This window comes from Myotis daubentonii, chromosome 3, assembly GCF_963259705.1.
Source record: "Myotis daubentonii chromosome 3, mMyoDau2.1, whole genome shotgun sequence".
In the NCBI taxonomy this organism is placed as follows: domain Eukaryota; kingdom Metazoa; phylum Chordata; class Mammalia; order Chiroptera; family Vespertilionidae; genus Myotis; species Myotis daubentonii.
In genome coordinates this window covers 168,582,936-168,727,114 of record NC_081842.1, presented here as the reverse complement: position 1 = coordinate 168,727,114, position 144,179 = coordinate 168,582,936, and the positions used below count along the sequence as shown (strand labels likewise).

The following is a 144,179-nucleotide window of genomic DNA, read 5'->3' as shown; positions in this document are numbered from 1 at the left end:
TTAAGGAAGACGAGGGATGTTTTATCAGATCGTACTTGGATGCACTAGTAAGTGCCACATATCAATTGCTGAGATGGGTTTGAAAGAAATATAACTGGGCATTCACCCACTCATTTGTTCATTTATACATTTACTCAATAAATAGTAAAGAAAGAGGAGACCTGGGGATATCAGTCCGTGCTTTGTATTAGGTTTTCACAAATTGACTATAATTATAATAACAAGAAACGCTTCCATATTTATAGATGAGAACCTTTGGGCTTAAATAATTGAACTTGCCCATGGTCCCAATAGCTGATGAATGCAGCAGCTTGACCTCAGTCCTAAATAACTCCCACGTCTCTGCTCTCTTCACTCTATCAACTGCCCATGAAACCCACCAAACTGGTATATACACACCGTGGTAGGTATCATAAGACATGCCCCTCATTCAGGAGCTCTTTTCTCCCAGCCCCTCCTTGCCTCCAGCCCAAGTCCCTCACTTCACAAAAACCTGGTTAAAAACTAACTTGCTCCAGGAAGACCTTCAGACTTCCTGGTTTCCATCTTTACTCAGCCAACCAACCCTTCAGCACTTAGGTTTTAAATTATGCAGCTTCTGTTGACTTGTTTTGCATTTATTGAAATGCTGTGCTGTTTCTGATAGCAGTGTGTTTCTGTATTTGATTGTTACCTCCCTGAAAGATCATCAGCTCCTCAAAGGAAAATACTGCATCTCCTAGTCTAGTGCTACCCTGCTGCTAAGGAGCTGTAAAACCTTGGTTATATCACTTAGTCTAGTTGAACCTCCATGTCCTCACTGATATGAAAAGAGGGTGGTAGTAAGATGCTGTCCATGGCCATTTCTTACCCTGATGGTTATACTTAATGTCTCCCAAGCATCCCGTCCTGGGCTCTTGGAAGTGCCCAGTAGAGGTCTGTAGTCAGGCTTACTCATGTGCGGGATATTCTGGTTATATCAAAGCAGACTCTTCCCCATCCCAACCCACATCCCTGCTGGGGAACCTAGGCCAACACTGCTGAGTATAGACTCAGACAACTCACACTGCTGCCCATCTTGGTCCTCCTAGTTCTCTCTTTTTCCTTTTCACTTGATATACAGCTATAAGTACAACTCCAGAGCAAGATGGTAGAGTCTTCTCCACATCTTCCTCATCTTTATAGAAACCATTCCCTCTTTCTAAAAACACTTTCACACTTCCTGCCCCCTTGGTCAATTCCTACTCCTCTAAGATTTGGTCTTTCCTCACATCCCAAGTGAAGCCTTTCATGACCACCTATCTGCTATCAGAGTCTGTGAAAGTGTTGTAACTTGTTCAAACACTTCCCCTCTGCATTTTAACTGCATCAGGCTAAAAGAACTAGTACTGTGGTGTGGTTTTGAGCATAGTGTCTTATTTTTTGACTTGGTCACTTACTAGCTATGTGCCTTGGACAATTATTTCTCTATGCCTCAGTTTTCTCATCTGTCAAATTAGGATAATAATAGTTCTTATCTCCTTGAGTTTTTTTGAGGATTAAAAGAGTTAATGAATGAAAACACATAGAATAGTGAACATATTATATACTTAACACTATACAATAATATAGTTCCATTTCCCATATAGAATTTCAAATAAGTAGAGAACTATTTATTATAACATTGCTATAAATGTCTTAAAATCTCCCTTTCCTTCTGTTTCTTAATAATCTCTCCATCTCATCATTCTCTCTTTCCTTGAATTATCAGATGTAATGATCAGATACTTGAAGATTGCTCCAAGACTTGGACCATAACTGAATAAAAAGACAGGGTTGGATTTGTTGCTGAAAATATTAAAACCTCAATACATGTGAAAATGCCCAAGGAAGAATATGGCCTAGTAAGGGCATGTAGATTCAATCAAGAAATGTTTAGTATACACCTGCTCTGTACCTAGCATGTGGCACTGAATACCAGGAATACAATCTTTGACTTCACGTTGTTTACTGGTTAGTAGATGACACAGACAATTATACCCACAATTGGGATGCAATATGGTTCATTGTGATGACGGGAGGAAACTAGATGCTATGGTAACCCATCATGCATATAATATAGTTATAGTAGGAGAAGGTTTCCTGAAGGAAATGGCACCCATGCTGAGTCTCAAAGGTTGAATGGAAAATGATCAGCCTTGGAAGAGGATAAGAGTCCCCCAGGCTGAAGGGTAATCACATGAGAGAAGGCAGAAGCCCGGAGCACTACTGTGCTTTTGAGCCAGTGTGAGAAGTTCTGAGGGGTGGAGGGGTAGGAAAAAATAAGCACAGGCCAGATTGTAAAGAATTTTATGATTTGGCCTGGATTTTACCCTACAGACAATGGGGAGTGTAAGAGTTTTAGGCAGGGAACTAACAAGGCCAAATCAGGTTTATACTAGCGGTAGTATAAAGGATAAGGTACAGAGGACTATGGTAGGAACAAAAATCAGTTTGTAGGGTTATTGCTGTAACCCCCATGAAAAATTTCTAAGGACCTAAAAAAGAATGCAGATGAAAGACTGTAGGAGAAAAAGCAACTTTGAAAAAATAACCTAGAAGAGAAAATACATACAGTTCACACCAATTGTTTAGGGGGTGTAATTTTATTACATCTTTCAGTGATTCAATATTAGATTCTTCAACGTTTCAACAAATTTTCTAGATGCGGTGACTAATGGTAGGAATTTTGAGCACATCTGAAGTGGTCTTTGATTAGTAAGGACTTTGTAGCAGCCACATCTCCCATGGAGCTGTAACCTTGGGTTGCAAAAATAATATAAAGCTATCAATTTTCTCTATAATTTTCCTTAGCATGCTTCTTTAGATACAAAGCCCATTTTGAATTACCTTTAATTTTATTTCTTATTACAGAACTCTATCCCTATTTCTCTGCTGGATCACTGCCAAACTCCAAGCTCCTATCATGGCTAATAAGTATTTCCTGTCTGTGGGTGGGCAGGTTGCTGGCACTGAATGGGGGGAGAGGATGTCCCTACTATATGTACAACATGGCTGGACCTTGAAGGATGGCTGCTTTGTATTATCCTGTCAGCCTCTTTTATTGCGCAGGAGCCAATGATTGAATGTTCACAACTTTAACTGAGTGATGGGAAATGTAGATTGAACCACCAGAAGCTACTTAAAAGTACTTTTAGCCCTAGCCAATTTGGCTCGGTGGATAGAGCATCGGCCTGTGGACTGAAAGGTCCCAAGTTCGATGATGGTCAAGGGCATGTACCTTGGTTGCGGGCACATGCCCAGTGGTGGGTGTGCAGGAGGCAGCTGATCGATGTTTCTCTCTCATCGATGTTTCTGGCTCTCTATCTCTCTCCCTTCCTCTCTGTAAAAAAAATCAATAAAATATATTAAAAAAAATAAAAGTACTTTTATATCCCTTTTATGGACAATTTTACATTGCAATTGTGTGTAAGAGATGAATTGAGGGAGGAAAGAGACTGTGAACACAGTGTTAAGCATTTAAAATCCTGTTTCTTTCCTGTCCAAGGTGAGACATGAAATGTAAGTGGTTCAGTGCATACATTAATATGGGAATTGCCTTTCAGCTCTGTGTATCTATTTTAAGGCAATTGAGGAGTGAGAAATGCAAGCACATCCTTCAGAAGACCACCGCCGTGTGGAACTCCATGCACTCCATGAAGAAGTCAGGCTTGTACTAGGAAGCAATCGTAATTACATAACCAAATTTATCTTGGACAAACTTCTCCAATCTCAAGTGACAAAATGTGGTGATCTGGACTTGATTGTTTTGGCATTTGACTATTTATTGCAAGTATACATGTTGGGCCAGTGGGAGGAAACAGGAATGTGTAGACACACTGTAAAGGTGTACACCAGGAATTCTAATTTTATGAAACTTGAATGGACTCTTCTTGGGAGAAAACAGTGACATATGGGATGACACTAGTACCCAAACCCCTGGGAAAAGATTTACAAATCTTTTCTGGGATATCCTCAAAGATATTACCCTGAGCTTAAAGGCTTACGTGCTACAGCTGAAACTCAGAACTCTGGCGGGTGCTGATTTCTAGAGAAGACTGCTTTTGGAGTGTGGTGGCCTTTGTCATGTTATTCAAATACTCATAGACCCGAGTGGACTTTAAATCCCTAAAGTAGGCTAGGGTAACAGTCACCTTCAGTATTGTTATCGTATGGAGTTATGTCATGAAGAGCAGGAATTGGGAAATGTGTTGGTTTCAACCAAGAGTTTCTTTGAGCTTATCTAGATATTTTGTTGAAAAAAAAAAAAAGAGAGATTATTTCAAATGCCATCACAAAATTGAGCCAGTACAATAGTTGCAAAGAGAAATCAGAGCTATCAGTTGTGTATTCATGTTTTGCCAGTTCTTAAAATGGATATTTGCATTCATTTATTGACTTTTTTTGACTCCTATTATGTGCCTTGCACTGTCATCACAGAGATGGGCAACAGGCAGTTTCTACCTAAAAATAACTTATTGTCTAGGAAGTATGTGCGTATGCCTATTCAATATAGGAGAATCTAAGAAAGTGTTCACTTCAAAAGGAAAATCTTTTCAAAAATTGTGAAGGCAAGTGTGTATCTACCATATACAGAATTGGTAGCATTCAGGAAATGGGACACTATTCAATCTACTGTTGACTCTTTCCAAAGCCTAATTTTGAATCTAAGACTGGACTGAAAGGGATTTAGCCACAAAAGAGATGGGGGAAGTAAAGAGAAAAACAAATATATGGAACTTTAAAAGAGTGAAATCTAATTCAAGGCACAGAGCTGAGATATGAGGAGAGAATGGAGACCCACACAGACTCTATATGCCTTTACTTCCCTCACACAAAATGTTAAGTAAAGTAAGATGATGTAAGAAATATCAGCTACCATCAATAGTAAATCTAAAGACTCATCATCAAGTAAAATGCTCTCCATTTAAGAAAAAGTTTCATAGAATAAAATTCTATAACATATATAAGTGAACCACCACAAAAAAGACCAAGTGAGCCCTGACTGGTTTGGCTCAGTGGATAGAGCGTCAGCCTGCGGACTGAAGGGTCCCGGGTTCGATTCCAGTCAAGGGCATGTACCTTGGTTGCGGGTGCAGCCCCCGTGGAGGGTGTGTAGGAGGCAGGTGATCAATGTTTCTCTCTCATCGATGTTTATAACCCTCTCCTTTCCTCTCTGTAAGAAATCAATAAAATATATTTTAAAAAAAAGACCAAGTGAGAAAAGGAAAAAAAGAGGCCCATAAATCAAACTTTCTAAATAACAATAATAATGATCTATACTTACAATAGGGTAATATGCAAATTAGTTGGGATGCTGTCACATAATGACCAATCAGCAGGAGGGGGAGGGGGCAGCAAGCTATAAGCAGTGGAGAGCTACAGGAGGGCGGGGCAGCAGGTGGAGAGCTACAGGAGGGCGGGGCAGTGAGATACAAATGGCAGAGAGCTACGAGTTGCGGTGGGAGGGGTGGCCAGCTGAGGCAAGCGGCAGCAAGCTACTTGCACACGGATTTGTGCGCAGAGCCACTAGTAATAATAATAATAATAATAATAATAATAATAATAATAATATAATAACAACATGCCCAAATAAAGATAATAAGACAAATGTATCAGAGAATTTGCATCATTGAAAGGAGAATAAGACTCCAGAGCCCTTACTTAGCTGCCTAATACAGCAGTATACTGGAGGAAGCTGAGGGCAGTGCTCAATCATTCCCTGTGATTCACCAAGTTTGTTTGAGAACCTGCCATGTGCCTGGTGCTGAGCCTCATACAATGGGCAGTACAAAACTGAATGCCACCATCTGTATCCTGAAGACATAACCAAAACAAAGCTCAGTCTAGTGGAAAAGCAAATAAGTACACAGCTACAATGGTAAAGTTAAGCCTGTGGTAATTGTTAGAATCAAAGGTAGAGGGCCAAGAAATCTAGAAGACTTGGAAATAAAAGAAGAAGCAGTCTTATTATTATTAATAGAGGCCCGGTGCACAAAATTTGAGCACTCGGCAGGCAGGGGGGTCCCTCAGCCTGGCCTGCTGGTCCCTCAGCAGTCCAGGAGCCTTAATGGGATGTCTGACTGACAGCTTAGATACCCAGTAGCACTAAACTGGCAGTCAGATATCCTTAGTGCTACTGCAGTCAGATATCCCGCCACTGCTGCTGCACTTGCCAGTTGTGAGCCCAGCTTCTGGCTGAGCTGCGCTCTCCCTGTGAGAGCACACTGACCACCAGGGGCAGCTCCTATGTTGAGTGGGATCAGGCCAAAACAGGCTCTCCGACATCCCCCAAGGGGTCCCGGATTGCGAGAGGGTGCAGGCCAGGCCAAGGGACCCCACTGGTGCACGATTGGGGTTGGGGATGGATGCAGGAGGTTGTCCAGCTAAGGAAGGTCCGCGGGAGGGCTCCAGGGTATGTCCAGCTTGTCTCTCTCAGTCCCAATTGGCCGGACCCCAGTAGCAAGCTAACCTACTGGTCGGAGTGTCTGCCCCCTGGTGGTCAGTGCACATCATAGCAACTGGTCGACCAGTCAACTGTCTTCCCCCTTGTGGTCAGTGCAGGTCATAGCGAGCGGTTGAGCGGCCTTAGCATATCATTAGCATATTATGTTTTGATTGGTTGAGCAGACAACTGGATGAATAGACACTTAGCATATTAGGCTTTTATTATATAGGATTATTTTTTTGATGTTCAGTAAATACTTCACAGAAGAAGATGAAAAACAGTGATGAAGTCCAGAAAGAGAGGGGAGGTAAGCAATAGAAATGGCACACATAAAGAAACAGGGGTTGAAAATGTGGAGAATATGCAGGAAATGGTAGAAAGTTCTGTGCAGTTTTTTGGGGGTGATGAAGCAGCATTGACTTGTGGACTGGAGACCTTATTTACCATATAAAAGGATTTGGCACTTAAATTTATTGACAAGAGACTGTTAATCATAGGGTGGCATATTGAATTTAAGGGAAGAGAAATATTTGTAATATCTGCAGTGGGTTGAATGGTGGCCTCCACAATAGATATGTCCATGTCCTAATTCCTGAAACCTATGAGTGTTACCTTATTTGGAAAAAGTTTCTTTGCAGATGTCATTAAGTTAAGGATTTTCCAGATGAGAAAATTATGCTGGATTATCCAGGTAGGTTTAAATCCAATGAAAATATCCTTCCTACAGAAAGGTAGAGGGATATTTGAGATAGACACAGAAGGTAAGGTGATGAGACAGAGATTAGAGTGATGTGGCTACAAGTTTAGGAACCTCAGAGAATGCCAACAGCCATCAGAAGCTGGAACAGGATTCTCTCTTAGAACCTTCAGAGGTGGGCTGGCACCTTCATTTCAGACTTCAAACCTCCAGAACTGGGAAAGAATAATTTTCTGTAGTTTGAAATCACCAAGGCTGTGATCATTTGTTATAGAAGCTCTGAGAAACAATATAACACTTCAAAATTAATCATTACAAATAAAATAGCAATAACTAGCATCAAGTATGATGTCTTTTAATTTACAAATCTCTTTTATACACATAATCTTATCTTGTTTTCATGGTAAACAGTAAGACAGTACTATTATTTTCCCCATTTTATTGTTGAACATGACATTCAAAGAAACAAAATCACTCTCTTAAGGTGTCCAACTTCTATTTTCAACTCCGTTTTGACTATTAACCCGTGTTGCTTTAGTAATGAATCATGGTCCTCACAGACACCACTCCTGTTGATCCACACATAGGTGATAGCTTGAGGGCATGTAAGTAACTAAAGGACAGAAGAGAGGAGGAAAAGAGGGAGGAATCCAAAAGGAACCAAGATTAGGAAATTCTAAATGAGGATAAAACACGGTAGGGTGGCCCTCTTCAAATTTTCTTGGGTTTCAGCTACTGACTCTGTAATATCAACTAAGATTTTTAAGTTCCTTGAGTCTCTGTTCCTTATTCTATAAAAAGGGCACCATAATCCCTAATTGGGCTGGTTTAAAGATTAAATGAATTATGTATTTAAAACACAACAGCTTTGAAAGCTGTAAGGACACTGCTTAAATGTCAGGTGTAATTATGAGAGTGAAAGCAGACTGGTGAAATGCTCTGGTGTAGACCTAATCACATATTAGTATCAACTGGGAAACTTTTAAAACGTGCAGAGGTCTGGATTCTTCCCCAGAATTATTAAACCAGAACCTCTCAGAGTGAGCCTTGGGCATCAATACTATAAAAAATCATCTTAAATTATTCTTATGCATGCTGCCAGTTCTGAGGGAGAAAAGGTGAGCTCTGGGGTCAAATTATCTTGGCATAAATTTTGCATAACTTTATAAGTTGCTACTTTGTAACTTGTGTGATCTTGAGAAAGTTACTTCAAGTCTTCAAAGTTGTTTCCTTAGCTTTAAAATAGGTATAGTAATGCTTAGCTCTTAATGCTTAGCTAGTATAAGAATTGCGTTAAATGTATGTACAAATTGGATAGTCAGTTCATATTAGTTTGACTTCCCCTGTCCCTTTTACTTCAATAAAGTCAGTGGAAAGCCAAAAGGACAGAAGGAGAGAAGAGTTGCATTTAGTACATGATGTTCATTTCCAAAAATTACCTCCAAGTCGCATTTCTCAAATTTAAGTCATAGGGAGATGCAGACACCAATAAATGCAATCATTATTCAGAACTAGTATCTTATAAAACTAATAGGTTCCCAGAGGTTATAATAATTCACATTAACTGTGAAACCAAGTGTTTCCTCATTAATCAATGTCCTAGGAAAGTGCCAAATGTTTCCTGTGCTTAGTAAGTCAGAATAGATTAGAGTCACAAGACAGTGTTTTCATTGTCAAGGACATTTATGGTCATTGAATGTTTAGTCACCTGTGCTGAGCAAATGCCACTCTGCTCACCAGTAGTGGAGATGTTAAAAAATTGGTAACAAGATGAGGTGATCGTTGCAGCTTTTAAGGTTATTTTTACTTTGTTGTAGAAAATCTTCTTTACATTGCAAGGCATTTCAGGGTCTAAACTAGCATTTTTAATCTTTATTCTCTAAGTCTAAAAGAATCAGAGACACTGAATCTCAGAAAGGTGCTTCTTTCTCTTAGAAATGTACACTCAGTTTCAGCACACACTAATAAAGCTCTAAAAAGCTCTGCACTATAATTGGACAGTGTAAAATCCTTGGGGATACATACTTTTAATTTGTAATTGTATCTAGGAAGAGAATACTTGAGTTTCTGTAAAAACCCATTCAAGAAACATTGATTGCCAGAGGTTATTTCTGTCAGACTAAACTCATAATTCAAGCACAAGTCAGCACACTGAATTACATTAGAAACTTATTTATTAAGTTAACAATATTGTATTGGTTTTGGCTATCTGCTTAAATAATAAGTCCGACCCTGGTAGTAAGAGGCACATCTAGAGCCCAGATATTCCTTCCTAATAAAAGGAACCAGGAGTCCTCAGAGAAAAGGCTGATTTTAGGACAAGGGAAGGAAATATGCAAAATGAGTTTAGAATATCTTGGAATGACTGAAAGTCAGAAAAAATAAAAAACCATACAAAACACACAATCATGGGAGATGTCTATGGGACACAGCAGTCAATTGAAAGAGCTCCCAATGGCCAAAGAAGGAATATTTTGAGCAACAAAATAAATAAAGTAATATTATATTATAACCCAAAGTATAAGTCAAATATCTGTAAGTCTAGACTTATATAAACAAATGATTGAATAAATAAATGGAGAAGAACAGACAAATCTTGCATGTAGACGAATTCCAAATACAGAGACCTTCCAACCTCAAGGAGATAGAGCATAACTCCCACTCCTTGAGTGTGGGTTGTGTATAGTGACTTTATCTCAAATAGTCTAATAAGTAAAGGAGAAAAAAGAGTGTATATTAGGGTTATCCAGAGAAAAAGAACCAGTAGGATAGATAGATAAATATAGATATTGATATCGGTATATAAGAGGATATTGACTATAGGAATTGGCTCATATGGTTATGGAGACAAAGAAGTACCGCAATCTGCCATCTGCAAACTGGAGAACCAGGAAAGCCAGTGGTGTAACTCAGTCCAAGGTTGAAGGCCTGAGAACCACGGGAGCCAGTGATGTAACTCCTAGTCTGAGGCCAAAGGCCTGAGAACTGGAGCCCTGCTGGTGTAATCCCAGAGTCCAAAGGTCCAAGAATCAGGAGGTCTGATGTCCAAATACAGAAGAAGACAGATGTCCCAGTTCAAAAGAGAAAAAGAATTTGCCCTACTTTTTCTTTTTTCTTCTCAATGGATTGGATGATGGCCACCCACATATGTGAGAGCAGATCTTTTTTACTCAGTCTAAGGATTGAAATGCTGATCTCTTCTGAAAATAACCTCACAGGCACACCCAGAAATAATGTCCTACTTAACTATCTGGACGTTCGTTAGCCTAGTCAAATTGATCATTAAATTAACCAACACAAAGAGTAACTTTATAGTTATAAATGCTAACTTAGTCAGCTGATCAAGAGTGATAAACCATGTTGATAGAATGTGTTCTCAACATGATGTTATGAAAATGGCCCTTTATTTCTATAGTCTTTCTCCTAGAAACCCATCATCCCAATTCAATCATGATAAAAGCATCAGACAACTCCTAATGAGGAAAATTCTGAAAAATGGAGGACCAGTACCCCTAAAAAATGTCAGCATTCTCAGAAACAAGAAACATTTTGAAAAACAGTTTAAAGGAACTTAAGGAGATATGATGGCTAAATATAATGTGATATCCTAGATGGGATTCCCGAACAGAAACAGGGGATTAGGTAAAAACTAAGGAAATCTGAATAAAGTATGCACTTTAGTTAATTATAACATATAAATATGGGCTCATTAGTTGCAACAAATGTTCCATACTCATTTAAAGCTATTAGTTAAAGGAGAAACTTGGTGCGAGGTATGGAAACTCTCTGTACTATCTTCACAAAATTTCTGCAACTTTAAAACTGTTCTTAGAAATAAAATTTATTTAATAATATAGATAAGTACATGTAATTTTTTCATTCTTGCAGTAAGCAAGAATTAATTGAGCACCTACTATATACACCAGGTACCTTGGTAGGTGTTGTGGTTAGAAAGATATATAATATAGAAAGTAAAGAAGAGGATGAGGAAGGGAGGAAGCTGTCACTAATTTAATGTTTTCTATATCCTGAAAATTTGCTTTCAGGATGTTAGCATCTAGAAAGAGATAATAACATCAGATATAATTAAAATACAACAATTAAAATAAATACAGAAAAACAATTATTTTTATATTTTTAGTAATGAGATATTTATAAGCAAGTAATTAAACACAGAAGCATTAAGCAAAAAATTAAAACACATACCTATGTAAAAAGATTTTTTTAGGGAAACAAAAAAGCATAAATATGAAAATGGGACAGAATTTACCAGTGAATTAGACAAAAGGCTAATTTTCTTGTTACAGAGAGAATTTTGACAAATCACTGGAAAAGAAACCAACAACAAGGTAGAGAAATGACTAAAGCATGTAAAAAATGAATTGCCAATGGATTTTTCATAGTGGAAGACATATCAATGGCTTCATATGTGTGAAAATATATGTAACTTCACAATAAAGAAGTGAATATAAAACAACGAGGTACCATTTTTAAAAGTCAAGATTAGTAAAGACCAAACATTAGACAATATGTTGAGGTGGGAAGGATTAATAAAAACAGCCATCTTTCCTATTGTTTGTGGGAATGTAGAGTGAAAAGTTAGTGATATTGCAGCAGAAGCTGTTGGTATCTTGGCTATATCCTCCTGCCGGTACATTTCAGTGCATGCTGGCCTGATTTCCAAATGTCACCAACACCTACTAAAATGGGTTGGGGTGTGGGATAAAAACCAGGCATTGGCTTATGCAGTATCTTTAGAATATAAGAGATAGGGGGTAATGGGAATTATAAGGAGAGTGGAGTGGGCTAGCTGCTGTTAGTGTCATAAGTATACTGAGGGGGAAAAAATGACAGGCTCAAGTTTCAAAGAACTGTTTATCATTCAAAAAGCAGCTCTTGGTTTGCTACTGAACCTACTAGAAACTGAACCTGATCATGGGACATCAAGTGACAATGTTACCAGAGCTGCTTAGCATAAGCTGGTTATTGGCAGATCCTCCAGGTCATTAGGTGGGATAGGCACAACATTAACCCACAATACAACGAATGGGACACATAGGCATGAACATGTCCGGAGAGAAAAACTAACTAAATTACATGAACTGACAATCCAGCCCTCCGTGTTGCCTAACTTGTTAAGCCAATGTATCTCCCGCAGGCTGTACCGATGACTTCACAGAGTTCCCTTGACCAGTTTTCAGAAAACAATGAAACCAAGGTCTGATTCATAGATGGGCTGGCTCGATGTATCATACGAGCTGAAAATAGACGGCTTGAAACACAGCTCCACTCCAGGTGGTCATGAAAGACAGTAGTGAGGAGAAATTCTCACTCCTATGGGCTCTCCGTGGAGTGGGTTCAACTCTAGCAGATGCTCTTGGTACACTGACCATATCCTCTCTTCCCTGCCCATTAGTGCTTGCTGGCCAGGCTTCCCATGACTGCCAGCACCTGCATTTCTTTCCTTCTCTGGACAATAAAACCTGCTGTGCCTGCCTGTGAATAGGCCAGAAATGTCGGAGAATTAATACCTCCCAGGAAATAGGGAAGCAAATCAAGGAGTGAAATACTCCTTGAGGAGAGAAATACTTTATAACTAAGGGTATGGAACAGGGGTGGGCAACCTTTTTGTGAGTGCGTGCCAAAATCAGCAAAATCTCTGACTCAAAATTCTTCTGCATGCCAACCCTAATTTTTTGAGAACATGTTAAGCCTTCTTGATATCTCTTAAGGTGTACATATGTGAAGAACCTTGAAGAAATAATAAAATTCATTCGAGTGACAAAAACACAGTATATGATGATGAAAAATACATTTATTTTTTAATGTATATATGTACACTGATAGTCTGACAGAAACCTTTATGACTCCATTTGATATTATCAGTGGGACTTTTGCTGCTGCATCACTGATGACAGAGATTTTACATCAGGTTTATATTTAGTGACCTTCAGAGATATGCCCGAACTACTACTTTCATCCGTCAGGCTACTCCTATTATGAGACTTAACAAAATTCATCACTGAGAACAAAGATTCGCAAGCGTATGCGGATGAAACCAAAACACTGGACGGATCTAGGAAGGCAGGGAGAGTTACGGCAGAGGCATAGAAATTGCTCTTCCCCTCTCATCAATCCATGTCTATGGTCTTTAAGATAACTTGTTATGTAAAATTATTTATTGATCTAAGATGCACCTACACTGAATTTATCTGAAAAATAAAAAAGTCGATATTGAGAAAAAAAATTGCAAATGGAAGATTATAAGAGAGGGTTTCGCATGCCAGCAAAAGTTACTGGTGTGCCATGTTTGGCATGAGTGCCAGGGGTTGCCCACCCCTGGTATAGAGAATTCCCAGCACATCATGATGATGAAATTAGAATGACTTTTAGTCAATTTTGTTACTATTTATTTATATATTTATTATTTTAAAATTTGTTTTTCTTGATTTCAGAAGGGAAGGGGGAGATAGAGAGAAAGAGAGAGAGGGAGTGAAAGAGAGAGAGAGAAAGAGAGCGAGCTACATCAATGAGAAAGAATCATTAATCAGCTTCCTTCTACCAGGGATCAAACATGCAACCTGGGCATGTGCCTGACCGGGAATCAAACTGTGACCTCCTGGGTTCATAGGTCGATGCTCGACCACTGAGCAACACTGGCCCAGCATTTATTTTTTTTTTTAATTTTTATTGTTGAAAATACTCCATATGTCTCTTCTTTCCCTCCCATTGATCTCTTCTAGCCAATGCCCACCCCCACCCCAGGCCTTCACCACCCTATTGTCTGTGTCCGTGTGTTATGCATATGTGCATACAAGTTCTTTGGTTTATCTCTTCCCACCCACCCACTGCTCTACTCTGCGATGCCACTACTCTCAGGATTGCACAGTGGCCCTCAGACAATGATTGGCCTGTCAAGGCTGGAGTCAGTATACCAATAGCAGCTCCCTCACCGCCTGAGTAGGAGGGATTAAGCAGGCTCCTGTCAATACTGGCTCCTAGAGTTTTCTAGAGCTTCCGCAGGATGGGGCTTCAAGCACCTGAAGTGGTGATGGACTTGATAGTCCACCCATTATTGGCTACCTTTCCTTCCTTGTCTCACACTCCCAGTCCCCTATTTGGTTTTCCTTCACCACCTAAATAAACTATTTGTATTTGGGTCCTTATCTCATCTATTTTTACAGATACTCAGTTAACATGGGTACCTATAAAAATTGTCAATGCACATACCCTTTGCCCCAAGAATTACACCCAGGAATTGATCTACTCAAATATGTGCCTGAAGACATATGATCTTTATAATAATAGTAGTAAACACCATTGAGTGCTTACTATAGACTAGGCATTAAAGCTCTTTGCATGCAGTAATTCAACCCTCAGAAAATCTCCTATAAAATTATCAAATTCCCATTTTGCATACATAGAAACTGGGTCATACAGAGAGGTTAAGTAACTTGATTAAAAATATTAAGAGCTAGTAGTACAGAACCAGGGTTCAAACCCAGGAAATCTGACTGCACTCTTCTTTTATCCACTCTATATAAACATACAAACAAGAATACTTATTGCACATTGCTTGGAACACCTAGAAACCATTCAAATGTCCATCATAGGAGAACAGTTAAGTAAATTATGGTATGTCATATTAAAATATTTAGAGCTATTTAGAATAATAAGGTTTATATACTAATATAGAAAGAAGTCCAAATATTTTAGGTTAAGAAAAAAAGGCAAGGTGCAGAACACTGTGTTGTTAGGCTTCCAAACTTGCAAAATGTGAAGAGCTATGTGTATGTGTTTCTCTCTGTGTTAACTATCATGGGAATAGTCATTGACTTAGGAAAGGCCTGTGCATCAAGCATGAGAGGTTTACTGTACATTGTAAACCAGGTTTTTACTGTTTTAATTCTTTAGTATTGATTACAAAATACTAAAAATGCTGTGCAATCAAGATATATATGAACTGACATGGGATAGGAGAGGAAGAGCAATTCATTCTGCCTGAAAGAGTCTCAAAAGGCCCATAACAGGTGCTCATGCATGAGTACATACGGAAGAAGGCTGCTGACAGAGCATATTTGAAGGTCCAGAGGTGTGAGAGCTCACAGGATGTCGGGAACTGTACACAGTTAAATGTGTATAATTGGCAGGAAATGAAGCTGGGGAAAGGTCGATATCAGATGGTCTGTAGATACATTAATTCACAAGTGAAATAAAATATTCTGGCTCGTCAATAGCCACTTGACAAAGGTGGCTTGTTGTTGGCTTTTAAAAATAGCTTTTAATGTCATGTGTGACACATAGTTTACTACAAGGAAGGAAAAGAAAAAGATCTCAAGTTAAGGAAGACTTCCACAGAGAGTATTAATCTTCTTTGTTCTTCTTAATGCAGAGGTTTGGCAAGGAAATAGATCCATTAAGAATCAGAGGATTCATCCATAAAATATAATGAAATCTTATCTTTTTTTACAGCATGAATGGACCTAGAGGTTATTATACTAAGTGAAATAAGTCAGATAGAGAAAGACAAATACCATCTGATTTCATTTGTATGTGGAATCTAATGAACAAAATAAACAAACAAAATAGAAACAGACCCATAGATACAGAGAATAGACTGACAGCTGTCAGAGGGGAGGGGTTGGAAAACTGGGTAAAAAACGTGAAGGGATTAAGCAGTACAAATTGGTAGTTACCGAATAGTCAGGGAGATGTGGATATGGTTAATGTCATGATGAATATGTGTAGGGCCAGAGGGTTACTTGAACCAGTGAGGGGATCACTCGATAAAGTGTGTGATTTTCTGGCCACTTTGCCATGCATCTGAAACTTGTATAGAATGGTATTACATGTGAATTATAATTGAAAAATAAAAAAATAAAAACGATTCAGACGACTAAATTGAAGTCCCCACTTCACCACTTACCAACTGTGAGCTCAATGTCTTCATCTGTACACACATTAAAAATAGTTCAGCTTCATAGAATTAATGTGGGGATCATTTGAGATAATTCATGTAAAGCTATTAGTATATTGCCTGACATTTTAGTGGGCACTCAATAATTATTACCTATTATCATCGTCAGTAAGTGCTAATAAATAACAATTTCAACTTGAACACAATCTTAATGATACTGTAAGGAACTAAAAACATTAAAATGGAAGCACTTCTCTAGGGAAATGAAGTTCTGCAGTTTTCATCCAAAAGAATGTTCCACACTCAAATTTGTCTCATTAGTCTTTCTGCTCCCTAAAGCCACATGTCTGACTGAAAGTGTCACAGCTGTGGAATCTATCAGCTCATCTTCTATACATGCTCTGTCCCACCAGTTGCTTCCACGATACTGACTGATGGCTGGAAGTGTTTGACTGTGGTTTTGAATAAATACCTTAAAGATTCAGAACATAGCCCTAACTGGTTTGGCTCAGTGGATGGAACGTCAGCCTGAGGACTGAAGGGTCCCAGGTTCGATTCTGGGGAAGGGCATGTACCTTGGTTGCGGGCACATCCCCAGTAAGAGGTGTGCAGGAGGCAGCTGATCGATGTTTCTCTCTCATTGATGTTTCTAACTATTTATCTCTCTCCCTTCCTCTCTGTAAAATATCAATAAAATATATTTAAAAAAAAAGATTCAGAACATAAGTTTGTCCAGGGAAATACAAGGATCTAAAAGACATTGGACTCAATTATGTCTTTAAAGGAGTATTTCACCCATGCTTTCTGCTGAGAATGCTCATAAAGAGGTGACATTTACAAAATGGAAGAAACTCATAAAACAAGCACTGGTTTTAAAAAAGTCATAAACATCCTGGCGGTAGGATACTAATTGGCTATCATAAAAGCCACCAAAAAGGATGTCAAAGACATAATATTAATGCTTCTAAATTGCAGCCCAAATGGGCCTAAACTGAACTAACTTTAGATTGGTAGAACTATAGAGAGACAATAAAACAAGCTAGGATAGAGGAACTTGTAGCTAATATTTTATTGTGTTTTGTTGTTGTTGTTGTTAATCCTCACCCGAGGATATTTTTTCATTGATTTTTAGGGAGAGTGGAAGAGAGAGGCAAAGACAGAGAAACATCAATGTGAGAGAAACGCATCGATTGTTTGCCTCTTGCATGAGCCCTGACCAGGGCCTGGGCCGGGGAGACGTCTGCAACCAAAGTACAAACTGGAATCAAACCCGGGACCTTTTGGTCTGCAGGCCGATGTTCTATCCGCTGAGCCAAACCAGCTAGGGCAGTATCTAATATTTTAGACTTTATGACTCACTGTACTTCTTTTTTAATACCTATCTTCTGACTTTTCTCTCATACTCAGTCATATACACCCAAGAAATTTCCCTCTCCATAAAGCTCATGTTTCAACAGATTACCTTCATCTTTTATTAAGGAACCCTCAGGGGAAAGAGAGACTCCCTATGCTTTGTAGCAGAGCTATAAAATTTATTAATACTTTCATGATCCTAAATATTCATAATCATTATCAGAGAAAAATGCATTCCTTAAGAGATAGATTATAATAACATCAAAAATTGCTCTAATGTTTCTTTGAGATCTGAACACATTGTACAGACTCAAAGAAATATTGACCATGGATCAAAGAACTCAAAGTTTTTGGTGATTTGGGGTGTTCTTTTGGAGAAAACATAATTATGAGATGCTACAAAACCATGAGCCATTTTCATATTTTCTCAACATCTACACAGCTTTGAACTCTGATTAAAGATCCAGGAGACACTTCCCTCTTCAGTGTAACACCTAGCTCTTTCCATCCTATGAAAGAACACACAATAGAAAATGTCTCTGCTCTATGATCCTTAAAAACTGTAACTTAATCAAGAGCTTATTTATTGGATTGGTTTAATAGAAATTTGGTAGAAGATGTTTATATTTTGAAAGGTAGAGACTTTAGACTCTTCATTCCTTAGTGATGGCAACTCTAAGTTTTACCTGGGTACCTGGTAGCATAGTTAAAAGATTCGATCTCCTGGCCTCTTTTGGTAAATTGTGGTCATGTAGCTCAGTTCAATAGGATGTCAGCAGAAGTGATGTGGTCAAAGTCCAGTTTATGGCCTTAAAAGCAAGACTGACTTTGACTCCTCTTTCCCACCAGCTATCATGGACATAATGGAAGTGGCTGGAACAGCTATGTCATATTGCAAGATAAAAGCTGCATGTAGAGAATTTCTGAGCAAGAAGATAGTAAAAGTCTGAGTCCTGGACGCCACAGAGCTACCATATCAGCCCTGCAATATTTATGTTTGATCTGAAATTTGAGAGAAAAGAACCCATCCATTTTATCTTCTTTTTGTTTTTATTTTCAAAATTTATAGTTTCATTGAGGTATCAGCAGCACAAAACCAACTGCACAAATTGATGCATACAATTTGATAACTTTTGACATAATCTATATATACATGTATACATATATATAGATATATGTATATACACATACATGAAGCCATATGATCAGGAAGTAGAACATATACTTCCATACAAAAGTTTCCTGTGTCCCTTTGTAACATTTCCCTCCCTAATCACCACCTTCCCCAGTCAACCAGAGAGCTTTGCTTTCTGTCATTATAGATTGCATTTTATAGAATTTTATACAAAGGAGTATGCACTTTTTTTTTGTCTGGGTATTTCATGTACAGTGATTTTGAGACTTAGCCATACTTTTGTGAATATCAATAGTTTGTTGCCTTTTATTACTCAATAGTATTCCATTGTATGAATATGCCACAATTTGCTTCTTTATTAGGGGCTTTGGAGTTATTTCCAGTCTTTGGCTGTTACAAATAAAGCTGCTAAGAATATTTGTGTACCAGTTGTTGGGTCAAGACAAGTTTTAATTTCTCTTGGGTAAATAACGAGAATGAGAATGGCTGGTGATCTGGTAAGTGTATTTTACCTTTACCTTTTACTGGCAAGCTGTTTTCCAAAGCTGTGTTTCTATTTTACATTTCCATCAGCAGTGAAGAAAGTTCCAGCTGTTCTACATCCTCAGCAACATGTGGTACAACTAGTCTTTGTTTTTAGTCATTCTAGGGGTGTTTAGTTACTTTCATTTCCCTAATGACTAATGGAGTTGTGTATCTTTTCAGGTGCTTATTTCTCATTCATATAACTTCTTAGTGGCTATTAAATCTTTTGTTCGTTGTTTATTAGAATGTCAGTCTTTTTATAATTGAGTTATAAAATATTTTGTATGTTATAGACACAAATCCTTTGTCAGGTATATGTTTACACACCTTTGCTCCCATGCTGTATCCACCTTTTCATTTAACAGTGCCTTCGGAAAAGAAACATTTTAATTTTGATGAGGTTCAACTAATGGATTAAAAAATTTTAATAGCATGTATGTCTTATGTCCTTTTTAAAACACTTTGGCCAAACACAAGGTGTCCATTTGTTCCATTTGGACCTTCCTTATGCTGTATTTCCCCTAGAGTTTTATGGTTTTAACTCTTAAATATTTGTCTGTGACCCATTTTCAGTTACTTTTTGCATGTGGTATGAGCTATGAGTAGAGAGTTTTTGTTTATTTTGGTTTTATTTTATATTTTTGCATATGTCTATTTCATTGTTACAACATCATCGTCAGAAAGTTATTCTTTCACCACTGAATTGCTTTAGCACCTTTGTTGAAAATCAGTTGACTATTATGGGACTATTTCTGAAGTTCTATTCTGTTCTATTGATCTAAATGTTTATCATCATTTCAATATACTGTCTTGATATCTGTAGCTTTAATAATACATTTTGAAATCAAATCATATAAATCTTCCAGTTTCGCTCATTTTTCAAAGTCATTTTGACAATTCTAGGCTCTTGGCATTTTCTTATAAATTTTATTAACAGCCCTAGTCGGTTTGGCTCAGTGGCTAGAGTGTCGGTCTGTGAACTGAAAGGTCCCAGGTTCGATTCCGGTCAAGGGCATATGCCCGGGTTGTGGACTTGATCCCCAGTGGGGGGACTTGCAGGAGGCAGCCAATCCATGATTCTCTCTCATCACGGATATTTCTATCTCACTCTTCCTTCCTCTCTGAAATCATTAAAAATAATTTTTTTAAATTTATTAACAGCTTATTATTTTATAAAAAATATCTGCTGGGATTTTTTTTTTAAAATATATATTTTATTGATCTTTTACAGAGAGGAAGGGAGAGGAATAGAGAGTTAGAAACATCCATCAGCAGCCTCCTGCACACCTCCTACTGGGGATGTGCCTGCAACCAAGGTACATGCCCTTGACCGGAATCGAACCCGGGGCCTTTCAGTCCACAGTCCGATGCTCTATCCACTGAACAAAACCGGTTAGGGCTCTGCTGGGATTTTTATTGCAATTGCCTTGAACTTATAGATAAATTTGGAGAGGATTGATGTCTTAACACTACTCAGTCATCCATTCTGTGAACGGGGTATGTCTTCATTTATTTAGTTTTTGTTTAATTTCTCTCAGCAGTGTTTTTGAAATTTTCAGTGTACTCATTTTGTGCAACTTGGATTAAATTTATTTCTACTTCGCATTTTTTATGATATTATAAGTGGCATTGCTTTTTAATTTCCATTTGTTCATTCATATGCAAAAATGTAATTGATTTTTAAAATTTAACCTTGTATCCTACAGCTTTGCTGAAATGACTAGTTAGTTCCAATAGCTTTTTAAAAAAATGCCTTAAGATTTTATACATACATGGTGCATCATCTGTGAATAAAGTAAATTGTATTTCTTATTGCCTTAATCCCCCAGCCGTGATCTCAGTACGTGTGAAATACAGAACAGACATCTTTGACTCATTCTTGATATTAGGTGAAAATTTTTCAATTTTTAACCACTAAGTACGATCTTAAACTACCAAATTTCATTGATGCTATTTATCAGATTAAGGAAGTTCTTTTTAACTTCTAGGTCACAGAAAGATTTATCAGGGATGAATGTTGGTTGTTTTCCGGTGTTTTTTTTTTTTTTTTCCTGCATGTATTGAGATAATTGTATGTGTTGTTTTTTTTTTCTTAGACTGTTAATATGATGAATTACATCAATTAATTTCTGAAAATGTTTACCCACATTTTTTTTCTAGGACAACTCCACTTTGTCATGATGTATTATACTTTTTAGAGTTGACTGACACTTTTAAAAGAATTTTTGTATCAGTGTTAATGAAAGATACTACTCTGTAATTTAAATTCTTATGTCTTTTTCTGAGTTCTGTATCACAGTAACATCAGCTTCATAGAATGAGTTGGGAAGCATTCTATGGTCTTCATATTTTGTTTAATCAACTTCAATATTAATCAACTCCCTAGTCTTTAAGTCCCAGTTACTGTCCAAATTTCTGAATTTTTCCCCCCAGCAATGAAAATATTTGGACAGAGAAAGATATCCCTAAACGTAGTTTCTTGGTCTCTGATGAATACCCCCATGCCTGCTAAAAAGAACATTCATTTCATATAGGCCCCAGCACACCTTATTTCCAAGTGTGGAGAAGGAAAAGGAGCTGTGAGGCTAGAAATTCCCACATGACACGCTCACACCCAGCTTCCCTGTGGTGTATATGTAATGAATAGTTCTCAGTGGCAAAATATTTTTTCTCTCTGGAACAAGGGCTTCTTTTGCCCATAAGGTTTAGTTCACTTTGAGGTAGCAGTAAAGTGTCTGGAGTTGAAAACTATCTACTGACTTCCTGTGTCTGTGAGATATGCGCGATGAGTTGCATCCTGTGTCGGTGGTCATGCAAAGCTGTGGTCAGCAGTGATTTCGAGACACACGAGCACATGTCTAAATAAGCTTGTCCAGGCTCTAAAGCTTGCTGTGTGTTTGGGCCAACCATGATACCTCTACCACCTCAATGCCATTGGTGTCTTCCGCGAGCTCTGCTGCAGTGCTGCAGGTACCGACAATTGGTGGTGATGCCCTGGGAATCTGCCCTCTTCTTCTTCCATATTGCTTAGCAGTGGTGACTTCCTGACAAGGATTTTGAAGGGAAGGATCGAACTACCCAAATAAATTAAAAAGAAAAAATATTTTCCGTATAAATACAAATTCAGAAAACAAAACGAAACAAATTCAGTTAATCTTCTAGCCGCTCACCCCTACCTACCAATAGGATTGTCTACTACTGTGTTGACATTCTAAAGTCACCACTGTTGTGACGGTGTGGGACTGTGGCAAAGAACATAGTGTACGGAGGAAACACAGTGCCTACATCATGTGGTCACTTCAAAAATTAAGTAGATCAGTTATGTATAAATGTAGTTATTGGTACATATTAAGTATTATGTAAATACTAGAGGCCTGATGCACGAAATTCGTGCAAGGGCCTAGTCCTTGGCCCCCACCCACCACCACCACCGTGGCCAGGGGCCTCTGCCACAGCCCCTGCCTGCTGCGGCTTTGTCCAGAAAGAAGAACGCCAGGAAGGACGTCCGGTCTAATTAGCATATTACCCTTTTATTATTATAGATTATCCATCATTATTGTTATAAAACACTCATCATTGTTACAATTCTTATTGTCAACATCATAGTTATTTCTGGTTAAAATGTTTCTATGGTAGCCATTAGCCCAGTAAAATAATCCAAACTTCGAAGTCTTTCATAACCTGGCTCCAATTATATAGGATTATCTATAGTGAATTGTCCTTATTAGCTAAAGTTGGAAAGAAGACAAATATCCATCAATGAGAAAGTGCATACAGAACTTTTGATGTATTTGCACAGTGGAATATTCTTCATCAGTAAAAATTATTGAGCTACAGTTCATGCAACACTATAAATGAATCTTTAAAATGTAATTCTGAGTAAAAAGCAAGTTATAAAGACCAATCACAGTCTGATACCACTTTTTAAAAACTCAAGAATAAACAAACTAATATACTATTTCTAAATAAATATATATGCCAGAAACCAATGAAAATGTAAGGAATTATAAAAAATAAAATTTAACTTGGGTGGGGGTGAGTTAGTGGAAGCAGGGGGAGGGGAGAGGTGAAAGTGAAGGCACATGAGAGTTCTGGACATATTCTAGGATGCAACTCAGTAGTTCACAGCATTTATTTTATTATTATGCTTTATCACTTGTATGTATGTTACATTCTTTAGTAAAGATCAAATATGCTTAATAAAACCAGAGTAAATATATTTAGAAGTGCCAACATTTTCCTCCTAAACCTTAACATAATCCCTGAGTGCTACTAAACAAGGCAATGGAGTGGCTGCTATTTCTCTAGTAGGGGAATGAAATGCTCTTATTCCTGTTTTAAAAAGAATATATTTTAATGAACATTGTAGAAGATAGAAAATCCATGTGAGAGACCCAACACAGTGACTTTGGGAACAAATTATATGGAGTGAGTTTGAGAACTATTTAAGAGGTAGAACTAACAGGAATTGGTGGTATGTAAAGAAGATGGCAAATATTTAAAAAACCATTAGTTTTTAGATGAAACAACCAATGCCATTAACTAAGTTAGAGGATACAGTAAAAGAAGCACCATTAGGGAGTATAAGAGAGGACAGTGTTCTGTATCTGAGAGTCTGAAGCATCTAAATAACATGAAAATGAAGTTGTCGGGCAACAGTTAGAAATATTTTCTGGAACTCAGGCGCATGGTGGACTCTGGAAATAAAGGATGCAGACGTCACCAACAACTAGTAACCAAAACCACAAAAGTAGATAAGATCATTTTTAAAAAGAGCATTTCAAATAAACAAAACAAAACAAAACAAAACAGGAAGCTATTCAGGGTTCCCAGAAGTAGTCCCCATGAAGGAGGCAGAAGAGACACTCTCAGGGATGTAGAAGAGAACCAGGAAAGAATGGGAAAGCCAAGTGATGTCAAGTGGCCCCGATAAATCAAGTGAAATAGGGATTATAACAGAAACAGAGAGGCTTTGCGAAACTCAAACCTGTAAGTCAGATGGCTTAGCACCTTTGTGGGTGCCCTGTCCACAATCTTCTGGTTTTCAAATTGTGTGCCAGGAATGCTAGAGCTACTTGGAATGATTAGAGGTATATTACTCTTCATTCCACAAATATGAAATAACTTTTCGCTACCAGGTACTATCTAAGGTTATGCTCCTTTAGTGCTTAAGGGCTAGTTTATAGTTGCAAAAATTAGTTGTGAAATACTATCTGTCAATGAAGGGACCACTTCATTATCATTATTTATATATAAATTAATAGGATTAGCACTGGGCCAGAGACTATTGATAATAGAATGATAGTGATTCTCTTTGCCATAAGGAACTTACAACATTTAACCCCCCCCCCCCAAATCCCTCAGGAATTAATTATAAGTCTAGTTTATGGAATAAAAATGACTTCCCAGGGGAAGTGACATTCAAGTTGAGACCAGTCTTTAAGTGCTATCATTTTCATAAGAAATTTAATTTGTAAAAAAAAAAAAAAGAAGAAGAAGAAGAAGCATTCTGCTATAAAATGGTTAAAAACCACTACAGGATATAGAAATTCCAGATTAGAGATCATGTTGGCTATTGGAAAAGCATCTAACTTTGATTACTAATGTAGGAGGATATATTTTAAAAGTTGTGGAAGGATACTTGCTGTTCTTAGAAAGGAAGGACTTGGAACTAAAAAAAAAAAAGATAATATTTTTCTTTACATGCTTCTAGATTGTTTGGCTTACACCAACTGGATGCACTAATATCACTTATAAGTCAAAAACAACTACTCAGTAGAAATAATTTAGAAATTCACATTGTTTCACTGCCCTGGTATTTTATGCCAAGAATTTACAGATACAGTATTTTTTAACACACATAGTGAAAATCAAAGAGTTAGGGAGCTCAGGTCTAAAATTAGATTTAAGCAAAATTTCTGCTAGTTGCTTTGAGAAAGCCCAGATCACAAATTTTGCAGTCTCTCATTCCTCGGGAGTCCTGCCAAGGAGAGCTTTGTAAATTGGCCTTTTATATAATTTTCTGTTCAGATGTAGAAAACATATGACCCTTTGGCATTTTTAATGACTAAACCAAAGTTATGAAATAAAGTAGCAATAAAGACTAATAGATGCAGCTGTGCTTTGGTTTTGCACTTTTCACATGAAATCCACTCTCAGGGTCATTTTCCCCATATACCTTCAAACTGTAAAAGCTGTGTAGTTCTCATCTATCATCCTGCTGTCACATCTCAATATAGGTTTATTTAAAAGTTTGAAAGAAACTTGGCAAGGTTTTTAAAAAAGTCAAAGTAGTGGTTCTGAAAGCATTTTTTTTTTTTTTTTAGTGCCATCAACATGCTTAACTGAATGAGGCTAGGTACAAGTTTCTGATAAAATATGATTTAATCTTTGGGCTACCTTTTGCAAGTTGACTTTATAGTTGAAGCACATTATTGTAAAACATCAGATGTGTAGATGGGAAGACTAGGAAAATAAAGTAATCAGCAACAAAATGGGTAATAACAGAAAAACCTAGTAAAATATTGACCAAATAATTAACTTTGTTTTTGGCTACCCTGGTTAATCAAACACTTTGTGACACACGTCACTCTGTACAAAATGACATTGCTTTCACCCTAAACCAGGTTTCTCTGAGCAATGTTTATATCAGAGTGGTGGACTGGGAAATGAGTAGAACAATAATATGTATTTTCCCAAATTCCCAGAAGTTCACAAGGAAGGGCTCTTCAGCTACTCCTTCAATTACTGGCAACTCTATGGAGAAATACATCATACCTTCAACTTGTTCTTTTATGTCCAATGCTTTATTTGATTTCAAAAACATCCAGTAGAAAGGGAAGGATAAAAAATATTTGCAATAATACTTTTACCAGTGGGCAATGTTAGCGAATTAAATAAATAAATAAATAAATAAATAAATAAATAAATAAATAAAATATGGGCAAATATTCTAACGTTCCAAGAACAAAGAAAATTAACTATTTTAGCCCTAGCCAGTTTGACTCAGTGGATAGAGCATTGGCCCTTGGACTGAAGAGTTCCAGGTTTGATTCCTGTCAAGGGCATGTACCATAGTTGCAGGCTTGATCTCCTGCCCTGGTTGGGGTGCATGTGAAGGCAACCAATCAATGTGTCTCTTTCACATCAATGTTTTGCTCTCTCTGTCTCTCCTTTTCCCTTCCACTTTCTCTAAAAATCAATGGGAAAATATCCTCGGGTAAGGATAAAAAAACAAACAAAGCAGAATAACAACAACAACAACAAAAGAAAATGAACTATTCTAAACAACTCAAGATGGAGGAAACCATTCCTGAACTATTACTCAAAAAATGTAAATTCTCTTATTCGGTTAAAAAATGCTTTCACCTATAAAGCCCTATTTTATGTCTCTTGATTTTCAGACCTAAATTATAGCATATATATCCAAAGATGAAGCTAATAGTTCTGAACTAAGTAAAAGGTTATGTTACCAATATATTTCAAGCGCTATCAATAGATATTGGCCTCATGGCTCCTGAAATTGAGGGTACTTATTTGCATGATAGCTAGCTGGGAGTGGGAATGAGGGGTAGCTGAAGCTGGGGCATAGATGAACCAGACTATACTATGGTGACCCAGATTCACTCATGGTAGGCTCAGCCACTTGGCTAACCTCAGCCACCTCAATGACTTCCTGTTGCTTAGTAAAAACCTTTTATGATCTTATCCTTTTCTGAGTTTTAGCTTCTTCTCCTGTATGTCTAAATCATAATTCACATGTTTGTTCCCACTCCAAGCTCTCACTTCCCATCTCCTTACACTATACTTCAGACATTCTCTTTGCAATTTCCTAAGGAAATTTAGTTTCCTTTTTTCTCCTGGAATGCCCCTGTGTCTCTGATCTGTAAGGCAGCCTGCAGAAATCCTCCTTTTCTTCAGTGAGACTTAGTTCAAATGTCTTCTCTAGGAAGATTTTCCAGATCCTCCTTCTATACACATTTACATAGACACAAACATATATGTACATATGATTGTAGACCTAAGGTAGAGTCAGGGACTCCCTCAGTTATATTATATTATAAACATATATCAAATAACAAATTAATTATATTTTAATATTATCCTACATAATAAAGAGGTAATATGCAAATTAACCCTCACACCCTCACAAGATGGCTGCCTACAACCAGGCCGGCAGTGGGGTTAGTGAGGGACAACCAAACGACTGAACAGCAGGCTGTGTGGGGCGACCAAACTGGTGGGGGGCCATGAGGGGCGACCAGGCTGGTGGGGAGGGAAGTGGGGGCAACCAAGCTGGCAGGGAGGGGCAGTAAGAGGTGACCAGGCTGGCGAGGGTGGCAGTTAGGGGTGACCAGGCCAGCAAGGAGGGGGCAGTTGGGGGCAACCTGGCCGGCATGGGGGGCAGTTAGGGGTGATCAGGCTGGCATGCAGAAGCAGTGAGTGGCAATCAGGCTGAGGGGGGGCAATAGTTAGGGTGACCAGGGAGGCGAGCAGGTGAGCGCTAAGGAGCCAGCAGTCCAGGATTGTGAGAGGGATGTCCGACTACCGGTTTAGGCCCGATCCCCAGGCCTAAACTGGCAGTCAGACAACCCCCAAGGGGTCCTGGATTGGAGAGGGTGCAGGTTGGGCTTAATGGACCCTCTTCCCCCCGTGCATGAATTTCATGCACTGGGCCTCTAGTAAATCTATAATATTGTCATTATTTGCTTACATGTCTGGCTCTTCCATGACTAGAGCATGAGCTCCTAAAGGGCAGAGCTGTATCTTCTATGTGTCTCAGAAACTTACCATATAGTAATGATTCAACAAATGATTGAGGGCTGAGTGAATGAACTTATTCTCATCTTTCAAGATCCATATCAGTTTCCCTTGCCTAATTTAAGCCTTGCAGATTTATCTAAGGAATAAATTGGTGTTGTTTTTTTTTAAGTTTTCATAACATTTTATTTATCTCTTGCTCATAATTAAGAAGGTGGGGAAACACTAACTTTTTTATTTGCTGCCATATCCCTTTAAATAGTCACAACACTGCAAGCAGTTGGAAATAGGTGAGACAGTCTCTTTTATGGCAGCTGACTGAGAAGTTGAAGTATGCTTTAAGCTCTGACATCAATAGCCATATAGAAGAATGGGATGGCTCTAGTTACTGTGAATAAAAAAACTTCAAAGACCTCATTGTTCTCACAATGCTAATGTAGCCTCCATTATTGAAAACTTTTATATGCCATCCTTATGCTAATCTCTTCATATATTCTGATTTAATTAACTTGACAATTCTGTAGACAGACCAAGCATCATTACCTTCTTTACACAGGGGAGAAAACTGAGGCTCAGAAAAGTGCATCAATTTACCCAACATTATGTAGCTACTAGTGGTCCAGTGCACAAATTAGTGCACATTGAAAGAAAATTAATTAGAGGAAATATTTTAATATCGCTATTTGCCCTTTCTCTGTAATAGAAGTGTCAACCAAATTCATAATCCACAATGACAGATGGAAACATATGCATGCGATTGGCGCCAGTGAGAGCTTTATATGTGTCATGCATGGGCAAATCAACTTAGCCTTTTATGTATAGAGAACAAACTTGCTAAAATAGACCTGCTTTCTGATTTAGCTAAACTTTTTCCAGCCCAGTGAAGCACCCCAACTTCTCTTCCAGGTAATTGTCAGCAACACAGCAGTAAATATCAATACAAAGCAGATTATTATCATAGATCACGCAGGGAGAACAAAGGGTAAAATATTTAACTGCAACAGTGTTTGACTATATTCTGAGCAGTGAGAAAACCTGAAGTCATTTTCAAGGTCCACCATTTCTTACTTCTTTTCAGTCAGGTCAAGTTTCTAAGCTTTTTAAATCTCCGTTTTCTGGCTAATGAAAAAAAAATAGGGGAAGCTGAATATTGCCTTGTGGGTGCCAGGTTCTTGGTGCTGTTTATTGTTAAATGGCCTGTTGCTAGGGAGAGGAAGCTTGGCATTGCTACGTGACATCATTACCTGGTGCCCACAGCCACCATTTCTGGGCTGGGCTGGGCTGTGAGCCGCATTTTGCACCATGAAGTCTTGGCAGTGTCAGCTGTGATTTGTTGGGCTGTCTCTCCTGAGTGGTGGCGGGGCCTGTGTCCCACTTGGGGGAAGCCAAGTGTTGCTTTGTGGGCACCAGGTCCACGGTGCCATTTCTCTATAAATGGCCAGTGCATGTCACTGCAGCTCCTGCATTGAATGTCTGCCCCCTGGTGGTCAGTCAGCGTCATAGCAACCAGTAGGATGGCCAGACACTTAGGTTATTAGCCTTTTATATAGATAGATAGATAGATAGATAGATAGATAGATAGATAGATAGATACTGCCTTTATCACAGGATGTATTTCATTTCTGATCTGGGTGGAAAAGTCTTTTTTGACTTCCTCTCAGGGCCATATTGTGTTTAGTAAGTGACCCATACATTTCTCTATGACTTAAGAACAGAATTTTATTACCCTAGTTCATCAGAAGGACAGATAAGTCTTAGAAAACTTAATTCTTAATTACCAGGAAAGGGGGACACATTGACCTCACATTGAACTATCCACAAGGCAAAATGACCTCAACCAACAACTTCACCCAATACATTTACCAAATGTATAGACCAGCAAAATAGGCCTTTTGAGTTCTATTTCTTTTTTTCTTTCATAGTCATGTGTCTCTAAGCATACAAATGAGTAATATACTTCACTGTGAAGATGTTGTACCATAAATAAAACTCATATCTCAAAGTGACTGGCTTCACTTCAAGAATTCAGCTACTTATACCAAGTTATTTGGGAAAAGCTGAGCTTGTTTTTAATCTTCTATATCCTCTGACTCCATAGTTCACATTAACTTTATTTGTGCTTAAGAAAGTTGGTAATATTTAACAATCCTTGCATTTGTATTTGTGTTATCTACTAACATGGCAGTTATGATAACTAAGATAGAAATGGCATAGTGATGACATTTCCAAAGAAAATTTTCTCTGAGTACTGTATTGTAAAGCAATACATTTTATTTTTATTTTACCGGTTGTTAAACTTTATTTTTATTAACTGGAATGTATTAATATACAAGGGGTTGGTTCTGAATAAATTAGGGTTCCTTATCATATTAACAGTGGAAGATTTGAGAATCCTTTGAAGTTATTTTGTGTGTATGTTTTTATTTAAACTAGAGGCCCAGCACACGAAATGCATGCACTGGAGCGGGGAGGGGCCCTCAGCCTGGCCTGTGCCCTCTCGCAATCAGGGATCCCTCAGGAGATGTCAGACTGACTGCTTAGGCTTGCTCCCCACCTAAGCCATCAGTCGAACATCCTTAGTGCTGCTGCAGAGGTCAGAGAGGCTCCTGCCACTGCTGCTGTGCTTGCCCGCTGTGAGCTGGCTTCTGGCTGAGCGGCACTCCCCAGTTGTTCCGCTGTTTGGTCGATTTGCATATTACCCTTTTATTATATAGGACATTTGTAAGAATAGAGCCCATAATTGCCATCAGTATTCTCAAAGAGGTCAATGAGTATCTGTGCTGCCCACCAAAAAACAGTGAAGGGCTATGAGTTTACAGTAATATTAAAGTGAACATAGTCTCTGGTGGTTACAAAATAGTCACAGGATGTAAAATACAGTGTATGAAATGTAGTCAACACTCTTGTACTAACTATGTGTATGGGTCATTTGGGTACTGGAAATATCAGGGGAAATACTTTGTAAAGTATATGATTGTCTCACCACTATGTTGTACACTTGAAACTAATACAAAATAGTAGTAAATATAAACTGTAATTGAAAAAACATATTGTAAAACATTTTTTAAGAAAAAAAGTGAACATTGCCTCCCAAGTTAAAAGGTGTTATTTTTGTTACTATATTAAGTAGTGTTTCCTTCTTCTCTTAAACTAGGGTTCTTTTCTCCCAACGCTATTCCATTCATGGGCTTTTCCAAATGTTTTCACTACCTTTTTCTAACTCTACATATTTTTACATCTACCTATTTGTCATTTGCCATTAAGATATTAAATTCCTCATTTTGCACATTTTTGCTACATACTCCATGTTATATTTTCTATATTTACAAAACACACTTCCTTACTTCTATAAAAACTTTTAAGTAATATATATGAAAACTTGTATGCCATATGTACGAATAGCCAAAATAAAGAATAAAAGATATAAACAACCAGGTACAGAAAGAAGGAGGAAAATCTCCCAGGAACAAGGAGGAGATACACAGCTATTAGTTCTTAGGTTTTGGCAGCCAAGGAAAAACAGAAACATGAATGATTACATAGCTCTCCATATTTGATAATAAAAAACAAACCTATTTTTCAGAACAGAAGAATTTTCTGGCACAAACTTCTATGAAGAATATTTCCCAGGCCTCCTGGACATTGCTGACACTCCTCTCAAGAAGTTTATTAGCCTCTCTTCTCTTCTACCCTGGCCCTTTCTGTCACACTAGTAAACACTTGACTGGGTTGCAAATTATCAACAGTTTTCAGAACACTATTTCTTTCGCACAGGTTCATGGATACCACTAAGATCTTTCACTGATCAACTCGTGTTCCTGATCAAGTCTTCTTGGCCATCCTCCTTGATAGATGAAGAGATGCTTCACCTGGGAATGTGGCCTAGGAAAAACGAGTTTGGGAAATGTTATTAGTGAGAGCATATATTTCACGTGTCTCTTTTGCTTATTATTCATCATGCACATCCTTTTTTTTCTAATTAGGAAGTAACAGTCATATCAACAGTGAGCTTTCTGGAGACTTCATGAAATGTATACCTTCAAGGATGTTGATTAGGAAGAGATTTATTAAACCAGTTAGGGGCCAGTCAGTTGGGAACTGACATTCTGCTATGAAACGTAAGAAAAATGACTTGCATCTCAACCTAATAAAAGACTATCATGTCTTTACCCAAAAGTAGATGGCCAGAAATTTACAATCTCTAATGCTCTTTCGTGTTCCTGTTAAATTTCATTTACAAAAGTTATCTCTTGGCCACCCACTCCAAGACACTGAATATACCAGGCAAAATTTCTAAAGTGTTTCCCCTCCAATGATGCCCTGCCTTAATCCCCTGAGAATATAGAGATTCCCATGATTATGTTGCCATATGACACAGCAAATTATAAGACAGGGAGATTATCTAGGTGGGCCTTATCTAATAACACTAGTTAAAGCAAAGAACTTTAAAAAATGCTTAAAAATATATTCTTATTGATCTCAGAGAGGAAGGGAGAGGGAGAGAGAGAAACATCAATGATGAGAGAGAATCATTGTTTAGCTGCCTCCTGCATGCCCCCTACTGGGGATCGAGCCCTCAATCCAGGCATGAGCCTTTGACCAGAATTGAACCAGGGACCTTCAGTCCACTGGCTGACGCTCTATCCACTGAGCCAAACCGGCTAGGGCAAGAACTTTTTCTAACTGGTGGCAGAGGAAATCAGAGAGATGTGAAGTATGAAAAGGATTCAACAGGCTATAGTAGGTTTGAAGATGGAGGGGGTCATGTGAGAAGGAGTGCAGGTGGTCTTAAGGTGCTGAAAGAGGCCCCAGCTGAGAGCCAGCAAAGAAATAGGACCTCAGTCCTACAATAACAAGAAACTGAATTCTGCCAATAACAGAAACAAACATGGGAAAGGACCTTGAACACAAGATGAGAATGTTGTCAACCGATTCTTGATTTCTGCAGTGTAAGACCCTGAGCAAAAATTCTAGCCACGTTATCCTAGACTTTCAACCTGCAGAAATGTGAGAAACCAAATGGGTGTTGCTTGAAGCTCCTGAATTTGTGATAATTTCTTACACAGCAATAAAAACGAATGCATTGAGGCCTGTGTCTTTTTTCACTGAAGTCTAATCTCATGCCTATGCGCTCTGCTACGGAGGGTACATTTATGGAACTGAGCAAAGAATAAAATAGAGAAATAAAGGGCTGCAATTATTAAGGGAAATATATGTGGTGCTTACAAGTTTGGAGTTTATTCTGGGACAAGTGAGAAACTCTTAAAACTTCCAGTCAACAATGTGCCGAGGTTATGTGTGTGCTTTGGAAATATCTCTCTGGCTGCACCGTGGAGAACTGGTGTGGAGGAGAGGTTACTTTGGCTGCACAGTGAGTAGATTCTGGTGGGGGAATCTGGGGGCAACAAGAAAACATTAGAATAAGCTGTTCGATATGGTAGCTTGGACTAATTTAGCTGCAATGAGGAAAGAGACAAATAAACTGATTCAAGGACATCAAAGAGGCAGAATTGGTATGTGGATATAATGACAGGAAGGTCTGTTTCAAACTGAGCCTTTCCCCTACCCCGTTCCCCTCATTCACCTCAACACTCCTTCCACCACTCTGTTCTACAGGAGCTATTTCCAGAGACGTGAGCCTGCTCTAAAGGTGGAGGGGCCAAGGTTCTTATACAGCCGTGGGTCTAACCCAGTCTGTATGTCACACTTGGTTGGACTGGGGTGGTCACTAGATCCAAGTTTTACTAATAAGATTCTGTTTCATAAGTTTTGAATTGAGAGTAAGAGAAGCTAATCTTGGTCCCTTTTGATTGGTTGAAACTGAGGAAATATAAACTCCAGAATTGTGTGATAGTCATGTGTGTTGAGAAATAGAGTCACTCGACTGAAGAGCAAGGTATAGCCAATATACAGAAGATGTGCCAAGAAAAACAAAGACTAAGAGAGAGAGAGAGAGAGAGAGAGAGAGAGAGAGAGAGAGAGAGAGAGAAGGAAGAGAAGAAGGAAGAGAAGAAGGAAGAGCAAAAGGAGGAGAAGGGGAGGAGGAGAAGGTGGAGGAGGAGAGGGAGAAAGAAACAGAGGTAGCTGTGAGCCCAATTAATTTTCTTTCTTTTTTCTTTTATTTCCCCTATGAGACTCCCCTGCCCTAGCCCCTCTTCCTGCACTCTGGAACAGTCTCTGGTGTCTGTCCTGGCTCTGCCCAGAACTGCAGGTCTAGGATGTCTCAAAGCGACCCCTTCCCCTCTCTGTCTTTAGTGTCCCCAGAGGGGTTCCTAGGAGAGAAGGCTTCCCTGTTTCCAACATCCCTTATGGAGGAAATAAGAGATCCAAGTTTCACTTAGTCTTTTCAGGCAGCTTTGTTTCCTGCCCTGGGGCTGGAGTGGAAGTGAGGCCTCATTGCTTTTTCTCCATCAGTCATTTGGGGGTGGGGGGTGTCAGAGTCAAAAGCAGTCTTGGGGAAGACTGAAGCCTGAGGACTGAAAAGCCTTAGTGCAGATGAGCAGGGTTAGAAAGCCCATTTCTTGTCTACTGCGTTCTCGGCCAGTCGTTTAGTCAAGGTCAAGGTGGAATGTGCTGGGTTCAGGGCTCTCTGAGCTGTCCCTCACCCAGCAACTTCCTGAGTCCATCACTGATCTCGCCAAGGTGCTGAGTGAAGTCAGGCCCATAGAGGGCTGTGAGCGGGCCTAGGCCAGAGAGGTGATGGAACCCGCAGCGGCTGTGGCTGTGTGGCTTGGGCGTGAGGTGGTGCTGTATCAGCACCAGCAGTAGGTCCTGGCATCGCTCAGCAGGCCAGCCAGCACCGTGGCTCCGAAAGTGAAGTCCACCTCGCTAAAGCTGAGCGCAGTCAAGGCGGGTAGCCAGGGCCAGCTCACTGGGGCCAAGGCATCCACTCCTGGGCAGCACGGCCACCTTGACAGCCACCTTGATGAGGTCCTTGATGACCCACTGGGCCTGGGGCCGGCTTTTCATGTATTCTCTGGACACACGGTAGAGCTCATCTAGCACCTCTAGCACCTTGTTGCTTGTCTCGTACATGAAGAGATGAGCCACAGACCGACCTGCCATCTTACTCAGTAGCTTCTCTGCGTGCAGTGCCAGACTCTTTGAGCTGGAGGACTCCATGGTTCCTACTCTGGGCTCAACCTCTGGTTCTTCATACAGTCAACAAGAAAGTGTATGGCCCCAGAGCCTCCTAGAAGTATGACACAGGTCAAAAGGAATAGATTCTTTGAGATAATAAGGAGGGGTTACATATGCTCTGTTCTCAAATTGTGTGTTTCTTTGCTTGCTGCCCAGTTCCTTGAAATTTTGTAAAGTACAAATGGCTGGGGTGTGGGATCAATGGAGAAAGTTCTGAAGATTGAATGAACTTAAAGCTGGAGATGCCAGAGGCAAGCCAGAGACCAGCAGACCTGAGTGTGTTCCTGGAGTCGCCAGGGGAAGGGTGGTACGTGGGGCAATGTTACCACGAGCATATGCTTCCAGTGCCTAAGGCCCATTCATTTTCATTTCCCCATTTAATTCCTGGTGAGGTCCTATTGCACTCCCTCCGTTTGGGTTGTATGAGATTCTTATAACAAATCACATGTGGGTGCAGAAATGGATTCCTGTTATTTGTAACAAAAGGGGGCCTTGCTTGAATCCTTTTGATAGTATAGTTGTCCTCTTTAATTTTTGATCACTCAATTCATTCTCCCATGATTCTAGCAATAACACTTCAATCATTTTTTTTTTTTTTGGAGCCTCTTGCTTTTTATTCTAGCCCATAAGGTTCATCGGGGCCCATCCCAAGCCATAGTAATTAGGTCAAGAAGGGAAATATGATCCAAACTCCATCAGCAATATTTGCTAGAACTATTGAGAGTTGTGAGAAGTTGAAGCATCTTGCCCTCCCCCCCCCCGCCACCTCCCTACACACACACACTGAGATCACTTAACTAGTAAGGATGACAGCCTGGCGCAGCTACTGAGCATTTTGCAAACAGAAACAGAAAACCCTCCTGAGAATGAAACCAGTACAGAAGGCAGAACAAAAGGCAGAAAAAGCAAACACACATTCTTCATACATCACTTGATCACCAAGATCCATGTTTCTAAAGCTCTTTAATTAATTAATTCATCAATAAAAGTTCCCTTTTTTAAAAGCTAGTTTGAAGTGAGTTTTTTGTTATTTATAACCAGGATGTTCAGATAAGCATGGATATTATTTCTCTGTATACCTTTGAATTGGTGAAGTTTTATTATATATACCTGGCACCAAATGCCTAGCACTCTATGCAATCTAGTAGATGCTCAAGGAATATCAGCTGATGCTGAATGAAGACAAATGCTGCCCCGCATGTCATTCTTGGACATGTCTTTTCACAGTCTTATACCTCTTCATTAGAATAGTCTTCCCCATCAGTGTCCCATCATCAGTGGATTTCAGTCAGAAGGACTAGATGAAAATGGTTACTATTTAAGTTCTTGATATTTCTTGCTACCATAGCCAATCAGTTACAGCATTTATCCTCCAAATGCCAAATCCTAAGTAGTGTTTCTTTCTCCATCTCCCTGGCACCAGAGTAATGAGAACGCCCCAACTGAATCAGTGTAATAGCCTCCTGATGGATCTCCATGTCTCCAGACTCTTCTCCAACCCATTTAACACGATGTAATAAGCAACATCTATCTAGTCATGGTTTCTGGCTGTGATCGTTACCCAAATTATTGATTAAAATTAAAATCTCCACATCTGTGAAATAAGCACAGTAATATTAACAGGTACTTACATTTATTTTAGTACTAGCTTTATATTTGGTGCTTTATCTAATTTAATCTTTTACTTTAAAAATTTAAGGATATATATACTGATTTCAGAGAAGAAGGGAGAGGTAGAAAGAGATAGAAACATCAAAGATGTGAGAGAATCATTGATAGGCTGCCTCCTGTTTGTCCCATACTGGGGATTGAGCCCACAACCTGGACATGTGCCCTGACAAGGGGGGGGGGGGGAGGGGGGGAATCAAACTGTGACCTCTTGGTTCATAGGTTGACCCTGAACCACTGAGCCATGCTGTCTGGGCAATAATTTGAGGTACTTTTAAAAGTAAAGAACCCAAAGTTTAGAGAGCTTAAATAACTGAACGTAAGTCACAGAGTTAGCTGATGGCTGAGTTTATATTCAAACCCGGGTGCCTGACTTCAAAGTCTTTGCTTAATTCCCTTGCCATTACCTATTGCATCCCTCACCTACATAATTCTTGTATTTTATGAGATAGAAGACATACTAAATATGACCCTTTTAACTTGGAGAAATTGATAACAGTGAGTCACAAAAGCTGATTAAAGAAAATGTCCCCACACCCTGCTGCAGATATTCCACATACTGTTGTCTTCACAGGTTTGCAATCTTGTGAAAAGTAACACATGAGAAAGTTTGCTCTCAGAACTGTGGGATGTGGCCTTTACTCCAAAATGCCTGCTCTCAAATTCAGACCGTGTCTCTGCCCACCAGGCATGTGTCTGTGCATATGAAATCCAGAGAAGGTTACTCCAATGGACTAAATTGGGATGCTTTCCAAGGACTCAAAGTCATGGGACTACACATCTTAGACAGCCTAATTTGATTTGATTTGGCATAGCTAAAATGTGTTTTTTTTCATTCAATATATGAGTTTACATTCTCATATAGTGGTGAGACTGAGCAGATCTAGCTATGTATTGCTATTATTCGCTTCCTGCCCAGTTAAGAAGAAAAAACTCACAAAGCAACAATTCCTTCTTCACAGAAAAAGCTATATTTATTTCTTAAAATACCTGATTTTTGGAAGTTCAGGGAGAAAACCTGTAATGGCTCTTTGAAAATCTCATTTCATGATGTGAGTGTAAGGCATGTTTCTAATCATGGAGAAGGGATTACTGGTGCAGACAAACTCAACAGGATTCTTTATATTCTGACTTAAAAACTCTGGCTAGAGTCCACCATTATTGATTCCTCAGAAGGCAGAGGGTACTAAGTATTATTAAACTTTGATGGATATGAATTCAGAAGTGGATACAAAGTCAAAGATTACAAGTGCCCAGCGGACTCTGGAAAGGGTCTTGGGCAAAGGAGATTCTGAAATGAGTTTCAAATATGTCATGATTTCCATTGAGATAGTAGCCAAGATGGGATGAGAGAAAAATAAAAAGGAATCCTGGGATCATGTTGATATCTGCTTTCCCAGGTCCCCGCACAGATGAAGTTTCTGTGGTGTCTCATGTGCAGAAACAGACACCTCTGTCTGATGGTACCGACCCATACACCCACCCTCTAAGCTGGGCTGTGAGCGTGGGCTCTGGGCTCATGTCATCTGTTCTTGAGTCTCAGCTTCGTGTATTCCTTTAATGAATTCGTGCAAGTGGCTCAGTCTCCTTTATTTACCAAACACTTGCCTAGCAGTTACCCTGATCCAGGCACTGTTTGAAACTCTTCATACTCTTCTAACAGCCCCCAAACATTGTTATCATTCCCAGTTTACAAACCAACTTGGTCATAGAGAAAGTAAAGTCCCGAGATAGAGGGTGACAGGGCTAATGGGAGCCCACAGTCAGCCCAGGCAGTTTGGCCTGGAGTCCAAGCTCTTTACCACCATGCTGAACTGCGCACACAGCCATTCTTCCCCAGGGCCGCGTGAGGCTGAACTGCGCGGACGCACACAAAACGTCCTACAATAATAAGCACGCAGCCACAGTCAGTGTGTTGGGCCTGGAATTACTCTGTTGAGGTAAAGCTACACGTCTGCTAGGCCCTGGGTGCCACTGAGCTTTTTCAAACAGTTCATCCAACTGGCCCTGTCCGCACACGTGGACTTCTGCTTTAGCTGTCCCGTTTGACATTTCTGTTTCCGATGGGACGGTGACCCAGGCCTGACCTCCAGTGCATTTGGCTGGGCTTCCGACTGTTTTTGTCCCTGGAATCAGGTGTGCGTGGTCACAGGCCTGATGTTCCAGGTTTAGCTCCACTTCACTTTCACTTGTTGATTTACCCCTGCATGTCCTTGAGCAGGTTTATATTATTCCAGGTGTGACTACATAGGAAGGTTTTCGGTGACCTGAAGTAGCCTGGTAAATTAGAAAAGAAAGAGTCCCAGACCCAGGTTTGAATTTCAGCCTCAGCAGTGTGTTCTTGGGAAAGCCAGTTACCTGCTTTGGGACTTGGTTTTCTCATTGGTAATGACAGGAATAAGAATTTCTATTCTCCGGGTCATGGTTAGGAATTAAACATGATATCGTATGTGGATGGTGGATATATCTAGCACTGTGACCAACAAATTTCCATTCTCTCACCTTCTAAAAGTAAAGAGGAACTCAAATCTGGAAAAATAACTTAAGTTAACCTTTGCATCAGACAATACACTCAGGCTCTCATACTGCTATAGACTGGGATTGCTGAGCAATGCTGGGACTCACCAAAGCTGATGGGTCATGCATGGCTTACATCACTTTTGAGTACTTGCAACTAAAATATTTAGAAACCATTACACTCCATATGTTTGTTCATTTATCTATGTATATGTGTTCTCAATGTTTATACTTATAATGCTATTGTTTGCTTTGTTTTGATAAGATGCCCAGTTGTTTGTGCTTGGGAATCCTAAGAAACAAATTGTTCAAAAGAAGTCCAAGTAAACAAAACATAGCATAAACGCCACAGAACACAATCATGGATTTCATCAGGGCTGAGAACACGGTGAGAGTAATGGAATCGTAGGGTTTTTCAGTGATGCCTGAGAAAGAGGCTGGGTCACAATTCACTGCTGGCAGGGGGCAGGGGAGGGGGCGTTCAGTAACTGCAGTCATGCAAAACTGAGCAGGAACCTCTGAGCTTTACTTGTTGCCATTAATCTGAAAATAGCTCCTTGCTAATTTACAGTCATTTTTTTGGTGATATTTAAAGAAAGTGGAGAGACAATCTAATCACTGAGACTGGAGACTGGCACAGCTCCATATGCAATTGGTTTAGTGAGTGTGTCTGACTATTCTTTATGTACTTCGTTCTTTGTGCAAGATATTTCTTAATTATGCAGCAACAGATAAACATGCTTTATTGAAGCTGGCCTTGCATGAACTGAGAAGGAAAAATGACCAGTGGCATCTAATCTGAATTGCAAATACAGTAATTCCTCAAGTTGGTCTACATTCTTTTATAACTAAGATTGTGAGTTCTTGGGTCAAGTGCCAAAAAATTGAGGTGAATAGTCTGATCTTGGTCAAATTAGGTTCTATTGAATGGAATTCATGAAATCTTTGTTATAGTTACTGCATTTTCAGGATGATATTGCAACTACAGGTATTTTATAAAAGTTAAATTTTCTGTCCATTTCCTTACCAATTTGAAACATGTACATCAGGTTCAAATTTCAAGTCTTGAGTAAAAGTATCAGGAGGGGGTCCTTGTATTTTTATCATAAAGACATTTCCTGCAGAGACTTTTTCAGCCTTTGGACCCAAACAGGGAGACAGGAAGACCAGGGGAAGATAATGAAGCTCATTATGGGATATCCATTCAAACATATTAGTATGTACATATTTTAGTACTAGGAATTCTCTTCTATGAGGGTTCCTCAACTCTCTGGCATTCTTTGCTACAATTCAGCTTTGTCTTTAAAGGCTCCTAAGCAAATTGGGGCCAGGTGTGAATTAAAGGAAGGACCAGAGCCCAGATGGAAGCTGGGCTGCTTCTGACAGTCCTGATCTTGTTGTGGGTGGTTCTCCTTCCCAAATGTTTCTTCTAGATCAGTGATGGTGAACCTATGACACGTGTGTCAGAGGTGACATGCGAACTCTTTTCTTTGGTTGATTTTTCTTTGTTAAATGCCATTTAAATATATAAAATAAATATCAAAAATATAAGTCTTTGTTTTACTATGGTTGCAAATATCAAAAAATTTCTATATGTGAGACGGCACCAGAGTTAAGTTAGGGTTTTTCAAAATGCTGACACGCTGAGCTCAAAAGGTTCGCCATCACTGCTCTAGATGATCATAAAGAAAAAGAAACAATGAATTAGAGAATGTCTCTCAAAGGCCCTGCTAGTATTAAAAGACATTATTAGAGTTAAGTATTGGAATAGAATCAAATATAGTTTGTGTCTTGTCCACTGAGCTCTTCCATTGCCCCTTCATGTGTGGGGTAAAGCCATTGAGACAAGTTCTTAGTGACGGGGAGGAAGTCACACACACACACACACACACACACACACACACACACACGTGTGTATGCATGCCTACCGATAAAGATACAAATGTTTTGCTTCTTACAAAACACTTGGACAGTTTAAGTCCTCCGGGTTAATGTCTCTTCCCTTAAGCTTGGTATTTCATCATTTTCTATGTACAAAATACAGTTTCACATTCTCCCTATGCCCTACATTGCTTTCCAATATTGAATGATATGAAAAGTCAAGCAACATTCAGTTAACCCACATCTCTAAGTTGTCCACAGGGATTGAGCACCTCCTCTCAAAGTGCCCCACAACACAGAGCATTCTCAAGACGCTGACTGGGAAGGGAAGAATATTGCAGACAAAAGGAATAGCAAGTTTTCAAATGGAGTCAAGAAAGCAAAGCAGTTCAAAAACGTACAGTTCAAGGTAAAGAGGAACGCTGACGTTAGTTAGACAAATGATACACCAAAGGTCATGATAGATTTTTGTAAGCCTTGCCAAAGAGCCTGGAAAGCAATGAAATGCATCATTAACTGAAAGAAATGTCAAGCACATTTGTACTGAGACTTATTTTACTAAAGAGTTGTGTAGTCATTGACGCATTCCAACCTGGGCTGTTTTGATCAGGTGGTCATTTGTTGAGAGAGGGGCTGGTGACACAGATAATGAAGATCTGGACACTCCAGAGCAGTGCTGTTTGCACACTTCTATACTGTCAGTAACCATCCGTCACATACCTACTGAGGACTTGAAATAAGGCTCCTGCATAGAATGGTAATTGCCTTAAGAGCAGTGGATAGTGAAGGAAAAACAGAGATAGCTGTGTTGGGGATTAAATGCTAAGAAATATGGCAGAATTCCCAAATACATTGGGCAAATCCAGAGCAATATTACGAAGTCCAGTGCCACAGACACACCAAATCTACAAAGTAAATGTGTCAAAGTTCAGAGGCATATTCCAGCACAATCTGGCAAGAGTTAAGAAGCAGGGCAGGCTTGTAGAAGAGTCAGAAAAAGCCTTTTGGGACTGATTCATTAAAGCAGAGTTGTTTTAGAATCACAAGTTGTACTCCCATAGTTTTATCTTTACTGGTCTTAAAGGAGAAACAGACTGAAGTAAACACCCTTTTACCTATAGGGGAATGAACTAACCAAGAGGAAAACAAACTAGAAGATACTTTGAGTGTCTTACTTCTTGTGCATCTACAACTGCTGGCTGTCCACTGGTAAATATTTCCCACCCCCAAATGAGCACCATTTATAAATGAATATGAGTCCAGAACTATAAGGGGAGTATATGTGTATATATATATATATATATATATATATATATATATATATATATTCCAGTTTACATTCAATATTATTTTCAGCATAGTAGTTAAACAATTATGCACTCTACAAAGTGTTCCCCTGATATTTCCAATACCCACCTGACAATACATAGGTATTACACTATTATTGACGGTATTTCCAATGTTGCACTTTACATGCCTATGACTATTTTATAACTACTTCTCAACACCTTCACCTTTTCACCCAGCCCCCCAACTACTTTCTCCTCTGGCATCCATCAGTCTGTTGTCTGTATTATGAGTCTGTTTCTGCTTTATTTGTATATATTGTTTTTTAGATTCCACATATAAGTGAAATCATGTGGTATTTGTCTTTCTCTGACTGGCTTATTTCACTTAGCATGATACCTCTAGGTCCATTTGTGCAGTGGCAAATGATAAAATTTTATTTTTTAAGGTCTAGTAATATTTCATTATGTACATGTACCACGGCTTTTTAAATCACCTTGTCTATTGATGGGCACTTGGGTCGCTTCCATAGCTTTGCTATTATAAATAGCACTGCATAAACATAGGAGTGCATATATTCTTTCAAATTAGTGTTCTGGGTTTCTTCAGATATATACCCAGAGGTGGAATTGCTGGGTCATATGACAGTTCCCTTTTTAATTTTTTGAGGATCCTCCATACTGTTTTCCATAATGGCTGCACCAATCTGCATTCCCAACAACAGTGCACAAGGGTTCCCTTTTCTCCATATCCTTGCCAACATTTGTTGTTTGTGGATTTATTGATAAAAGCCATTCTGATGGGTGTGAGGTGACATCTTATTGTGGTTTATTTTGCATTTCTATGAGGGGTTCCTTTTAAATAATTACTGGTGTTTTTGCCTGTATACCTAGACTCTGAAATATTTCAGGCAACTGATCAGGAAGAATTGAGGCAGGCCTGGAGAACTAATTCCTTCCCTTCATTGAGTCAAAAGTTCCTCATAAGCAAACTATGGGACTGGGTTTGTTAAACTTTCAGGAGGAAAAAAGAGCACGTTCTATCAGCAATTGAGTACTTTTAGACAAAATCAGATAAAAACACATTAGAAAGTCAAATCTGCTAGAGATATATTTTAGAGTGGGATTCTGTTTCACAGAGAGCAAAAACTGATATAAATTTCTTAATCATATCACTTTTAGACATAATACCTGATGATAGATTCCAGCATTTCCTGTTGTTTTTAAATGTATTATTTTCAATATAACCATAAAACTAAATGTTAACCATCTATTGCATGCTTACTTTCACCTTTGCCCTAATTATAATGTTTCTTATCCTGACTTTTAATCAATGTATGTATTTTATATTTTTATTTTTCACTCATTTTTAAATAATAAGAGAAAGTGGTAAAAAAATATTCAAATAATTTTACAACACCATTGCTCAGGATAAATTTAGCAATATTGCATGACCTATAAGAAGAGATAGTAGAGAACAGTGTTTTCCAGTTGAATACAAATCCCTAAATCTGGTCTAGGAAAGGTCATGTTAGGGTGTCAGTACATAGTTTACAAAACCACAGATGTGTTAAAAAGCAATATATCAGAGTCACGAGCAACCTCTTCTGTTCTCTCTACTTCAATATATTTTGACTTTTAGTTTAGATTTCTAAGATATTTGTATGTGGCAGGAATTAAGAGACAGAGGGTAGCTAGGCAATCAGGAATTGGGACCATGGGGGAGGGAAGAAATAAAACCAGGAAACACAACTAGGTGGAGTGACTAAGGCACCTCAACTGGGTGGGAAAGGAAGGGCGCACATGAAGGGCATGAACTTTAAAATCCTATCTAATAAAGAGGTGATATGCAAATTGACCATCACTCCAACACGCAAGATGGCCGCCCCTATGTGGTCAAAGATGGCCAGCAGGGGAGGGCAGTTGGGGGTGATCAGGCCAGCTGGGGAGGGCAGTTAGGGGCAATCGGGCTGACAGGGGAGCAGTTAGGCATCCATCAGGCTGGCAGGGGAGTGGTTAGGGGGTGATCAGGCAGGCAGGCAGGTGAGTGGTTGGGAGCCAGCAGTCATGGATTGTGAGAGGGATGTCTGAATGCCCGTTTAGGCCCGATCCAGGTGGGCCTCTAGTGTATAGATATTGCTAAGACAAGCAGCATGCAGATAACCAATCAAAAGGCAGTAAGGCTTATAAACCAATCCCAAGGATGTTGCTAAGGCAGAATTCTTTAAAAAGACCAATCAGGAGCTAGCACGACTGTATCCACCCCCTAAATTAAGAAATGCACACATCCTCTTCAGCTCTCTCTTCTCCTGGCATGCAAGGGGTTCCTGAGGTTTCTGTGGCAGGGGAGCACATCCCTGTGCCCACGTGGCTTATGGCCATGTGGGACTCTACCCATGGACTAATAAACTTTAATTCACATGGATGCTCTCAATAAACTTTGGTTCTGCTAACCGTTTTTGTCTGCGACTTCATTCTTCGATTTTGAGAGACACCGAACTTGGACTCAACTCCCGACATTTTGGTTTCAGGGAGACAAACCAGGGGACCTTCAGTAGGGGATGTTTGGGTTAAAAGAGGTGGATATTGATTGGGCAGCACAGGTAAAGGAGCAGGGAAGAATAACAAGGATTACTGAACACCACCTGGATACTTAAAGATGCACCTAATCACCTCACTTATTCCTCACAGCAGCCCCTTCACTCATCACAGAAATATTCTTTATGCACCTTTAATGTGCCAGTCACTGTGCTTGGTAGAGACAAGGCTGGACAAGACCAAACCAGTTTCTACCCTCGTGAAACTCATATCTAGTATAGACAACAAACAAAGAAGTAAATAGACAAACAAATTACAAATTAGGATAGGCACCATGGAGGAAACAAGTGAGTTGAGGTAGCAAATAATACGAGGAAACTACTTCCTATAGGAAGATCCAGAAAGACTATTTTTGAGAAAGTAACCAAAGGAAGACAACCCAAGAAATAAATAGAGCTGTCCATGCAGGACACAGAAAAAGAGCAGGATGGCATGTGCAAAGGCCCTGGGATGAGAGAGATACTATGTCTAGTGCGTAATGAATGGGGTGGGGGCTAGAGTAAAAGTGGAAAGATCATTAGGAGGCTGTTGGTGTAGCTGAGAGATGAGATTTGCCAGATTTAGAATAGGAGTATTAGAGATAAAGAGAAGTGAACACTATTGCTGAATATATATTGGAGGCAGAGATATATTTCCTGGTGGTACTTGCCCATATACTTATTAATATCACCCACATGACAGTTGAGAAACAGCCTAAAAATTCAGAAATAAACTAAAACTCCTATAGTAAGTAACTTCCTGATGGGTTATGAATGCTGCCTTCCTCAATCCCTGTCCACTGCATCACACTCCCTGGCTTCATTAATTCAAAATCAATCTTGGTTTTATAGAGTTCTAAAAGTGAAAGCTTTTGGCAGTCTAATGATTTTGAATTATAATTTGCTTTATTAACCAGGACAGCTTATCGATTTTCATTTCGTAAATTCCTAGCTTCATTCCATCTGAAAGAGGCACCCAATCCGAAAAGCTCTCCAGATACATTTCTTCTGTCCAAAATGTCAACACGCTTTTGCATTTCTTCCAGAAAAGTGCTGTGTTATCACCAGCAATGAAAAAGTTTGCATTGGCTAATGCAGAAGTCTGTAGTAACTCTGAACCATACGCTGCTCTTACCATAAATCTCAACTGGGTTACTTGAGTGACCAACCTGCTTTGTCAGCTTTGCTAAAATTATACCTGGACCTGCCCATGTTTAAAGTGGCCCCAGGGCTAGTAATCTTCCACCTCGCCAAGTAAACCAACACATGGGAAAGGGTTGGAGTCAAAAGCTGAGCTGGAAATTACCCTGCCCTTTTTAAACTCAGAACTTCTGTAGTTAATTTCTTCCCTTTCATTCTGTTTACTGTTGAGACTCTGGGGCGTGTGCTAGTGATGCTCACCAGGGCTCCCATTTCTCCTTTTTCTTGGCTCATGGCAGGATTGTACTTCCTCACGCTCTGTGATTGGGAAGGCACACCACTTGTTCTAGAAGTATCTAGGAGCTGCTGGACAACTCCCCCTCCCCCCTGCCTCCTGCTCCTGACTGCTGTACAACCTGGTCTTAGAGAAGCATGATCATCAGAAAGGGAGGAGGTGAGATACAAGTGGACCTGGTTTTAATCATTCTTCACACCTTACTCCCTCTTTCAGCCTTCTTTTGTTCAGCTGCAATAGCAGAGTTTGATATAACAATGTAGTATGCCAAGTGCTGAACAGAATGCCAAACGATAGATGATGTTCAATGAAAATAGGTGGTTTTGTGATGGATAACGATAAATATACTAAAAGTCTAGACACCGGTTCTCAACCTGTGGGTCGCGACCCCTTTGGAAGTGGAACGACCTTTTCACAGGGGTCGCCTAAGACCATCCTGCATATCAGATATTTACATTATGATTCATAACAGTAGCAACATTACATTTATGAAGTAGCAACGAAAATAATTTTATGGTTGGGTCACAACATGAGGAACTGTATTTAAAGAGCCAGAAGCTTGAGAACCACTGGTAGGATATGCTATGAGGCAGAATGGAATCTGAAGAGACTACAGAAATGAGAAAAAAATTGTCATTGATCCCTTCTCACTTCCCTTTTCTCCCTGCACACTTCTTCCTCGACACTGTCCATCCCTCAGTGTACCCTGACGCTGTCTCTCCTCTCCCCACTCCTCTGTCACAGCCACTCCCAGGAAAGCATGTCTCACTCATGAAAGCACTCATTAAAATAGCTGCATTCTAACAGGATTTAAGTGAAAGGACTAAGGCACCAACATAATGCATATGTTTAAATATTGTAGACATTCTTTGTAAATTTTTAAAAATGTCACTTCTCTTTCCTGTTTGCACCATATGTATTCACATTTTTCTCTGATTCCTGAACCCAAGTAACACACAATCAAGAGGATTTCATTCACCGAATAAGTATAGGAGGAAAGAGAAACAGAGAAGAAAAGAGGGAGGGAGGCAAGGAGGGAAAGAAGGAAGAAAGGAAGGGAGAGAAAAATTCCTATTAAGAAAAACAATTCTAAAATCAGGTAGAGATACTTACCTTTCTCTGAATGACCTGATAGTGTTCTAGCAGCAGAGATTGGGAGGTCTTGGAGTTATTCTGTCCTTGTCCTTTTTCTCAGTAAGTACAAGGTGGGGCAACAGTAGGTTTACAAGTTGTGAATTTGCAGAACAAGAGTTTAGTCTTGTATTGCTATTTATTTATTATTTTCCATATCCACAACTGCAAACCTACTTTTGCCCACCTTGTATAGAAGAGATGGGAAAAATTTTCATAACACTTCTTATAACATCACTAGAAACTGGTCATTTATTCCCAAAGCAGAACCTCCTGCTTGAAAGAGTTTGGCTCTATTTGATTTTGTCATTTATTCATGGGTAGAATTATTACAGAAACATATTTTAGGACCACTGATCTCATCACTAATGGAATTGTACTTTTGTTCTTTGAACAACTAACCATATGTCTAATGTAAACCAAAGGGACAAAAGAATTTCCTCATACTTAGTCTAGGATTGGTCTTAGCTGAACTGTTCCTGCTTATGCCATATCAGGTAGCCATTTTCATCCTCACCTGAGAACTAGTAGGACCTCCACTAGCTTGGGCAGCTATCTCCTTCATGGGAGAGGGTTCATTTTTTATATAGTTGCAGAGTCTGGAATGTAAAATGTAAAATTATTAAGTACATAGTGTTATCAAATAGATCATATCAATGCAGTCCCTCTAATTCCTATAATTATTAGCATATAGAGATATACCCTAAGTAATTATAGGCATTTACATTTAGGTTTCACTGTGAAACAATTTCTAGAAATTGATTTGTTCAACTGTGTACCAGATGAGTAATAAATAACTGGGTGCTGGCAAAATCTCCCACCGTGACTGTGAAAATGCAGCAAGAGTGTTGATACAAAAATAACTTTAGAAATATGTTGAAACATTCACTATTTTTCCAAAAACAATTGCATCACTTCCTAGAAACATAAGTACATGGCTTTTCAACCATTGTGTGTGTGTGTGTGTTTTATATAAAGTATGGGAGGAGTCTTTAAATACAGTGATGAAATGAAAAAGTAGTCAATGGAATTTTACTAGCACAACCTAGAAGTCAGGATCAGATCAACAATGTATGCACAAGAAACAAACACTGAACGTTGTTCTGTGTGAGCCCTTGGAAGTCGCCAAAGCACAAACTGGAATTGCACCATATGTATTCACATTTTTCTCTGATTCCTGCACCCAAGTAACACACAATCAAGAGGATTTCATTCACTGGACTGGACATCAGAGGGACTATGAGAGACAGTTGACCTGAAACCCAAGATGATACTTTTATTAGCAGACAAAGCAGATTCTTATGCCCTTTTGTATATTTGGTTTCCCAACTTACGGTATTCTTATGCTCTTTTGTAAGTTTGTCTTCATATAGGCACAACACTGTAAATAAAAGTCCCAAATAAGCAAGCCTGACTCAAGAAGGCAATAACTGGACCACCACTACCATCTGTGTTCAGGAGTACCATCACATACCTGCGTGAATGCCCTCTTGTTCAAATAACTTTAAAAATCCTTAATCATCCTTTTTCAAATGGGTAGCATCTGGGTCCCTTCAGATTTCAACCATTAGATGAGTTTATTGCTGGGATTTAAAAACTACCAGAAAAGAAATCTGAGTGTTCAAAGCAGTGAAATCAACCTGTGTTCATAATGGAAGTGTAAGAATTCCTAAAGCCTCTTGCCCAACATAAATAGGGCAATTTGGTTTTAGTCAAATTTGATTATCGTCCCCACCACTTGCTTTATGAAATGTGTACTGTTTGTTTATTTGTTTGTAGGAAAAACTTGCAGCTATTTCAGCATTAGGAATCTGACCACTTTCGAGTTATCTTTCTTAATTGGAGCCAAGGGTTGTGTGCATCATTGAGATTTTTTATTCAGTCCATAAACCTGTTAAATTCCAGAAGCTATATCATGTTAGATCTTATGATTTTGGAGTTTAGATTTGGCTTCCTCCCTAGATCAATCAACCTTTCTGTAATGAATTGAATTGTGTTCCTCAGCCCAAACCAAATTAATATGTTGAATTCCTAACCCCCAGGACCACACATTGTAACTTTATTTGAAAATAGGGTCTTTGCAGATGCAATGAATTAAGATGAGGTCATACTAGAGTTGAGTGGGCCCCTAAACCAGCATGACTGGTGTTCTTATAAAAAGGGGACATTTGGACAGGAGAGAATACTACGTAAGATGATGTGACTTGCCTAACAAGCCAATGAATGCCAAAGATTGTGAACCTCTAGAATCTAGGATTCTGCTAAGTTGGGAAACAAAATGGGATCCACAAACTCAGGCTACTCCTTAGAAAATAGAAATGGAGGTAGTGATGTCAGGGGAAGAACAGCAGTCAGCTACTGGATTGAGTGATGTCTTTTCTAGTCCTAGGAGAATAGGAACTAGATCAGTGGTTCTCAACCTTCCTAATGCCTCGACCCTTGAATACAGTTCCTCATGTTGTGGTGACCCCCAATTTCATTGTTACAAATTGAACATAATTAAAGCATAGTGATTAATCACAAAACAATATGTAATTATATATGTGTTTTCCAATGGTCTTAGGCGACCCCCTGTGAAAGGGTCGTTCGACCCCCAAAGGGGTTGCGACCCACAGGTTGAGAACTGCTGAACTAGATGAACTTCCTCCACTGCAGCTACACTCCCAACTTCCAGCTCTCTGGGCCACATTTGACAAATGTAGTTCTCAAGCTCTAGTGTGCATTACCAGGAGAGTATCTAAAACATAGATTCCTGGGCTCCAGCTCCAGGGTTTCTGATTCAGTAAGGTCCAGAGTGGGACCAAAGATTTTGCATTTCTGCCTATTGAAAATTATTCCTAAGTGATGCTAATGTTGCCAGTCCAGGCATGATACTTTGAGAACCACTACACTACATAAATGTTGTCAAGCCTCCCTGATGAAACAAATCACCTGGAAGGAACTTGTTTTTAAGAAATACAAAATCCCGCCCTAGCTGGTTTAGCTCGGTGGATAGAGCATCAGCCTGCGGACTGAAGGGTCCCAGGTTCGATTCTGGTCAAGGGCATGTACCTTGGTTGCGGGCACATAGGGGATGTGCAGGAGGCAGCTGATTGATGTTTCTCTCTCATAGATGTTTCTAACTTTCTATCTCTCTCCCTTCCTCTCTGTAAAAAATCATTAAAATATTTTTTAAAAAAGAAATACAAAATCCCAGGTCCCCTGCCAGATTTTTTTCTGGCTCATGACCTCCAGGGAAAATACCAGGATTTTCTATTTTTACAAACGTTGTGCGATTAATTTGATTAGGCAAGTTTGGGAAATGCTGCATCAAATCTCCACGAGTTTCATTTTAGCATCTGTCATTTTCCCCACTTACCAATGGGTAGGTTTTGCAATATGGTATAGTTGTGTGATAAGTTAAGATTAGCACAACCCCTGGGTTCTGTAACCCTAATATGCTGGCCCTATACCGACCAAAAACCCCCACTCTTCATTTCATGAACAGGTTCTCTGGGAGACAGTCTTAATACCAACTGGTCCCAGTAGTCCAACTCAGTCCAGAGACCATTCTGAAACAGGCTCAGATGACCTAGCCTTCACTGGCAACTCTCCTACTTCTTTTCAGCTCCTTCTTATCTCATAGCCCACTTCCTGCTCTGAATATTAATGGAGGCTCTAGCCTCAGGCTTTTTCCTCTTTAACTTTGCAAGCTCTTGCATGTAGGTTATGCTCTAGCAAGTTTTATTTCAAAATCACCTTCTCATATTTTGGCAGAAATAGTCTTGCTGGCACCTGCAGAGGAAATCCCATTGGTTCAGCAGCTGGCTGATAATAATGCAAGTTAACCCTTTAAACGATAGTTGGAGATTTGCAAAGAACCGGTAGTAAAACTGCTTGGGGCTCTTATACCATGTGCTGCTTTGGCATACGCATAATTCCTGTCCCTCAGATCCAAATTCCAACCACTTATAATTGAGGCGTTTTGTAAATGACTTTTTTTGGGCTCATATTTTACCTCAGGGAATTTATAGTGGTTTTAATATAATAGCATCATACATATCATCTTTATCCTTTGCAGCAAATCTGTAAGGTAGGCTTCACTCTCTTTTATAAATAAGGACATGGAGGCTAAGTGAGATTAAATATAGAAATTTTCAAGGTCACTCTCAGTAGCTGTGACATTCTTTCTCAGTTTTGTCTGCTACATACACCTGTGGGTGGAAGGTTGAAATTCAGCTCCCATGCCAAGATAAGAAATGACATCATTGACTAAAAGACACGTTATTTTATACACAGGAATATATTTATCTCTTTTATTTTTTTTTCTAAGAGCAATCATCCCATAATCAACAAATATTTACAGTTGTTTTCTTCAAGGAGTCTAAGAAGACTCTCTTATATGCTCAAATTTAAAGGCTGACCAAAATGGCACAACATCAAAGAGGAGAAATAAATAGAAAGCCAACTCTTGACCCTTACGTATAGTGTATCCGCCTAGTCATCTTACACGGAGACTGCAGTCAGGTCACTTGCACTTTCCATCAAGTTTTTATTGAGCACTTTCTATGTGCTTAGCACTGTGCTGGACTCTACAGGTACAAGATATACACAAAGCATGGGTCCTGCCCACAAGGAGCTTACAATACGGTTAAGTATTAAAAAACAATGGTGACAAAGCTCTTCAAATACACATTGTACAAATCATTTTTATATAAAAAAGCATTTCAGAAAATAAAAACAAAAGAGAGCCTTAGGACAAAAATGAAATGAAAAACACTTTTATCCATGGGATGAGCCTAGAGATAATTTGAATTGACAAAAAAAATCAGTAAAAAGCCTGAATTAATGGAAAATATGAGCACAATGTTTTAAACAGAGCAATTAAACATTTTAGTATTCATAGTACCTCAAAGTATATCAACCAAGGTATATTTTTTATAGATCTTTAAGGTACCTCGATAATTACAATCATCTTAATAACAGATCCCTTTGGAATGTGCTTCCAACTACTGAGGATGTTGATAAATTTTGTTCTCTTAAGTAGTGTACATGGTTCCTTATAACCTGGATTTCATCATTTATTTAATTTTTAAAAGTTATTCTTATAACCAGTAAAACTGTGAATACATTCAACTTCGTCTAAATTTTTATATATTTCACAGACCAAAGTCCACTTATTAACTATAAGACACATATACATATCCTATATAATAAAGAGCTAATATGCTAATTAGACCAGATGGCAGAACAACCTTCTGGAATGACCTTCCAGAACAACCAGTGGGCGAGGAGCGAGACTACGGGGCCTTGAGGCAGCCGGGGCCATGAGGCCAGGGCTGTCCCACCCTCTGCAGGGCAATCAATGGGGGAGGGGGTGCTCCGCAATTGATTGCCCCGCAGAGGGTGGTGACAGCCGGGACTGTGAGGGCCAAGCTCCTTGCAGGAATTTCGTGCATTGGGCCTCTAGTCCTAATATATGAAAAGCAAGGGGCCATCACGACCAAAACAACCAGATGACTGAACAGCAGGCTGCGTGGGGAGACCAGGCTGGCAGGGGGGGACAGTTGGGGGTGACCAGGCCGGCAGGGGGGCAGTTGGGGGTGAACAGGCCAGCAGGGGGGGCAGTTGGGAGTGAACAGGCCAGCAGGGGGGGGCAGTTGGGAGCAACCAGGCTGGCAGCAGGGGAAGTTGGGGGCAACCAGGCCGGCCGGGGCCCAGCTGGGTATGACCAGGTCAGCAGGGGGGTAGTGGGTGTGACCAGGTCAGCAGGGGGGTAGTGGGTATGACCAGGTCAGCAGGGGGGTAGTGGGTGTGACCAGGTCGGCAGGCGGGTAGTTGGTGTGACCAGGTCAGCAGGGGGGTAGTGGGTATGACCAGGTCGGCAGGGGGGTAGTGGGTGTGACCAGGTCAGCAGAGGGGTAGTGGGGGTGGCCAGGTCGGCAGGAGGGTCAGAAGGAGCGACCAGGCCTGTTGAGGGGAGCAGTTGGGAGCAACCAGGCTGGCGGGTGGGTAGTTGGGAGTGACCAGGCTGGCAGGGGGGTCACTGGGCCGCTAGTTTACATATAAAAGATAATGACTAATTTTCTCTTCCTTCTTTGAGAGAATTTGGACAAATATAGCTTCTGATGGAAGCTCAATCTTCTAACCCTAACTTTTCCCGTTTTTGTTAGTTTGTTAGTTTGTTTGATCTCTCTCTGGGTCTAAGATCTTGGCATGGCTTGGCATGCCTCTTCATATTACTCTGGAAAAACCTCTCTTGGGAGCAGCACAGCTGGGATTTGTTTGTTTTGTTTCACACTGGGTTGCAGTGGTGCTGAATTAAAGCACTGATTCTGAAATAAGGTGGAGGTGGGAGTAGGCAGGAGTTCATTTCTTCCAATGTAGAAGTCATAGGTCAAAATTACACCTATATATTATATGTAGTCAAGAGCCAGGTCTGTACAGTCCACTTATAAAGCATCTTAATACTGCATATTTGTTTTACATATGGATCCCATAGAGCTTTACAGTAATTACTAGAACTACAATAAAACTTAGATCAAGCACCATTTCTCACATGTAATTTTTTAAAGAGTTCTGAAGAAATTAATTTCATTTTGAGGTTTAATTCTATCCTCACTATAACATATTATAGAGTTATGAGGATCTGTGTTTACTGAAGACAATAAAGAAAAGAAAGATGAGAGCATTTGTTAAAAATAAGTAATTGTGTTACTGAATCATGATTCAGAATATTTGATGTTATAGAGCTTATTATTTTGGGTGAATTAGTATGAAATGGATATTTTTCTGTGGATTAAGAAGTATTGAAACTATTTTATACTGACATATGCTGTCTCTATATCAGGTTTCAAACTTATTGGACAAAGATCATTCCTAATTCAGAAATATCTTTACGAAATAGTCACTCTCTTTCAAATATTTCCAATCATTTTGTTACTTGATTACTTTCACATATAGAGCCTCAATAAACATTATTATATCAATCTGCCTGTGGTTATTCTGCCTGGATGTAGCATTCTTAAATCAAGAAAGTTTAATATGGAAATTCCCAAGTTGGAAACATGGAAACAAAGGGCTTTATATCACATTTGATGAAATTTTCAATGGCTGATCTTGTACATACGTTGTTCCTTTTTTGAGAATTTACCAAATAAATAGCATCTTTCTTGGTGTCAAGTACTGCACTAGTGCTAAGAGAGCTATAAAGAAACTCTGAGAAAAGGGTCCTGACCATCACTAAATACAATTTTGCCACAGGAAAAAGACATACATAGTGAAAATATTTACGAATAACACAATACTCTTCAAAATGAGCACTATATGACTTCAAAGTCATGGATAGCGGTAAGAGGAGAACAGAGATACTCAAATTATTCAAGGCTGAAGGACAAGGTGAGATTTGAACAAGTGAGAGATGAGTAGGTTTTGCATGGGCAAAAATAATCATGAGGTATTATAAACAAGAATAAGAGCCAGGGATCTGAAGTTTATTCTGTTCATGACATTTAAACCCACACAGTAAAGAAGCCAGTTTATAGTTGAAATTGAGAACTCATATCATATAGTTGGAGATAAGTCTGGATAAAGAATTAATCACAGTTAGCACTTACAGAGTACCTTTTGTGTTACACTCACTTTACATACATTATCACAGTAATCTCACAGGTATTATTAGCTTTGGTTTATAGATTAAGTCACTGAGACTGCATGAGGTTAATTAACTTTCTCAAGGTCACAGAGCTAGTGAATGGAACAGCTAGACTTAAATCCAAGTTTGATTCCAAAAACCCATGCTTATATTACTACATCACATTGTCTTATAAATGGAATGTCATTGTAGCAAATCTCACATCTTGCTGGGCTATTGGGACAACCTGGAATCAAAATACTTGAACTTGGATTTGATTTCGTATATTAGTCATGCAACATTGGACAAGCCCTCTGTAAACTTTACCGTCTTTTGTAAAAATAAAATAATAAATAGATGACAGCTAGACAGCCACAAAGATAAATGATGGACAGATAGATGTAACAGAAGCATGAGCATTCTTATTATTGGATAATTCCACTTGATCAATAAAATGTGTTGAGTTAAATCTGAATCAAGGGATTGTGTACAGCATCTGATTTGTGATAGTTATATAAAGCCATTTCAAATACAGGTTTGAATGAAAATAATTGCAGTTTATAACTAATTCACAGCTGGTTCAACTATTTAAGAGAAATGACTCAACTATTTTTGGCTTAATTTAGTTGGCAGAAATGACGATGGAGTCATAGTATAGGCTCCCATGACTCCTGATACTATATTATCATCTCTTCCCCAAATGTTCTTGTAGGTGACAGCATGGCCCTTACTTAGCACAGTTCCTAAAGAAGAGACACAATAAATTAAATTAAAGAGAAGAGGAAAGGAAAGGAGGAAGAGAGGAGAGGGAAGACAAGAGATAAAAAGACTGACTGAACATATAGCAAGGCAAGATCATATTATATGGCGCAAAGTATTTTTTAAAATTCTATAATTCAGACAAAATGGGTTTCTCCCTTTCATAAAAAGTCACAAATTTTGATATGTGATAACTGTGTTACTTATTAATATTGCCCTTTTTATGCTACCAGAGAATAAATTTTAAGAAATCCTGAATTAATAGTAGTGAACTGAAGGCTGTGCTTGGATGTCTACTGCTTTTACTCAATGGTTAATCATCTAGCCTCATTATTGTTTTCTATGACACTTCAAGAGAGCCCTTCATCATGCCTTTTAGTCTTCAAAGACAGAGAAATGAGAATTAAATTGATTCCAGAGTCACTAAGTGGCAGATAACCAGAATGTTGACGTAGGGACTTTGAGTTCCAAGCTTAACCCAGAAGGACATAACTCCAAAACATTAATCACACATTTTGCATAAATAACTTTTGTCACAGTATAGTCCTGCCTTCAATTAACATACTTTTCTGTCTCATTTAATTTATGTCCTACTAATTGAATTCTGCCCTCAATATGTTGATTTCACATTGTCAAAAGTGTATACTGATTTTTCAAACTCATATTGTAAAATCAAAACAACCACAAAATGTAAAGGTGTTTACATGGGTCGAAATTCAGGTAAAGGTTTGAAATTGGGGACAAACTCCTGGAAGATGGTTTTTTCTTTTTTTTTCACTTTTTCACCAATCATCATCTATGTAATCCTGCCCAATTTCTTAAATACATATTCAAAATCCAGCTCAAGAAGTCAATTTAACGTTCAGAGGCAGGAATAAACCTATTCTCAGTGGGTATTACTGACAAGAAAAAAAATTAAAGTAAAAAAAGGTGAAAATTAAGAAACAATCCAAATCAAAATATAAAATTCTCAGGTGGGAAGAAAAACACAAATTCGGGGAAGCAGGAATTGTAAGAAAAAGTCCATCTTTGTTCTTTCATGATCTGTTAGAATAGAGAGAGAGAGATGTAATAAGCATAAACAGGGTTTATTTATTTATTTACTTATGTACGTATTTATTTACTTATTTATTTATTTTTATGGTGTGAGGCAGGGGTGGGGAGCCTTTTTTCTTTGAGGGCCATTGAGATATTTATAACATCATTCATGGGCCATACAAAATTATCAACTTAAAAGTTAGCCTGCTATGTTTGATCAAACATTTAATTAACTCACCCCTAATGCAGGGCCAGACCAAATGTTTTCATAGGTTTTTATATGGCCCACAGGCCAGATGTCCTCCACCCCTGGGAGGAGTAAGATAGAAGTAAGCAATATAAATGTCTTAGACATTAAAACATTCTGGTTTGAAGTAATTACATGTGTGCTTTTGAAATAAAAGCTATTTAAATAACTCTGGATTTTGAACCACTTAAGCCTCTGGATTATTTAATTATGCTAAGTATATGCTTTTTCTGAGTAATTTTTCTGGTTTCCAAGTAATCCAGAAGAATAATTAAATCATGAAGCTATATCAATTATAGACACATCGAATGGTCAAATAATCTTACCATATAAATAACCCTAACCAGGATATAACTATACCCTAAAAATGTATAAGGAGGAATGCAAAGTGAAATAGACATGATCTGCAATTTTTGTCCTATCAAACCAACAAAGTAGTGTGTGTGTGTGTGTGTGTGTGTGTGTGTGTGTGTGTGTGTTTTAAGATATACAGAGCTGGTTAAGGTAAAGCAAAGCAGAAACTCTCATTCATTGCTGAAGAAATTTTAAATCTCTAGAATTCTTTTAGAAAGAAGTCAGACTATATGCATTTTTAAAGAATATTAACCAAAGGACTTATATGCAAGCATATAGGCCTAACCAATGGACACAGACAACAGGGGGGTGAGGGCCTGAGTGGGAGGGATGGGGGGTAATGTGGGGATGAGGACACATATGTAATAACTTAATCAATAAAGAAATTAAAAAATAAAGAATATTACAATTTTGCATATTATTTATTCTTTAACGTAAACTTATGGTAAAAAACAACAGCAACCAAATATATATTTAAAAACCTCTGCATTTTAATTTTGGGTTATGATGGTCTATTCAACATGGTGCCAATTTGAGCACAGGTTATGGTTAAGTAAGCTATAGTATATCCTTTTAATAGACTATTAATGAATATTAAAATTACTTTAAAGTAATTTGTAAATAATCTAGGGAATGTTTATTTTATGTTAAATGAAATATAATAGGATGCAATAATGCATATGTAATATTTTCATAAATATGTAAAACAAAATCAAGAAAAGTGCAGAGGAAAAATAAGAGAAAAATATACTAAAATGATGGTGGAGTTTTCTTGAGTAGTGGAAGTAAAGTTTAATAAGCTGCCTTTTTTTCCTAATGTCCTTTATTTTCCAAAGTTTCTGTAGATAGCCTCGCTTATTTTTTTATGATAAGGGGAAAGTATATTAAGATTTACTCTAAAAAATAAAAAAATGAAATTAGAGTACATTTATCGATAAAGAGATGGGAGTTGGATATTTCCATTCTTTTTTGAAAATATATATTTTTATTCATTTCAGAGAGGAAAGGAGAGGGAGAGAGAGAGATAGAAACATCAATGATGAGAGAGCATCATTGGTTGATTGCCTCTTGCATGCCCCATGCTGGGAATCGAGGTTCAACCCTGATGGGGAATCGAACCATAACCTCATAGGTCAATGCTCAGTCACTGAGTCACACCAGCCAGGCTGGATGTCTCCTTTCTATTCCCTTCTTTTGTTTTCCAGGGGAATCTGTGTGTAGAGTAAAACGGGGCTAGGTTATGTGTATCATATGTACATATTTAGGGAAAGGATATAGGACCATAAAGGTGAGTTGAGAAAAATGTTATTGGCCTTCTGACTTATAAGCTATGTTTCAGGATCAATTAGCTTATTCTTATCCTTCAGGCATTTTTACATACTATATCTCTATTGAAAAAGACATTTAAATCTTCGGAAGAACAAAAGTGATTGTCTTTCAATTACCCCAACTGTGGGAGAACTAATGGCCAAAGAAACTGAGCTACTTGAAAGTCCACATCCATAACAACTTATACCGAGTAGAGGAGTTATGGTACCCAGCCTTAGACAGGAAATGAATAAAATGAACATGCTAACTTTTCATTAAAATGAAGACTTCAACTTATGCAAAAAGTCAAGTATGGAACTTTTCACATTATCTCATTAAAACAAAAACAATCCCACAATGCCAGAAGGCTATTCATGCAATCAATCCTACAGGTAACAACAGAAATATTGAAAAGAGGTGTTTGAGGGAGGAAAGTCAAGTGCTCAGAATTTAAAATGAGCAACTGTGCATCCTATTAGGTATTATGTTCTGTTTTCTGGAGGGTTTATTGAATTACATACTTTATACAAAACAGATCTAATCAGAAGGGCAAGCAAGAGTGTGCTAACCATATGGGGAATTCATTGAGTCCTGCTCTAATTAAAACCGGGGTAGCTTAGACTTAAAATACTCTCCAAAACTATTTTTACTATGAAACATCAGTGACATGCAGGCTCTTTCGGGGCATGAAAATTGGTCAGTCACATGATCAGACTGGACCCAGTTTCAGAAAGTTCTCAGTTGAAGGAAATCTAAGTGAATAACAACAGCCCCTCTAAGGAATCTGGTCCTCCTTCATCAGAGAAGTGTGCTTAACTTCCGTTTTATTCTCAGAGCTACTCTCCTTTCTAACACAAACTCGGGTCAGAGCAAGGAGGTGGGGGCGTCTGTGCTGTAAATCCAGGCGGTTTCTGATCTCACCTTTCCAAATGGTCACTCCACATCGATGTTGAGGAGCCCTGGTGAGGTAAGGAGGTGGAGCTGGACGCATACTTGTTTTTGTGGTTCCTGATCTGTAAACAGACAGAGATGTCAGTGGACAGAATTCTTTTTTTAAAAAGATATATTTTTATTGATTTTTTACAGAGAGGAAGGGAGAGGGATAGAGAGTTAGAAACATTGATGAGAGACAGAGAACCAAGATGGCGGCATAGGTTAACGCTGGAGTTTGCTGCTTTGAACAACTACTTCAAAAGTGAAACCAAAAAACGGAAGGGACATCACCCAGAACCACAGTAACGCTGGCTGAGTGGAAGTCCTACAACTAGGAGGAAAGAGAAACGCACACGGACACTCAGAGGAGGCGCAGTGGTGAAGTCAAATTCTGAGGTGCGGAGTGCGCGGAGCGGGCTGGCGGCGGAGGGCGCGGTTGTTGTTTTCAATCGGGAGGGAGTCGCAGACTCTGAGCACCAGATCCGGGCAAGTCTTTAGGGACCCAGACTCAAACGGGAGAAGCAGGACTGTCTGGCTTCAGTCAGAGCGAGTGCAGCTTTCTCTCCCAGCTTTGCAGCGGGTGCTGGGACTCAGAGAGGCAGAGCCCCTGGGAACAGGACTGAGAGCCGCCATAACTGCTCTCTCCTGCCCACCCTGTTGATCCTGTTCGACCCGCCCCGCCCAAGCCCTGCACAGAGGCATTTGCCAGATAGCCTCAGGCAAAGGCTAGATTAGCACCTCCCTAGAGGACAGAAGTTCTCTCACTGCTGACACAGCTGATTCTCATAGCCACTTGGCCTGGAGGTCAAACCCTCCCTGGAATTAGCTACAACAATCAAGGTTTAACTATAAGACTGCGAACAAAGACCACTAGGGGGTGCAACAAGGAAGCATAACAAAATGCGGAGACAAAGAAACAGGACAAAATTGTCAATGGAAGATATAGAGTTCAGAACCACACTTTTAAGGTCTCTCAAGAACTGTTTAGAAGCTGCCGATAAACTTAATGAGATCTACACGAAAACTAATAAGACCCTCGATCTTATATTGGGGAACCAACTAGAAATTAAGCATACACGGACTGAAATAACGAATATTATACAGACGCCCGACAGCAGACCAGAGGAGCGCAAGAATCAAGTCAATGATTTGAAATGCGAGGAAGCAAAAAACATCCAACCGGAAAAGCAAAATGAAAAAAGAATCAAAAAATGCGAGGATAGTGTAAGGAGCCTCTGGGACAGCTTCAAGCGTACCAACATCAGAATTATAGGGGTGCCAGAAGATGAGAGAGAGCAAGATATTGAAAACCTATTTGAAGAAATAATGACAGAAAACTTCCCCCACCTGGTGAAAGAAATGGACTTACAGGTCCAAGAAGTGCGGAGAACCCCAAACAAAAGGAATCCAAAGACACATCATAATTAAAATGCCAAGAGCAAAAGATAAAGAGAGAATCTTAAAAACAGCAAGAGAAAGAAACTCAGTTACCTACAAGGGAATACCCATACGACTGTCAGCTGATTTCTCAACAGAAACTTTGCAGGCCAGAAGGGAGTGGCAAGAAATATTCAAAGTGATGAATACCAAGAACCTACAACCAAGATTACTTTATCCAGCAAAGCTATCATTCAGAATTGAAGGTCAGATAAAGAGCTTCACAGATAAGGAAACGCTAAAGGAGTTCATCACCACCAAACCAGGATTATATGAAATGCTGAAAGGTATCCTTTAAGAAGAGGAAGAGGAAGAAAAAGGTAAAGATACAAATTATGAACAACAAATATGCATCTATCAACAAGTGAATCTAAGAATCAAGTGAATAAATAATCTGATGAACAGAATGAACTGTTGATTATAATAGAATCAGGGACATAGAAAGGGAATGGACTGACTATTCTTGGGGGGGAAAGGGGTGTGGGAGATGTGGGAAGAGACTGGACAAAAATCGTGCACCTATGGATGAGGACAGTGGGTGGGGAGTGAGGGCGGAGGGTGGGGTGGGAACTGGGAGGAGGGGAGTTATGGGGGGGAAAAAGAGAGGAACAAATGTAATAATCTGAACAATAAAGATTTAATTAAAAAAAAAAAAAAAGAAACATCAATGAGAGAGAAACATCGATCAGCTGCCACCTGAACGCTCCCTACTGGGGATGTGCCCACAACCAAGGTACATGCCCTTGACCGGGATCGAACCTGGGACCCTTGAGTCCGCAGGCCGATGCTCTATCCACTGAGCCAAACCGGTTAGGGCAGTGAGGCCACAACACTAATAACAAAGAAACAGAATTTCCGGAGGATGAGGCCAGAAATCAGGATTTTAAAAAGATTCCCAGGTGATTCTAATGTGCAGCCAAGGTTGAGAACCACTGCTGTAGAGCAAGCAAACTTGCGGCACTCAGGCTGCATGAGGCCCACAACGAATATTTTTGCAGCCCAGCCAATACAACAGCATGTAAGAAACGTTTTAATAAAATTTCATAACTTAATTTTTACAATGTCCTGTTATACATAATTATTAATAATGAACTACAATGTTTGCTAAGGACTGATTACTATGACCGTGTTGCATTCATTTCCTTTAGGCACCTTACGCGCAGGCGCACCATTTCTCTCCACTAATACTGGCAACGAATATTTCAGCAGCCGATTGCCACATCATTAGTCTTGGGTTGTTTGGTGTGCGCAACAGGAAATATTTCACTTTCGGAGAACAAGAAAAATAGGTTTATTTGTATCATGCTTATTTGTGCAGTTATTCAGTGTCTGGTAAGTTAATGTTCAAGGACAAATATTAATTTTTATTAAAAGGTTCTATTATTTTATGTTAACGATTACTCATTTATTTCAGTCCTTTGTATTCAGCATGTCTCTATAGAAATAAACCTACGTTTCTATGAAAATTGAAGCTTTTGTTGTTTTGAACTTGACTTTTGGACCGAATTATTTTCCTGTGGCAATAGTGGGAAAAGGATTGAAATATGAGTGGTCACACTACTGCATCTGAACACAGCCGAGTTGTTTGGCCTACGGCCATGGCTTGGTGGCTGCTAGGCTGTCTGTGGTTTGGCTGAGAATGTCTGATGCCTGTGTTCCTAAAGCCACTCTGTCCCGTCTGGCGATCACTGTGCTGGTTTAGCTGTGAGGTTTCTTCCAGGATGACCCAGGTGCACCACAGATTGTAGCTACTCATTAGCAGAGTTCCTTCTGCTCGCCCCACATCAGCTAATTTCTCCCCATCTACTGAACAGCTGAGGGGTGTAGCGGTCTATTCCGAATTTCAATGCCAAATTTGTAACATATTATATAGGCTTGCTGGATTCCTGAGGAATACAGAGAAAACTATTCAAAAAGTACTTACCTCCTAACACCTCGAATTACCGGTGCCCTTATTACAGATCATCCTGCCCCCACAGCTATCCCTTCCCTTGCCTGCCTTTCTGTTAGTTGGCTCCATTCCATCCACCTTCAAATAGTCACACGCCTCCTTATCTTGGGAAGTGAAATACACAGAAACACCTGTGCTTGACTGCTTTCTTCTTCCCTTTCCCGAAAGTGTGGCCCAGTTCCTCGCCTTCCTTTACTACCAGCTTTAATACGTGACGCATCTGCTCTTCCTGTTTCCTCTCCCCTCAACTCCATCATAAATAATAATCCAAATTATAAAGTACTTTCTTTTTTCCAGGCACTGTTCTAAATATTTAACAAATAGTAATTTCTTTTATTCTTCCAGGTTGGTACTAGGATCATCTCCCCTGGACAGATGGGAAAACTGAAGCACGGAGAGGTTGAGTGACTTGGCCAGGGCGATCCACTGGTACGTAGCAGAGCTTGGATTCAAATGCAGGCAGTCTGGTTGAGAATGTGTGCCAACAACACTTGACACTTCCGCACTGTCCCCACCTCCTTGCAACTGGATTTTGTCCCCATGACAGTAAAACTAGGCTCTTGGAAATGTTAGGTATTTACTGTCGGCTCTGATACTGCAATACTGAGGCTAGATACACCTGCACTGCATGCGAAGATCTAATATTTGCAAGATTGTCCCTCTCTTGTTATACAAGATAACAAAACTTCATTAATCTGGAATGAACAAATCATTCTGATGAGGGCTGAACTAAAATTTATACTTTTATGATCTATGTTCTATGAAAAGGGGTTACTTGGTCAAGGTAATAAGTAAACCATATGAATCAGCAGAGGCATAATTTGACTTACCCCAGGGGGGATAGGAATACTTTTAGAATGTTTAAATGCAAATTTAGGTTTCTGATGCCAAAAGAGTTTTGCCTGCTCCAGACAATAACATATATTCTGCACTTCTTGATTCCTGCCTTGAAGCAATGTGCAATCTAGAAGGGAAACTATTGAGATAATAAGAAAATGGCAGAAAATGGCATGTAATCATGCTCTGGAGCATAAATGGTGACTTTTGCCATCATCTAATTTGTTGGAATTTGCAAAGCATGTCCCGAGAGCTGGAGAGTTCTCAGGCACCGTGCCAGCTGTCACCAAGAGAGTGGTGAGCCCTGCAAGAGTAAAAAAAAACTGCACCTTTTCAAGCTGAAAGGTGTCTTAGAGATCATGCAATCCACTCATTTATGGAGGAGGCTACGAGGGCAAGGCTATTTTTTATAGTCACAAAGCTAGTTTGCAGCAAATTCTTGTCTGGAATTCTGCTTCCTTATATTTTTCCTTATTTGTGTTCCATCACGAGCCCCAATAGTTAAGCTGTAGACTTGATCCACTTGTAATCAGCCCTAGAGTAATACAGTTATTCAGCAAACATTTATTGAGAGAGAGAGACAGAGAGGGGGATAAATGAGCAGAATGAAAAAGGAAAATATGTGAATGTGACCTGGCAGTTAAACCAGTCAGTGCATGAACTCCATGGGGACGGAGATTTTGATCTGTTCTTATTCACAATGCATTGCACCCTTCTTGACCAGACCAGGCCAGCCACAATGCAGCATAATTACTACTTCATATTTTAATGAACAGTTTCCTTGTGTTTTTACCTAGAATGTCTGTAACTGGGTGGATATTATTCCCATTTCATAGGTAAAAAACATTAAAAATCGGAGGAGTTAATGATTTGCTCATCTAGACCTAGAATCAAGACTAGAAATTAGGCCTTTGCCTCCTAATTCATTACCTAACTGTAAAAATATTGCTTTCTAACTAAAACAGTCAATTAGCTTATTATTCATATAAGGGATAAAGATAGACATGCAACCTTCAGCAAACCCTAAAGAAATGCATATGGGTGGTGTCATTTCTGCCCCGGGTCCTGCTATCTCACACTAGCTACAAGCACTTCTTATGCTTCAGAACATGTCTTCCCTTCTTTGCTTTCTTCTCAGAGAACGAAGAGTGGTAGCGAGTGCCTCTTCTAATGAGGGTCTTGGTGGCTCTCCATGAGACTCTGAGCCATTACAACAATAAAGGCTCTAATGTCTTACAACCTTCTACTCGGTAGACCATCATCTTTTATAGCATTATTGTCCAAAATGATTGCACTGTAACCAGACTGTGTGGCCTGCCATACTTCTATTTAAATCCTTGTCTTTGTAAGGCATCCTAACTTTTCCCCCTTCTAAAACATTAAAATATATTCCAAAGAGAACAAACCTTAAATACAGTTAACACTGGTTTCCTCACAATAGGACAGATTGTAGAAACCCTAAGAATTTAGAGAAAGGGGAAATAAAGTGATTAGGGAAGGTGGGGGGATGAGGTTTCATAAAGAGGTACAGGGTGTGAAGAGAACTGGTAGGGAGGAGGGTGAAGCTTGAGCAAAGACGGAGGCCTGAACAAGCAAGAGTCAGAGAGAGAAACAGAGAGCAAAGATGGTGGCCTGAACTGAGACTGGGTAGAGCTGGGCATCAACTGGGGTGGCAGAACTATGACCACACTCAGAGGAGTCTAAGGCGTTGACACAATTTGGGGGGATTACAAACTAAGGATTAGTAGCCAAAACCCTGATGCAGGAGGAAGGGTCCAATATTAAAAATGCCTTTATTGGGAGGGCACTTACAATATTTTTCATTTGAATATCCTCTATAATAAAACCCTAATATGCAAATTGACCCAACAGTTGAATGATTGGTTGCTATGACGCTAACTGACCACCAGGGGGCAGAAGCTCAATGCAGGAGCTGCCCCCTGGTGGTTAGTGCACTCCCACAGGGGGAGTGCCACTCAGCCAGAAGCCTGGCTCACAGCTGGTGAGTGCAGCGGCAGTGACAGGAGCCTCTCCTGCCTCCGCTGCAGGCAGGTGGTAAGGAGTGAGGGGTCCCGGGACTGCAAGAGAGATGTCTGACTGCCGGCTTAGGCCAGTGGGGTCCTGGACTGGGAGAGGGCGCAGGCCGGGCTGAGGGACTCTCCCCCCCCCCCCCAGTGCACGAATTTCGTGCACTGGGCCGCTAGTTTATTTTAAAATCCCTGTTTTAACTTATCACCAAATACAAGTGTTTCTTGTTTTCGGATATATCCGATGAATCCCTTCATCCCTAACCATCTGCGCCTTTCTTAGTTCCTCCTTTAGCATCCACTCCCAGAATCACTGCAACTGCCTTTAGGCCCCTCAGTGACTCTCTGTCTCTAGTTTCTGCTATAACCCATTCCCCATAAAACCCCCCTTTGAGCCACATGACCTAGTAAACAGTGGGATCTACAACATACCCCCTGGAAGAATCCTGGTTCCACTAGTTATTAGCTCTGTGGCCTTGAGCAAATTACTTGAACTTTCTAGGCCTCAGTCCTCCTCAGTTAAGGAGAAAATGAGGACAATGGTAGTAACTATCCAATAAAGTTGTTGATAGGATTAAAAGGATTATAATATAGAAAATTCTTAGACTAGAGACTGACACAGTGACATAGAGTAAGCTCTTGGGAAGTATTAGTCATTGCTATTTCAGCTACATTGGACGTTGTCATTCATTATGCCAGGCTCACCTATTCCCCTAACTCAACCCCTGCTAAAGGGGCATCCACAGGCCATCATATTTTGTACAGGATTCTGTACATCCCAGGTGTACCCAATTGGACAAGGTGTGTAAACTTAAGCCATAGGCTAGCCACTGACATATGACCTGCCAGCAAAGGAATGATGAACTGACAAGTCAGAGAATTCCTCTTGAAAATCTAAATTTAAAAATGTTGAGAAAATAAGGAACTTAAGCAGGACCATGGCCATGCAGAAGCAGATACTGTAAGCAAATAAAAATTACGAAACTAAGGAACGTATTAACAGTAGAGATAAAGAATTGGCAGTTGGTAATGGAAACACAATTACACAGGTGGGAAATAGCTAGGGCCAGTGATGGTGGAGAACTAGCATGATTTTCCATTTATTCCAAGTGTTGATTCTCTGCATCCTGATCTACATTCTAACCCCAGCTGGACACACTCCAGGCCATACTAATCCATTACAATAAACCTCCCCCCTTTGCACTAACCTGAGGGATGCTATATACCTTCCATGCCAAAGAACCTAAATAACTAAACAATGGCCCTGCAGACATCTTAGATCAGCGGTTCTCAACCTGTGGGTCGCAACCCCTTTGGGGGTCGAACGACCCTCTCACAGGGGTCGCCTAAGACCATCGGAAAACACATATATAATTACATATTGTTTTTGTGATTAATCACTATGCTTTAATTATGTTCAATTTGTAACAATGAAAATACATCCTGCATATCAGATTCATTATGATTCATAACAGTAGTAAAATTACAGTTATGAAGTAGCAACGAAAATAATTTTATGGTTGGGGGGTCACCACAACATGAGGAACTATATTAAAGGGTCATGGCATTAGGAAGGTTGAGAACCACTGCCTTAGATGATGAGCTGGGGAATATGATCTCAACTGTAGAGACTCCGTTGTCTATCGGTCAATCAACTCTAATGCACCCCATACCCTGTCCCCACAGCTTTCCTCATCCAGAATAGGCTCCCGTTCCTTTTGGCATATGCACAGCCTAATTTTCTTTCAAGGGCTAGTTCAGATCTTACTTTCCCCATGAACACCTGGGTACCATACCACCTCTTCTTGGATTCTTTTATTTATAATAAAGGAAAATAAGTCCATATGACTACAATTGAGAATACTTAGATACAGAATCATTTACTAAATATCAATCCCTCTGATTATAAGTTCCATAGAAGCAAGGCTCATATCTATCTTGTTTCTGTTCTGTGCCCACATGTCACATTGCCTGGCACAATGGATGAACTCAATAAATATTTGATGAATGAATGAATGAATAAACAAATGAATCATCTTTTCAACAAGACACTAGCTCTTTAAAATCAGGGACTGTGTTGTCAATGTCCTCTAAGAGCCCAACATGTCTGGCACAGAGTGGCACTCATTAGTATTTGCTGGCTGGTTTACGATGCACTGTATATGTAGAAGGGAGTTGTTGTTTTTTTAGGCTTGGTGATAACGATGCACACCTGGTCAAATTCACATCCTGCCTTATCTTTCATGTGCTCCCTCAAACCAAATCATACAAGAGAAAGGACAATTCATTGGTATCAGCAAGACAGTGCACTAGAGACTAACATTTTCCTGCGCCATCCTTGCCCGTAGGTCTCTGACTCATTACGCTTGGTTGACTTGTTCCATGTCTGCAGTTTCCTGGCTCTGATAACCAGGAAGATGCAACCCTAGCCCTGGAAGTAGACTTTAACCAGAGCCTGGTTCCTAAAAGATCCTGGGCTGCACAACTTATTGTCATGGAGAACTAGAGCTGGTCGGGGGCCTATTTATGCCCATACATTTTAGGTTGAGCTCTGAAAGCTTGTTGTTACTAGACATACAGGACTGTATGGCTTAGCGATTGCAGCTTTCTGTTGCATTGGTAATTGAATTAAAATAACATTATTTAAACTGATTAAAACAACAAAATCATTTTAACTGTTCAAAATTACCCTACTAAAAAAAGAATCAGGGCAGCCTGGAAACTCATATCCTACTTATGAGAAAGAATGAAGTTGTGTTTTTCAGAAAAAATAGGGTATGTATTTTAACGACACCGTAACAGTATTCTTTAAATCTTTAAATACCTCTTAAGTATTTTCTTGGATTGGTAACAGTATTGTGTCCAGTCCCCTCCCCTCACCCATGGCAGCCTTTCCATCATTATAGCCGCAGGGAACTGGGAGAGCAAAAGCCAACAGGAAGGAAGAGCCTTGCAAACAAAGTTCTTCTGGTGCTAGGAGGGGCCAGCATAGTAAGAGAAGCAGGAGACAATGTCCTTACTTCTCCACAACTGCCTCCGCATCAATCTCACAAATGAGAGGGTGGAGAACAAATATAGAGCCCGAATAGAAAGAACGGCTCCAAGCCACTGAGGAGACAGCCTCACGGGGGTTCTGGCACACATGCATGGACACTTCCGGAGAAGGGGAGTGGCAGAGAGAGGGCCACGATCATCCCCTAAGTACTTCCCAGCCCCCCCCCCCCCATGTGGAGAAGCACCCTCCCAACACCAGCGTCTTCCTGAGGTCCATGGAAGAGGGAGACAAGCTGAACACCAGAGACATTGACACAGAGCTGTGGTGTTCAGGGCCGGGTGACATGCTGGTGGAGACAGCAGTTCCCAGGGAGTGGAGAGCTACAGGCGGGACACTGACGGAAGGAGGTGGCAGAGCCTTGAGGGTCTACTGTGCCAGGGAGAAAACAGTGGGTCCAGTCAGCAAAGTGAAACCACAGGGCTCAAAACGTGCTGAAGAAACAGCTCACAGGTTTCCCCAGCCCTGAGTACAGGGTGGATGCCAGAAGCTGCCCAACAAACAGGAAGACCTAAGTGAACTCGAGGGAGGGTAATGTGAGTGAGTGTGTGTGTGTGTGTCGGGGGGGGGGGGGTGGTCCAATAGGCAGGACCAGGACCTGCATGTGGACGAGCTGCATCTCCTCATCTCCCCCATTATCATCTTGGCCAAGAGAAGGTGCAGCTGAGAAAACCCATGAAGAACATTTCCCTCAAAAAGATTGCTAATGCAACTGCAAAGAAAAAACCAAAACCAAGAACAGATGGCCAAAATACCTTCAACCCTAAGTCTGAAGACCTCTCCTCTACTGTCCCACATCCAAGCCCTGACCCAGTCAGCAGAGAGCTTGGATTGGTGAGGAAGTGTTGTTCTGAATAGAAAAACTTTAAAAGACATTTTTTAAATTCCAAAGTGTTGACTGTACAATTTTCACCCTACCCATTAGCAAAATTACAGGCTCTAGGAGACAAAGAGATGCCAATGGTGCTAAATAAATATGGCAATTCTCCCTACCTTTATACATCTGTGAATATGAACTGCTTTCCACCCCCCCCGCCCCCCTCCCCTCAGTTTAATGCATTATGAAGGTGACCAGAAAGAAGACTGAAAGAGTGCCCAGGATGACTAATAAAATAAGGCAATACTAAAAGCCAAAGTTAGGAGTATATTTCTAAAGATAAATTAAATCTGATGATAGGTGAAAGTTTTGTTCTGTTGTCTAACTTGTAATCAGAGACAGTCCCTAAAGGGTCTCATGCATTACAATTGTGTCATTACAAGACATGTAGCTCAGATACAAAGAAAATGATCAAGTGTGCTCTTATAGTATACCAAGTCGATATTTGAGAAGGATTAAGTAAGATTAAAGACTGTCATAAATATGTAATTGCAATCAGTAATGAATTTTGTGACAGTCCTTATTCTCCAGGTGAGAGCTGATTTGATTGACCTCAGTGCACTTCATTATTCTGAAGGCTTTCCTAGTCCCAGAGGCTGCAGGTGTGGTCACTGTCAGAGGCAACATTTACATACCTGGGAAGTAACCTGATCCCCTGCGGGCTCTTCTATGCATAGCAATAACCCACAGCCATCCAATATAATCAAATTAAATCAGAGTCAGTGTAACACTGTCAGGAGACTAATGATTGGATATTAGCAGAATCTATCAAGGGTCTTTTATCTATCAGGCAAATAAATTCAACAGAGTACTGAAGGTCAGTTCAATTTAGCACTAATGCAAACTTTAAAAAGCAGATCATAGATTACATATCTATTATGTGGAAGACACTGTGCTAGGCATTAAAAGAAAATCTTTTTTTGATATATTTTATTGATTTTTTTACAGAGAGGAAGGGAGAGGGATAGAGAGTTAGGAACATCGATGAGAGAGAAACATGGATCAGCTGCCTCCAGCACACTCTCTACTGGAGATGTGCCCGCAACCAAGGTACATGCCCTTGACCGGACTCGAACCTGGGACCCTTCAGTCCGCAGGCTGACGCTCTATCCACTGAGCCAAACCAGTTAGGGCTAAAAGAAAATCTTGATTCATCACCAATGCAAATGTTATAAACTGTGTATCATTAAATAGTAGTCATTATGTAGTATAAATTGTACATATTTAATGGTTATGATAACTCTAAATCCTGAATGCATTCCCATTTCTCTAAGTGATGAGAGCAAAGAAAAATGACTGAAGTCCCATTAGCCAAAATTTGGCCATTTGAAATCTGAATCTTATACAAAAGTAGTTGAAAAGCCAGTTGCTTAATGTACCAGTTAATGCAAAATATTATAGCAAATTATTTATTATTCAGCTTTTCTTGTTCTTAGTAATATAGTAACTATGATCCTTAGGCAGAAACTTAATAGATTTTATGACATAAAAAGTTTTTCCATGGCAAAGACAATTTAAAAGCCATACAATGCAGATACATAAAATAATTAACCATCTTTAACTATAGCAGAGATTGCCAGTTGCTTCCTAGTATCTATTCTCCCCTCCTTTATGACAGAACCCGGATTATCAGTGAGGCACCAATTAAAACACTACATTTCCAAGATTCCCAAATTAGGTATGGCCACGTGACTAAATTCTGGCCAACATACGCAAGAATTCCTTTCTCTTTGCTGCTCACAAGAGGCAGATTAATGGCTGGAGCTCAAGCACTCATATTGGACCATGAGGCAATACTCCTAAGAATGGCATAGCATCGATGTCTGATGATTAAGGCATGGCCAGGTCAGCCCTGCACTGCTGTGGAGGAGACACTGCTCCATCGTGTGACCACTGCTTGTCCCACAAGCTGGACCTGGGCCAGAATGGAGGTTGCTTTCTACAACCCTCCCCCACACCCTTAGAGACTATCCTATATAATAAAGAGGTAATATGCAAATTGACCAGGCTGGCAGGGGAGGGCAGTTGGGGGTGACTGCGCTGGCAGGGAAGGGCAGTTGAGGTGATCGGGCTAGCAGGGGAGCAGTTAGGCGTCTATCAGGCTGACAGGGGAGTGGTTAGGGGGTGATGAGGCTGGCAGGCAGAAGCAGTTAGGGGCAATCAGGCTAGCAGGCAGGCAAGCAATTGGGAGCCAGCAGTCCCGGATTGTGAGAAGGATGTCTCCTGTATTGTGAGAGAGATGTCTGACTGCCAGTTTAGGCCCTGTGGGATCAGGCCTAAACTGGCAGTCGGACATTACCCGAGGGGTCCCAGAATGGAGAGGGTGCAGGCTGGGCTGAGGGACACCCCCCCTTCCGCCCAGTGCATGAATTTTGTGCACCAGGCCTCTAGTATGATCATAATTGATGTTCATATTGACATAAATCAGCACCCCTTCCAAGGCTTCTGTTATGTGCTGGTTCCTGGAACAGGTTGTTGTCCTGACCTGGTCAAACTATAAAGTAATTTTCCATACCTGGTTGCTTCATGTACTAGTCCTTGTTCCTCTTTTTACCCAATATAATTCCTTGGCACTTGCCAGGCAGCAAGGGGAATCCTTTTGTCTTACAGCTGCCCAAGATATGCCTCATATATTAAGTACCCTTTAATAAACTCTATTTAATTACCAGACTGGAGTGGGCAGCTTCTTCCTTTGGATGTTCCCTGCCCTGCACTTAAAAGGTAGATTTTCTGTCTTGGAGCTTTATCCACTAACACTTGGTGAACCAGCCAATATACTGAAGGAAGAGACATCCATGGGGGAGATCCCTGGTTGACCATCCACCTTCATATGGGGAGGGGTGGCCTGTATGCCAGATGTATGTGGACTATTGCATGAGTATGGGAATCTCCTGAATATGCCAACTGATTTTATGCATTTGTTTGAGGAACTACATGTTACACATTGTGGCAAGGAAGGAAACGTTATGGCCACAGCTGGGGGCTGGCCGCTCTTATGGGAGGTTTTGCTGACCGCTGACACCCAGCTAGAGGCAGAAGAGAGGGTTAGAAAATTAGAGGAACTGAAACTAGAAAACTGTATTAGAATGTCTACAACTCTGTTAGCATCAGGACTGGATGAGAAAGGTTGGTGGGGGGTGGGATGGGGAGAAAAAGTTCCTTCGAAAAGATCCCACTGCTTTTATGGATGACATGAGCTCTCTGTTTGCATCTGTATGTACATGTGTCTCTATATATGTGTTGTATTTATGTGGTATTTTCTACCACCAAATGGTATTGTTAAGTTGTAAATGAGCTATGTTTAATTGGCTTAAAGGAATTGAGTGCTTATATAAATTAAAGATAGGGTACTCTAAGATTCTCAGACATATGGAAACTAACCCAAATGCTTTTCAGAATCAAGTGATCTTAGAAATATTTGATATTAAAGCTAGTTTAAGTTTATTGGTTTAGTTAAAATAGACATGTCTTTAGAGTTATCAGAATTAAATATAATACCTTCATTTTACCCAGGCTTAAAAATGTATCAGCAAAAATAATAACTTAGAATGATGGCTGATTTTATCTAAAGTGTCATATATTTTGGGGGTAATCTAAACATAATTAAGAACTAATAAATTAAATAGATTTAAGCAGAATAAAATGTTTTAGGTAAAACCTTTAGCAATAATTGTAGAGGTTTATGCAAAAGGAATGTTTGGGAAAATTTTTAATGTGTGGTCAAACTGCCTATTGTCAATTAGAATGGATTTATTAAGTGGATTTAAATATGAAAAGTAAGCTGATGTAAAATTAGAGTTTGATTCTCTTTTTCTCTGTTCAAATGACAAAGTTATCTTGGACTATAGTTCTTTTCCTGATAAAATATTGTGACAAGTTTTCTTCTTAGAAAGCAAAGATTCTATGTTTTATCAAATAATTTTCTGCATGCTAGCTTATCTCTATCAGGCCTTTATTTACTTAAAAAACTGAATCCTCTCAATAGTAAAAGCTAAAGTTTTCTATTTGAAATGCCTTAGCTGACTTTTATAAAAAGTCAGCAACAACAAAATCTATAGACTGTGGTGCATAAGAATAAAGTCCATTCTGCTTCTGCAAAAATGACCCCTCATTGCCAGACTGTTGCCGTCCTGATGTCCTTGTAACATGGCAACAGTTTGCTCCTGAATCAGGGAAATTAAGATGGGAAAACAATGGTTGTAAACGAAATAAATAGTCAGGGCTATGGGAAACCCAAGATGGCCGTTTGGTTCTTCCAGACGCCTGGGCAAACCCAATTTTTGCATTCTTTCATGCATCATCATGCATTTAAGCTGGGCCTCATTACACTGCCACTTGGTATGAGTTGTTCTTGTGTGTGTGTTTTCTAAGTGGGTTGAAGTCTTCCCCTGCTGCAAGGCTGACGCTCGCACAGAGACAAAGAAACTGTTAGAAAACATGTTTCCCACTTGGGGTATAGTTTCCAAGTGCTCCCTCAAGGCTATTTCCATGGCCCCACCATGCTCCATGGGATGGTGGCTTGGGACCTGTCACTGTTTTCCTTCCCAGCTTCTGTGAAACTCAGTGTATTGATGACATAATGTTTACCTGTGATTTGCCTCTGCTGCAGAAAACCTTGCAGGCCTTGCTGAACCTTCTACAACAGAGAAGATGGACAGTGAATTCACACAGAATTCAAGGACCAGGCACCACAGTGAAGCTGTTGGGAGTCGTGGTCAGCTAAGACCCACGTTGTCCCTGAGGCCATCATAGACAAAGACAAGCCTACCCCATAACAAAAAAAATGTGAAAAGGGTACAGGCTTTTGTGGGAATTTGGGGGTACTGGTGAACATTTATATTCATTTAGCAAATGCCGTTGCCTATTATAATGCCTCGTTACATAAAAAGGGCCATATTATGGGACTGGGGGGCTGAACAACAGGGTGCCTTTGAGAAAGCAAAAATATGGACCAAACAGATTAAAGGCCTTGAACTTTCCAAAGTGGGGCTGCCATTTGGATTAGATGTTTCAGTAACCCCTGAACTGGGTGTTATAATGAAAAACAGCAAAAGGAGAGAGTGCCCTTGGGGATTTGGTCCCAATTGTAGAAAAGGGCAGAGATCAGATACACCCCAATAGAATAGCAATGATTGGCAGTGTATACAGTGCTCCTGCAGGTGGAGCCTCTTACCAAAGAGCACCCATTCACAGTAACAACTTCCCTACGCATCAAGGGGCGGGTAGACAACATGTTCCACCAGCCTGCCTCTGCCAAGGCTCAGACTCCTATGTGGACTAAATGGCATGTCTATCTAAGCAGAAGAGCACGCTGTCAAGTAGGCTTTTGTTTTCAGAGATGCAGTCATTGTTAGGCTCTGTTGAATATGTAGACCCTCCAAGTGCTCCTGCTCCTATCTCTGTGTCAGCCCCTGCAACTTGAAAAGACAGAACGGGGGAAGTTCTGGCTGGAGCTTGAACCATCCTAGCCCAGGAAATCCATCTACCTGGATGGCAGTCATCCAACCATCCACTGACACTATGCGGATGGAAACAAGAACAAGCCACAGTAGTCAGTGGGCTGAATGAAGAGCTGGCTGGTCGTTAATCACACATGATACTTGGTCACTGATCTTGTATACTAGTAGTTGGGCCCTTTTAAAGGAATTGACATTATGACTTGGACAATGGAAAAGGAGGGGTGGATGGTTATGAACAAAACTTTATAGGGACAAGAGATATGGAAAGATATTGGGGCTCACTTACAAGAGCCTGAGGCAGATCTGTTGTCTTCCATGTCCCTGCCCATAAGGTGTCTACATCTCTAGATAACCAGGAAGCAGGTGCCTTGGTAAAAATGCACACTTTAGCAACTGACTCATCAGTAGACACTGTTGATTAAGTACACAGAGAGAGTGGTGCATAGCTAAGGAGTCAGACTGGTCAATGTAGTTATTGGGAAGTTCCATCTCCCATATAACACACAGGGTTGTCTGTGAAATGAAAAAATGATGTCCTTAAACAACAGATAAAGTTGGTCATTTATATGACCAATCCATGAGGCCAATTGGTCCATATGCCAGGCTGGGAACTCAGGCTGAGGCATCCCATACGGTAAAGTGTGGAAAACAAATTACACAATAATAATCCTGATGTTGGCCAACAAGCTATGATAATGACAGCACCATGCCTTATTAGAACAGGGACAACTTACTGAAATGTGCAATGGGACGTTGCATTGGGGATGGGTTAGTTACTTCATGCCCCTGTGTGGAGAGGAACTGCTCATATCCAGCAGGATCCTGTCATTAAATGAAGTCATGATCTATGGAGATATACTTTATGTGGACCTGTACATGTACTATTGAAAGAGAGGAGATGGTAGGCATCCTAGTCTGACATATTCCTCATCCTGCTCACTTCTTTACACCAGAAAACACCATTTACTCCCAGCCAACATATATGGTTTAGCCAGTCTGTCCAGGTTAATGTGGCCACATTAACATCTAAAGATCAGGCTACAGGTTTAATTCTCATAGACGGAGATCTCTCAGCTCAAGTTCCTGCTCAATATTTGTCTTTCTAATCTTATTCTTCTGCTGTTGCTGTGGCATCCAGTTATGGTGGGGAGGGGTGTATGGGCGGGCACCTATGCCATTATCCAAACTAAATGTGTTTTTATACCAGATTAATCTGCTAATATGTCTTCTTTGTTAACACATATGAGAACTCAAGTAAATGATTTCAACAAACAAGCCCCAAGCCTAAGTGATCCTCTGGTTCACTGGTTGGTTCTGGGGATGAGGGAAAGCATGAAAAAAGTTATCACTAATACTTAGACTGCTTCTTTTAATTTGTTCCTTTTCATGTGTGTGTGTGTGTGTGTGTGTGTGTGTGTGTGTGTGTGTGTTATGTACTGTTGCTATAGACTGTGTCTCCAATGTGGTCAAATGGCAACTAAGTGAGCTACTGACTTGCTACTGAAACCCCTCACTGACCACTTAAGGCACCTCGAAGAAGAGGGGGGCACGTTAGATTGTAAGAGATGCTCATAAGGGGTCGAGTATGGAGGAGAGACTGTTCCATGATGTGACCACTCTCTATCCCACAAGCTGGACCTGGGCCAGAATGGAGGTTGCTTTCTGCCGACTCCCCTTAGAGAATGATCATAATTGATGTTCATTCTGACATAAATCAGCACCCCCACCCCTTGTCTCCTGTTGATGCTGGTCTGGAATAGGTTGTTGTCCTGATCTAGTCAGCCATGGAATACCCTGTACCTACTACCCATTACTATTCCACCCTGTTACCCTATATAATTATGTGATGCTTGCCAAGTGGTGCATGGATCCATTTTGTCTTGGAACTGCCTAAGTCATTCTTCAATGTAAGCTTCCCTTAATAAATTCTATTAGTTACCAGACTGAGTGGCCAACCTTTTTCTTCTATTATTCCCTGCCCTCTGCTTATAAAGGTAGATATATAGTCTCGGGGCTTTTCCCTGGGTCTGTGTGAACTGACAATGGCCTACCTACAGAATTTATATAACTAGAACAGAAATATGCTTCCATATTCATTTAGCCATTATTATTTTGGATTTTATTACAGTCAACTAAAACCTAACACACTAATAAAGCTATCCCATTAGTCAAAGAAAATTCCGGGCAGTTGTCAAGAGAAAACCTAAAGTAATGCAGAGAGAAGCCATACAAATAAAAGGAAACGAATAATTTTTCCATCATATCTAGCTCAAAATGAATTGATTATCTAAAATGTGCAGTCCTCAACACTTCAGAAGTTGACATAGGAGACTGTTTTTTGGGCCCTACTGTAGATCATGCCCAGATGTTCAATAGTGACTTCAAATTGTTAGCATGTCGTTTTCACAAAATTTGTACAATATTTCTGCATTTTCAAAGAAGAGAAGTAGCATATAATTATACCACTGTGCAATACAATTCTGCTCCCTCACCATAATGGGTTTAAAACCCAGATGGTGGCATTGAAATGAACTCAGAAATTGACATCATAAAAGCTGGGCTTAAATCCTAACTCACTCTAAATCTGGGCAAGCTTGCTCAAATTTTATAAATCTCCATTTCTCCATCTATGATATAAAGACATTAATAACATTGGCCCCATTTCCCTCATAGTGAATTTGAGACAATCAAATGAAATAAATGTATGTCAAATGTGATCATTGTTACTTAAAATCATTTTGTTATTCACTCAGATTTCACTGTGAAAGGCACTCTGATTTTAACTTTCTGGGACAATTATCTTAAAAAAATCAACTCTTTTTGCCTACATTAACCTCCTTTCTCTAATCCACTGTTACAATTCTGTAGAATAATTTTTTATATATTTTTAAGATTTTTGATTGATTTTTAGAGAGACAGGAGGGAGGGAGGGAGAGAGAGAGAGAGAGAGAGAGAGAGAGAGAAACATTGATATGATACCAGGGAACAAGCCCACACACAACCCAGGCATGTGCCCTGATCAGAAATCAAACCGGCAATTTTTTGGTGCATGGGATGATGCCCAACCAACTGAGCCACAAAGACCAAGGCAAGAATTTTGTTTATATGATGTCTGAGTTTTTATGAGCTTCATCTACATAAGTATTTAGATTAAATAATATTATTGGGAATCAGTATTTGGCTAACTTACAACTGTTTCTTTTGAAACCAGCAAGTAAGAAGTACTTAGAGAGACATTGAAAATAAAAATAAGTTTATTAACTAAATTACAGAAGATTTTACAGTTACATATAGTAGAAATTATTTTCACAGTATTGAACAATTATCAAGGATCTTAAAAAGACTTTGGACCTACAAAATTTGAAGTACATTCTGAACTATCAAGGAAAGATTACCAGTAAATGAAAACAAAGTATTTCATTAACTGAAGTGTACCATGCCACAATCTTATTAACAGGGAGGTTAATAGCAATAAAAACACTAGATGATTGAGAACTTCCAGCCAAGATAGTGCTTGCCTCCTCCCACAACCACATCAAAATTACAACTAAACTATAGAACAACCATCATTCAGAACCACCTGGAATTGAGCTGAATGGAAGCCCTACAACTGTGAAATTAAAGAAGCCACATCAAGACAGGTAGAAGGGATAAAGACTCTGAACTGGCTGGTCCCATACCCACGTGTGGCAAATAAAAATAAGGAGGGATACCTTGTCTGTGGAGGTCCCCTCTGAGGAGCAAGGTGTTTCAGGCCCACACCATGAACCCTGGGAATGGAAGTCTCCTTAACTTCTGGCTGTAAAAATCAGCAGGGGTTATGGCTGAATGACATGGAGGCTGCTGGAGTCCCAGGCAGTTCCTCTTAAAAGTCCCAAGCATGGACTTACTCAGGCTCACTCTCTCTGAGCTCAGTGCTGGGGCAGCAGCTTAAAAGGCACCAGGGACATCCGGGATGAACTGAATCAGGGTAAGATCTGGAGTGGCATCTTTCTCCCAGACAGAAGTGCTGGCAGAGGCCATTGTTTCTTTAATGAACCCTCCCCCACAGAGCTGGCAGGTGGTGCTATACATGAGTCTCCATCAACTTGGCTCACACTGTTTTCCCTACCCTGGTGATTCCTTGAAACCCCGCCTCACCCAACTTTTAGGCCCACTTAAACTGTTTCCAGTGACTTTACCATAGGAATGACTCATGCTTCAGATTTTTCTAAAATCTCTCAAATCTGGCCTCAGCAAGCCCTGTACCTCAAGCTAAGTGGCCTCAGCCACAGTACCAGCAGCATGTAGCCTTGGTTTAAAGCTTGGCCTTGCCTAGTCACCCCCACACCCAGCACAAGAAGCAGCCATCTGCAGATTGCTTTGTAGTTTATGCCTGGTGGACCTAAGCAGAACACAAACAGTGGCTGACCGTGGCCTGCATCTCTTGGGAGGCCCCAGGGCCAATGTACCCAGTGGAAAGCTTCAGACCATGTATAAGTACCACCACCCAACCACCTCCATAAATGACACACTCAAGGGCAGACTCAGCAGTTACCAGAGCCCTGCTGAAGTAAGTCCAACTCTGTACATGGGCCCTCCACAGCTAATCCTCTAAGGTGGTCACAGACAGTCCTTTCAGCTGATTGGCCTGGGTAAACCCCTCCCATTGATGTGCCAACAGCAATCAAGACTCAACTACACTAGGAGGGTGTTTAGCCCTCACAGAGGGCACACTTCGAATATCCAACTGGGGTGATTGGGGAGGCTGTGCCACTGGGCCCTACAGGACACCTACTATGTTAGGCCATGCTACCAAACCTGGGAGAGGTAGCAACTCTACCTAATACATAAAACAAACACAGGGAGGCACCCAAAATGAGACAAAGAAACATGGCCCAAATGAAAGAACAGAACAAAACTCCAGAACAATAACTAAACAAAATAGAGCTAAGCAATCTAGTAGATGCAGAGTTAAAACCACTAGTTATAAGGATGCTCAAGGACTGTAGTGAGGATCTCAACAGCATGAAAAAGAACCAGTCAGAAATGAAGGATACACTAATTGAACTAAAAGGTAATTTACAGGGTATCAGCTGTAGAGTAGGCGAAGCTGAGAATCAAATCAGTGATTTGGAATAAAGATAGCAAAAGACACCCAATCTGAAGAGCAAAAAGAAAAAAGAATCCAAAGGAGCCTTTGGAACAACTTCGAATGTACCAACATTACATCATGGGGGTGCTGGAAAGAGAAGAGAGTGAGCAAGAAATTGAAAACTCATATTAAAATACAAAAGATTAAAGATAAACAGAGAATCTTAAAAGCAGCATGAGAAAAGCAGTTAATTATCTACAAGGGACATCTCATAAGCCTGTCAGCTGATATCTCAACAAAAGCCAGAAAGGAGTGGCAACAAATATTCAAAGTGATGAAAAGCAAGGACCTACAATCAGGATTACTCTACCCAGCAAAGCTATCATTTAAAATCGAAGGACAGATAAAGAGCTTCCCAGGTAAGAAAAAGCTAAAGGAGTTCATCACCACCAGACCAGTATTATATGCTTTAATATAACAAAATGTTAAAGGGTCTTATTTAAGAAGAAGAAGAAAAGAAGATAAAAATTATGAGCAATAAAATGGCAATAAATACGTAACTATCAATAATTGAATCTACAAACAAAATGAATAAGCAGAACAGAAACAGACTCATAGAGACAGAGAACTTTTTGTTGGCTACCAGATGGGCGGGGGGTTGGGGACAAAAAAGAGAGAAGGTATGCAGGAGTGAGCACATGGAGACCCTGCACCAGTCTTTCTGGAAACTGTGCGGAGATTCATTCTGTGCCTCAGTCTCTGATGTGGGCACAGAAGAGAACTGTGAAAGGGGCCACATTTGTTTCAGACATCTGATTTCTCTTACTGACACCTTGTCTCCAGACTTGCCCTTCTCTCAGCCTTCGTGCCTTTCCTTCATTTTCCTACAAAAAAAAAAAATCCTATCCCCATTTTATCATTAAAACTTATGGGTTCTATGACTCATTCTTGTAAGGTTCTACTAAGTGTTTAGACCTAATGGAAATAATTGTTTCTGAGACATTAGAGAGTGACAGTGCTTTACTGTGCTATTTTTATACAGATAAAGCATTTACTTTCCCAAAGGGGTTTCCCATGTCATTTCCTTAAAGAAAGGATGATTCCAGGATTTTAGGTTCTATAAGAAAATGTCCAAAACCCAAAACATATATAACTGCTACATAAATTCTACTCTAGGCAGAATTCTTTGAGATTAATTCTATCAGATACTTGAGAATAGATTCCATTCACCTCACTTATTTCTCCTCTTCAATATAAGCACATATGAAGCTCTTCAATATTAAATTCCTATCTCTTCTAACACTGAACGTAGATATTAGAGCTGGATGTATTTACTTCCTTCCCACCTCCAGATAGTCTCCTAAGAACCTCATCCTTTCTTTTCTGCACAGAGCAACACACTCATCTTTTATTCATTGATTTCTCAGTATGTTATGTATTTGTTTTGTATTCTCCCCCTAAGTGGGAGGAATAACAGATGATCTCCCTGTTAAAAGGTAAGCTCCTAAAGAGACCACGAAAGATCCCTCTGTCGTTGGCTTGCTTTGTATAAAGTGCCTGCCTCCATGTGGGGCCCTGGTGAACTCACCTCTGTGAAACAACCTATGATAGAGGCAGAAGCTTCCAAGTGCTAGACTCACTTTTTTAGATATTCACTACATATTGAAAAGGGAAGTGGTCTTAGGCAGAAATCCACATTTTGTGCAGTTAGGTGAAAACATCCAGCACGTGTTAGATTTTCTTTCTGCTGCAGCGTGTTAATAAACCTGGGGTGTGATTTAGGAGGATTGGGGAACGCAAGGTCTGAAGTCTGTCTGAAAAGCCCAGAGGAGTCTTTCAGGCATGACAGAGGGAGGCTGCTCAGATGTGCTTTGGGTGTTTGAGTCTGAGGTGTGTTGTACCCCGCCCCCCAAGGGCAACTTGTCCCCCTGTGAGGCCCAGCACAGTAATAGGCAGACAGGAGGAGCTGAATACAACTGGCTGAGTGAGTGAATGAAAGACCAAGTGAGCTGAGTAAGTGATAACTAGAATTGATGGGGAAACTGCAGTCTAGTGATATGAGCACCTGACAGGAAGCAGAAAACTGTTTCCAAGTGTTAACCTACCAGAGCCTTGGAGCCATGCGGACGGGACATGTCTCAGTTCAGCTTCCTGCATGTCAAAAGGAGGTGGTCTGAATTTGTTTATCTTGAAAGGCTCTCATTTCTTGGAAAGGAAGTGTCTTTCTCAGTGTTTATCAGCCTCTCAGTCCCTGGCTATGTGGCTGAAAGGGCTAGGAGCAAGCACAAGGGATCAGAGCTCAGACTGCACTCCTCATACTATCCTGCTAACCACAGTGCCCTTCTCTGCTAGCCTGGACCTCAGCTCCCAGCCTGCCCATTCCCTAGCTAAGGTTGTTCCACAGACAGAAATCAGCACAGGTTTTCCCTCCATATTACATGATGAACTTCACATGCGTGAAAGAAGTGTTGCATTCACTGTGACTAATTGTCCATACGATTTCATATTCTTCAAATGATGGCACCAAGGGATGGCACCTGGGAAGGGATAAGAAGCATTCAGAGCAACAACTATGCCAAAAGTTTGGACACCATCATCTCTAATTTCTGTCCCTTATTTGAAGTTAACCACTACCTACTGAAACATGCACTATATATCTAGTATTGTGGTAAATTCTTTAAGACTTAATTATTTTCAACTTAAACCTCTTCTTGAACATCCTTGCATGTTTGATTCATACTATTCATATTGTGGTCATTAAAATAAATTTCAAAGGGATTTCTATGTACGCTGTGTGTCTACACTTCAGAGTCTGCCCTGGCTTGGAGGCTGAGGGTCTGGGGAAGAGAGGAAATGAGAGGGTCTGTGGCACTAAGATTACAAAGATGTGGTCTCTCATTCAAGGGTCTCACCGTCTAGCAGAGGAGCTAGAAGCATGTACAGCTGATTATAACACAGTCAGCAGTGAGAAAGCTACCAGAGGTGTAAATGAGGTAAATGGATGCACTAGAGAGGAGCTGTTAATTCCAAATCAGGCATCATGAGAGAATTCTTAAGCAGGTGCCATTTGAGTGGGGCCTTGTTGAATGAGTAGAATTTTCTCAATTAAGAAGAAGATTCAAGCAAAGAAAACAATGGGAACAGAATCATGAAAGTACATCATGTGTTTGGGGAAAGGACTCCCAAAAGGTTGGCATCTGTTGGCAGATAAACCTGGAAAGGCGTGACGGGACCAGCTTACTGAGAGCTTTGGATGAGTGAACATCTGCAGGCTTTGTACGTGGGCATGGGGGAAACGCGAAAGGGTTTTCAGGATGCTGCTATGATCGCCACTCCAAATGAGAAAGCTGAAGCGTAGAAGGGGTCAGGAACTCACTCCAAGGCAAGTGTGTATGTGATAGCTGAGCCGAAGTTTACCTCTGAAGCCCAAATACCACGCCTAGTCTTTTTCTGAAATATAATTGACATAAATATTGCTTCAGGTGTACAACATAGTAATTTAACATTTGTATTTATCAGGAAGTGATCACCACAATAAGCCTAGTAACCATCTGTTACACATACACACACACACACACACACACACACACACACGCACACACACATGCCCCAAATGGAGTCACTTGCTGTAAACCCCACCTCAGCAAACAAAGACTTCAGTGCAGTTTCAATCTCTCTCAGGAATGTAACTTTAACCAGTCAACCGGCAGTTATCTGGTTAACACCAGCAGGGCAGTCTGCCTGATAGACCTTTTGCCTTCCCGGCCTAAAGGAAGGTGACCTTGCCTGAAACCATTCACTCTTTGGTCATAACTTCCTCATGTTGCCCCCTTTCCATTTATAGAATCCTTCCATTGCAAGCCCCTTGGAACTCCTTTCTATCTGCTAGGTAGGATGCTGCCCGATTCATGAATTACCAAATAAATAAAGCCAAGAAGATCTTTAAAAGTTACTCAGTTGATTTTTGTTTTTAACACATCCATCAACATACATAGTTACAATTTTTTTTCTTGTGACAAGAACTTTTAAGATCTACTCTCTTAGCAAGTTTCAAATATACACTACAGTATTGTTAAGTACAGTCACCATGCTGTACATTGCATCTCCATGACTTATTTATTTTACAACTGGAGGTTTGTACCCACCTGCTCTGTCTTAATTTTCTATCTATAAAGTGGGAATAATAACTACTTCCTCACCTACCTAAAAGGTTTGATCAAATGAAATAGATGCTAAAATGCCCTAGAAATCTTAAAAGAACTCTACAAGTGTTAATTATCAGTATTATTTTGTAGTTATCACAATTACAACTAATATTACACCTGAAGGTAGCATAACTGTATTTTGTAAAGGCAAGTAGTGTTATTCAATATTAACGATGGCTATAAATATTGAGTTCCTACTGAGCCTTGTGCATATATCATTTCATCTCACCATCCTGTGAGATAGGTATCATTATCTCCAATTTAAAGGTGAGTAAACAGAGGCAGGAAGAGATTAGCAAACTGCCCAGTCACACTACTAGTACGTCAAGAACCAGGCCTCAAATCTATGTTTTTAAATCCCCAAACTTTCCATAAGGTGACTCACTGCCTTCCTACTGATAATGTCATAAACCTTTCAGGTTGCAGTGGCACAGTGATTCGATGTCTTCAGCAAGCAATTAATGATGTCAATAATTTTAACACTTCCAACAAAGATGTCAGCATCAGACTGTGTTCCAAAAGAGGTGACTATTTCTAACCGTGTTAAGGACATTGTTCAATAAATAAGTAATATGCTTCCTTTAGACTTGATTGTCTAAACCCGAAAACATATCCTATTCTGTCCCAGTCTCTGAAATGAAATAATGTCTTTCTTTAAGATGAATTCTTCTGTTGATTAAAAACAAAACATAGCCAAAAAAAAAAAAAAAAGACTTCCTATTTATGTAATGGTATTGGTTCCTGATACTTATTTCAAATTTTAAAAGCTTCCCTAAACATCTGTCGAATCATTTGTTTCTATATTTTAAAGTCTATTTCTCTTTTCTTCTGATCAGAAAACTTTAAAAAAACACTAAACGGGATTGGTAATGTCCAAAAGATTAATGAATATTATTTACACTGAGTTTATTCCTCTAAAACAGTGGTTCTCAACCTTCTGGCCCTTTAAATACAGTTCCTCATGTTGTGACCCAACCATAAAATTATTTTCGTTGCTACTTCATAACTGTCATGTTTCTACTGTTATGAATCGTAATGTAAATATCTGATATGCAGGATGGTCTTAGGCGACCCCTGTGAAAGGGTCGTTCAACCGCCAAAGGGGTCGCGACACACAGGTTGAGAACTGCTGCTCTAAAATATATGCTTTATACATAGTAAAAAATGATCATAAGCTGAGTTTGATCAAGTTTATATTCTTGGCAGCTTTTCATATTCAATGAGGACAGTATGATACTCCAGCTAATGAAGTCATTGGTAATAATGGCCGCCAAATATTCTGATATAGGTACTGGAAAATAATTGCTATTGCTCTTTGTTATGACTTTTTTTGTTGTTGCTGTTTTTCTGAATAGAGTTTTCAAAAAATGTTGTGAACTGATAAGGGTGAACATAGAGACTTTGAAAGGTTGGCCTTGAAATTAAGTCCTACAACAATTCAGTTTGTGTCACAGGAGGAAGACGCAGCCACGTGTGAAGGGGTTTGAAGCAGGGCCCTAAGCTCAACAACTAAATTCAGATACACGGACTTCTTTCACCCCATTTCAAATATTGTAGCCATTTTCTGACTAGTTTGATGCATAAAATCATAGGATCCTGAGTTGGAAGAAGATGTTTGAGATGAAGGAGGTGTTTGTATTCCTCTTTCTAAAGAAAGCTTCCTAGTGGTTTCCTAGTGTTGCTTGATTTGTGGTAATTCAAGACTAAATTATTACTTTATAGGGTAGTCCTTTTTCCCTTAGACCATATAGATTTGGCTTCTCTTTAGATTAAGTAAAAATCTTTCTGTAGCTTTTCCCTGTAAGTCAGGGAATTTGGAAAAAATCTGTTTCATGTCACACTCCTTAAAACATTTGAGAGAATCTCACCAGTGTTCTTAGATGCAGCCAGGTTTGAGGAGAAATGTGCAAAGACAAGTATTTGAAAAGATATTAATTGAAACATTTAAATGGTTAACTTTGAGTGGCAGAGTATAGAGAATTTTTCTTTGGTGTTTGTGTCCTTGCATTGCTTGAATTTTATACATGAATATATATTCTAACTAGAGGCCTGGCATACGAAATTTGTGCGCGGGTACAGTTCCTAGGCCTGGCCTGCGATCAGGGCCATCTTCCCCAGCTACCTGCAGCTGTCCCCGCTCCCTGCCACCACCCACCCCTGGTTCCCCACTCGCCTTTGGGGGATTGGTGCTTGATGGCTGGGGGAAGGAACCGAGAGGTCAGCTGTTCCCGCCCACTCACCAGCCCTGCCCTTGTCGCGGATGGCCATCAGGAGATCGGAGCCTGTTGGAAGGGGAAAGGGACCAAGAGGTGGCTAGTATGCCTCATAGTGATTGGTCCAGAGGTCGTTCTGGTTGTTCTGCCATTAGGGTCAATTTGCATATTACCTGTTATTATATAGAATAGAGGCCTGGTGCACAGGAGAGGGCTGGCTGGCCTGCCCTGAAGGGGGCCCTGGATCAGGGTAGGGGGGTCCACATGGGGAGGGGGGGGGTGGCCTGGGCGAGGGGCTGCTGGGGATTTGCAGGCTGGCCCCGCCCCCAGCTTTGTCAGGAAGGACGTCCGGAATGATGTCCAGAAGACGTCTGGTCTATCCAGTCTAATTAACATATTACCCTTTTATTAGTATAGGTTAGAATAAAAAGAAAAAGTGAAGCTATTTATGCTTTGGGAAATGATTTAAGTCCTAAGGGTAATGAATGAAAACGGATACTTTACTTTGAAGAATCAGAGAATGTTAAATCCAGAATCTGTGAGTGATAAACCTCAGTCCTCTAGGACCTAGCCCCACATGATAGCGTCTCATTAAAGATGTGTGAATAACTACCTAAATCAAGCAATCACTCATTTAATTGATGATCAAAAGTTATAAAAACCCAACATAGTCATTCTCATTTTTTTCTTAAAGACATAGTCATCACCAGAGAAGTAACAGTTCCACTAAGGCTCAAGCTGTTATTGCTCTCATTCCAAGTAAATTAAAATCACTTTGATCTTAATTTAAACTGATTTAATGCCTCTTTTGTTATTTGTTATCTTTACTGATTTTTTTTCTTTATTGATTAAGGTAGTACATATGTGTTCTTATCCCCCCATTGCCCTCCCCCCCCACCCCCCACTCATGCCTTTACCTCCCTGGTGTCCACTGGTTAGGCTTATGTGCATGCATACAAGTCCTTTGGTTGATCTCTCCCCCTTACCCCCACCCTCCCCTACCTTCCCTCTGAGGTTTGATGGTCTGATCTATGCTTCTCTGGATCTGTTTTTGTTCATCAGTTTATGTTGTAATGACTCTTTTTATTGTGTTTTTCCCAGATGCATCACAGTCCAAAAATTCTCTGGTAGTTCTATTTTCTAATGACTTCCACAACTAGCAAAATATAAATGACTTTAAGGTACCCAGGAATAAATTGTTGTTCTGCCTGGACCCTACTTAATCTTTGCACATGAATTGATGATGATAATGATGGAACTTGGCATATATACCAAGTGGTTGTGCATACATTATCTCTTCTAATACTTGCATATATCCTATAAACTAGAAATTATTATTCCCACAGTCCCTTACCCATTAGAAAATCGAGGTGACGGGTGCATGCTATACCAGTCTACATTAGAGAGCAGTGAGAAAGCATTAACCACTTTGACAGATCCTATTTGTTGCTTCTCAGCCAAGTACTGCCATCCTGAGATACACTTCTCTGCTCATATGTCTTATTATTTTTTTCTTCTGGATTCCACTTGAGGAAGTTATTACAGGGACTTTTCAAAATACCTCTTCTGGGTTCCTCAAAAATTAAAAGTAGAACTACCATATGATCCAGCAATTCCACTTCTGGGTATATATTTGATGGAAACAAAATCACTATCTCAAAGCAATAGCTGCACTCCCATGTTCATGGTGGCATTATTTACAATAATCAAGACCTGGAAGCAACCTCAAGTGTCCAATGACAGATGAGTGGATAAAGAAAATAAGATGTATATAATTCAGCCATAAAAAAATAAAATAATACTGCCATTTGCAACAACATGAATGAACCTTGGGACTATTATGCTAAGTGAAATAAGTCAGACAGAGAAAGGCAAATACTGTATAATTTCACTTTTATGTGGAATCTTTAAAAATAAAACTCATAAAGCAGAAAACAAATTGTTGGTTGCTGGAAGAGGTGGGGGGAGGAGGGAAGTAGGTGATGAAGGTGGTGAAAAGATACAGACTTCCAGTTATAAAATAAATGAGTTCTGGGGGAGGGGGGTAATGTATAGAATGGTGACTATAGCATTTATACAGTCATGCGCTGCTTAATGACAGTGATACATTTTGAGAAATGCATTATTAGGTGCTTTTGTCGTTGTGAGAACACACACAAAGCTAGAACGCAAAGTGTACTACACACTAGGCTACATGATATAGTGGTAGCCTATTGTTCTTAAGCTACAAACCTGTGCACAGCTAGTCACTTACTATATTGTAGGCAATTATAACAATAGTAAGTACTTAGGTATTTGAACATATCTAAACGTATGAAAAGTACAGTAAAAATAAAGAACGAAAGAGATAAAACGGTACACCTGTATAGGGCATTTATAATGACTGGAGCTTGCAGGACTGGAAGTTGCAATGGCTGAGTCAATGAGTGAGTGGTGAGTCATGTGACAGTGTAGGACATCACGCCACACTACTGTAGACTTTATAAGCACTTAGGCTATCCTAAATTTATAAAACAGCATGAGATCAAATCAAGCACAAGTGAAAATGATTCAATTAAGAGATATGAGAAGTATGAGGTTGCTGCTGGAGTGACATGGCATACTATTTTATGGCACTTTTTGTTAAGTAGGAAGAGTACACTCTAAAAAATAATTAAAACATACAGTACAGTAAATACATAAACCAGTAACATCGTCATCTATTATCATTATCAAGTATTATGTACTATGCATAATTAGTGCTCCACTTCTATATGAATGGCAGTGCAGTAGGTTGGTTTACATGTGAGTTAAGACATGTTGCTACAATACAATGGCTACAATATCACGAGGTGATAGAATTAGCCCCATTATAATCTTATGGGACCACCATTGTATATGTGGTCCATTATTGACCCAAATGTTGTTATGTGTTATGTGACTGTATTCGAAAGTTGCCAAGACAATAAATCTTGAAAATTTTCATCACAAGGAAAAAAAACTATGTGGGGTGATGGATGTTAAGTAGACTTACTGTGGTAATCATTTTTCAGTGTATACATTTATAAAATCATTATATTATACAACTTAAACTAATATGTCAATTATCCTATACTAGAGGCCCGGTGCACAAAAATTTGTGCACTGGAGCGGGGGGGGGGGGGTCGTCCCTCAGCCGGCCTGTGCCCTCTCACAGTCTGGGACCCCTCGGGAGATAACGACCTGCTGGCTTAAGCCCGCTCCTGGGTGGCAGAGGGAAGGCCCAATCCCTAGGTGCAGCCCCTGGTTGGGCTCAGAGCAGGGCTGATTGGGGAGTTGGGGTGCCGCCCCCTGTCATGCACAGAGCAGGGCGGATCTGGAGGTTGTGATGCCACCCTCAGTCACACTCAGGGCAGGGCCGATGGGGAGGTTATGGCTCTACCCCATCACACACACAGCAGGGCCCTTGGGGGGGGGGGTTGGGGCGCCGCCCTCTATCACCCACAGAGCAGGGCCGGTCAGGGGTTGGGGCGCTGCCACTGTCACACTCAGGGCAGGGCCGATGGGGAGGTTATGGCTCTACCCCATCACACACAGAGCAGGGCTGATCAGGGGGTTGGGGCGCCGCACCCTGTCACACACAGAGGTGCAGGACGATCAGGGGGTTGGGGAGCTCCCCCCTATCAGGCACAGAGCAGGGCTGATTGGGGGTTGGGGTGCCTTCCCCTGTCACGAACAGAGCAGGGCGGATAGGGAGGTTGTGGCCCCGCCCCCTGTCACACACAGAGCCACAGGGCGATCAGGGGGTTTGGGCGCTGCCCCCTGTCACACTGATCCTGGTGCCGGGAGGCCTCGCGGCTCCGCTGATCCCGGTGCTGGGAGGCATATTACCCTTTTACTATATAGGATAGAGGCCTGGTGCACGGGTGGGGGCCGGCTGGTTTGCCCTGAAGGGTGTCCTGGATCAGGGTTGGGGTCCCGCTGGGGTGCCTAGCCAGCCTGGGTGAGGGGCTGATGGCTCTTTGCAGCTGTTCACACCCCCTTCTGGGTGGGGGTCCCCACTGGGGTGCCTGGCCAGTCTGGGTGAGGGGCTGAGGGCTGTTTTCAGGAGGGCAGGTGACTGAAGCTCCCAACTGCTCCTTTTTTTCTTTTCTTTTTTTATTCTGGGCCAGCTTTAGCTCAGAGGCTTGGCTCCAGCTCTAAAGCCTCAGCTGCTGAAAGCAGGTATCTGGTTTGTTTGGGTTACCTGGTTTGTTTGGGTTCTATAATCGAAACACTGTTTCAACTCCAGCTCTGAGATCCCGGCTGGCTGAAAGCAGGTTTCTGGGGTTTTGTTTAGCTTCTATATTTGTAACAATGTTTCTTTTTTTAAAAAAATATATTTTATTGATTTTTTACAGAGAGGAAGGGAGAGAGATAGAGAGTTAGAAACATCGATGAGAGAGAAACATCAATCAGCTGCCTCCTGCACGTCCCCTACTGTGGATGTGCCCGCAACCCAGGTATATGCCCTTGACCGGAATCGAACCTGGGACCCTTCAGTCCGCAAGCCGACGCTCTATCCACTGAGCCAAACCAGTTTCAGCTGTTACAATGTTTCAAACTGCAAGCTCAGAGGCCTGCAAGGCAGGCGGGGAACATTGGCTTCCTCTGTCACTGAAGCAAGCAAGCCTCATGTTCGCTTCAAGCTGCCTGGCTGCCAGCCCCCATCTTGGCTGTCAGTTAATTTTCATATCGCCCTGATTAGCCAATGGGAAGGGTAGCGGAGGTACGGCTAATTACCATGTTTCTCTTTTATTAGATAGGATAATAAAAGCCTAATATGCTAAGTGTCGAACCATTAGTTCGACCATTCGACCAATTGCTATCATGCACACTGATCACCAGGGAGCAGACACTCCCACCCGTAGGTTAATTTGCTGCTGGTGTCTGGCCGATCGGGACTGGGCGAGACAGGCCAGACATGCCCTGGAGTCTTTCCACAGTCTCTCCCCAGCCGGCCCATCTTGCCTAGTGCACCAGGTCTCTAGTATCTCAAGAAGATGGGAAAATACATACATACATACATACATACATACATACATACATACATACAAAATGCCTCCTCTCTGCTACTGGAATCATGAAAATATACACTTCAGCCAGAAAAAGAACAATTACATTTCTTTATTTTGCTGTTACTTATTAGCTCTACTTCCTATGGTGTTGATTCATATCCCTATTTTCTTATCCTAAGCCTTGAGAATGTTGTGTAAAATTTGTATGCTTGTGAAGACATTCAGCCTCAGTTAGTAACTGAGCCAACTTAAGTCTTCTGAGTTTGATTTTAATTATATTAATTTATAATAACATAATAATAATTTATTGAGTGCTTTATTATGTGCCAAGCACTAGGTAAGCATTTGCATGCATTATTTCATTGAATGTTGGCAATAAATTTAGATAAAATTATGATCTTCATTTATAGCTAAAGAAACTAAGGTTCAGAAAGGTTGTTAGATTAATTAAGGTCAGCCTAATAATAAATTAACAGAACTAGGATGGACCACTACATTTAGTCTAATTTTAGTTCTCATCCTCTCAAACATGATGATATATGTTTGGGTCTCCCAAAATAATATCAAGGAATGAATACAGAGAACGGGATGCCTTTTCCACATTACCAATATGGCTTATAGATTCCTCAAGCAATTAATATTGCTATTGTAGCTCCCATTACCACTATTAATACAATACCAATAACAATGCCCCTTGCATATTTATTGTACCCATCCTTCTTCTAAGATATTCACGTATTTAATCCTCACAACTACCGTATAAAGTAAGTGCAAAAAAATCCAATTCTTCATGTAAGAATACAAAAACCTCAGAGAGTTTAAAGAATTACTTTCAAGTTCCACAGCTACTCTCCCAAAGTTGCTCACAGATCTAACTCATATGCCTGAAGGTAAATGGACCATGGCTTCTCATCCAAAAAAATCCTCCTAATGTACTTGGCATCCTAGTTGCCTCTGGCCTTTCTCCAAGAATGTCCCTCCCTTTTCTCTTTTTCCAAATGGTGGTGTTGGGCAACAGAGCAGGAGCCCGAAGTTTGAGTGGAACATCCTTCTATCATCTGATGAAATGGAGAATGGTGTCTCCCATAAAGAAACTTCCAGCAATTAATCATTGTTATTTTAATCTTTTTCTGACCCACTCTCTTATTAAAATGTACTCTCATGAAATAATGTCCATATTATTTTTAAAAAAATATTTTTATTGATTTTTAGAGAGAGAGGAAGGGAGAGGGAGAGAGAGATAGAAACATCAACGATGAGAGAGAATCATTGATTCCCCCGCATACTGGGGATCAAGCCCACAACCCGAGCATATGCCCTTGACTGGAAACGAACCTGGGACCTTCCAGTCTGTAAGCCAACACTCTATCCACTGAGCCAAACCAGCCATGACCATATTATTTTCTAAATTATATTATCATTAACAAACCATTATGAAGATCTCTAGGCTCATTTCTAATGCAAAATTACATAAAAGATGGCTAGGAGGACTTTGGCTTTCAAACATTTCCTTAAGCAATGGCTCATTTAATTTGGTTTCATTAACTCCAAGTTAGTGAAAAAGAAAATTTAATAAAATTTACATATAATTAGGTGCGCCCATTCTGAATAAATGTTAACTGACCCCTGAAATATCTGAGACTTGTTGACTTTTGTTGCATTTATATTGAAATATTCAAAAGATAATGTGCAAAATGAGACTAAAGATAGACTCCAAGACGCACCAATTTTTAAAGTTATACAGATATGGTGGGTTGTTATTTCAATTTAGCGTAAAGAATAGAATTTGAGTTTTGGAGATGCCGAGATTTTATTCCTCTGAACGAAATGTTCTGTACTGTTCTGTCTAACCTGTTCTGTGGACACCAGAGTAGCCAGGTGAAGAGAAAACTGGTGAATGAATAAAATATCAGATCAACCAAATCAATTTTTCTTGCTAGCAACAAGGGAAGAAAAACTCCAAAACAGGACACAGGAATTTTTCTCTTTCTTAAACACCAAATATGCTTCACTCCGAAACTGCTTTGTATTTTGCATGAAAACACTGGAGCAAATTTCAAAATTAAACAGAGAGAGACAATGAATAAAATGGTTTCACTGCTGACAAAGGGCCTGCTTGTGGGCTCTCTCTCTCTCTCTCTCTCTCTCTCTCTCTCTCTCTCTCTCTCTCTCTCTCCTCTTCTGTCCTGTATTTTACAAAATCTCCCATGGGTTTCTCTGTCATTAGGGAGCAAGAGCCACCCTCTTGCTTTCCAGCTTCTCAGTGAACCTGCTCCCTAGTCACTTCACAAGCAGGAGAAGAAGTATGGAAGGAAAATAAAAAAGGAACCGAGAGGAGAGAGAGAGAGGGAGAGAGAGAGAGAGAGAGAGAGAGAGAGAGAAACCCAAATTATGACTAAATTCTTAGCTTTCAGAGAAACCCACAGGCCTGGGCAGGAAATGGAAGAGCAGCCCTTCCGTGCAATCCTTTGCGGCGAGATAGCCAATATTCTCTCCACTGCAGAGCGGGCCGGCATCTACCAAGGAAGGGTCTGAACATTTGCAGAGGTGCACACAACCTGATTGGAATACGAACTTTCACATCTTTGCTGAGAAACTTGTTGGCCCGATCTAATCAGTACTGTTGCAAAAGCTGCCCAAGCTTGTTTCTGGCAGCTGGGAAATGTCATTCAGCCGAAGCCTGTCTCTCACTGTGCCGTGGAGCAGCCCTCAGAGATAAACTTGAAGCTTTAGAAAATAATCACAGTAGTAATCTTTGGCTCAGAGATTACACAATGATTATAATCTAACCTAAAATCAGGGGTGAAACCTCAGCTACACTTCTCACTAACTTAGTGGGACTGGCCAAGTGATTCACCCTTCCTGAGCCTGTCTTCTCACTTGCAAAGCGGTGATAACACCTACATCTACCTTGTGGCATTGGCATGAGAATCTGATAACATATGTAAAGAATGGTGTCCATAAAACGTATTTGCCACTGTTATTATTATCACTGTTTATGTGTGTTTATGTTTATTTAAAACCATTCTCTTTCCTTGCCTAGGAGTTTGGTTTGTTCGTGTGTGGTTTTCCCTATTAAAAAGCCCATTTTAAAGCAGGTGTGGTCATTCAAGACATGGGATCTAGAAACAGGGAATCTACTAAAAGGCAGAGAAATCTAAGAAAATGGTGAACTCTAAAGACAGTAAAAATTATCAGATAGGTTTTGGCAGTTGGAAAACTGTTACGATTTAACACCTGAAAGTAATACAATCTGTAGAGCAGAGTGGTGGGTATAGGGTAAGAATGAGAAGTGTGGGATTCATGATTAGCCTTTAGCATTGTTGGACTTTTTAAAAGTATATAATATTGTGATTAAAAATTAAGCTTATTGAAGAAAATAAATGCACACTTAAGATATAGCAGATCGCACAAATGGATAAGTTCATGTATGAAAATCTATACAATATAATCTATTTTATGTAATTTCTTGAGCAAAAAAATAAGTAAATAAGACCCATCATCTAACTTAAGTGATAGGATTTTGGTAGTTTCGATGAGAAGCAAGGAAAAGGAAGCAGAAAAATTTTAATGGAAGGCATGGTCTTTGGATTCAAGGATCTTGCAATTTGGTTGAAAGAAGAGAACAATCTCATAACTGAGGGAGAATGGGAACCTAAAAATTATTTTTAGAGAAAAAAAGGAACAGAAAGTTTTTATGTGCCTTGCTATCTAAGTCTCCTAGAGGTTTCCTAGGAGCTGTTTTTCAAGATTCTGAAGAAAAAACTTGTCTGTGTTTAGCTGACAAGAGGAGCTGTATGACACCCCAGAGAGAAAGGAGAATCATGTTTTTGTAGTTAGAAGAACTCAGATAGACTCACCCCTGATTGAACAGAAGAGGCAACTAGCCCTGAAGGAAGCTATGTAGCTTTCCCTACGTGGAACCAGAACTAATCTTTTAATATCCCTTGCATGTTCTGGTGAATGCCCATTACTAAGTTAGTAAGACTATCTTATAGTTGTTTGAGATGGAAAATATCATAATCAATTTGTAGTGTTGTTCCATTAATGGAATGAGGAAAATAAAATAATGTTAACCATTGACTACTTGTGTAGTCCTTTCAAGTGTTCTTATCTTCATTGTTGTAACCCCAACAATCCTGTGCTAATGAGAAAATTTAAATTCTGTGAGGTTTACTGAATTGTCAAGGGCAAATAGCCAGTGAATAGAAACTCAGATAATTGGACATCAGTGTTCTGATTCCTTGCTCAATGTTGGAAGTTTTCCTCTTCCATTATGACCCAAAAAAATTTTAGAGAGCATTGTGGTGAAATGACTTTGTTTTAACAAATACTTTAAAATATTTAAAATTACATATATAATCTCTCAGTAGTGGGGAAATAGTAACTAGTGAGATTAATTAACTCAGCTGTCAATGAGAATTCTGCTGAAGGGATAGTAGCAGGAGTATTCAAGATGACCACCGTGGGAGAAAATCTGGGATTAGGATGGGAGCTATGCTGGTCTAATTAAGGCTACACAACATTTAAAGCAGAGTTTGGCAATCAATCAATATTATTTCTCCAAATATTTTTAAGTAAAATTAATTGTGTCACTGCAATTCTTAAGATAAAGGTGCTGGGCAAAAAAATAAATAAATAAATTGTCAAGCAATTTTTAAAATAAATAACAAAGTGCAATTGCTTTTCCTCTAAAAAAATTGGCTTTTTGTGGATCTTTTAAGGAGAAGATTCCAAACTACTGCTTCATGAAAAGCAAGTTACAATTTCATTCACACTTGTTCAACTGTCCAATTTATGTACACTCATTCAGAATGCAGGATGCGTTGGTATCAAAGAGTTCTTTCCAATAGACAAACACTCCAGTGCTCTAAGAGTTCATTTCCATCTTCTGCAATAAGGCAAGAAAAATGCAAAGACAAATATCATAATAGCTCCACACTTTTCCCTCTAGAGAAATAAAAGCTGTAAACATCAATACAGCGCTCTACTGATAAGTGTTGGCTTAAAGCATCATTAATTTTACATTTGTAAGCTCTGTAAATGTATGCCTTGCATTCTCACTGAAGGGATCAATCAATAGGGTCCTTCTTGCTGCTTTTGACGTAAATAGCAATGCAAAGATGTAGTGCCTGCATAAGTGTAAATATATACTAGTATGTATCTGCACAGACATAGATAACAACTTAAATTTATGTAACAAAAAGTAATAGAAAATAACAGTTACATCCTAACCATTTAGTTGGTTTGTGTATAGTCCATTGCATTTTTCAGAGGGGGTGATTTTTGTATTGACTTTTTGAAAAGCTTTATTTTAAATCTCTCTTGCTGGGTCAGCATAAGGCAAAACTGAAACAAATTCTTTTTTATATATATATTTTATTGATCTTAGAGAGGAAGGGAGAGGGAGAAAGAGATAGAAACATCAATGATGAGAGAGAATCATTGATCGGCTGCCTCCTGCATGCCCCTTACTGGGGATCGAGCCCGCAGCCCAGGCATGTGCCCTTGGCCGGAATCGAACCTGGGACCCTTCAGTCTGCAGGCCAACGCTCTACCCATTGAGCCAGACCAGCTAGGGCAACAAATTCTTTGTTGTAAGGCAAATGCATCATTGGATAACTTGTATTTTATTTTTTAATGGGCCTTTTACTTTGGACCTGTTTTTGTGAATAGCCTGTTTTGCTCCTCTTCTAGTTGAGATTGTGTTGTTTCCTTCTTCCATGGATGGTAATTTTAAAAAATGACTGTTGCTCTTTTTTAATAATTTACACCCCTGATTATGTTGATTTATTAGTGCAGCATATAGTGAGATGTCAAGGAATGTGGGCATTCACACGGAAGCAATTAGGTTGACTTAGCTCCAGTTTTAGATTTTGGCTTTCTAACCAAACATGGAAACTTGTGAGGTTGCTTGAATCATAACAACTCTCTCACAGTGAGAATTCTCAACCTGTGTCCATAAACTTGCAAGACTTCCACCAACAGACTTCAGGGGGTCTGTGCAACCCCTGACACTGTATGAACATTCTTAGAGGAATCTCTGATCTCAAAGTGATTAAGAACCAGTGTTCTACTGGGTATAAATGACCTCAGCTGGTGGTAGTGGTTTCAGAATTATTTTCTTCCGGTGTTGTTTTCAAAATCAGATTCAAGGAACATTATGTATTATATTCAAAGTCTTCTTTAAAAACAATTGTGTAAGAAATTAGGCATAAACACTGATTATCCAGAGATGTTTCTTACTTGCCTCAGAAATAGGCCAGTGAATACTCTCACTCTAATTTCATTTTATTTTTTGGTCAGATTTGGGGGTTAAGTCTTTCAAGTTTCCATCCCATACAAGTATAGAGATCATGACTTGAATTCTGTCATCAAAATGTATGCTAGTAGCCCTTTACTTGAGGTACCACAGGCTGGTAAGAACTGAGGAAGGCCCAGGCTAATAAGGACATTTGCCTAAAATTTGACTGCTCTTTGCTAAAAACCCTTCCAATTAAATAAAGCTGCTCACAGCTCTGTTACACAGACAACATATGCAAAAATCCCCTTAAAGACAGAGTTTGGTAAGTTAGTTCTCTCCTACTAAGGCACCTGTCTGGAAATGTGAACTTAAGAAGAATTATAACAGATTTTCAAAGGTCCTGGGATAAATAGACTCCCTCTCTTTAGCTTTCCCTTTGAGAGATATATAAGCCTAACATATAAGCCTCGGGTCTCCTGTCAAGAACAAAACAGGGATTGGATGGTTCAATAGAAAGACGATCCTTTCTGGAAAATTGTACCTCTTCGTTCGTGAATAGGTGTATGTGATTACAGAAGTGGATCAGGGCCTGGGGTGACCCCCGCATTGTTGTAGTGGGAGTGCCGCATTTTTGTGCAGTCAGACACAAAATGGCCTTCTAGTGCCTGCTGCCTTGGGAGACGCCAGAACGGTGCCAGTCAGAACTCAGATCTCACGGGTGGCCTTGTCCTGGCGCATGGCACCCTCTTGGTGGCCACAGCCCTTGCCCTAAAGCAGAGGTTTATCCCTGGGAGCAATTAGGTCCCCCAGGGTACATCTGACAATGTTTGGCAACATTTTTGATGGTCATAACGAGGGAGGTGTTACTAGCATCTGGAGGGTAGATGCCAGAGATGCTGCTAAACAGCCTACATTGCATAGGATTGTCCCCCATAACAAAGAATGATCTGGCCCCATGGGTATGAATGCTGAGGTTGAGAAACCCTACTGTGAGGCCTGCCACTGCTGCCCACTCTGGAACATTATGGACCCACACTTTTCACAACAGGCACTAGAAGGTAGTCCGTTTGAATGTCCTGGAAAGTGTAATGCTTTCGGCAGAGTAAAATGGAAAAGTACCCTAAAATGCTGTCCTGGTGAACACCTACTCCTTTCTCCAAAAGGCAGATTAAATGTCACTTCCTACAGGAAACCATTTCCTATTTTAGCATCACCTCCCCGCATAGGCTCACATAGTGCCATATGCTTAATCACAGCTCTGATCAAATTATTTTTTCTTCTACTCCTAGATTATAAATCCTTTGAAAACTTTTTTTTAAAATCCTTATGTCTTAGCACCAGCAGAATGTGTGGCACATATAGGTACACAGCCAACATATGTTTAGGAAAGAACAGCCTGGCTTGGAGGACAGGCTTGAATTCTGAGTACCCACACTCCTAACTGGATTTGCTCGAGACTGTTTTAAGTGAGCACAGTGGCCCCCAAGAATATCTAAGGATATCTGACCCCATGCCCTCCAAGGACATGAAATTGGACAATGTTTCATTTCATGGTATGTGTGTTTTTAAAGGTACCATTTTCTTTTTACAATGTATTTATTTTTATTAATTTCAGAGAATAAGGGAACGGGAGGAATAAAAACATCAATGATGAGAGAGAATCATGGATTGGCTGACCCCTACTGGGGATCAAGCCTGCAACCTAGGCATGTGCCCTTGATTAGAATCGAATCCAGGACCCTTCAGTCTGCAAGCCAACGCTCTATCCACTGAGCAAAACTGGCTAGGGCCATGGCTTGTTTTTTCATGAGCATTGTGGTGGCACATTTTGGCCTACTGAAAGATAGCCATATGATGTTTACCTGAAATGCTAAAGAACACAGACTGTAGAGACTATAATACCTGTTTGGGGGCCTAGGACAGAGCTTGCTCTAAATTCCTTTTCTTAGGGTGATAGAGAGCCAGTGCAACGTGCTACTTTTAATAAGCTTGGCGTTGCAATCTACATTATACAGAACTCCCTTCGCTGAAGAAGGAAGAGGAGGGTGACCTCAGTGAGCACATGAACTAGGGTAGTGAGGCAGCCCAACGTTTGTCTCCACTAGTAATAAGCTCACACCAGTGTCCAGGTAGAAGACTGGTAAAGGGTCTCACTGCACCCAAGGATGAATCTGATGTTGGCTGCCAGTAGATTACACTAGAATCCATAAGGAAGTGAAAGAACTACATTTAGAATAATTTATAAATGTGCTTTTATATGAACAACAAAAATTCTGGTATTATAACATGAGTAAGCATCATGTTGAAAATGGGGAAAAAAAGCACCTGTCAGATTAATAGCACATAAGTAATCATTTGTAATGTTGGTGATTATAGAACATAAAACAAAATTATTTCATTGTTCCAGATAGCATGATACTGTTGCATCACCTTGGGCTGTTATGTTGACAAAGCATGTCAAATAGGATTTCGGTAAAATAGTTAAGGCAATTATAATATTCCTGACATGAGTTGACATCAGGAAGAAAAGACAGGAACATTTCAGAACATTCAACTTTATTTTTCCATTGACAAACACCACATAAATAACATACATTAATTTAAATACACACACTAGCTATGACTCGAATGCCATCAAAATTCTGATGTACTTTTCGTAGTCTCTTTTTATTCTGTGTCTCCACAATATTGAAGACCAGCCTTTAAAATGTGCTGGAAGATATATTTAAATGCACGTAAGGTAAGTCCCCAAAAACTTTACACAGAGGTGACAGAAGTATACTTTCTCACTTAACCAAGTGTATAGGGACGGTTCACTGAGTAGGAGAGGTGGGAAAACTAGACTTTCATCTCCAAAATGCTGACAAGCCTTTAAAGGTTGATTAAAAACCTTTACATTATTGATTAAAGTGCCAATGATTTCAGTTCCTACTTAGATACACTATGTAAATAGTACTTATTTTTCTTTGTTGTTACCAGATTAAGATAATCAGTGCCTATTTTCAGTTTGCTTGCTTAAAGAAATGTTCAATTTTCTGCTATTTGTATGAACACATTTAGACATTTAAATAAAGCGGGAGAAGGTAAAATGTCTAACACATACATATAAATGTATGTATAGAAAGAAGAGCGTTTAGCAGTCAGCGATGTGACTTGCGTGGACTTAACACCTGCTCTTATGAAAAAGCACGCCATGGGCCACACCTTGCCTTGTCCTGCCGAGCCCCAGCGCAGAAGTAAACGTGGTCCCTTCCTCTCTGTGGGATGGGCCTGAAAGGATGAAGATTTCTAACAGGGTTGGAAACATGCAGGTGTTCCTCCATATCTTCTCTGTGTCCTCTACCCCACCCTCCATGCCTGCTCCACATAAATAGAATCCTTTCAAAGGTTGAAATAACAAAGTAAGTGTATCAGTAAGTCATAATGCATTTTCTCTGCTTCACATTACTGACAACTATATAAAGAAACTCATTAACTCATTTCAAATAGCGATTAAAGTTTGGTGATTGGCTCGCTTTTGGGTAGATACTTTCCTTACAAGGCCACAATATTCTAATTCTAAAACATTGACAAAAGAATTTAAGAACTGCGCTTTTGAAAATAACTTCAGAGGTGGAATCATCTTTAAAATGCTGAAAAGCCTGAAAAGGTTGATTTGTTCCTGATGGTGATCTCTTTCCTTCCTATCTTTATTCCAATAATAAAATTGTGTCATCATAGCAGACATTAAAGACAATACTCAGCTCTATCTCATATATTAGGATGTTAGCATATTAGAACTATGAAGCCATTCTCTTTCCTCTTAAAACCAATCCCTGCTTTCACCAATAGGAAATATTTCTGTTATTTTCTATTAAGAAAATGAATAAGCAGGTTGAAAGCAAGGGGTCTAGGGGGTCTGTTATTTTCTATTAAGAAAATGAATAAGCAGGTTGAAAGCAAGGGGTCTAGGGGGAACAAACTTGTTTCTAGTGAAAAAAATATGGAAAGCAGGAGATATTTGGAATGCTTATGATATGATACTGATGTAAAGCTTCTGAAAAGAAAACAATTTTATTCTCAGTAAAGAAAATGTAATGTATAAATTAATGTAGTATATATCCAATCAAATTGTATTTCTCAAGAATCAAAATGTACTCAGCTGATAGTAATATACATAATGGTTTACAACTCAACTCGCATAAATTATAAGCGTTGGAATACAATCCTTTTAGGAGTTATAAAACAGAGAATATATAACATGAGAACTTTCTGCTCTTCCCTTCCTTAAAAGAACAGAGAACAGGAGCGAGTGAGAATGGAGTTGTTAAGTAGCATGTTTTGAAGATCTCTCTCCATCTGACTTAAAAACTAATTGTTGATCTCTTTTTGGAAAAAAAACTGACTTTATTCTAGAGTTGTTAAAGCCTTCATTGATATGTACAGTCTCAGTTTTCCCTTTGCCACTTTGAGGACGGTCACCGATACTGCTCCTTTTTCACTCTCTGCATTTTTATGCAAGGTGGACTCCATCAACAAATGTATCCAGGGAACACAGTACAAGATTGCACTTGATAACCATAGATACAAAGTCATAATAAAATGAACACCTTTTCGGTTGTAGTCATTCAGGTGAGTATGAATTTTGCATGAGATCAGTATCTATGTAAACCACGGGTGGGGAACATCCGGCCCTCTGGCTGCATAGGCCCGAGAAGTCATTTGGTTTGGCCCTACCTAGGCAACAGCAGGCAGGACTCGAAATTCAATGAATGTAGGAGCTTTTTTCATAGCAACATAAACTTATATTAAGCAAATGATGTTATAAATATCCAAATGGCCGTTGGCAGAAAAAAGGTTCCCCACACCTGATAAATTATACTAATATAATGGAATTCTATGAAAAAATGTTCCCTAAGTCTCTGTTTCATGCTTCATATGTAATCACCACCTATTAGTTGTCTTAGAATACTGAGTTTCAGCTTCTTCACGAATGTGTATATGAGCTTTAGATTGGTTTTAAATTTTGTACACTGGTTCTATCACAATCTACGTGATGACACCTCACAGATATATGTCACCTCTTATGAGCATTTTATCGCAACTCAGAAAACAGTCCTATGTACTTAGCCAGAGTATTAAAGTCTTCATTTTAAAAACAATGTAATCTCATTCATTAAACAATTCTGTACATTTATTTAGACATCAGTTTTAGAAATTTTGAGACATATACAAGCACAAAACCAGCAATAAACAAGCTTCTGTGAAGATTTGGCATGATTGATGGTCTAAACTTTTCCTAGAAATTTTGATTATTCCATATAGTTTTAGAAATAAATACTCTGCAGACTCTCTGTGTCACTCATCTTCCAGTGTTCTGTATATTTCAAAGCAGCTTTTGGGGTTAAAGTGTGAAAATAAGTAGTAAATATATGTGCCTAAAATTGCAAAGCACAAAATTTTCCTATTTTCTGTCTCTGACTTGATCCAAATACAAAATAATTATTAAATGATTATTGTGCAAAAGATTGAAAACCAACCACTAATTTGGGGTCAAAACCAATGAAAATATTAAAAGTATTAAATAAATAAAAAGCCTAATTTGCTGGGTTGCTTGGCTCAGTTGGTTAGAGCATAATCCCATATACCAGAAAGGTCAGGGCACATACCAGATTGCAGGTTTGAACCCAGGTCTCTCCCTCCCTCCCTCCCTCCCTCCCTCCCTCCCTCCCTCCCTCCCTCCCTCCCTCCCTCCCTTCCTCCCTCCCTCCCCTGCCTCCCTCCTTTCAGCATGGTCACAGGGTCTTTTATAGTTCAGTTTTACAAGAGCTTCTGCAATTCTTTTTTCTGTAACATGATCCCAAGATCTTTTGTATAACCAGAAAGTGTTAAGTAGAAATATATGTGCACTTTTTAAATAGTCATTTACATCTGGCATGATTAAGCACTTATGTTTACTTGGAATATCTTGGATGTAGCAATAGGTAAATCTGATAAGTTTTGAGGTAACACTTATTTTTCAACTTAAAATATTTTTAAGAAATCCACCAAACCTATTTACTTTGATAAGCAAACTGTTCTTATTGTATAGTATGTCATCATTTTCTTCTATAATTTCATGGTTTAGAAAATCAGGACTCATTTGTAAAATCTATGAAGGCTGATTTCACCTATACTTCCACTTTCTACTCACTCATTTCTTTCCATGTAGTTTCCTAGATATTTATTTATGTATTTATTTTTACCAATATTGTGAAGTTTAGAAATTGTGCATGTATTCATGCATGTATTTGTCCCCTGCTCAGATATATGCATAAACTAAGTACATATATGAGAGTGAATTTTAAGGCCAATGAACTTAAACTCAGGAACAGACATCCTCTTGTGCAGTGCCTATAGATGTCCACTTCCTAACCACATCCAGGGCCTCTCCTCAAATTCTCTGAACCCTAACCGCAACTCACACGCAACGGCTAAAATTATTTGTGACTCTTATGTCGTGTCAGGTTTTCCTGGGCTAACAAATGGCTGCCAAGGTAACAAAACTTATATGCCATTGACATGATTTCTTCCTTTTCCACTTGCCATTTGTCCACTTCACCAGGAATTTATTTTGTGGGAATCAGTTTCATGCTCTGTTATCTTTATGTATTTCTATGGTTGGGTAAGAAGGGATTTTTTTCTTTGACAGTAATCTCCATTACCATTTGGATTTATCAGTCCCTTAAATTATTAATACAAATAAAGCACTTTGCTGTGCAGCAATATGACACTACACGTTGAAGATAAATTCATATTTCTGTAATTAAATAAGCAGGGATCATCCACTTTATCAGCTTGATCAACTGTAGTGGCATAAAGCACTTCAACCGTATGGCGGTGCCTCGCTGATGGCACTCGGGTTTGGCAGGCATTCATTCATCCACTGAATAAATATTGAACACTTTCTATATTCCAAGTGCTGTACTAGGTGTTGGGAAAAAGTAACCCAATCGTGCTCACACCACTCGAATCCACAGTGCACGTGCACCTATCTGATTGTAACCTAGGGTTAGAGGGCCACTTAAGAGGCAAAGCCTTTTTATTACAAGGCCATCCTAAGAGCACTTTCTTTTTCTAAAGTAGGTAGTTTTGTCTTGTCCCCCATGAGGTGACCTGAGAGATAATCTGATTTATGGCATAGAGAGATTTGACCATGGGTTTTAGGATAAGTTACTTAACACCATTTTCCCAAAAACCTAGACTCTTGGAACTATCATGAATTAACATAAGCACCCCCAGCAGATTTTGTCTTTTCACTCAGTGTGGCATGGGCATTTAAACTGATGATTCCTCATTGAACTGGGCTGGTGAACAGAATAATCTAATAGAAACACAGTACCTGTATCTTCTCCAATTGCCTACTAAACTCAAAAGAAAATGTAGTTACTAGGAAGAAATATAAATAAATCGTAAGGTGTTTGTTTTTTAACCATGAAAGCAATAATGTAACCTGAAAATTAAAATCTTCACAAGAAAATGTTAATTTGTTTACAAAATGAATGCTCCCCAGAATACAAAGCACATTTTGTGTAGGCCTAACTTAAAAAACTGTTGAGTTTGTTGGGAAATTTTTTTAAAGTGCAATTCTCAAAACTTAATGTAGTAATCTACTTATGCCGAAAAGATATAAAGCTTAGCTATTAAGGTTAGTATAGATGTAGATGGTAAGAAAAACATTTCATAATAAATATTTAGATATGCTACTCTGAGGAGAGGGCAGAGAAATTGCTGTGAGGGAGTCAATATTATTGTTTTCTTGTCCAATAAATAGGTCAAACTACGAAAATTCTTTATGGAACCCTCAACATTTTATTGGTTTTAGAATCTGAGTTAGTGTTTAAATATCCAAAAGACTGGAGAATACTTTTAGTGAAACTAATCAGAGAAGATAATGAACCAGAGTACCTATATTTAGCACTCAAACCAGTCCTTAAATAGCATTCTGAAAAGTCACTTCACTGACTCTCAAGATCAGTTCCATGAATCTTCTCCAGGCTTGTAGGAATTAACAGTGTATGCAAAAAAGGGAACATTTAGCAATATGAATAGTCACAAGTCCTCCCATATTTAAAATAAGTAAAATTGGCTCTTATTCAGATAATAAGTAAACCTAATTCCAACCCAACCAAAACAAACTTTGTAATGTTAGCAGCTAATTTACATATTAAACAATACCTAAATAACAGCAGTATCAATGAATATTGTGATACATTTTTTTTGTTAATCCTCACTCGAGGATATATTTTTTCCCCATTGATTTTTAGACAGAGTGGAAGAGAGGGAAGGAGAGAGGGAGAGGGAGAGGGAGGGAGAGAGAAAGAGAGAGAGAGAGAGAGAGAGAGAGAGAGAGAGAGAGAGACATCAACGTGTGAGAGACCCATGGTTGGGTTGTCTCCTGCCCTGGGGTGGGGATCCTGCAACTCAGGTAGTACCCTTGACGAGAATCAAACCCTTGACCCCTTGGTCCAAGGGTGGATGCTCCAACCACTGAGCAAAAACAGCCAGGGCTTATGGATACATTTTAAAATCTTAATTCAACTTCTTTTTTTTAAGTAAGGGGGCAAAAGAGTGACACAGAAAAAGAGAGAGAGTAAAAGAGAACACAGAAGATCAAGGACTTTGAACAAAAACAAATGGTTGCCTTATCTTTGATGATCTACGCATTAAATCCCCCATGTGCTCAGTATACGGGAATATTAACTTTCCCCACCCCACCCCCACCACAGACTAAGATGACTTATAAAGAATCACATATTCAGCTACAAATGGCAGAGACCCCAAAACATTAGATTGTTATTAATATATTTCCCTTGTTTGTGTTTCAATACTTCTGGCACACAGGGGATTATCTATGCTGAGACCATTTGTCCTTATATCAAAAATTCTACTTCAATGCATAAACAGTGGCATGCCAGAGATGCCTAAATTCACAGTAAGTTTTAAGGCTATTTGTTGCCGAAAGCTGTGAACATGCATGTTGACTAAGTGTTCTCATTCATGCTCCTGTCTGTATTACTTCATTGGATAATGAGATAGGTTGCCCTTTCTGTCCATCATTAGAGCAGCTGGAGACAGCATTTGCTACCTGGCAAAACTTCCGAAGAAGGATCTTTCTTAGCAGCAGATAGACCCAGGGATCCAAGATCTGGTTCAGTGAAGCCAGGCGCACAGCTATTAAGAAGAAGTTGCATTCCTTCTGCTTTTCTGGGTGCGTCTTGCAGTGTTCAACTGATGTCTGATTGAAGATCATTTTCAACATCATTATCTAAGAAAGAGGGACAAATAATTGTTCCAAAGATTAATAAGGTCATCTGCGTTTCCTTTAAATAGCACTTTGCACATAGTCAGTTTACAGTACATTGGTGGTTGCAGTGAAATGAATTCAAGCAGCGTTTGTGCTCACAGAACACAGCCCTGAATCATGCAAGACATTCCTGTGGATGTTCCCACATTTTTGGCTATTTGACAGGATGCAGCTTTTTAAAAAGTGTATGTTCTCAGGCTCTTGATCCTTGGGATTTGAGAAGATTCAAAAGAACACATCTCAAAATTAGCTAAAGTTATCTGTCTTGTTGCAGAAAACACAGCATGCTGATACCCAGATGAGAGCCAACACTTCTACATAATCAAAACATATTTAATGTTAAACTCCAGTAGTTATAACTAAAAAAATCACTGAAGAAAAAGAGAAGAAAGAAAGAAGGAAATAATAATGATAATGATAATGATAATAATAATAATAATAATAATATTTTCTGAATCCTTACAATCGTTTGACAAAAATGAAGAAATGTGACTTTTCCAAATGTCAGTGAGAATGTGGAACAGCAAGGACCCTTTTACACGTTACTAGTGAGAGTGTGAGCTGGAGCCATCACCTTGGAAACCAACGGGGCACTATTTCATCTGCTGCCTCCCAGCTGTCCTGCTCCTGGGAACATACTGGGCAAGAGCAGCCCAAACACAGGCTCACGTTCACAAGCAAAGGAAGGAGCTGACATTACAACTGGTTTCTAAACTCATCTTTCTAGGTGCCCGGCTATTTGAAGTGCTTGCAATGTGCCCAGAACAAATTGAGATGTTGGAATATGTAATGATTATATAATAAAATGCTAATATTTTTATATATTGTGTTAAATAAAATATAGTATTAAAATTAAGTTCACGTTTTTTTGGTTTTGTTTTTTACTTTTTCTATTATATTCTATTATATAGCTACTAGAAAATTTAAAATGATATACGGGGCCTATATGTGTTGCTCACAGCACATGTCTATTGAAACCACGGGCCTCTGGAGGCCCACACTTCCTGGGATGTTCTGTCCTCAGGTCGCACGTCCCAAATTGAAGTCAATATCACTGAGCATCTGAAACACCCGAACCACAAACCCTCATTCTTACACAGTCGCCCGGGCCCCACATGTCAGCAACCTCTTTGAATCCTCCTTTGCTTCACCCTCTCCACTGCCTTTTTTCGCTCTTATTCCAATCTCATCCTAGTTCAGCTCCTCCACGCATGTGAATTTAGTAATAACAGACACCCAGATGGTGGGTTAGCACATCACAGATGCAGCAGCCTAAATCCCAGCTCTGATCAATCAGCTATAAAAACTTCAACTTGGTCTTATTGGACTAGGTTGAATCACAGGTAATTCTTAAATCAATTATTGGCAAAGGAGATAGAAAAAGCCAGGTTTGGCTTATCAGACAAATTTATTCCCTGGGGCTTAACCTGTGGTCTTTGACTAAACTTAATACCTAAACAAAATTATGGTCCTATAAATAAGGAAAGGGGAATGGGTAGGCAACCAGTAATTAGACAACATATCTTCCGAGTCCATAATTTCTTTCAAATGATTTTTTCCAAGGGATTTATTCAATAAAAGCAATAAAACAGCTGCACAAATAGACTGTTCAGTGAAGCATTATCTATACCATAAGAAACTGTGCACACATGAATCTCTAACATCAGGCGTGCAGCTTGATAAAAGACAAATATTTCCTTCCTTCCGTATGGATCTCAAAGATCCCTTGACCAGTTCGTTATGAGGCTGATCAGAAGGCGCGACTGTGCAGCATATCCATGCACCAGAAGGGAGGCTCTGGCTGTCCAAGTGTCCTGTTCTTCGTTTGTCCTTCTCCCTTGCGTAAGGAGTAGAATAGCATGTTTAGTTCACATAATAGTGCATATAAGACTTAAGTGAAGAGAACAGATTATAAGGTAGTACTATGTACATAAACATTATTCCCTTCATTAATAAATATGAATTTATCATACTCATGTATTATACACCAAATGTGTTTTAAATTAATATATCTGCATGGTATCTTGTAATGCTGGTTCATAGTCCTGTGAAATGAACACTACCTCCCACTGTGGTATGCAGATGACCCAAAGATATCCAGGTCTCATCCCGGGAACCTGTGAATATATTATCACACATGGCAAAACAGGACATAGCAGCCCTGGCCGGGCAGCTCAGTTGGTTGGAGCATCATCCCAATATGCCAAGGTTGTGGGTTGATTCTGGTCAGGACATGTACAATGAGTGCACAGATAAGGGGAACAACTGATCAATGTTTCTCTCTCTCTCTCCCTCCCGTCCTCTCTCTCTAAAAATAAAAATAAAATTTTAAAAAGGACATAGTAGATGTGATTAGCAGTAAGGGCCTTGAGGTGGGGAGATTGTCCTGGATTATCCGGGTGGGTTCAATGTAGCATCACATGGGTCCTCAATATCTGAGAACCTTTTCCAGCTGTGGTCAGAGGAAGACATGACTACAAAAGAATGGTCAGAGAGATATAATGTTGCTGGTTTTGAAGATGAAGGAAAGAAGCCATGAGTTAAGGAATGTAGATGGATGGCCTCTAGAAATGGAAAAAAGCAAAAAAGTCAGTCTCAGATTCTCTTTCAGAGCTTCCAGGAAAAAAATGCAGCCCTATGGACACTTTGATATTAGCCCAATGAGACGATGTCTGGCTTCTAACCAACAAAATTGTAAGAGAAATTTGTGTTGTGTTGTTTTAAGCCACCGAGTTTGTAGTAATTTGCTAAAGAGCTGCCACGGGAAACTAATACACCCACAGAGTGAGCGCTCAGCAACTGTTGAAAGGGATGGGGAGGAATGAGCTTGAAAATGACTTATCCCCTCTCAGATAACACATCCTAGCAAGCTTGTTCACTTTCTTAGGAAACTTTAACCTAAATAAAGTAAAAGTAAGCTTCATCCTCACCCCTGTCTAAATTACCTCAATTTCTAAATTTGCAACATGTAAAAGTGAATTCTTGTTATTCTAGTGACATCAGTTAGATTTCAGTGTATTTGACTAAAAGGCATAAAACTGTATTTTCAATTCAGTTGTCTTTATATAAAAAAATATGTGGCCAGTGCCCTGCCAGTGTGGCTCAGTTGGTTGGGTGTCGTCCCATGCACTGAGGTCACGGATTGATTCCCGGTCAGGGCACATGCCCGAGGTTGCAGGCTTGATCCCCAACCGGGGGCATACAGAAGGCAGCCAGTAGATGGTTCTCAATCATTGATGTTTCTCTCCCTCTCCCTCTCCCTTCCCTCTCTCTCTCAAATCAATAAATATATTGATTTGAAAAGTAATTGCTAGCTCTCTCTCAAATCATTTGGGAGAGAGCTAGCAAGTATTTTTTCTTCTTTTTATAAACAATTGGAAAGGTTTCACCTAGCTCTTTCAGCCCTTCATCTTGTCTAATAATTAAATACATGTCACCATTAACCATCTTCCTGAAAGTGTTCTGAGCCTGGTCTAGAAAGATTTAAAAACTTATTTAAATTACATTTCCATTTTCCCTTATATAATAAAGTATTGAATTTCTCCAAGTTTTTATAATCAGGAAAATTTACAAAATCACTTATTAAAATGAGATTGAAGTCACTTTATACAGTTCTCCTTAATTATTATAAAATTAATTTTTATGAGGCTAGTAATACTAAATAATTTTCATTATAGGTTTCATATGCCTTACATGGATTAGTCGACTGTAATTTCCAGTGATTTCCTATTGACAATGCAGTGATTATGGCATTATAAAGCCAAGCTCTGTGAGCAAGAGCTGGCACGTGAAGAGAGACACTCCAGCTTTCCCCAGGAATAATGAGATGTGCAATAGGAAGATAATTTGGATTAGAGGCAGTGAGTATGATAGTGCCATTTCCAAATGGCAGCAAGGATGGAAGTAGGACCCCAATTTCCTCATCTAATTCTGAACATAAATGCAAGTTAGCATCCATCTGTTGAGGTCCCTATGTTCAGGGAGCTGACCGGTCATTATGATTTTTGCAAATATCTTTTAGATGGCCCAGACTTTGGGAGAAAAACTGGCGTGAATATGCACATTTCTGGCAGAATTAATTATTCCTGTTAAGTCCAGTTCTACTCCTTATAAAGGGAGGACAAACAGAAAACAGGATGCTGGGACAGCACAGAGGCTAATTTTTATTTTAGCGAACACATGTACACGCTGTACGACTGCTCCTTCCAATCAGCCTCGTATGATGAACTAGCTGTCATAGGAGCCTTGGGGCCAATTCTGGCTGATCAGAGGGGCCCGCTCTTCCACCAGCATCTTCCCCAGGGTCCACGTGACGCTCCCAGACCTTGAGCCTCTCCCCTGGTTATCAGCAGGAAGAGAGAGCTCTTTTTGTACCTGTGATAACCAGGAACACAACTCCATCAGTGACTGCTAAATTCGCTACCCCTGGCTAGTGTCAAGGGCAATTACCTTGCTCCAATCTCAATGAAAAATAATGATTCACCCCTTTGCCGGTGATAAGGATCTTTTCAAATGTGCAACGCACACACCAAGGGAGACTGCTTTTCGTATTCTGCATTTGGATTTTATTTCCTGCAGCAGGGTTTGTACCTACACATTCAAAAATCTTCAGTACTTCGCTTCTTGGTTCAAAAGTACCTTGGCTTCTAGGCCATAAATATCCATTGAAGATGATAAATGGGTGAACCCAGAAAAATTAATGTCGGGGGAGGAAAATAAAATTGGTCACTTGCCCTTGGGCTCCATTATGTGGCATTTATGCATTCCCCGGTTATATCTAATGTAAGTAGATGAGAGAACTTTGCTCCCCAGCCAATTTTGATCCATGTGTTTTGTTTTCCATAACGTCCTGTGGTTAGGCCTGGGAAAATAACCTGCTTTACTGGAAATTCCCCCTCTAGTTTGACAAGTGTGCTTTATATTAGAATGCACTGGGACCAGTCTGGGCCCTTTAAAGTACTTAATTACATAATTTGAAGGATTGTCCTGGGACTCAGTTTCATTGTAGATTCAAAGAATAGCTGTTGTCTTTCCAGTCTGGTCACCACTCTGCTTCCCAGTTGCCGAATTGTCTCGGCATCAGGACTACTGCTTCAGACGCTGCTCCTGCACTATCTAGTCCCAGACCTTCGGAAATGAAGAGTTCATAGACATTCTAAAAATTACTAGAAGCTGTGTAATATCATCTTTATTAGTATGTAATTCGATAAAATTTTTCAAAACAACAATGAACTAAGAATTAGAAGTAAATCCTCCTAATGGCTCTGCCACCATTTATGGCTTTAGGCAGGTCATTTGTTCTGTTTTAATAAGCTCACTAGTAAACAGCCCTGGGACCGGATGGCCTCTTACATATCCTTCTGTGGTTAAGTTCTGTCTGATGAATTTTGGGGCAAAGGTGGAAATGGAATAAGGACTGAATTTGAAAAAGAAAAGACACCGAAGGTAAAAGGTGTGGAACAAAAGACAAACTTCCTCTTCAGGACAATGCCAAGGGTGTGCTTTGGTAAACAGAGGAGAGAGGAAAATTGCAAAGTTAAGAAGTGGACCATGGGAGAGAACCAAGATGGCGGCATAGGTTAACGCCGGAGTTTGCTGCTTTGAACAACTACTTCAAAAGTGAAACTAAAACACGGAATGGACATCACCCAGAACCACAGGAACGCTGGCTGAGTGGAAGTCCTACAACTAGGAGGAAAGAGAAACGCATACGGACACTCAGAGGAGGCGCAGTGCTGAAGTCAAATTCTGAGGTGCGGAGTGCTCGGAGCGGGCTGGCGGCGGAGGGCGCGGTTGGCGTTTTCAATCGGGAGGGAGTCGCAGACTCTGAGCTCCAGATACAGGCGAGTCTTTAGGGACCCAGACTCAAACGGGAGAAGCGGGACTGTCTGGCTTCGGTCAGAGCGAGTGCAGCTTTCTCTCCGAGCTTTGCAGCGGGTGCTGGGACTCAGAGAGGCAGAGCCCCTGGGGACAGGACTGAGAGCCGCCATAACTGCTCTCACCGGCCCACCCTGTTGATCCTGTGCGACCCGCCCTGCCCACGCCCTGCACAGAGGCATTTACTGGATAGCCTCAGGCAAAGGCTAGATTAGCACCTCCCTAGAGGACAGAAGTTCTCTCACTGCTAACACAGCTGATTCTCATAGCCACTTGGCCTGGAGGTCAAACCCTCCCTGGAATTAGCTACAACAATCAAGATTTATCTATAAGACTGCGAACAAAGACCACTAGGGGGTGCACCAAGGAAGCATAACAAAATGCGGAGACAAAGAAACAGGACAAAATTGTCAATGGAAGAAATAGAGTTCAGAACCACACTTTTAAGGTCTCTCAAGAGCTGTTTAGAAGCTGCCGATAAACTTAATGAGATCTACACGAAAACTAATAAGACCCTCGATCTTATATTGGGGAACCAACTAGAAATTAAGCACACACGGACTGAAATAACGAATATTATACAGACGCCCGACAGCAGACCAGAGGAGCGCAAGAATCAAGTCAATGATTTGAAATGCGAGGAAGCAAAAAACATCCAACCAGAAAAGCAAAATGAAAAAAGAATCCAAAAATGCGAGAATAGTGTAAGGAGCCTCTGGGACAGCTTCAAGCGTACCAACATCAGAATTATAGGGGTGCCAGAAGATGAGAGACAGCAAGATATTGAAAACCTATTTGAAGAAATAATGACAGAAAACTTCCCCCACCTGGTGAAAGAAATGGACTTACAGGTCCAAGAAGCTCTGAGAACCCCAAACAAAAGGAATCCAAAGAGGACCACACCAAGACACATCATAATTAAAATGCCAAGAGCAAAAGATAAAGAGAGAATCTTAAAAACAGCAAGAGAAAGAAACTCAGTTACCTACAAGGGAATACCCATACGACTGTCAGCTGATTTCTCAACAGAAACTTTGCAGGCCAGAAGGGAGTGGCAAGAAATATTCAAAGTGATGAATACCAAGAACCTACAACCAAGATTACTTTATCCAGCAAAGCTATCATTCAGAATTGAAGGTCAGATAAAGAGCTTCACAGATAAGGAAAAGCTAAAAGAGTTCATCACCACCAAACCAGGATTATATGAAATGCTGAAAGGTATCCTTTAAGAAGAGGAAGAGGAAGAAAAAGGTAAAGATACAAATTATGAACAACAAATATGCATCTATCAACAAGTGAATCTAAGAATCAAGTGAATAAATAATCTGATGAACAGAATGAACTGTTGATTATAATAGAATCAGGGACATAGAAAGGGAATGGACTGACTATTCTTGGGGGGGAAAGGGGTGTGGGAGATGTGGGAAGAGACTGGACAAAAATCGTGCACCTATGGATGAGGACAGTGGGTGGGGAGTGAGGGCGGAGGGTGGGGCGGGAACTGGGAGGAGGGGAGTTATGGGGGGGAAAAAAAGGGAACAAATGTAATAATCTGAACAATAAAGATTTAATTAAAAAAAAAAAGAGCAAAAAAAAAAAAAAAAAAAGAAGTGGACCATGGAAGGGACGAGATGCTGGAGTCACCAAGCTTCAGGGGAGATTATTTTAGAAGTAACAGAAAGGCAAACACACTGACCAAGAGTTAAAGACCTGCCACACATCTGACTGGGCTCTGCTTCTAGTCTGGGGACCAGTTACCTAACTTTGAATCTTAATTTCTCCCTTCTCCAAAACATGATTAATAATGCTTACCGATATCTCCTCCATCCAGCAGCGCAGTTGTAGAAGTGAAATGAGATAAGAATAATTAACGCCTGCCATTTACATAGCACACCTCTTCCCAAGCCCCAGGCTATCGCCCTATTGCCTATGCTTCCCTGACAGAGTGCTGTGACATTCAGAGACAATGGTGGATGCTCAGGGGAAATAGTGCAGGGAAATGAAAGTCTCATCTATGCCTGATTTCCTTACATCTAATATGGTCCTTCAAGAAAAAATCCCCTGCCATCACAGCATTTCGTAAGGAAGAATTACTCTCTCCTTTCAATTATATGAATTGTAAATTCTGTGTGATTCGGTACATATGTTATATTTAGATAAATATTCATCTTTCTATTAGAATGGGCAAAAAGAAATGTTAGTAGCTAATAAGTATTCAAAGTCTGGCTGAAAGGGAAAAGAAACAATCTACTCTATTGAAGTATTCATTCCTTGGATTATAAATAAAGGATTAGCTTTGTGATACACATTTCACAAGAGGTATCTTTACTATATTTCAAACCTTTATATCTCACGTGTCAAGGGAAAGTCTACAGATGTGTCTCTGCAAGGTTCAGCAAACATTAATCTTTGAAAATATTTATAGTTTAAAAAGGGTTGTTGTTTTTTTCTGCCAAAATATAGTTTCATTTAAGCCCAAAATGCCACAGTGAACCATAGTGTTAGTGACAATTAAGCACAGCAAAATGATTAAAGAAGAAATCAGAGGTGTGACTTAAGTAAGGTGTTCAGGACTATAAGCCTCAGTATAAAAGAGAAATAGAAAAACTTAAATAGCCTACAATAGAGGACTATTTAAATGATGGAATACCCATAGAGCTGCATTACATATATGTGATGTACATACTCTAAATGTATTCTAATGATGCTATTTAATATCATGTTTCTGAAGAATATTTAATAGCATGAAGAAATGTTTAGGATGTTAAAATAAGTATGTATGGCATGTTATAATCCAATTAGCTAAAGAACAACTCTGCCCTAACCGGTTTGGCTCAGTGGATAGAGCGTCAGCCTGTGGAATGAAGAGTCCCAGGTTCGATTCCGGTCAAGGGCATGTACCTTGGTTGCAGGCACATCCCCAGTAGGGAATGTGCAGGAGGCAGCTGATCAATGTTTCTCTCATGGATGTTTCTAACTTTCTACCCCTCTCCCTTCCTCTCTGTAAAAAATCAATAAAATATATTTTTAAAGAACAACTCTGTGTGTATGTACAGAAAAACACTAGAAGCAATGATCTCTGGGTGGGAATTAGGATGATCTCTATTTTCTTCTCTATATTTTTCTTTGTTTCCCAAATTCCCTAATAAACATGCTGTTTCCACACTGAGAAAGGATGCACTAAATTTAGAGTAGTTGGAAGCTTCGATATAAAGTAATTTATTGGTAAAATGTTAGTTTCACACTTCATTCTAAAAACCATCATGTGGTCATTTTAGCTCGAATTCTTAGGTAGTTGATGTGTGCATAACTTAACAGCTAAGAGATAAATAATCGGATACTATAAGTGATCAAAACATTTATCTTAACAAATTAGTTATGGCTTATTAAAGGGACTGTGGTGTTTAGCAGTAAATTATGGTTCCCGGACAGTACAGCCATGACATGCAGAAGAACTCCATCCTGTGCCACAGCCACATACAATGCAGGCTAATGACTGTAGTCCTAGCTGATATGATAATTCTCATTTAACTTGGTCTTATGTCAAAATGACATTCTCTTTTGGATCTATGCCAAGGCAGGACTTCACCTTATAAAGGGAAACAAATAGACACCTCTTGTACTTGGCATGCAACTGGCTGAATGTGGCAGATCGGGATCCCTTTTGTTTTTTGTTTGTTACTGTTGATACTTCTTACCCGAGGATGTTTTTCTATTGATTTTTTAGAGAGAGTGAAAGGGAAGGGGAGGGACACGCAGAGTGAAATATTGATGTGAGAGAAACACATCGACTGGAACCGGTACATGCCCTTGACTGGAATCAAACTCTTAGGCCTTCAGTCCACAGGACCATGCTCTATCCACTGAGCCAAACTGGCTAGGGTGGGATCTCTTTGAATTCAAGGCCCCTAACTGGTCTCATTCCCTAGTATGATATCTCTCTTTCATTTACCACAGCAGCTATTTCATACAGTTGTATTTTTGCCATAAGCATTTTTACCATAAATATCTTTACTGCAAGCACTGCACAACTAATTGGCTGTAAGACAATTTTACCAGAAAAAAATAAAAATAAATAAAAAAGGGATATTAAAAAAGGACATAATGAAACATGAAAAATTAACAAAATTTAAAAGGCTAAGGAGAAACATGAAAATACATTGTCTTCAAAGTCTTTCCTTTAGAGTATTACACATTCTTTTTTTTGCTTGTTGATTCCTCTTCCTCTTTGGCATCACACTTTTTTCTCTTTTGCTACAATTTCTTCCTTCTTTAAGAGAAGCATCAATTTGCACCTAAGGAATTGATCACTAATGCTCTTCAAGACTGTTGTAAATTAATAGCTACCTCTTGCATACTTGCCATAGCTTGGTAAACTATTGGTTTCGATGGTGGGAGGGATGACTGTGCTCACTGAAGAATTTTCAAACTGGTATGTTAACATTTTCTAGTACTGTATGCAATCTGGCTTTACACATAGCTTTGCAATCTGACAGTAAACATAGTCGTTATCATTCACTATCTTAAGACTACCACATTTACTTGTCACTGTGTAGACCATTATGAGAGCTAAGATTTATATAATATAAAAATGGGAGTACTTCGAGAACTTTGTCAATGGAGAAATGAAACCATATTAATAAGTAGCTTAAATATATCAAGTCTGCCCAATGAAAACCACATTGTCAAGTTATTTTATCGTTGATGGCAAAATTGCCTTATAGCCAATTAGTTGTGTGGCAAAAATGTATACGGCAAAAATTCTTACGGCAAAAATACCGAACCAGTTTTCACACATTCCCCACTGTCCTAATTCACCTTACAGAGGAAACAGCTTGTTTAGATGGCTTCTTGCTTACCGCCAAGTTCAGAACCTGCAGCTGTCCATTCCCCCTTTCCTCTTGTTCAATAGCAGAGGTGTCCTGGCTCCTATCTCAGACTAACTCTCTTTCTGTGCCCTAGATCCCATCCAGCATGAAATTCAGAGGCATTATTTTCTCATTTAGCTCCTTCTTTTACCTTTAACTTTTGGCTTTTTCACATGCTCATTTTAGCATATCTAAATTTATCCTACCTTGAGAAAATAAAACGTTCTTCAGATTTCTTAGCTCCCTACATATACTGCTTCACAAGTTACTGTTGACCTCTCATAAGAGTTGTCTACCCTCCTTACCTTCAAATCTACTCCTAAACCTCCCATGGCCTGGCCTCTATGTCCACAAAGCCTCAGGATGGGCTGTTCCCAAAGCTACCAACTGGTTTTAAAATCCACTGGACACCTACTTAACTTGATTTTTGGAACATCAGATCTAGTTGACTATCCCTTTCAGGAAGTATTCTCTTCCCTAATATTCAATTCTCTTTCTTAATATTCAGGTTGCCATTTGTTCTGGTTTTATTACTAATTTTCCTGCTGCTTCTCCTGGGTACTCCTCTGCAGTCTCTTTTAAGGTCTCCTGTTTCTCTATGCATCTATTCATCGTGAAAATGTTAATATTTTTGGATCCTACTTTAGGTAGCTAACTCTTCTTGCCAGGACACCTCTGCTATTGAACAAGAGAAAAGGGGGAATAAACTCATTGGGTGATCTCTTCCACTCCAATGACTTCAAAACCTATCTATATGAAATAGGCTATCCCTCTGCTCTGAGCTCAGACTAATCAATTTAGCTGCCTATAGCACAACTCTTTCTAGATATCTCACATCACAATTATCAGATCCAAAACTAAAATCATTATCTCCTCCCTCAAAGATGCTTCTCTCTAAATCTTCCCTATCTCTGCACCAAGTCCCTAAAACAAGATCTAAGATTTATCCTTGATTCATTTTTCTCTGTGTGTTTCTCCTCCTCTGTCTCTCTCCCCTTTTCACATCATTAGTCATATTCCTCACAGTCAATTAATCACAAAGTTTCCAATTGACTTCCTAATATTTTATTAATCTATCACTTCCCTTATCTTCACTTCCATGGACTCTAAACCCAGACCACCAGCGTCCTGTGTCTGAACTACCACAATTGTCTATTACATGATTTCTTAGACTCCACTCTGGGCGCCTCTGTGCTGTTTACAAAGAATGCTCTTAAAATAAAAATTTGTTGTGTTCACTTGAAAAATTATTCAATAACTTCTCATTTCCCTGAGTACAGTCTAAATGCTTTAAATGGACAGTCAAGACTCATTACCACTTGGCCCCCATTGAGCTCTCTAGCCTAAGTTCTCGCTGTTCCTTATTCTTGCATTTATATCACCTTGAACTTCTGCGACTTCTTTAAAAGTGGCAGTTCTTTTTGCCTCTGGACTTTTATAAATGTGGATCCCTAGGTCTTATAATTATCACTCCCCTCTTCTTTACTTGACTAATGTAACTTACTTTTTTTGTGTAGATTTAAAACATCAATTTATCTAGTATTTCCCTTCCCAAAAGTCTAGTAGATAAGTATTAGTATAAACTCCCCAAATCCTTGACTTTATCACCCTTAAATATTTCGATTATTACCTACTAGAGGCCCAGTGCACGAATTCGTGCACAGATGGGGTCCAGCCAGCCTGCTGGCCAAGGGGAGGGGCCATGGGTGGTTGACCAGCTGGCCCCACCCCCTGGTCAAACTCTCGGTTGATCTCCTGGTCGAACTCCCACTCAAGGGGACAATTTGCATATTAGCCATTTATTATATAGGATTTTTAATTATCAGTCTTTCCCAACAGATGAAAATTGTTATGAGTAGTGATCATTTCTATCATTCTAGGTATAACACATGAAAGCCCTAGACCAGAATATGAATACATTGTAGATTATTAAATATATTTGAATTAACAAATAAATGAATGATAGCAAGAATGCAATGCATCCCATCCATTTAGGGGTAACAGATCCTAATTACCTAATAGACAAATCTACCAGTATTCATCCCTATTCAAGACTCTGGCCTTTTTATTTCCTTCTGTCATTATAATTAGCCAGAATGACAGTTTCAGTTTAGGTACTATTCGCACATCTTCTTTCACTCATAATTTTAAAAAGAATGTCCATAGGTAGGGCAGTAATCCTGAAGCTGGTAAATTGGGTTGTAGAAGCAACTTGAATCTGGAAAAACATATTGAATCTATAAGAAAGGAAGAATTCCTGTTGCATATTTATTTAATATTTTTCAAAAATACCGGTATAGCTTCAGACAAATGCAAAAGAAAACATGCATATCAACACAGTCTTTAATAAGGATATTACTATCAGATTTATAATACATATTAAGTCAAAAGCCCTTCTATTTCTATGTGTTACATATGATTTGAGAGCTCCTTGCTGATAGAATTCTAACCCACAAATATGAGACTGTATCCTCTACCTATATTACCATAAATATTTTTTTAAAACCTCCCAGTCTAACAGATAATAGATCAATAACCATTTAATATACTTGCAAAATCCCCTGCCAATGTTAGGCTTCTAGGCAGTATTAGCATAGGAACTTCTTAACATTATATTAATTAAATATCTTTTTCCCAACACAAAACACATCCACATAAAATTCATCAGCTTTATTTATAGTTAACTCTTGCTCTGTTGACTATAAACAGGGGCTGAGTACTTGTGTGTTGCCAGATCCATAACTTGAGGGGCTTGAGTGTCACACAAAGGCATCAGTTTTTCTCTGAGAACATTCTGTGACTTCAGGGACATGATAGGAAGTTAGTCTCCAATGTCTTAGCTGTGTTGATAGGCATGATGGCATATAGTAATGTGTAAAAAACTCAAGAGTCCCTAACTTTTAGTAAGTACTATGTAACCATTAATTGTTCTTCCCCTCCTCCTCTTCCTCCTCCTCCTCCAGATGTTAAGTATAGTAAAAGGAAGAACTGTCACCTCCTAGGTATATGAATTCCAATTAAGAAGACTGTGGCTATGACATACCACCAAACAGTAACTTGCTATGTCTAGTAGGAGCACATGTTCCTTTTTAACCCCATCACCATTAAGGCTTTTGTAGCAGCCTTGTCCTGCATCTGCACAGTCACACTTTCCTTTCATACACTATATAGAGGGCAGGGGAAAATCAAGTGCCATGTGATATTTACATTACAAATGATAAACTGTGTTTTCAAAATGCTCATCTGAAAAGATCTTGCTTTTCTTTCTCAGGAAGTTAGACTTTACAAAATCACTTAAATTATGGTTAGCACTTAAAATTTGTACTAGGTGTAAGGAAAGTTTGAAGAAGATTAAATTCACATTATATGTTATGCAGAGAAATGGAAGCATATAACCTACTAATCTTCTAAGTTTCCCCCTTCATAGTGTTATTTTGTCTCATCTGTTGATTTATTTAGATTCTTACTATTTGATCCAACCACAGAGTATTTCATAGGAATCTGAAGGAAGCAAACATGAAGAAGAAACCTATTCTCTCAATGCCTTACTCCTATGAGGATTATAGGCTCCTATGAGATGATGCACCGATCCCAACACTTGAATCTATTAGCACCCTCTTTTTTTTTTAAAAAAAAGAATATTTTTATTGATTTTAGAGAGAGAAGAAGAGAAGAGGGATAGAGAGAAACATCCATCAGCTGCCTCCTGCATGCCTCCTACTGGGGATCGAGCCCCACAACCTGGGCATGTGCCCTGACCAGGAATCGAACTGGCAACGTTTTGGTGCATGGACGACACTCAACCAACTGAGCCACACCAGCCAGGACCATTAGCAACCTCTTACTATGTGAATCCACTGAAAGCAGTTTTACTATTTAGCTTCCTAGAGAAGACCTTAAATGAGTAATATAAAAGTATTCCTGGAGAGTACCAGGTATTATGCTGAGCGAAATTAGCCAGTCATAGAAAGCTAAGAATCACGTGATCTCATATGTGGAATGTAATGAACCAAATAAACTGATGATTAAAAATAGACCCAGAGACACAGAAGCATGAATAGACTGTTGAACATCAGAGGGAAGACAGGGGAGGATGGGTGGGAAGAGATCAACCAATGAACTTGTATGGACATATGCGTAACCCATGGACAGACAATGGGGTGGTGAGGGCCTCGTGGTGGGGAAGGGACAGGAGTGGACTGGAAGAAGTTAATAGGGGGATTATGTAATCTTTCAACACTAAAGATTTTTTCTTAAGTATTCTTATTATTATCTTAGAAAAAATGATTTTGGTGATTTCATTTTAAAACCTGTACCTGGTATTTGATGTTAAGTATTTTCAAGAATAGTTTTACAGGAATTGGTGAATAGATGTTATTGAGATTTGGAAATATCCAGTTCCCAACCCTGTTGAATCAGAACAGCTCTGTTTTTGTCTGTTTCTCTAAAAAGATTTATTGAAAAAGTTTCTCCAATTGGAAAGTCATTGGTCTAGTGCAGCTCTATCCAAAAGAAATGTCATTCAAACCACAAATGTGAGGCACATATATACTTTAAAGCTTTACAGTAATCACATTACAAAAAAAGTAAAAAGAAACATGTCAAATTGATTTTAATAATATATTTTAATTTACCTAATATATCTGAAATCGTATTTCAACATGAGCTATTTTACATTATTTGTGTACTTAATCTTCAAAATCCAATGTGTATTTTATACTTATACTATAGTTCAATTTGGAGTAATCATATTTCAAGTGTCCAGTAACCACCTGTGACTAGTGGCTACCTGAACCGTGTCCAACACGGTCAGTGGTGAACCTGAGTCTGGGGAGGCGTTGAAGGATTAAAGAAAACAGAGAAATGAATATAGCTGGGCCCAGGTGGGACACTGCTCTTGGATGGAGAGAGTGCCACAGCCTGCAAGCCGAGTCTTTATTTTATAGTCAGATTCCACTAGGCAAAGCAAGGGCGTGGTCAAGATGTTTACAATGTTCTCGCTAGTTTCGAATCTACTTGATGACATGCACCTGAGAACTCTATCAAGCTTTGTTTGGGCAGCACTTGCTGCACCTCCCGCAGCCCACATCACTCAGCCACCCGGGACCACAGGCTCGGACCATAAGGTAAAGCTTACAACCATAGCCTTTGGCTATAATTGCCCTGAGAGGGCTTTGCCCTCCAAGCTGGGACCTGCGCGTGACTTTGCCATGAGAGGATTGTGCCCTCTCATTAGTCCGAGGCTTGAACGTGTCCGAACGCTGTAGCTGCTCTCCACAGCTACCATATTGGGCAATGCAGATCTAGTGCCTTATACTTTTTGAAATCCTTCCACATTTATATTCTCTCGATTAAATTGCATAGGTGTCGTCACTGTAGTGTTCACTATTCATTGCCTATCCAGCACCCATTCTCCCAGCTCCCCTTCCCATTAGCACACTTATTTTCATTGGAACCTAAGGGCTTCAGGGCTCACCCCATCCCTAGCTACCAGAATGTGCTTCGATCGGATTTGATGTAGTGACCCCATACTAGGCAATGTGATCCCAGAGAAAATTTCCTAAGTCGTCTGGGGAAAAGTGTCTTTATCTTTAGTAGAGATCTGTAGGAAAACACCTCTTCTCTCTCCCGCTAGAGGTGAGCTAAGAAGTTGTAACAGCAACCATCCCACCAACTGAAGGGAACAAGCCATAAATAGGATGAGGCAAATGCCATTGACTGCAAAAGGTGGAACCAGCCTTGGTCCTTGATGCCAATGCTGAGCTTCTGGATCAGCCAGCAGTGAAGGCTGCTTTAACTCTGGATTTGCAGTTATGTTTTTTATTCCATAGCCACTGTATTATGCCATCTGTAATAATGACTACAAGCAACATAAATATACTGAAATCTGTGAGCATCTTTTGAAGCATTGTTTTTCCTTTTCTTGGTTATTTTTATTGTTTCCCTACTAAACAATAAAATTGCTTACTGTTGGATTGTTATTCCCAGGCCACCTTCCCAAACACTCTTGTTGGTTTTTCTTCTTTGGACACCAGGCATTAGAGCATCTATTTCTACTGCTTTTGTCCACTGCTTCTAATTAACTTCCCTCTTCACTACAAAAACAATGTTGTGTCTCCCATCCTTGTCTATCTGGAAATTAGTTTTTATTCTTTCTAAGAATTTTTATTACTATCAACAATGATAAAAGCAACAAAAAAAGCAAAAGATATTGTGTTTTTAGAAACACAAGTTTTACTGTATGAATAGTACCCATTAGTCATTAGTTATAAGGTGAATGGGTGGTTTGAAAATAAAATAAAAAAATACCTGGTTCATTTTTCTCAGTACCATTTATCAACTGTGAGCCTTAAAGCAAGTTTCTTACCCAGAAAATAAAAAATAAGGTAAAAGTTTAAAAAAGAGATAAATACCATGTACCGTGAAGAATTTTGTCAAGACTAAAAACCAGTTAAAATGTATGTAAAACTCTTAAACAGGATTTATACCTCGATTTTCTGATTCCAATTCTAGAGTTCTTTCCACTTTATTATAACTTTACAACTTCCTTTCTTCAATCACAATAATTTATTGATTGGTTGCTATGGTCCAGGAAGATTTATCGACAAATATGGCAATTTACAGAGAATTAGACAAATAAATGGCTATTAACAAGAGGGAGGCCATTTAGTTGAGTGGTTCATCATGTAGGCTATAAAATCAGACAAATCTATATTTGAAAATCAACTCTGCTTTTTGTTAACTTTCTGACCTTGGAAAAGCTACTTAATATCTCAAAACCAACTTCTTCATCAGAACAAGGCCATAACAATGTCCCCTCCAAGTGTTGTTGACAAAACAAAATGTGATATGTCTGTGAAATGGTTAAATATTATGACAATTGTAAATATAATTGTGCATAATTAAGTGCAAAAAGGTATGCACAGGAACTATGGAGTCCAGATGCAGGGGGGGGGTGGTGGGGGGGGGACACTGTCCCCTAAAAGAGCAGATACTTCTGGAGAGTTTTGAAAGACAGAGTCCATACTTCTAAGTGTGAAACTGTGAATCATTCTAGGAACTGCGAATAGATCTTTATGACTGAAGGTAAGGATCCTGGGGGAGAAATGGAATATGAGTGGTAAATGTGGACAAATCCAAGATTTTAAGGATTAAATTAAGAAATCTGAAGCCTTTTAATCTGGGTGAGAGGGTGCTAGGCAGTAACATGCTTGAGTTCCATGTTAGAAAGGCACTGTGAACACACTGGGTTTTGCTGAGGCTCTTTCTCTCCTCTATAATTTTAAGAGAAAAAGATGAAAGCAGGTTTGCAAGGATGCACTATCCTCATGCTGGAAGTTTTTAAACTGTCAAAACACATTTTCTAATTTTGACTGTAGTCAAACACTTCCCCACTAAGCAAAGGGAACTCAATAAACAGTTGTATCTATATATATAAAAACCTAAGTGACCATTACTACCGGTCAACCACTTGACTGGTCCACTCGTCGCTATGACGTGAACTGACCACCAGGGGGCAGACGTTCAATGCAGGAGCTGCCCCCTAGTGGTTAGTGTGCTCCCACAGTCAATCTCCCAGGGCTGGCCAACCTCCCACAGCCTCCCCCTGGCTGGCCAGCCCCTGTTGGCCCCAATCAGAACTGGGCAAGATGGCCCCGATCAGCCTTGATAGCCAGCTAGGCCAAGGGACCTCACCCATGCACAAATTCATACACCGGGCCTCTAGTTTGTTTTATAAATAGTTTAGTAAAAAAGAATAATATTTGTGAATCATACTAGCTGAAAAATGTTTGCCCAGTAAAACTTTACCACTGTGTGTGAATATTCTAAGCCTGGACAGACAGAACTGAATGAAACTGATGCCACACCTTTACAGAAAACAGGAAATTATAATATCACAGTGAATGAAATCACAGGGTTTTGTAGGACAAACAAAAATTCTTATCAGCTTCTATAGAGATATTCATAATATTATCTGTAGAAAACCCAAGCTCCTAAGAAAGTCCGTCACTTCCTGAATCAACAGGAAATCTTTAATCACCTTGATTATCTGACCCTGCCAGTTTCTGTGGTTATTGACTATTCTCAATTAATCTGCTGGTTGTTGTTGGTTTGTGTGTTTTTTTGTGTACATTTTCAATGATATAATTTGAAAATGTTTTAATAAACTAATGAAAAAGAGGCAGAGCATTATAGCATTAAATGATTAGGAAAAACAGTCTAATTATTTGAATCTAAGTAGGTACAACTGAAAAATGGAGATAAAAAATATCCAACTGATCAATAATTGTGAAGATTAAATAAGATAATATATGTAAAGGGTTTGCCCTGGCCAGGTGGCTCAGTTTTTAGAGCATCATCCCGGTAGGCCAAAGTTGTGAGTTCGATCTTCGGTCAGGGCATGTACAAGAAGCAACCAATGAATTTAATGAAATGCATAAGTAGAACAACAAATAGATGATTCTTTCTTTCTCTCTCTCTCTCTCTCTCTCTCTCTCTCTCACACACACACACACACACACACACACACACACACACACGTATGCTATATTACTGTTACAATGCTTCTAAAAATTAATTATACGATAATAATGAGCTACCACCTTTTATATTAATACTCCAATTTTGAAATACCGCTTCTACATATTCTAGGCAGGAGAGAAATCCCAGCATTTACTTCACACTCTTAGTTAAAAAACAAGATGCTGCTGGTGCTCGATCCTTCTAGTGACCCCTAGGCATAGCCCGGGGGTAAAAAATCCCAAGGAAAAGCAGCCATGTTTGCACCCAGGACTTTGACTGTTAAGAGTGAGAGAGCAACACCAAGGAGTGGCAGCTCTTAGATACCAGATTCACCCAGCAGCAGGTAGCAACTGACGCTCAGCGTCCAGAGAGCCTGGTCCTGCCTGCCTTCCAAACTGGCCCGCCAGCTTTCTGTGGCCCCCGAGCTCCCAGTATCCTTTCCTCATGTGCCCTTTGTGCTTTCGATTCTGGTGTTTGTGACCAAGGACCAAGTTTAGGGAGGAGACTAGAGCTCTGAAGTCAGGAGATATTCCCATATTTCCTAAAACTGACCTACAGCAAATTTAATTAGAAATAGATGCTAAGGAAAAAAACACACCCACATTTCAAAATGTTCCCTAATGTCTTTTATAGAACAAAAGCTAACATTAAGAAATTTATTTCTGAATCCAGGCAAATCCTTAGTCTATTCTTGGAGGAAATTGCTACCATTAAATAAATTTAAACGTCTACCACCCAGTATATTGGCTGTTACCACATCTACTGAGAAAGCTGCCAGATTAACATCAAACCCAGACTATAACTCACCCTTTATGGAAAAATAAAGAAAGAACTTTTTCTTCTCTGGTCTCCTCACTATGGTTCTAACATAGTGTGAGCTTTCAGAGCCTTATACAGCTACCTCTGTTTCATTGTAAAAGTAACATTACACCCTCAACTCACTTCTGGACAATTCTCTGAGCCTAAATCTTTCATTGTAGCTCAACAAAATGCACATTAATCTTTGTAGATGAGGCAGGATCCTGAGACTTTGTCATGTCTGTTTCTTGTATTCACAAAACAAAGAAAATGAGAGAGAGAGAGAGAGAGAGAGAGAGAGAGAGAGAGAAGGAAAGAAAGATCTATGTTGAAACTGCTTCAAAATGACGTATTCACTGAAATATTGTATTGCCATGAAAGCAAAATTAAAACTCTGCATGCAGACTGGAAATATAAACCTATTAGCCAAAGGCTTTGAAATAAAGAACATAGTACTGGGCCAACGAGCTGAAAAGCTATGTCCCTGGAAACAGAACCTGAACTGGGGATCTGCCACATGGCAAGAAGTCAAAGTGAGAGAAACAAAGGGAGCCGTGCTTCAGCCGTCCACAGGGCCACCTCCACCCTGGCGATCCCTTCGATTTAGGTGAGTCCAGTGACCCCGTTCCTCTTTCTTCTTTTTTCCGTAAGCTAGCTCGCTTCAGCTTGGTCTGGATCTTCTTCTGGGGGATCATGATTCTTGTGGCATCCTATTATGCTGGTCACTTGAAAAGAGGTAGACCATCATGCTCAGGGGTCTGAGGGTCTTCTGGGGTGGGAAAAGGCCAAGACCTACCCTTTTCTCCCAAGATCTGAAGCCAAGAAACTCAGAGAAGAGTGCTTTTGGCTCTATTCTTGAGGGAAAAGACATGGAAAGTCTTAACAGACAATTCATTGGAAAGCAAAGGCAAACATGTCAGAAGGTGATGTGAATACAACCCAGAGCCTAGGAACCCCAAAGGGAGGGCTGATTCTAGACAGTGCGTGGCCTGAGGCCAGCTGCCCTCTGAGTCCATGCTCTCTAGCACCTTGGCTTTCCTCCAGGGAATGACTGCTGAGCTTTACGGCGGGAGTCATGGGTGTGAATTCAGATTCTCTAATGGTGGCATCCAAGCACAGACCCACTACAGCTTGGGCAGGGACACACTCCAGCAGCAGTGGACCTGCACTGCCCTTCTGCCCAGACACGTCCAATCTGAAGTAGCAGAACCACGTAGCCACGAGAAACCACAGGAATGACCCATCAGACTAGTTACATTGGGGTCTTGGCAAGATTGTTTATTGACTGTCTGCCTAATACCATGGTCGGCAAACTGCGGCTCGCGAGCCACATGCGGCTCTTTGGCCCCTTGAGTGTGGCTCTTCCTAAGCCTTAGGAGTACCCTAACTAAGTTAATAACAATGTACCTACCTATATAGTTTAAGTTTAAAAAAATTTGGCTCTCAAAATAAATTTCAATCGTTGTACTGTTGACATTTGTCTCTGTTGACTAATGAGTTTGCTGACCACTGGTCTAGTATATTGAAAGCTTTGTGAAAGAGGATAGCATGTTTGCTTGGCTTACCATTGGGGCTACCAAGGAGGACACAGGTTGCAAACTGCTCAAATCAGAGCAGCATTCGCATAGGATACAGCGTAAATAGGGCCTCCTAGAATTACATAATGCTCAACGCGTATTACCATATAATTCAGCCCTGGTCACCATTGTATAACCATGGTGAGCAGAGTGGCAGGCATATAGCAATACTCAATAAATAGTTCTACAATGATTGTATGAAGGAACGCAAGATCTACTCTATTTGTACATATTTCTATACTTCTTCCTACGAAGTCTTTGGGTATTTCCCCCCATGCATCTAGTATAGTATCTCTGACAGGGATGATTTTATCTACTTAGAGCCACAGGAAGTCAGAACTGAAGAGAAGGCTAGAGTTGATAATGTTTGATCTCACTGACAAGGAAAAAAAAAGCCAGAAAGATAAAGTGACTTCTATCATGTGGTTGAAAAGCCAAGACCAGAATCCAGGTCTCTTGCCTTCTGGTGCCTTCATCTCTCTGTGGCCCTCACCTGCTTCTTCAGTCATTAGATTTTGTTCTCACAAAACAGGCGTGCTCACTAGTCAACGATCACTTAATCACGAACCTCCGCTGCTGCCTTGGGACTATTGAAGATGCTCATCGAAATGGGGAAATGGGAAGTGCATGCTCTATCTGACTCAAGCAAGGTGGCTGTTAGCAGGACATTCCCGGGAAAATTTCATACAAGACCGCGATAAACTTTGCCGTGTGGTGACTTGCCCAAAATGCATCTAATTTTTCACAATCTCGCTTTCGTTATTTTCAACATTAACAACATGCTTCTTTTTCCAATTTTTTATGAATTATACCAACAGTCGCATATTCACAACCACAGAAAATGACACTTATTACGTATTCAGAAAGAGGAACAAAAGGATAGATCAAATCTACTTTCAGGAAATATCCAAGGATTAGTGAAAAGTATATTTTAAAAATTATACTTGATTTTTTTGGACTCAATACTTGCTTTTAAAAAAATAGGCCTCCAACTCCAACTTGACCTTTTGTTTTTGCATTACCAAGATTAGTAAAAATAGTAATGATGTTTGTTATAGGATTTGTCCTGTAGTTATCTTACATGACTCTTACCTAAATTAATAACTTTAATTTTTAACAGAATTAAGGTATGAAAAATCAAGCCCCCTCCTCCATCTCTGCCACCGTCTTTCATTTTTAGATTTATGATCCTTAAACACCTATCATAAAAATCAGTACTGGTGAAATAATATGTAAATTTTGAATAAGTGCCAAGATCAGCCATTGAAATCTCCTCCTTTTGAATGTTACCCAAGAGAAAGTCTGGGTGGGCCATTTGATGGTGAAGTTACAGGCTGTGTTATTTGTAGGCTGCAAATAATATTAATGCCTTGCCAGGATCTGGCCAATCTGCGGAGCAGTTTACAACTGTGTGATGCTCATGCTGTGGTCTGAGTTAACTCTGGCAAACTCAATTCTGAGCTGTGAGTCAGTGGTAACAATTTTGTTCAACCCCAACATTTCTGATCATCTGTGAAAATGAGGAAAACCAAGGCATAGGCTATCTCCTTACGTTTGCAGGACGATCTGACCTAGGACAACAACTAGAATCACAATGAATTTGACTCAAGCATTTGCATGAAGACACATCTGAGCATATCAAAAAATACAGGGAGAAGTGCCACATTGGAGAGACAGGTGACATATTTTAGATCTGTGGCAAGGTCCTCAGAACACAAGGTGGTGGTCACTCCTCAGGTTTAAGACAGAGGGGAGATGGGATCCAGCACTTGTTAGATTTAGAGAGTTCACTGGCAGCTGTGAGGGGAAAGGGATTCCAGAGCTGAGGGGAATGCAGGAGAGCGAGAGTGATGGCAGCAGGGAGAGAAGGAGGGGTGAATTACAATACCTTGTAAAAGTTTAAGCACATGTGGTTTACCATTTTTCTTATTTTTTTTCTGAAAAGTTATATCCTCCATCACATTCCCTCCCCTCTTCCCCCCCCCCCCCCCAAGCAAGGAACTATAACTAATTAAGCTGTAAAACATCACTTGTCTCTTTTCTCCAGGTTCCTGGGGGAAAGGTCTATCTGAACACAAGTCAACATTACCATCCAGTAAAACACCAGAGTAGTATTCCTAATATGGGGGGAATATTCCCAATTATTCTCATATACATTTATCTTGGTTTTCCTTATAGTCCTGTGTAATGCACTGAGTAGGTGTTTTTATTACTATTTTACAGAAGAGAATAGATCACAAAAATATCAAATGAATTATCTAAGGTCACACAATTAATTACTTATGTAACTGGGACCAGAACCTGTCTTCTGATTTGGGTGCATAGATATTCAGTTAATAAGCATCTATTTGGGCATACCTGTATGGCAGGCAATTATAGTTCCTACAGGGGTGGGGAACAATCAATGCACAAGCAGATACTTTATCTAACCTCAGGAGGTCAATTACACAATACGTCCAGGAAGTGTAACTCAGACTATGACAGGGAAATGCAAAGTGGGTGCTGTGTGGCCAAAGGGCTGGAGCACCCAACACAGCCCAGAGAAGACCCCAGAAAAATGAACCTGTGGAAACTCATAATTGAGTCACTGACCTTTCCAGCTTTTTCAAAAGAGAAAGGCCAATGAGTCACAGTTATGCTACAACTCTAGACCATCTGAATTTCTTCCAATCTACTGGCTTAAGGACTGTTTAATTCTTGGCTCTCTGATAAACTCAAAATAAAAAAAATCTGTCTTTTTTTTTTTTTTTTTTTCAGCTCTGATTTATCTCAGTCTTCAAGTTGTACTGGCTTCCTGGATATATCATTCAGATAATCCACTATCTTATATAGTGTCCGAAAGTCATAGTCACTCAGAATCCCCCATTCTTACAAAAATAAAATCAAATCCTAAGTTTCTCATTCTGAATCATTGAGTCATGATCCTCTCAAATAAGAAAACCTAAGAATAACATAAATATTATTGGATATTTATTAGTCCTACTGCCGCACTTACAGGCGGAAGGATATATAACTTACCCAGTACCATGATTAGCAATAGAATTCAGGCCTCCATCTAAGCTCATAATAAACAACAAAAATGGAAAATAAACTCAGAGCCAGATATCCAAAATTATTCTAATTCTAATATACTTTATGCTTGAGTTATTCATCTGAAGGATGTAGACAATAGTGGCACTTTTACAGGACGCAGTTAAATGAGGTAATTTACCGCAGTAAATAGGACATAGTAGATGTGTAAGAAATGCTTGTCAAATCACTCACTCCTTAAATTGACCATTTCTAATAGCATTAGTTCTGTCTTACCTTTCCTTCTCTGACTCATCTCTTCCCACTGTCTCTGACCTAAGGCCCTACCCAGCCTGCAAAAGCAAGCCGTGACTGATCTCGCGTTCCCTTTTCCAGCCTGAATCTACCCACACACTATTGCACTGCCAAACTTTTAAAAATCCTCTTCAACGGGGGGAAAAGGAGACATATGTAATGCTTTAAACAATAAAGGATTAAAGAAAATAAAAATAAAAATCCTCTCCTCTATTAAAAAAAAAAAAAAAAAAGAGGTTGTATTGCCTACTGGCAAAAGAACACAAATTTCATCCTATGTTCATCTTAACTACCTCAATTTGGCCCCATAAGCCTTTTCAAACCATTTTTCCCGTGTTTCCAATGTGCACACTTTATTCCTCTGGCTGGCTTCTTGGGCCACTCGCTATCAGCCCTGAGTTCAAGTTATGCCATCTCACCACCTCCTAGAAGCCTACTCTGGCAAGTTTAATGGGCTTTTTTTCTCAGAATCAAAGGCATTAATGGCATTCGATCTTTTATTGTTCTCTAATTGTTTTACTCATAAATGTGGCAACTCTGGTTCTCTGAACAGATTACAACTCTGACCAAGTTTTCGTAAGTCTTGTACTTAATATCCCTTCCACAGTGCCTAAAATGTATTGTAGTATAATAATGTAAAGAATGCTAAATAATCTCAATTCTTATAAAAGCAAGTTATAGAAGATTTTCCCTATAGTGCCAATTCACACAGTTAATCATTTCCCCAATCATTTCAGAAACTATATTCTGAAATTTATAGGAAGTGAAAATTAGCAAGTGAACAGAACATTTTAATACTATAACACAGGATTATTTCTGTAAAATAACCTGGCACATATAATATATTTCAGGCAAATTTAGTTTGTCAAAATATATCAGGGATTCCTTTAATTAAAAAATACAGTTACATCTACATTGTGAACTATCTTCTGGAACCAAAGCATTGCTGCCTGCATCTGTGGAGACCGAGCAGGGAGTGTGCTGGTTTAGGGTTAAAGGCAAACATTTCCAAGGCTGCTTTTATCCAGTTCCCAAGTTGTAAATGAGAAACCCTGTTCATCATACCTCACTTTTCACAATGTTGAGAGTTACTCTATATTTACTGTTTTTAAGAGAGCTTCAGTATTTGCCACACTCTACCTGTTGGGGAAATGCTTTGGTTTACAAAAGCACTCATACAACACCCTCAGGGTATGCCTGCTTCTGGAATCTTGGCTATCATGTCAAATAACTAAACTAGTAGGTGACTGTGGTTCATAAAAAAATAAGATAATAAAAATAATAATAAACACCAAACAGATTGCATGCCGAGTCAACTGGCTAATTCTGAATGATGGCAAATTAAACATAAACAGGGCGAAGGATCATAGACATGATGACATTGGTTTCCACTGTATTTTCAATTTCACATCTTGCTTTTGTGAAGTTTCTGGGAAAAAGAAAAAGTACAAAAGCTCTTATTTGCACCACAGATAACCTAAATTTAAGTATATATGTGGTGGGATCTTGTAGCAGTTGAGATGTTTTCTTACTCTCTTCTCTCCTAAGTTTTCTAGCAGTAACAATGGAATATTATTATAATCATGATAAACTTCCAAGAGAAGATATACTCAGGGTCCTTCTAAGGAGGGAGTTTATTTCATTAGATTAGTAAAGCTAACAGGGCATCTATATTTTACCCAGAGTTAAGAAAAAAGAAGTATAGACTATGATCTCTCACTTTAACATTAATACACTGAAAATTCAATTCACTAAGTTCTAGTGTTTTCATTCTTATAATTTTCTCACTTATTAAGAAAGCAGTTTTGCCAGTTTCTTTCCTTTGAAATAATTCCAGCTCTTTACTGATACTTGTAGAGTTAATTCCAACAGGGCATAAAGCAGATGATAGACCCATTTGCTTTAGTTTTAAAAGTACCTATTTTGCAAATCTTGAATTTCTCCTCTTCGATTTAATCAATCACATTAAATTTTTTTCAGTTCAATGTTTTTATGAGAACCAAATTAATAAAATGCCTGACAAAATAATGCAAACCAATAGATATTGTTTGAATGCAGGTATTAACTGAAATTAAATAAGACTTTCCAAATACCGTCTGTCTTAAGAAAGTAAGTTTGGCCATTGTAGGCTACGATTCTCAGAATTGATCTAAATTCTTCCTAAATTCACTGAGTTCATGATATTAAATGAAAGTTTTAAGATAAAAGACACACTACTATCTCATCTACTTAAAAAAAAAAAGACACCTATAAGTTCGGTTAACTGTATGAATAAGCATTTTATTCATATGACTTAACTGCATTTTTTTTTCTAGGAAATAGTGTGATAGAGCAAACTCAAGAACCTGGAACTCAAATGACAGTTGGGAAAAACTCAGAATCTTGGTTGCCTTTAAAGTTATGTTCATTATCATAGTAAAGTGTTCATTATTTACAACTCCTTCCCCCCTCTGTTTGGCCACCTACACACTCCATTCCTCAACCATAGAAGTAAATATGTCTAAAATTGGTGTTGGTTTTGATAAGCCATGGTGATGACATCAGCCTGAATTCTGTGACCATGTAGCAACTTATGGGCAGTTAGGTCCCAACATAGCTCTCCTTGTCACTACTCGTCTTCACTGATTTGTAGCCAAGATTTGTGCTCTAAATATACTACACCAGTTAAACACAGGTATTCTGGAATATTTGCTTTGTCAAATGAAGGAGATGTTGGGAGGGAAAAGGAACTAGGGGTCTATTTTTAAATACAAGAGATTTAAAAGTGTAAGTGGTACACAATAATTTTCTTTAAAATTTTTTTTTATTGATTTTAGAGAAAGAGGAGGGAGAGAGAGAGGGAAACATTGATTGGCTGCCTCCTGCATGCAACCCAGGCATGTGCTCTGAACAGGAATCAAACTAGTGAACTCTAGGTGCATGGGATGACACTCAACCAACTGAGCCACACTGGCCAGGGCAATGCCAATGTATTTAATATCACTGAACTGGACACTTAAAATGTAAATTTTACCACCATTTAAAAAATATTTTACCACAATTGAAAAGGAAAAACTACATGTGTGTGGGTTCTGAAAACTATATCCATGGGTTTCAGAAGTTTCTCACAACTGTCTAATAAATTTCCAGGTCCAGTATAAAATTTGCAGAAAACTCTTTCTGCAACATAGCTCCTATTAAGCCAGTCTGCTTGAGGCCTCAATAATCCTCCATTCACCAGGAATTGGTAAACAGCACTTACCCACAGAAATCTCCAGCTAAAAGTAACAGAAGAAAGTGGGATGTAAGAGTGGCTGTTAGACAAGGAGCCTGTGGCAACATCATATGCTCCCAAACTGTGCGCCCCTGTGCGGAGCTGGGAAGCGCAGAAACCTCTACCTCCTACTCCAGGATTGGCCTTACCCCAGTCCTGAATAGATGCCAACAGGGCAAGCAAAGGCTGGTGGGCAGGAGTTACAAGGCCTCCCGGCCCCCTGACTCACTGACAGTTCAAGGGCTTCCAGAAGGGCCAGCACCATTCCGAAGGGCTGGGGCTGGCTGCAGCCAGCGGGCCCTTCCCTCTCCTGCCTCTAATCTCAAGTGAGCCTATTAGGCAGGCTAGTGCGGGCTGGGCTGAGAGAGCGCTCAGAGGCTCCAAAACTGCAAGAGCTGAGCCTGCCTGGGGTCGCAGGTAGAGGACTTTTGCAGACTGATAATCCCTTCAACGTGCAAGAGGTATTTAAAAGAAGGAGAAAGCCCAGCGCCACAGGCTTCAGCTGTCATTGCCATTCTGTTTATAATGCACCCAGGAGAAAACTTTACCTCTGCACACGCGCTGAACTCAGACCCGGATATCCTCTTACTCTCTCCGATCAAAGCGTGAGCGCTCGTGTGGTCTTCACGTGTGTACAACCAGAACCTAATGCCATGTATGGGACTTTAAAGGCACTCAGCAAGTAAGTGAGGAACTCAACTATGAAGCTGCAACCAAGAAAGCACGGGCAGAAAGGTCTCCCCAATGTTCTCTAGATGCAAACACACCTCTGCAGGTGCTGTCACTTTGAGACGTCTCCACTGTGTGCAGGTGCCCCACCCAGACTTCTGCACACCCTGGAACTACCTACCAGCAAAGGTGACCAACAGATCGACAGCACGCACATGATTCCCATGAGCTGGATGGCCGTCTCAGTGGTGATCCTACCCCACTGGGCGCTGGACTGCGATGCCATGGCCTTGGCCCGGCAGCGGGATACCAAGGCCTGAATGGTGGCCAGGTTGCAGGCGAAAGTGATGGTCAGCGCAGAGAGCCCCAGGAAGGCAAAGGTGGAGGCGAAGAAAAGGTTGCCCCAGTTGTGCGGGGAGCTAGTCCCGTTGCCGCCGCCCCCGGTGCTAATGAAGCACCACGTCCCGGGCCACTGGACGGTGTAATGGCCCACGCCCAGCACGGGCAACAGGGCGAAGGCGAGCACCGCCAGCCACACGCCGAGCAGCACCCAGCGGGTGGCACGCGTCTTCATGTGGCTCGCGTACCAGTGCGGCGCCCGGATGGCCAGCGCCCGCTCGATGGCCATAGCGCTAGCGACGAAGAGCGAGGAGAGGCCAAAGACAGTCATGGTCAGACCAAAGAAAGTGCACAGCCTCCCCGAAGGGTCCAGGTGCTCCCAGCGCTGCTTGGACAGGTACACGACGATGACCACGGGGCTGGTGAGCAGCTGCCCCACCATGTCCGTGAGCGCCAGCCAGCCGATGCACAGCAGGAACGACTTCTTGCGCTTGCTCTCCCGGCGCCGGTAGCTCCGCGACACCAGCAGCATGGCCAGCGCATTGCCCACGAAGCCGGTGATCAGCATGGTGATCGGGTACACCACGGACACCGAGCGGCAGTCCTCGCCGGTCTCCGGGGAGCGCGTGAGGTTGCCCCGCGCTTCCTGGGAGCGCTCGGGCGCCCACATGCCCGGGAAGGAGTGGTTGAGGCGGGTGCAGAAAGGGGCGCTCCCGTCGCCCCGGGCTCCCTTCATGTCTGCTTCGAGGCGAGGGTAGGACGGCGCCCAGAGAAAAGCAGCGGGTGCTGGCAGGCGGGGCGCGGGAGGCGGCGGAGGTCTGGAGCGACCCGGGCTGGTGCTGGGGTGGGGCTGCCTTCCATGGTGCGGGCGCAGCCGCCGCCTCACTTGGCTACACTGGCCGCGGCGGCGCCTGGGCTTTCTGGCCAAGCTGGCAGCCGCGCCGTCGGCTCCGGGAAGCCTGTAGCTCCCGGGCGCGCCGAGGTGCCTCGCCCCTTCTATAAGGACGAGGGGGGCGGGGCGCCCGTGGGTGTGGGCTTAAGTGCGGTGGGAGGAGCAGGGACCAGCCACTGAGCGCGGCTCTCCGCTGCCGAGTGAGCGCGACCCTGGCCGCGGGAGACGGGAAAACAAAACCTCCAAGGGGCCGTCCTGTCGAAACTCCCGGCTTCTGACCGGACCGGACGCCCTGCCGGCCCTGCGATTCCTCCTGTCTCTGCCAGAGGAGCATCCAGGGTGGAGGGGGCTAAAATGTCTTGCTGGGCTTCCCAGCCCCAGGCTAGTTGCCAAGGCGCGCCGAAAGCGCCCGCCCTCCTTCTCCACCCACAGGGACTGGATCCTCCCCCAAGATCTCTTGTATCCCTGGCAGGTGTAACTCACCCGTCCCAAAGTATTCTAGGCGAACCACACTCCTTTGCAAAGCTGAGTGTGAACTTTTTTCCTTCCGACTTCAGGACTCTGGAATGATCGCGAGCAGGCAAGGCTGCTCTGTCCCCCTGGGGTGCACTGAAACTTCTAAAACTAGTAGTGCCTTGGGACTCAAGGAGATAGGTACAAGGGAACAAAATAAAATCTGATGGTCGAATTACAAAATGAAGATATCCCAGCTCCCACCTCCCAACTACATTCCACCTCCCCTTATAAACAAGTCAGATAAAAGTCAGCCAAAGTGGCTAGAGGCGGGTGGCCTCCTCTTGCATACCTGAGATCCTGCAGTCAACTGCTGCTAGCTGTGGGAAATGGGGGTGAGGGTGGGGGTGGGGGGCGCAGGAGGGAGGCATGCTCTCACAAAGCCTCCAACCATTCTTCTAAATTAAGACTGGAAACGGTATTTAGATGTTAGGAAGGCCTTCGCCTTTAGTGAAATGGGCATGATTGCCTAGTGTTTTATTAAGACAATATTTCGTTTTCACAAGTATTTTCTCATTTTATCAGAGATCCTCCAAGGTCCCCTTCCTATTATTATTACTCCCTTTTATGGTGAGGTAACTGAAGCTCCATAAAGTTAAAATATATGCCCAAGGTCTTTCAGCAATTCCCGTCTCTTCTCACAGCACAGAGCTCTTCACATGGATACCATCAACCCTCTCAGCAGATGAAAATCAATGTTAAGACCAGTTGTTGCCAAATCTAGAAAAGGCTTTTTTGTTTCTCCATGAGAAGATTGTAAAAATTATGTTCAAACTTCATTTTTCTTCATATTTAATACCTTAGACCTAATCAGAACTATGAAGACCACGATTCAGACTTCAGATAAGACTTTTAGAGTTGGTCATATTAGTTTATCTTTTCTAGTTGGTATCCTTGGAGAATGTAAATGAGTGGTAGATGATGAGACTGGAATATGTTCTCCTGCATTCTTTCTGTACTATTTTCATTCTGAGAGTTTGAAAAAAAAATCTTTATAAGATGCTATATTTTTTAAAGGAGAAAAGCCAAAATATAACTTAAATGCTATTTTAACATGAATTAATCCCATTACTAATTTCATTTGTGATTTGCTACCATATGAAAAATTTCTTACACTTTTCAATTTTATTTTTTTAAATGCCACATTTCTAATGAGAACAATAGCAAGGAAAAAATAGTGAAGTGGTTTGCTTTTTAAATGGTCACTAAACTTTTGTCTTACTAGTTTGGATTATTCTTAACCCCCAAAATGAGAAAGTATTTTTCTAGAATATCATTTGAAAAGTAAAATATTTGATGGCATTCTTAGATATAGACTTCATCCAAAGAAAATACACATTAAATTTAATTTTCAGCAATAAATTTCTATTTTAATTATATATCTTAAAAATGTAATACCTTTTCATGATTTATATAGCAATGAAAGCAAAGCAGAATTATTCTTACTTTATTTATGAATGAGACTTCTTTAAAATTTTACTTTCTCTACGAACAAACAAAATTGAAAAAGACTTACAGCCACAGAGAATAGACTGATGGTGTCAGAGGGAAGGGAAATTGGGGGGCTGGGTGAAAGAGATAGAGGAATTAGAAGTACAATCCCTTTACAAATTGATGGTTAAAAAATAATCGCAGGGATGTAAGGTACAGCATAGGAAATATAGTCAATAATATTGCAATAACTATGTATTAGAAATATTAGAGGAAATACTTTGTAAAGTATATGATTGTCTAACCACTATGCTGTACACCTGAAACTTACAAAATAATATTGAAAACTGTAATTGAAAAATAAAATCTAAAGTTCTTTAAAAATATAAAAATAAAAATGTGAAATCCTAACTTAAAAAAAAAATTTCTCCATTGCAATGCATGCTGTAGCCTATTGGCCTTCATATAATAGGAACAAATATCAGTCCATATAGTATCCAAGAATTAATGTTAACCCCTTTACCAACTCCACACGAATGCACCATTAGATCTCTTATGTAACACTTTCCTTCTTTCAGTGTTTTCCTTCATTCTATTTTTGTCTGTTTTGTAGCTATTCACATTGCTGTGATTTGGGGGATCTGAGGATTCACACAAATAGGACATTGGCAGTTGGATTGTTTGGCATCTTTTAAAAAAATTGATTTGAGAGAGGGAGAGCGAGAGACAGAAACATCTGTAAGAGAAACATCCATAGGCCACTTCTTTTTCTCACTTTGACTGGGAACCAACCAGGGACTGAACCTGCAACCCGAGTCTATGCCGGGACCCACAACATAGTTACCAGGCCAGGTGCCTGTTTGGTACTTTCTGATGAATTTCTGAATTTTGGTCACCAGCACCCTCTAGTGACCAAAAGTTCTAATAACAAGTTCTGAAAGATGTTTTGCTTAACACATTGCATACCGCTCACGAGCTTTCTCGTGTTTCGCGCCCCATCGGTTATGGACCTTAGATGTCAACACACTGTCTTGTCCACTGTGGGACTCGGTTACAGTGTTTTGGCCAGGTTCAAGCCTCGGACTAATGAAAGGACAGGGTCCTCTCACTGCCACGTGCATGTCCCAGCTGGAGGGCAGGGCTCTCCCAGCACAATCATAGCCAACAGCTGTGGTTGTAAGCTTGAACCTATGGTCCGAACACGTGGCCCCACGTGCCTTGTGCTAGAGTTCGGGTGCATGTAGTTGAGTAGGGTTGAGACTGATGAGAATGCTGTAAACAACGTGATCACACCCCTACTTTGCCTCGTGGCATCTGCTATAAAATGAAGACACGGGGCTGGCGTTGTCTCCTCTTCAGGGAGCAGCGTCCCACCGAGACCCAGCTATTATTCTCTTGTCTGTCTTTCCTTAATCCTTTCACACACACATACCCCCCCCCTCCCCCCCAATCAGAGATACCCTTGGCTGTGCTGGCGCGGCACAGTCCACATGGAATGAAGCGATCTCATTGGTGGAAACCATGCAGGTAAATCTACGAAAAACTATGTAATTGCACGAACCCATAAAGCATTGCAGTTACATTGTATTTTGGTCATTTGAATAGTCTTCATCTTCAAGTTCCTGGCGCTTTTAGAAATGCCCTCTCAGAAAAAGGAAGGAAACCAACAAAACTGATACACTTCCGGAAGTATTTAACGATAATTTATCAGATATTCCTAGTGAGATTGAAGATGCGGATGACTGTTTTGATGATTCCGGAGACGATTCTACTGATTCTACTGACAGGGTAATTATTAGACCTGTAAGGAAGCGCAAGGTGGAGGTGCTTTCAAGTGATTCCGACACTGACGAAGCTACTGATAATTGTTGGTCTGAAATTGACACACCACCAGGCTTACAAATGTTTGAAGGTCATGCTGGGGGCACTACATTTCCGTCTCCTTGTGACTCTGTACCCTCTGTGACCAATCTCTTTTTTGGTGATGAATTGTTTGAGATGTTGTGACCAATCTCTTTTTTGGTGATGAATTGTTTGAGATGTTGTGCAAAGAGCTGTCCAACTATCACGATCAAACCGCAAAGAAACACAAAACACCATCTAGAACACTAAAGTGGTCTCCGGTTACACAGAAGGACATCAAGAAATTCCTTGGCCTAATTATTCTGATGGGTCAAACAAGAAAAGATAGCTTGAAAGACTACTGGTCAACAGATCCTTTGATATGTACCCCTATATTTCCACAGACAATGAGTCGCCATAGATTTGAGCAAATATGGACATTCTGGCATTTCAATAACACCAAAATGAACAGTCGCTCAGGGAGACTTCTCTTTTTTCAATATATTCTATTGATTTTTACAGAGAGGAAGGGAGAGGGATAGAGTTAGAAACATCGATGAGAGAGAAACATCGATCAGCTGCCTCCTGCACACTCCCCACTGGGGATGTGCCCTCAACCAAGGTACATGCCCTTGACCGGAATCAAACCTGGGACCTTTCAGTCCGCAGGCCAACGCTCTGTCCACTGAGCCAAACTGATCAGGGCATCGGGCAGACTTTTCAAGATCCAACCTGTGCTGGATTATTTCCTGCATAAATTTCGAACAATATACAAACCAAAGCAACAGTTGTCTTTGGATGAGGGAATGATTCCATGGAGAGGACATTTAAAATTTCGCACGCACAACCCAGCGAAAATAACAAAATACGGTTTACTTGTTCGGATGGTGTGCGAGAGTGACACCGGCTATATCTGCAATATGGAGATATATACTGCTGAAGGAAGGAAATTGCAAGAAACTGTTCTTTCAGTCCTTGGACCCTATCTTGGCATATGGCACCATATTTACCAGGATAATTATTACAATGCTACATCTACTGCTGAATTGCTGCTACAGAACAAAACTAGAGTCTGTGGGACTATTAGGGAGAGTAGAGGTTTACTGCCAAATTTGAAAATGAAAACATCAAGAATGAAGAAAGGTGATATAATATTTTCCAGAAAAGGCGATATTCTTCTCCTAGCATGGAAAGACAAGCGGGTTGTCTGAATGATATCAACGATCCATGACACTTCTGTCTTGACAACAGGAAAAAAATAGAAAAACGTGAGAGAATATTGTAAAACCTACCTGCATCAAGGAATACAATGCCCACATGAAAGGCGTTGACCATGCGGATCAATTCCTTTCGTTTGTTCCATTCTAAGGAAAACGATGAAATGGACAAAAAAAAAAAGTAGTGCTGTACCTTACAAACTGTGGACTTTTCAATTCATTTAGAGTGTACGTCCTCAACCCACAAGCAAAAGTGAAGTATAAAGTTTCTGCTATCGGTGGCGAGAGACTGGATAACGGATGACAATAATGAAGGCTCTCCGGAACCAAAGACATCTGTCCAGCCCTTCCCCTGGGGGTGCAAGGAGAGCACCTCGTAAAGATCCACCCAAAAGGTTGTCAGGTGATATGAAGCAGCATGAACCTATGTGTATTCCAGCGAGTGGAAAGAAAAAATTTCCTACGAGAGCCTGCAGTTTGTGCCGCCCATGGAAAAAGGAGCGAATCTAGATACTTATGTAAATTGTTTGGTGCCTCTTCATAGAGGAAAATGTTTTACGCAGTACCATACATTTAAAAAGTACTAGGAACTTTAATTATTCTTATAAATAAAAATGTTATAATTATTGAAAAACACCTAAAGTGCATTATGATCTGTAGTTACGATGATTTAAATAACGTGCAGTTTGCCCAAAAACGTCTGGTCCCTGGCGTCCGTCTTAGAGATTTCTATGCGGTGCGCAATGTGTTAAGAATCCTGATAGCTTTCCTAGGGGTTTACTGACTTAACTCTGGTTTTGTTTTCCTTTGAGTGACCAACTGGCATGTCTGCTTAATCTAGCGGTTCTCAACCTGTGGGTCGCGACCCCTTTGGCGGTCGAACGACCCTTTCACAGGGGTCGCCTAAGACCATCATGCATATCAGATATTTACATTACGATTCATAACAGTAGCAACATGACAGTTATGAAGTAGCAACGAAAATAATTTTATGGTTGGGTCACATGACGAACTGTATTTAAAAGGCCAGAAGGTTGAGAACCACTGGCTTAATCAATAAACCAGTGGAGGATAATTGAAATAACTTTCAAATGTTTTTTAAAAATTTAAAGTATATATTCACATATTATATATTTTAACTTAATTTTTACCCTAGAAAGGATTTTAATCCACAAATTTAATTGTATTACTCCTGCATCTTACATTTTAAAATTCACAATTAATACTTAGCTATTTACTTCTACTGAACTGCTATTAAGAAATGTTAACATAGCCCTAGCTGGTTTGGCTCAGTGGATAGAGCATCAGCCTGCAGACTGAAGGGTCCCAGGTCTAATTCCAATCAAGGGCACATGCTGGGGTTGTGGGCTCGATCCCCAGTAGAAGTGCACGAGGCAGCAGATCAATGACTCTCTCTCATCACTGATGTCTCTCTCTCTCCCTTCCTCTCCGAAATCAATAAAAAATGTATTTTAAAAAATACATATTTAAAAAATATAGCAGATATTAACTGACTCCCTTGTCAAACATTGATCGCCTGACAGGCTGTTCAAAGGTCTATCAAGAAATTCACCTAATCCCTATGATAACTCAGAAGTACTGGGATGGCATTAGTATTCTAAA

General features: G+C 40.0%; 1 protein-coding gene and 1 pseudogene across 2 annotated transcripts; both read right to left on the bottom strand.

Moving 5' to 3' along the window:
* Positions 1 to 30,517: 30,517 nt before the first annotated feature.
* PTGER3 (prostaglandin E receptor 3) lies at positions 30,518 to 137,787 on the bottom strand. Of its 2 annotated transcripts, none has more exons than XM_059689180.1 (4): positions 136,504 to 137,787; positions 107,215 to 107,394; positions 59,706 to 59,797; positions 30,518 to 31,714 (listed from the first exon to the last, which is right to left on the bottom strand). In XM_059689180.1, the coding sequence occupies exons 1-4, from the start codon at positions 137,395 to 137,397 to the stop codon at positions 31,621 to 31,623; spliced, it is 1,260 nt and encodes a 419-aa protein (XP_059545163.1). In that variant the 5' UTR covers positions 137,398 to 137,787; the 3' UTR covers positions 30,518 to 31,620. The 2 variants fall into 2 exon arrangements, with proteins under 2 accessions (XP_059545163.1, XP_059545164.1); XM_059689181.1 differs by lacking the exon at positions 30,518 to 31,714 and adding an exon at positions 54,146 to 56,881 and having other exon boundaries at positions 136,504 to 137,772.
* LOC132231919 (tumor necrosis factor alpha-induced protein 8-like protein 2) lies at positions 34,412 to 34,954 on the bottom strand (annotated as a pseudogene).
* Positions 137,788 to 144,179: the final 6,392 nt, after the last annotated feature.

Coding starts and splice junctions, on each gene's coding strand:
- PTGER3 (XM_059689180.1), bottom strand. CDS start 137,397: ATGAAGGGAGCCCGGGGCGACGGGAGCGCCCCTTTCTGCACCCGCCTC. Junction 107,395..136,503: donor TCTGTTGGTCACCTTTGCTG/GTAGGTAGTTCC, acceptor CCTCTTTCTTAG/ATAATGATGTTGAAAATGAT. Junction 59,798..107,214: donor TTCTTCGGAAGTTTTGCCAG/GTAGCAAATGCT, acceptor GTCTGTTTACAG/ATCAGGAACCACAAAAACAA.